At 48.9% G+C, this 112,807-nt stretch overlaps 1 protein-coding gene, 2 non-coding genes and 1 pseudogene across 3 annotated transcripts; 2 read left to right on the plus strand and 2 right to left on the minus strand.

The window, feature by feature from the left end:
• Positions 1 to 31,688: 31,688 nt before the first annotated feature.
• Positions 31,689 to 87,172, minus strand: LOC144935783 (XK-related protein 6-like). Its single transcript, XM_078862526.1, has 3 exons — positions 86,320 to 87,172; positions 36,284 to 36,480; positions 31,689 to 33,527 (listed from the first exon to the last, which is right to left on the minus strand). The coding sequence occupies exons 1-3, from the start codon at positions 87,153 to 87,155 to the stop codon at positions 32,563 to 32,565; spliced, it is 1,998 nt and encodes a 665-aa protein (XP_078718652.1). The 5' UTR covers positions 87,156 to 87,172; the 3' UTR covers positions 31,689 to 32,562.
• LOC144935942 (U6 spliceosomal RNA) lies at positions 37,278 to 37,346 on the plus strand (annotated as a pseudogene).
• Positions 79,545 to 79,616, plus strand: TRNAA-CGC (transfer RNA alanine (anticodon CGC)). Its single transcript has one exon. It is a non-coding gene; the product is annotated as a tRNA-Ala (tRNA).
• Positions 87,173 to 109,180: 22,008 nt separating the features above from the next.
• TRNAA-CGC (transfer RNA alanine (anticodon CGC)) lies at positions 109,181 to 109,252 on the minus strand. The gene has a single exon. It is a non-coding gene; the product is annotated as a tRNA-Ala (tRNA).
• Between the last annotated feature and the right edge of the window lie 3,555 nt (positions 109,253 to 112,807).

A 112,807-nucleotide genomic window follows, 5' to 3' on the forward strand; every position in this document is an offset into this window, starting at 1 on the left:
TATGAACGCGGATGCCCTGTTGCGAATGCCACCAAGCGACAGGTACGCTGCTTTGTTGCCGGATTTGCGTCCATCACTAAACCCCTCCACGCATTGACAGCTAAGGGTCATAAGTTCAATTGGGGGGAGGTGAATGCCCCTCCCCTGCGCTACCCTGATTTTTCTTTGCCATTCATCCTGGATACGGACACTAGCATCACCGGAATTGGAGCTGTTTTGTCTCAGGTTGTCAACGGCGTTGAGAGTGTTGTTGCGTATGGCAGCAGGGTGCTGTCTCCGGCCGAACAGTGGTACTGTGTTACGCACCGGGAACTGTTGGCTATTGTGGTCTTTGTGCAACAGTATTGCCCCTACTTGTGTAGGGGTGTTACGGAGGGGCTGTATACAATGGAATCAGATGGGAAAGAAACACAGTGGGCGTGGCTATGTCGGTGCACGGGCAGGTGCTCCCAGCAACGTCCGCATCGGGCAGCCTGGGGGGCTGACTCGGAGCTGGGATCCCCCGGGGCCCCACCCCTCAGCGGGGGGTTTGGTATAAAAGGGGATGAGCTGGAGGGCTCGGGGAGATATGTTAAGCTAAACCAGTGAAGACTGAAGATCGTCCAGATAGAGCCCTGGACTCCCCTGGATCGCCGCCCTTATCAGGGCCGCACAGGACCGAGCCAGCGGCGTGGTCCCGAGAGCCAGAGCCGGTGCTCTTATCAGAGCTGGTCTGGGACTCCGGGTACCGTAAGCCCGACTTACCAGTGTCGGGCCAGATAGCCTCCCCTAGCCCGTTAGTGGAGGACTAGGAGGTAGGTTAGGCATAGCTAGCAAGTGTATCCCCAGCTAGCCGGGTGAGGGGGCCGATACCCCCTCCAGTGTTGTATGTCCGTGATTGTGCCAACTGACGCGGAATAAATACGTGTGCCTCCAACTCCGGCGTCCAAGAGTCCTCAACAATATTACATCTGGTGACAGAAGTGAACGACCACGAACATGGACACGCGCCGGACAGCTCGAGCCAGGGTACCGGAGGCGGAGGACACCGATGCAGTTGTGGAGCACGAGACGGCTGAAGAAGGCATCGAGCAGCCGGGGCCGGATGCATCCACACCGCAGCATTGGGATGGAGGGGATCCGTCGACAGATGGACTGAGGCAGGCTCACGCAAAACTGGCGGAGCTGCTGTACGCTGCTGCCGCCACGCTGGAACAGATCACACGGCTGGGGGCTGGTGGACCGCCACGGGGCGACGACAGCCGACGACCAGTGCGCCTTCCCGCCATTTCGACGGAGCCCGACTTCGAATCTCCCGCCATCGCCGCAGCAGCTGCTGAGGGCGTGGCCGGCCTGAGCCTCGCGTCCGACGTCGGACGTACAGTGGCTGCCGCGTCATCACCAGCGGACAGAACGTCACCACTGGTGCGACCGGCGATGCCATCCGTCGTTCGCGCCGAAGCCGAGCAGAGTGACGGTGACAACGGAGAGCGACGTTCCACGGCGGCCGCTACATTGCACCAACGGCTACCTCCACTCAAGGAGTTTGTTGGCGAGGATGGCGACTGGGGCGGCTTCCAGCGGCGCTTCCTCGCACACCAGGAAATGGCGCAGTGGACAGATGCCGAGGCTCTCCGCGCACTGCCGGCGCTCCTCGACAGCGACGCCCTCGCCACTCTTACATCGGCGTCGAAGGACAAACGCTCCACGCTGCAGATGGCACTGCAGCTGCTGGCTGCAGTCTACGGACCACCGTCGGACTGCAGGCAGCTCTTTTATGATCGCCAGCGAGGTGCAAAGGAGTCGCCCCTGGCGTATCGTGCGAGTCTCCTGGCACTAGCAAAGACGGCCTTCCCTCGAATGGACAACGAAGGCGTGGACGCTATGGTGACCGAGAAGACCCTCCTGCTGGCGGACGACTTAGACATCGTCGTCGTGGCACAGGACGACGCAGAAATGTGTTCCCTCCAGGCTGCACGACTCCTCCACGCCAACCTACTCTCGCAGCGACGGAAGGCCAGCAAGGCAGCGACCGGGCGTGCTGTGGCTGCAGCCACACTCCCGGCGGAGGAAATTTGCGCCGTCGATCGTCAACTGCAGCAGAGAGCGGGAGTACGGGCGGGCCGGGACGGGTCGAGCTGCCTCGACCATCCATCGTCGTCGCCAGCGCTCCCGCGCTGTTACAATTGCGGCATCCGGGGCCATGTCGCCTCGGGGTGCCGCTCTCCTCGGCAGCGCGGGACGACGCCTCGACAGGACGCCGGCCCTCCTCCCAAGCACCATCAACATAATCCGGCGAGTCGCGGCACCCCTCATGTTTGGCCCACGCACAAACCCGTCACACACTCGCACACCGCAGCGAACGGGGGGCCGACATTGCACACCGTCGCGCCAACACGCACCACTGTGGGGACTCATATCGAACCCAGCCAGTGGTCCGTGTTGGCCCATCGCGTTGTGGCCGCATCGTCGGGGTCGTCAGCTGTTGTGGGGCACATTGACGGGGTTGAGGTGCGCATCCTGGTCGATCCGGGAGCATCGGCGACCATCATTTCAGAACTAATTTACAATATTCTTCCTGTCCAGAGCCGTCCTTTGCTGCCCGTTAACGTTCCATTCTATGCTGCTAACGGGGGCTCACTTGGCATCATTGGACAAATTCGAGCGCAAATTTTTATCGGTGATATCAAATTATCTGGCCCGATTTTTGTTTCCTCCTCGCTGGCGGTTCCGTGCCTGCTGGGGACGGACTTCCTGGGCAAAATGCCGATTCGTATTTTGATCGACCAGGGCTGCATTGAGCTCCCGTCGGGCCGATGCATGGCGTTTCTGCCGTCCCCCGCTGCGGGTCGGACGGCGTTCGCGACGGTACTGGCGTTCGTCGATAGAACGGTACGCGTACCGCCGGGGGCACAAATGTTGGTGCCTCTTAAACTTCGTCGGCCCTTCGCTAAAGGCATTGGGGACCAGGGGGTTCTGCTGGGGCCGTCTAGGGCCGGGGTTAGCGGACCTCATTTAATTCCGGCCCAGACCATCGTTAAAAAGGATGGGGATCCTTTCATCGCGGTCCTCAATGTGGGGTCGCAGACGGTGGTGGTTCCACAGGGGACCGTGCTTGCTCACGCAACGCCGGTGCCCTGTGAGGAACCCGTCGCGAATCACGTAAGCACTGTCCCTCTGCCGCGACCACATTCGGACAGCGATGAAGGGTGGCTCGAGTCGCTTTGTGCGGGATCGACGGAGCTGTCGGATTTAGAGCGTCAAAAGCTTAAAACACTGCTGCGTGAATTTTCCGACGTTTTCAGTCGGAACAAATTCGATTTGGGCTGTACTAATCTGCTGCGTCACCATATTGATACAGGTGACAGCGCGCCAATACGCCAGAATCCTTTTCGGTTAAGTCCCGCCGAAAAGGACCATGTCAAATCGGCCGTTGATGACATGTTAGCCGCCGACATCATTTCTCCCTCTACCAGCCCTTGGGGAGCGCCGATCGTCCTGGTTAAGAAACAGGACGGCTCATTGCGTTTTTGCGTCGATTTTCGTCGCCTCAACAAAATTTCTGTTGCCGACGCATACCCGCTCCCACAGATGGACGAATCGCTTGACGCCTTGGCGGGAGCGCGATTCTTCTCCACATTTGATTTGCTTTCGGGATTCTGGCAGCTTCCTCTGGACGATGATTCAAAGCCTAAAACTGCATTCCGTACACCGCACGGCCTGTTCCAATTCAACCGGTTGCCGATGGGACTCCACTCAGCGCCGGCAACTTTCCAGCGATTGATGGAATTGGTTTTGGCTGGATTGCAATGGGACTCGTGCTTGATTTATTTGGATGACGTTATCGTCTTTAGCAAAACATTTGACGAACATCTCCAGAGGTTGCGGGCGGTTTTCCTCAAAATGCGGGCTGCTAATTTGAAATTTAAACCCCAAAAATGTCATCTGTTACGCGAATCTGTGCGTTATTTTGGACATATCGTCGGGCGCTCAGGTATTGCTACCGATCCCGCCAAAACGCAGTGCGTCAGCTCCTGGCCGACTCCCACCTCTGTGGGAGAGGTCAGGAGTTTCGTTGGATTCGCGTCGTATTACCGACGGTTTGTCGCGGATTTTGCGACGATTGCGAAGCCCCTACACGCTTTAACGTCAAAGGGGGTCCGGTTTCATTGGGGACAGGAGGAGGAGGCTGCTTTCCGCTCCCTTCGGGACGCTCTGGTAAAAGCTCCTCCCTTGGTTTACCCCGATTTTTCTAAACCCTTTTTGCTCGACACCGATGCGAGCAACACGGGTATTGGGGGCGTGCTTTCCCAGGTGGTTGACGGCGTAGAACGGGTAGTCGCGTACGGTAGTCGGGTGTTGTCTCCAGCGGAGCAAAGATATTGTGTCACCCGTCGGGAACTGTTGGCAATTGTCAATTTCATCCAACAGTACCGCCCGTATCTGTACGGTCGGCGTTTCACCGTCCGTACAGATCATGCGGCACTACAGTACGCCCTGCGAGTTCAACAACCATCGGGACAATTGTCTCGATGGTTGGAGATTCTCCAGGACTTTGATTTTGAAACTACGTACCGTAAGGGCGTTCGCCACACCAATGCGGACGCTCTGTCGCGCATGCCAACCACCTCCGAATGCGCATGCCTCCTGGGGTCGGGACGTTGCAGGCCTCCGGGTCAGATATCCGTTCCGGTCTTGGCGGCCGCCGACGACGCAGCATCAATGACGAATTCGATCGCACAACAGGGAAAAGATTCCCTGTTGGGGTTGCCTGTCACTGAATGGGGGCGCCTCCAGATGGAGGATACCTCCCTCCTCGCGTTGCGTCGTCGCGTCGTGGGTGCTGGGCGGGGGAGGGGTGATGCCGACTCATGGGAAATGGTCCAGGGTATGCTAATGCATTGGGACGGGAGATCCCATCGACACCGGCTGGTGGTCCCTTCTGGGTTGCGGGGTAAGGTGGTGTGAGCCGCTCATGAGCACCTCCTCCACCTGGGGACCCAAAAGACCCTCGCCTTGCTCCAGCTTGATTTTTTTTGGCCGGGCATGACAAGGGATGTCGCGGATCTGTTGGGGTCATGCCCTCGGTGTGCGCAACGGAAACCACCAGCACGGGCGTCTAACCCGCCTTTGCAATCTATCAAAGTCTCCAGAGTCAACGAGCTTGTTGCGCTGGATATTCTGGGCCCATTCCCCGCCACCCCCAGGGGCAATAGATATTTGTTGACCGGTGTGGAATACTTTACGCGCTGGCCTATGGCCTGGCCCCTTGCCAACCAGTCGGCAGCAGCCATCGTGGAGGCCTTTGTCCAGGGATACGTCCTGGACAAAGGTGCTCCGGAGCGGCTGCTGACCGACCAGGGCAAAAAATTTTCCGGCAAACTACTCCAACAAGTCTGTGAGCTCCTGGGCACGAAAAAAATTTGTACCTCCCCGTATCACCCGCAAACTGAGGGGATGGTCGAGCGTCTGCATCGAACCATCACGTTCAATGTTGTCACAGCAGGTTTCGGACTCACAGACCGATTGGGACCTGCAAATTCAAGGGGTCTTGGCAGCATATAGAATGGCCCCCCATGCGGCAACGGGATTTTCCCCCTTCTTCCTGATGTATGGCCGCGAACCTGACCCGCCTGTTCGGGCCCAGCTGCAGATCCCCGCGCCGCAGGGTAAAACTAAATTGGCCGACCATGTTAAATTTAATCTTGCTAAATTAACAGAGGCACGGGATGCTGCCATGCAAAATTCCGACCTCCGTCAGAAAGCTAATGAGAGGCTCAGACTGGGTCGGGCGCACGTGCTGCAGTGGAAGCCGGGGGACAAGGCATGGCTGCACTGTCCACAGGTACCACTTGCAACCTCCTCTAAACTGGTGCGGCCGTGGCGGGGCCCTGTGGAGGTGGTTGAGGTTTTGCGGCCTCAGTGCGTACGCATCAAATGGGGGAAGCGGCGGTGGTTTGTGCACCCGTCCAGATTAAAACCCTTCGTTGCGGTACGAATTCCCACTTCACACACGCGTGGCCAAACATGTGGGGGGTCGACCGACTCACAGGGTCCGTCTCCGCTGCTCTCACCTAACGTGTTGCCGGCTGTCCCGCCCCCAGGTGCACCAGGAGTGACGGACTCACGCCCGACAACCCCTCCTGGGGATGCCGAGGGTCTCGCGGCATCAAAAAGACACTCACTCGGAGACGGACAGTTGCCACCCGACAGTCCGCCATCCGGGGTTGCCCCATGTGATGGGCCCGCTGCAAGAACGCGCGCAAAAATGCGCAGACTTTTGTGAGGGCCGGAGAAATGTACATATGTTGTGTTCATTGTGTGTTGTGTGGGTGGTGTGGTTCCTGCACACTGGATTGTACATATGTTGTGTTCATTGTGTGTTGTGTGTGTGGTGTGTTCTCCTACATATTGGATATAGGGTGCTCTTACGGTATTCGTATTTATTCAGGGGGGGTTGCGGTTCTTGTTGGTGTTCTTGTTATTGTTGACAAAAAAAATTGTGAGGCACACGCGGGTTCAAGGGGTAAATACACTTTTATTGTTGTTTTTTTTGCAGCCGGGACGGCTGCGAGCTGTACAGGGGGGGGTGATGTAGGGGTGTTACGGAGGGGCTGTATACAATGGAATCAGATGGGAAAGAAACACAGTGGGCGTGGCTATGTCGGTGCACGGGCAGGTGCTCCCAGCGACGTCTGCATCGGGCAGCCTGGGGGGCTGACTCGGAGCTGGGATCCCCCGGGGCCCCACCCCTCAGTGGGGGGTTTGGTATAAAAGGGGATGAGCCGGAGGGCTCGGGGAGATATGTTAAGCTAAACCAGTGAAGACCGAAGATCGTCCAGATAGAGCCCTGGACTCCCCTGGATCGCCGCCCTTATCAGGGCCGCACAGGACCGAGCCAGCGGCGTGGTCCCGAGAGCCAGAGCCGGTGCTCTTATCAGAGCTGGTCTGGGAGTTCTGCCATTACGAGTAGGATACATTTCATTAAAGTGTGTTTTTAAAAAAGTATTTTTAAATATTACTTATTTCCAGTGTCTCATTTGTCAGCCCATGGTAAAATATCAACGAATTGTTGAGCATCGTTTAATGCAAAATAAATAGCTGTACTAGCTAACATGCATATTTTCGGTGTGCATGGGTATGTTTTTTAGATAAAGTCTTGCTGGTGTGAACAATGCAAAACATGCAGCATTGTATCATAACATGTAAAAAAGTGGAATTGTTTGTGTGTTGCGTTGATTGTATTGCCATTATTTGACTAAATGCTAATGAAGAATGTAGGTCATCTTGTGCCTCACTATTAAGTTGTAATCGTTATCGGTGGCTTCCACCTTCTCACGCCAGCTCTTAGCTATGCTTTATTAACATCTAACACTGCATTAAATTAAATAATCTATGATTTAACAAATTAACATGTGTAAAAAGCTATTTGAATCACGTACATTGTTCCTTCATAATTAGTATTAAATGTGCACGTCTGACTTTAATTTGAAACAAACGTCAATTAGAGTGTGTACGCATACCGCCATCCAATATTTTCCATCAACAAATTTAAGCATTTTAGCAAATTTTCATCGTCTGGAAAGTCTCCATTTAAGACAAATACCAAACTCCCCGGTTACAAGATGCACTTGTTTCCAACAGCATTTCAAATTAAACGTTGAGGGTGCATCTTATAATCTGGTAGACGTGTGTGTTACCAGATTTGCATCATATTATTGATGCCAACCAAAAGTTTGGGGTGCATCTTACTTTACAATCCGGGGAATGCGATAAACCTTGTTCACGTTTAAAGTCAACTTTGATGGCTGCTTCTATTTAAAGCAAGATATACACTCATATGTGCTTTCCAGTTTAAGACACATTCCAAAAATGTGACCAATACATGCATTCACCTGCTTTCTCATTTAACTTTTTTCGTTTATGAAAATGACGATTTTAGGATGGATTAGCACAAATAAAACTTATTTTCCAACTGACAGGCACTCAGAAATCGGAACTGGTTCATAGAATGCAATAATAAGGAATGTAATGTGTTTTTTATTGTGCTGCTATGATGTAATACGTACTTGTGATCCAATAAATAGTTATCACCCAAATGACCAGCGAATGCGTTCATCTAAAAAAAAGTAGCGCCGATTTTCATAGCACTGAAATGAGTCGATTGTGATTGGGCTGTGCTTTCAGCATTAAAAGTGGCAAATGCATTATATTGAACTACAGGTGAGTGCGGTGTTTCTACGTAAAGCGTGCCACGCTGAAGATCGTGTATTCTGCATCAGAGTTATGTATCAGCCCTACATCATTCGGCCGTAATGTAAAAGTTTCCAATAAATATTGGGCAGCGCAAGTGTCTGAGTCATATGTAAAGCGGGGATGCTTTATTTGTAGTGTAATGTAGTAACTCGGCGGGAGACGACTTCACGGGTAACACACTCTTTATTTTATCAAACTCGTTTACAGGTGACTAACACCTACTTTGTATCTCGGGTGACAAACACCCACTTAGCTATCTCGGGTGACAAACACCCACTTAGTATCTCGGGTGACAAACACCCACTTAGCTACTTGGCGACTAACGCCCACTGAGCTACTCGGATGACCAACATCCACTTAGTATCTCGGGTGACAAACACCCACTTAGCTACTCGGCGACTAACGCCCACTGAGCTACTCGGATGACCAACATCCACTTAGCTACTCGGCGACTAACGCCACTGAGCTACTCGGGACACTCCCTGCCCGGGGTATCCGTCTCGACTGTGGGTCCCCAGCCCGACCCACGGGGGCGTCGGACCCCGGGTCCCACAGCCTCGCCTCCGAGCCACACAGGGCCCCGGTCCCCACAAGGACGGCGGGACTAGGGGTCTCGGGGCACTAGGTCTTCAGCTCCGTCTTCGGGTCTTCAACTGGGTAACTCTCCTCGAGTGCTCTCGCGCGTCCCCCTTTATACCCCACCTGCGGACGTCGCTGCGAGCACCCACTTATTCGACCAATCGCCGGGCGCTGGCTACGATCCTCTTTTCCCACATCTCATCGTGCCTCACCACCCACGCCGCGCCGCCCCGTCATCTGTCACTCCCGGCGCGCGCGTCCACACCACGCCCACAACGCGTGCCCAACCCCGCACCCCGCGCCGCCCCGTGATCCATCACTGTCACAGTCGGCGCACGTCAATACCACCACTACATCACCCCCTACCACATAGCTCGCAGCCGACCCGGCTGCTATAAAAATATACAAACCGCCCTGTGTGCCCCGCAACACAACACAACAACAAGAACAACAACTAACTTAACAACACAACACGACGCGAACACTACCATCCGCAACCCTCAACCAATGCCACCGCGACAATAGAACAATATATACAAACCGGCGAGTGACAATAGCAATGTGTATGCAAAAAGGAAAATAAATGGAACATTTTTTTTTTTCTCTTTCGACTCGTGCAGTGTCCCCTTCTTCTTCCGAGCGTCCCTACAACGGTACATTACCCCGGCAGAGGGGAACACCGGGCGAGCTCGGTGTAGAGAAAAAAACGTCTTCATGAAAATTGTTGAGACCTAGCCCGAGTACGCCTTGCCGGTCCGTCGTACGGCACCAGACGCGGTTGAACGTCCGGTGGTGCCGGCGGTTCAGGAAGACATCGGCCAGGCATCGAGGACCCGTGCGTGCCCCGGGGTTCAGGCTCTCGACGGTCAGCAGCCGTCAAGCCCGAGGCACCTGGGGGTGGGTCAGGTGGAGACACGTGAGGATCAGCCTGCGACACCTCCCTCCCCGAGTCGACGGTCACATCACACGCCCGGTCGTCACGGCACAGAACGGGGTCACACGGTGCCGCATAGGGCTTCAGTCGGGAGGGGTGCACGTACCAACGGCGTTTCCCCCATTTAATCTGTATACTCTGGGGTCGTGCAACCCGCACAATTTCCACCGGTCCCCTCCAAGGTCTCAACAACTTGGGGGACGTAGCCAACGGTGCATGTGGACAATGCAGCCAGGCCTTATCGCCTGGTTTCCAATCATGCGTATGCACCCTCCGCTCATGCAATTTCTCGTTCGCAATTTGCCGCGACCGCGAATTCAACCTTGCCGCCTCCCGCGCTTCAGTCAATTTGGCGATATTAAATTTGATGTGGTCTGCCAATTTAGATTTTGCACGTGGCTGGGAAATCCCCAGTTGGACGTCCATGGCCGGATCGGCCTCCCGCCCATACATAAGAAAAAATGGGGAAAACCCCGTCGCCGCATGAGGGGCCATTCGATAGGCCGCGAGTACCCCCGGCACCTGTAAGTCCCAATCAACCTGATCGTCGCAGACCTGTTGGCACAACATAGACGTAATCGTCCTGTTCAGACGCTCAACCATCCCGTCAGTCTGCGGGTGGTAGGGGGAAGTACGCACTTTCTTTGTACCCAACAGGTCGCACACCTCGCGCAACAAAACGCTCGAAAAATTCTTTCCTTGATCCGTCAGCAAGCGTTCGGGGGCGCCCTTGTCCAAAACATAACCCTGGACAAAGGCGTCCGCCACCGCCGCAGCCGACTGGTTGGCGAGCGGCCATGCCATAGGCCATCGGGTGAAGTATTCCACGCCAACCAGCAGGAACCTATTTCCCCTTGGTGTAGCCGGAAAGGGCCCCAAGATGTCCAACGCTACCAATTCGTTTATACGCGAAACCTGAATGGATTGCAGCGGTGGATTAGCTGCCAATGGTGGCGGTTTCCTTTTGGCGCACCCTACGCATCCCTTAAGAATATTCGCCACGTCGTTACCCATCCCCGGCCAATAATAGTCTCGCTGGATTAGGGCGAGCGTTTTGTGAAAACCCAGATGCATGAGCCGTTCATGAGCTGCCAGAACAACCCTACCCCGCATAGCAACAGGCACAACGAGCACGTGACGCCGGGACATGTTGTCCCACTTCATCAAAAGGCCCTGTCTGCACACCCAGGAACCGACCCGCGCCTCCCCTTCCTCGGGAGCGCCAACTTTCCGACGTAGCGTAAGTAGGGAGCTGTCGGACATCTGGAGGCGGCCCCACTCAATGAGGGGCAACGACAACAGCGAATCCCTCCCCGTGGGGGCGTCCTCTCCCGGGGTGTCAGTGGCGGCGAGCGCAACTCCCGGGGTGCCAGCGACCGGGGGTTTGCACCGCGCCGATCCCAACAAACATGTGCAGTCCGTGCACGGAGGCAACCGCGACAAGGCGTCCGCATTTGAGTGTCGCAACCCCTTGCGGTAAATCGTCGTGAATTGGTAGTCTTGAAGGACCTCCAACCATCGGGACAATTGGCCCGATGGCTGTGCCACGCGCATAGCGTATTGTAGAGCCGCATGGTCCGTACGGACCGTAAAATGACGGCCGTAAAGATACGGCCTGAATTGCTGTGTAAAAAACACAATGGCTAACAATTCACGACGAGTTACGCAATAGCGTTGTTCGGCGGGGGAAAAAACTCTACTACCGTAGGCGACCACCCGTTCAACCCCCCCGACCACCTGTGAGAGCACCCCCCCGATACCCGTATTGCTGGCGTCCGTGTCAAGCAAAAACGGTTGTGTGAAATCGGGGTAACACAAGGGGGGAGCCTGCACCAAGGCGTCACGGAGGGAGCAGAACGCAGCCTCCTCTTCCGCCCCCCAGTGAAACCTCACACCCTTAGCCGTCAAAGCGTGCAGGGGCTTGGCTATGGTGGCAAATTGCTTGACAAAACGACGGTAATAGGAGGCGAAACCAATGAAACTACGAACCTCCGTGACCGAGGTTGGCGTTGGCCATGAGCTGACGCAATGCGTCTTAGCAGGGTCCGTCAAGATCCCTGAACGACTCACGATATGGCCCAAATACCTGACCGATTCCCGAAGCAGAAAACATTTAGCCGGTTTAAATTTAAGCTTAGCGGAACGCATCCTGAGGAACACCGCTCTCAGTCGCTGGAGGTGCTCCTCGAAAGTCCGACTAAAGACGATGATATCGTCGAGATAAATCAAACAGGTATCCCATTGGAGGCCCGACAAAACCAATTCCATGAGTCTCTGGAACGTGGCGGGAGCGGAATGTAAGCCCATGGGCAAACGGTTGAATTCAAATAGGCCCCCAGGTGTCCGGAAAGCAGTTTTAGGTTTAGACTCGTTATCGAGTGGCAATTGCCAAAATCCAGAAAGCAGATCGAGTGTGGAAAAAAACTGCGCTCCCGCAAAGGCATCCAGCGACTCATCCATCCTGGGGAGCGGATACGCATCCGCCATCGAGATTTTGTTTAAGCGGCGGAAATCGACACAAAACCGCAAGGACCCGTCCTGTTTCTTTACTAGGACAATAGGAGCACCCCACGGACTAGAAGAGGGCGAAATGATATCGGCCGCCAACATATCATTAACCGCCGATTGCACATGTTCCTTCTCGGCTGGGCTGAGCCGGAAGGGATTCTGACGAATAGGGGCCGCGTCCCCTGTAGCTATGTGGTGGCGCAACAGGTCAGTGCAGCCGATATCGTACTTATGTTTGCTGAACACGTCAGCAAACTCGATTAGCAAACCCCTCAATGCTCCCAATTGCACCCCGGACAAGTTAGCAGAACCGGCACACAACGAGTCCAACCACTCAGTCCCCTCATCACTTGGAGGATGCGACTTAACAGTGAAATCTGCTTGAGCCACGAGCCGTTCCTCAACGGGTAGCGGCGCGGCGTGAGCCAGCACCGTTCCCTGCGCAATTACGGCCGGCCGCGACCCCGTATTCAGGACCATTACGAACGGCTCACTGTCCCCTCTCACCATGGTTTGAGCAACCGCTAAGTCGAGGCCCCTACTGGCTCTGTTAGACGGCCCCAACAGCACCCCCTGTGCCTCCGCACCCACCTCAAGTGGCTTCCTGAACCGAAGGGGTACTAACATTTGCGATCCCGGGGGCACCCGTACAGTGTGAGTCGCCAGCGCCTGCACCGTCGCACAAACCGTGCGCACTTTGGTAGGGCTCGACAAGAACGCAACCCGCCGACCTGACGGAAGCTCTATGCAGGCCTGATCTATAAGAATTTTGATGGGCATTTTGGACAAAAAGTCCATACCTAGCAAACAGGGAACGGCCAGCGATGATGATACAAAAATAGGGCCCGCCAATTTGATGTCACCAATGCAAATAGTCGCCCGAATCTGGCCGATGATCCCCAGGGATCCCCCATTCGCCGCATAAAATGGCACGTCTACTGGCAGAAGGGGTCTACTTTGGACGGGAAGAATGTTATAAATAAGGTCCGAGATGATGGTGGCCGACGCACCCGTGTCAACAAGCACCCGGACCTCAACCCCGTCAATGAACCCCGTTACCACGGACGACCCGGCCGACGCAGCCACGATCCTGTGGGCCAATTCGGACCACTCGACTGCTTGCGGGCCGCGTACGGACCCCCCTCGCCGAAATGAACCCCCGGCACCCAGCCGCGAACCCCACACCGCGAAGCGGCGACCCGAATGTGCCGTGTTTGTGGACCGAACGTGTGAGGTGCCGCGACTTGCCGGGTTTTGTTGGGATGACTTGTGGCCCTGGTCGTCGTCCCGACGTGGTCCTGTGGCGCGCTGACGCGGGGCCCGGCACCCGGCTGCGACGTGACCCCGAAGGCCGCAGTTGTAGCAGACGACGGACGTCGTAGGTTTCGGTTGCTCCAGCTTGCGGGGCGAACGTGTGGGCGAACGACCTCCCGTTCTCCACTCCCCCGGACGTGATGCAGCGAAGGCCTGCTCCTGCACCGCAGCTGGCTGAGGTTCGGCGATCGTGGCGGCCAGTGCCGCGTTCCCCGCCCATTTGCAGACGACCCCCGGCTTGCGTTTGAGGACCTCGTACGCGTGAATGCTCGTGGCGATCGCCAGGGAGCATATATCCATCTCATCCGCCACGTTGATGGGGACCCCCAACTCGTGGGCCAACACCAGCAGCTGCTCCGTCACCATGGCGTCCTTCCCCTCCTTATCCATGCGGGGAAAAGCTGCGTCCGCCAAGGCGAGTAGTGCCGTGCGATAGGCGAGCGTCGTTTCTCCAGCCACCTTCCGCCGATCGTAGAACTGGTGGCGACACGTGGAGGGCGGCCCGAACACCTTCGCCATCAGGTGTAGTGCGGCCTGGAGCGTAGAGCGGGACGACCTTTCAGCAGATGTGAAGGCTGCAAGCGCGTCGTCGTCAAGCATCGCTGGCAACGCACGCAGGGCAGTGGTGTCGGACCACCCCGACATCTCCTGATGAGCGAGGAACCTTCGTTGGAAGGCTCCCCAGTCGCCCCCATCCGCCTTGAACGCCGACAGCGCGGGCAATCTTTGCTGGAGGACCCGATCGTCGTCGACGTCGGAGAGATTTTCCCGCGCTCCGCTGTAGTTGTGTAAAATGTCGGCTCGGTTGTCAGGCGCAAAATGGAGGGCTCCGGCGCGCGCTGATGACGTGGGCTGCGCTGCGCGGAGGTGTCCGGCCACGTGGCGTCCGTCTTTCCCGCCAATCGGTGGCGGCCCCCCAAAAACGGCGGCAACTTCCAGACTTTTGGCGCGAAGCGCCTGTTGGCGGGAATCCTCCACCGTCGCTTCCTCCACGACCCCCGCAGCCGTTTTTCCGCTCGCCGGAACGGAGATGTCAGCCAAGACAGCGGCGGCGGCGAGTAGCAACTCCGCCAACCGGGCGTGCGCGTCCTGGAGGCTGGTGTCGGAGGCAAGCGGAGCGTCGGCCATCACCGCGAAGTGCTGCATCGGCGGCAACTCCTCGTCCTCTACTCCCGAGGTCGGTGTCCCCGGTACGCCGTCGTCGTCCCGACCTCGCTCGTGGGTACGGGTAGTCTTCCTCGTGTCCATACTCCTTGAAGACAGGTTTACTTCTGACGCCAGTTGTAATGTAGTAACTCGGCGGGAGACGACTTCACGGGTAACACACTCTTTATTTTATCAAACTCGTTTACAGGTGACTAACACCTACTTTGTATCTCGGGTGACAAACACCCACTTAGCTATCTCGGGTGACAAACACCCACTTAGTATCTCGGGTGACAAACACCCACTTAGCTACTTGGCGACTAACGCCCACTGAGCTACTCGGATGACCAACATCCACTTAGTATCTCGGGTGACAAACACCCACTTAGCTACTCGGCGACTAACGCCCACTGAGCTACTCGGATGACCAACATCCACTTAGCTACTCGGCGACTAACGCCACTGAGCTACTCGGGACACTCCCTGCCCGGGGTATCCGTCTCGACTGTGGGTCCCCAGCCCGACCCACGGGGGCGTCGGACCCCGGGTCCCACAGCCTCGCCTCCGAGCCACACAGGGCCCCGGTCCCCACAAGGACGGCGGGACTAGGGGTCTCGGGGCACTAGGTCTTCAGCTCCGTCTTCGGGTCTTCAACTGGGTAACTCTCCTCGAGTGCTCTCGCGCGTCCCCCTTTATACCCCACCTGCGGACGTCGCTGCGAGCACCCACTTATTCGACCAATCGCCGGGCGCTGGCTACGATCCTCTTTTCCCACATCTCATCGTGCCTCACCACCCACGCCGCGCCGCCCCGTCATCTGTCACTCCCGGCGCGCGCGTCCACACCACGCCCACAACGCGTGCCCAACCCCGCACCCCGCGCCGCCCCGTGATCCATCACTGTCACAGTTGGCGCACGTCAATACCACCACTACAGTAGCACTGATGCTCTTGGCTGCCATTCAGTCAATGAACTTGCTAATGTGGTATTTTTTTGTTTGACAAAATTTATCATTGGCCACTGAATTTAAAGGACTTGATCTGCGGAGTATATTTTCGCAAATAAGGTGCTATTGTATGGGATATTTTAAATGTCTTGAAATGCCTCATTTGACATTCGGGACTTTTGGCATGTAAGAACAAGACAGCATTTCTTTAAAATATGCATTTTTTAAGTAAAATAAATGTTCATCTTTCTATGAATGTAATTAACAAGGACCTCAATGCGTTGGAATTCCAAGCCTCTATGTTGTCCTTTAGATTTGAATCAATGACAATTGCCATTGCATAACTTTTTTACATCGTTTTAGAATATATATTAAGACATGTATTGCTTAGTGGCACTTCCGATTTTATTTTACTGGAACTAAAGCAGCAATTCACCTTCCAGAAAATTACAAAATGATCCGTTGAGCATTCAACGAACCAGCTGTCAAGGGTCATTTCTGATGCAAGGCTCTCCGCTCTATAAATACCAATTTTGAGGATCGTTAAAGCACATCATGTCAACACTGAGACTAATTGCTCCACGAGAAGGTGTGATTAATCACAGCCTACATGCCCAGTAGATTTGTTGTCTAACAAATCTCGAGGGACCTTGAGAAACACTGATGGGAATACCAGCATTAGCTAACAGGCAGTACCGTTAAAACTACTCGAAAAACTACGGCTTATTTTTGTAATCCTTCATGCTGGGCATTGAAAGTAACGCACATATTTGGTAATTAATTTCATGCCCCATAGTGTTTATGTAAATGTGCACATGGATTGGTTGTAAGCGCTATAATTGCACACAGCTGACTAAAGCTTATACGTTGAATTACGGCTTTCCCCATTATATAAATACGAAGCTTAAAACCAATATGTTTAACAACAGCATGTCTATTACTCAGCTGGATTGGTCAGGATTTTTTTTAAAGCGGAAAAACATTTTTCAAACCGAATTTTATGACACTAAAAGCCCATTATAAAAAATGTATTTTGGTTGTTAAATCTAAACGATTGATCTTAACAGTTATCGCTTTGTCACTCGCATGTGAACTTGGACAGCACTGACTTGTACTAATATCATAATTTTAAATCTGTGAAACTGAATATTTCTGTTAAAATGTCCAATCATGCGTCACGAATGGGTATTGGCAATCCATGTGGTATATACAAGTCACGGCATCCATTAGATGTACACATTGCATCACGTTTTTTTAAATATAATTATTGCACGTGGCATTCTTCATATTAATGCTCTAAATGCATAATTCCTGGCATACAATGCACACAATTGCTTTGCAATGTAGACCTGCTCATGAACACAAGTCAAATACTTATCTGGGCATTATAGCCTCTGCATAGTCAATGTTATTGTAACGAGAGTAGGGTGGTGATCAAAATGAGTATAGGTTGATCGTAACAATTCTAGATTTGAAGCTTTCGTGACTGCAAGGATTCATACACTTAGGTTAAAAATAAGTAATAAAAATAATAGGAATAAAATAATATAATAATAAATCATCATTTTATTTCTATTATTACACTGGTAAACAACAACAAAAATTCTGGCCTGGACTTTTGCAGCTGTTTTAGACTAATTTCAGGGTTCTGATTCCAAATCTGATCTCAGATTTGCCCTATCACATCTCATTTTTATGCTATTGGCATACCCCATTTTCATTGATTTTCCCTGAAATTAACTCTGTCACTTATGATTGCAAGTTGTTGTGAGTCAGTGACTGCTTTAATGTTAAAATATGGCGCTGTATTTTTAGGATAGTGTGTTTATAATATAATTTTTGTAGATATCCACATTTATTTAATATTTTACTTCTGCAGGGTGTGATCTAACAATGGCTATAACATCCGAAAGAAGGAAATGCAGTAATGACCCAGATATCTTCTGCTACATCTGTGACAGCTTCACTTTTCAGGATCAAAGGCGCAACATCAATACCTTTGTCAAGAAGGTTTATCTTGCCTACTTTAAAGTACGACTTGGAGACCAAGACAAAAATTGGGCTCCTCACAAAGTGTGTAAAACCTGTGTTGAAACTTTGCGATCATGGTCTAAAGGAAAGAATGCTAAGCTGAAGTTTGGTGTGCCAATGGTTTGGAGAGAACCTACAAACTATTTGGATAACTGCTACTTCTGCCTTGTCAATGTAAGATGTTTCAATAAGAAAAACAAACAAACAACACTTACAATACCCAGATATCCCATCTGCCAGACGACCAGTTGAGCACTGTGAGGAAATACCTGTGCCTGTATTTACTGAGCTACCAGACATTGATGTTGAATCCCTCAGTTTACCTGCTTCTACAGATGATGATGATGATGCTCAGATCGAATATATGCCATCTGATGCAGATTGTGATAAAATTTCTCTGTTTAGTCAGCCTAAATTGAATGATCTTGTAAGAGATTTGTATTTGCCAAAGCAGTCTGCTGAATTGTTGGCTTCCAAGCTGCAAGAGAAAGGACTACTCAGACCTGGCACTAGTGTCTCCTTTTATCGTAACAGAGAAGCAGCACTGCGAAAGTACTTCCATTCAGATGGTCAACTTGATTATTGTAATGATGTTGAAGGGCTTCTTCTCAATATGGGACTGCCGCATATGATTCAAGCGAATGGAGACTTTTTATTGACAGTAGTAAAAGGAGTTTGAAATGTGTGTTACTTCACAACAGAAATATATATATGGTTCAATCCCAATAGGACACTGTAAAATGAAAGAAGAGTATGCCAACATCAAGATTGATCTGGATAGATTGGAATACCATGTTCATGGATGGCTAATTTGTGTTGATTTGAAAATGATTAATCTTCTGCTGGTTCAGCAAGGAGGTCACACCAAATACCCTTGTTTCCTGTGCTACTGGGACAGTAGGGCAACATTAGAAAACTGGGTTAAAAAGAACTGGCGACCAAGAATCAGTTTGACGCCTGGTGACAAGAACATCAAGAATGAGCCTTTGGTTGATAGGAATAAAATTGTATTTCCCCCACTGCACATAAAACTTGGGTTAATGAAGCAATTCGTCAAAGCTCTTGATCACACTGGAGACTGCTTCAGCTATATATGTTACTTTTCCATATATACCTTTTCAAGTCTCAGTGCCGAGAATAAAAAGGCAGGAATATTTGATGGCCCTCAAATAAGAACACTCATCAGGGATCCACACTTTGTTACAACAATGACTGCGGCAGAGGCTAGAGCTTGGAATGCATTCTCTGATGTGGTGCGGAATTTCCTTGGGAACAGGAAAGCGGACAACTATCGAGAGATTGTGCAGGAGCTGCTCTTGAGTTTCCAAGCACTTGGATGTAGAATGAGCATCAAGGTTCACTACTTAGTCACTTGGCCCAGTTTCCAGAGAACATGGGTCACGTGAGCGAAGAGCAAGGTGAATGCTTTCATCAAGACATTAAAGTTATGGAAGAACGTTACCAAGGCCGATGGGACTCAAACATGATGGCAGATTACTGCTGGTCCTTCCACAAGCTGTACATCGGAGATCGTCAAAGAAGAGGTCGTTTATGCAGATGTAACATCACTATTGTGAATGACCTTTTTGTACATATTTTTCTTATCTTCACAATTAAATTATTACATGGTAATATGCATTCACTCACATTGATATGCAGTCACTCTCACAACTTTGTGCTACGGCTCATTAAATGTTTGTTTCATTATTATTGTATATTGTATCTTATCTTATTCTTGTATGGATGTCTGTTTAGCTATTCATATAGGAGCATAAATTTGCTGTTTTTACTGAAAATGCAATATTTGATATCTCAAAAACCTGATGTGATAGACAAAAACTGATGCCAGATTTAGAATCAGCACCCCAAAATTACATTAAAACCGTTGGAATACATTATGCCAGAAAAAGTGTGTTGACCAGTGTTATTTTTTACCTACGTGACTTTACCGAAAACAGGTCCCTGCGGGGTGGGCTGGTAGGAACGAATAACCAAAGAATATAAACATAATGTATTATTACACTTGTTTAGCCAGGAAAGCCTCACTGAGTGATTTGGTTTTTGTAGGGTCCTGCCAAGTGTTTGCAGTAGGGGGCGATGTTGCTACACCTAATCGGACGATACGAAGGGAGAGTTTGAGGCCTAGTTCTAGGCTTTAAGCCTAGCTGTAGGCTTTAGGCCGCTGTGAGTTAATTTTTAATGTAAATGTTGTAATTATTAATGTATAATTATTAATGTAAAACCTTTAAATGTGAATGTTTCTATTTAAAAACATCAGGGAATGTAACATTGTTAAACATTAACTCCCTTTCACACACGCGGGGGTACGATACGAAGGGAGAGTTTGAGGCCTAGTTCTAGGCTTTAGGCCTAGCTGTAGGCTTTAGGCCGCTGTGAGCTAATTTTTAATTTAAATGTTTTAATTAAAAGCTATCTCAGGGAATTATAAGGGAGTGTTACACTTGTTTAGCCAGGAAAGCGTCACAGAGTCTAAAGGTTTTTTAATTAAAACCTATCTCAGGGAATTATAAGCGAATGTTACACTTGTTTAGCCAGGAAAGCGTCACTGAGTCTAAAGGTTTTTGTAGGGTCCTGCCAAGTGTTTGCAGTAGGGGGCGATGTTGCTACACCTAATCGGACATCGGACGGACGGTCGGACGATATAATCTATTGTAGGCTGGTTCACTTCGTTCCTACCAGTAAAACCCTAAGAGTATGATCGTAACAAGTATATAACGGCGGTAGCAAGGAGTGTACAGTGGTAATCATAGTACGCATGGAGTGGTGATCATTAGCTTAGGTGATTAGTGCAATGAGTATAGGTGATACATTTATAGAAAAAGCATTCATTCAGCAATGGTTTGCAAAGGGCTGATTATTTTCTATTATTACTGTTGGTCCAGATACATAAAGCTTTAACTATCTGTCGCATAGCAAAAGGTTATTGTTTTCCTTTTAAACATAACTGGTAGTCAAATATAGCAAAGAGCGTCACGTTATCATAGCTTTGTTTCTGGCGCTGAGTCTGGACAAACTGCTTTTACTTTGGAGCTTTTCTTCACTCCGATGTCAACGTCAATGTCCAAACATTGCATAATGCACCTCTTTAAGCCAGCGGTCCATGCAAGAGGCACCGGCGAAGCATGCAGAGAGAATGTCAAGCTGCGTATAACTCAAACCCACGGCAGCCTGTCCAAGTAAACATACAGTGCAGCTCCTTTTTTTGAAAACAAAAATAATCTCGAGGCGAAAAAAATCTGAAGATCCACAAATAAAACAGGTCCCTGCGGGGTGGGCTGGTAGGAACGAATAACCAAAGAATATAAACATAATGTATTATTACACTTGTTTAGCCAGGAAAGCCTCACTGAGTGATTTGGTTTTTGTAGGGTCCTGCCAAGTGTTTGCAGTAGGGGGCGATGTTGCTACACCTAATCGGACGATACGAAGGGAGAGTTTAAGGCCTAGTTCTAGGCTTTAGGCCTAGCTGTAGGCTTTAGGCCGCTGTGAGTTAATTTTTCATGTAAATGTTTTAATTATTAATGTATAATTATTAATGTAAAACCTTTAAATGTGAATGTTTCTATTTAAAAACATCAGGGAATGTAACATTGTTAAACATTAACTCCCTTTCACATACGCGGGGGTACGATACGAAGGGAGAGTTTGAGGCCTAGTTCTAGGCTTTAGGCCTAGCTGTAGGCTTTAGGCCGCTGTGAGTTAATTTTAAATTTAAATGTTTTAATTAAAAGCTATCTCAGGGAATTATAAGGGAATGTTACACTTGTTTAGCCAGGAAAGCATCACTGAGTCTAAAGGTTTTTGTAGGGTCCTGCCAAGTGTTTGCAGTAGGGGGCGATGTTGCTACACCTAATCGGACATCGGACGGACGGACGATATAATCTATTGTAGGCTGGTTCACTTCGTTCCTACCAGTAAGAGAAAAAGTATACGAGAGACCCCCGACATTGAATTACCACACTAATTGAAAAGGCAGATTTATTTGCTGGCAATAAGCCAGCCTCCGGCACTAATTTATCTGTGTTGACAGCACCCAGCAGACTGATTAACAATCATGGACACGCTAGAAATGCTTATGCCCCAAGCTAACAGCCGTGAATGCCACTATTTTCTAAAATACGATATCTCACCGTGCTATGTCTGAGTCGATGTCTCTGACTCTCAACGTAATTTGGAAAAAAAAACCGGACCAATTGTGAAATAGTTGAAGGGGCAGCCCTGCAAATGCTTGTTCATGCCACTGCTGAGAGAAGGGCCTGCACTGGAGGGAGCTCTAGAAAAGCCTTCTATGGGCTACTTTGGCCTACTCTTCCACGCCGGCCAGATGTACTTTGAAAAGATCAGAGTAGCCACACGTTACCGTCCAACACGGGGAGCTGTTTGATCGACTAAATGTCGTGTACACATTTATATCGCTGGGCGGACAGAGGCGGGGGGGGGATTTAAGAAACCCATATATATTCTTCAATTGCTTTACCAGTAGATCGAATCAGCAGTGACCTCTGCGTTGCAAGCCCAGTGTGCTAACCATTACACTGATTATGTAACAGTAATAGGTTCGTGTCATTGGGAAGTCGACAATGTTGGATACGTGTGAAGGTCTAGATGTATGTATGTTGAACTTGTTGTGCAGTGCCGTATGCAGCCAACAGTGATAATCGGAGGTTGTGGGGAAAGGCCAACAACTAAACACAAATAGCAGTTCTGTAGAAATTAGTTTTCAATCGAGATGATTTAAAAGTACATTGGTCATAGTGGCTTCCCAATAATTGGAAGGAAGGGCATTCCAGACGGCCACAGAAGCGCATCTGAAAGTGCGCGATGCAGTGACCGTCTTTGTTCGATGGCTGGCCAAAAGCCGCTGCTGCCAGGATGACCGTGGTTCGCGTGATGGTTTATGCTCCTTGACGAGAACACCAAGGTATTGTGGGTCATTATTGGTAGTACTGTGTGTAATGAGTGCGACCTTATAAAGATATAACAAAAATAAGATGCTGTGGTGCAGAGTGCATTATCCATTCACCAGCAGAGAGGAAATGACAACGATAACGCAGTCCTTTATCAGTCAGATGTATTATTCATGTCATATATTGGGAAAATACAAAATAATAAGTTAAATAACAATTCTTGTACAAAAACGATGTAAACCAGTGAACGGTCACCTGCAATGAAACATTCTTAAATAACATTTTTTTGTAAATTATACACTTTATTTTTACTCCACTTGAATGGAAATAACCCTTTGCATTATACAAGCCGAGACTGTTACATTTGTATTTTTAAAATAAAGTGGGAAGATTTAAGGTGAAAATAATTTTAAAAATTGTCAAAGTTTCCCAGCAGTGGTGCTCAGGATATGTCCTATATTCCACACAGCAGATGCATTAACATTTCTCCATTTTCAACAAATTAAAGTAAGCATTCCCTTCTTAAAGGCTGGATTGCTTTGGTTAAACTGCAGATGTTGAAAATAATTGTTTGTAGACCAAATAATAACTCACAAGCTATATTTGCATATACGAAGGGAATGCTTTGATGCAACATCATAAATCGTGGGTTGCAATGACTCAAAGCAACGCAACAATATAACAAAAATAACACAAGCAAACAATTGGAAGTACTTTTTTTTCTGGCACGATAATATATCAATGAACAACCACTCTGCTAAAAAAACTACGTTTTCTTTCTTCCAAATACAAGTGTCTACAATGGCATTTTTTCCATGAGCATAAAGTTTGCTTGATATTTTATTTTTGGCGTCGCAACTCTTGCCATGCTCGTAAAAATGGCCACTTGAACACTTTATTCTTACAAACTCGTGCATACGAACACTATTTTCCTCACTGTTCCTTCACATAAAGTACCACAACACATTTTGTTCGCACGGTCATGCCACGCGGTCGTAGTTTTTTTGTTTTAAAGTGGCCTTTTTTGGCCCGCACATTGGGCATTAATTCAGGCCAATCCACAAGAGACAAAGGGACAGGCCGTGGAAAAGGAAAAAAGTCTACTTTGGCAAGTGGCTTACAAAACTCGACACAACTCGAATGCTCCACTGTCGCAACAACAACAGCATCACAATCGATGCTGTTGTTATTGTGTCGAGAGCCAGGGGAAGGTGAGTGGAAGTGGTGTGATATCACACTGGAATATCTCACTGCATCGTGCCCATGGAAAAAGGACCACATGCTCAAAGTAATAACAAATAACCAAAATTTAAGAAGAAAAAAAAGGAAATATAAGGATGTAGTTATTACATTTAAATTTGCACCATTGTAAAGATATGCAGAAATTACAATTCAGTATCAGTATGCAGGGTTATTTGCTACATTAATGAATACATTGGCTTCAGCTGCCAGTATAAATTATATTATGCTTATTCACTAATGATTATCAACATTGAAATGACAATCACAGCACAGACATTATCCATGAGGACATGTTTTAAACAGTTAATACTTTCTTTAAAAACGACTCAATTTAATAACTTCAAAAAACGAAATGGAAATTAGGGGGTTCGTGTACCTACTTTTAAATGTACTTTTATTAAATAATTCCCTTTAACAAAGTCATCAACGACTCCCGTCAACTAAAACTACCGTAGTTACAATAACAGTCTTGTAAGCAAACATTTGCGAAAGTGTACCACTGAAGAAAAAACATTCAACATAAACAAACCTGTGCACTATCACGCCGTAGAATTATAACCACCTAAGCAGCGCTAGCCCCATCAAGACGACAATTCAGGTTGCACCAAAGAGTAACCTTAAAATGTGTTGAAGCACCCTTAAAAGATTGCGGTCCATATGGTACACAGCCAAAATACAACCGCAAAACAGCAATAATGGTCTGGTTCATTATGTATAAAAATACATACAGCAGCAATGACATTCTTATAAAAATGTGTACAACCCTCTGTGTTTTGTCACGTGGGAGCCACTCCAGGATTCACGAGTCGACCACTGTGCAATGTATCCATGCGGCAAGATTTCTCTATTTCTCACACAGATCATGGAATACACATCGAATAAATGTGCTCATTGGTTAGGCATTGAAAATCCGACTATGTTTGGCCCAGGAGGACTTAAGTTGCTCACTAGCTTTTTTATTTTGTGTCTAAGCCTCGTGGAAAGGTGATTATACAATTACAAACAATTCGGGGTTGTGAACTATAGCAGTGACGTGGTGTGCCTTTGAATCTGCGTGTAACAAGAGATAATATTTACCAATGGGGTTCCTTTGCACCGACATTATAGACTTTCAGTCAAATCGTGTTTATCATTACTTTCATGAGAACAACGCATACTCTTTCTTCCACTATCCAAAAAAGCGCACTATGTACTGTAATAAGAAACATTAAGCATTGCCATCACGTGAGTTGCTTTTTTTTCTCTTGAAGAAGCGTAACTCATTAACAATCGCCCCCACCCCGCCCCCACTAATGTGCTGCAGTATGCTTGTTGACTCATGAAGAGTGTGACAGAGGACATCCAAAAAAAGGATGTCTGATTCTAGAAACACCCGGAACTCTCAAGGATTTAAAAGCACGGCGGCATACGAGGGTCATGTGACCACATCCCGCTGTAGTTCACCGCAATACTCTTGTGCGCTTCCAAACAATGGGGCATTCTCAAGAGAATAAGCATTGTGGGGGGAGGGGGGAGCCGTTAAACTATAATCCTGTAGAATTAAAGCTTGCAATGATAAATATTTATATTTTGGAGTACACTTTAGGGGCCATATTTCAGTAGCCCAAGGATTGCAGATGCCAAAAAATTGTGTGTGTGGGGGGGAATAGAATGCTGTGCGTCTCATTGCCAGATGCTGCATTGCAAGAAAATGTGCAAACAAATTAATTATTTAAAAGCAAGACTGAAATATTTGAAATTGAATTCCTAAGCGAGGTTACTGTCGTCGATATTTTTTTACAACTTTTTTTTTTTACAAATTTGTACCATTACCGCATTGATGGGCACAGAGTAATGCACCACGCAGGCGTATAATTTTATTTTATTTAATGCGCACCTACAGACTTTTACTCGTGAGATTATAAGCGTAAATCACACAGCTTTGTGTTTTTTTTCTTACGTCGAGTCCCAAAGTGTGTTTTGTGCTTAATATTTCTCTTTAAAAAAAGTGACAGGGAAATAAAGGCAGGAGCGAGGGCCGAAACACGACACGGTGAAGCAGCAGTGGTGGCGGCGGGGGGGGGGACGACTCAATCTACATCTCCAAAGTTTGTTTTGCAAAGAGGATGAGGTAGGCCCACTATGTAAAACAAAGAAAAAGTAAAAACACCGTCACAAATTAACAGCTATCAGAAACCATCCATTTGATTGACTATCCATATCAACAATTTCCAGCTAGGACAATTCCAGCCAACTTGACCACCGACCACGACCAGATACTTTACGTTACACAAGACTGCGAAAAAAAACCCGGTGACAATGTTCATCTGTGCAGCATCTCACATTGAAGGACCTCATTCTGTGTTTCAACCCGGTGAGTGTATTTCTGTTTAATGTGATATCTGGATAAGGGCTTGAGGTTAGGGATAATCAAAAAATTGCATAGTTTTGTTGTGTCTATGTCAAGGTGAAAAGTGCACTCGCCCCCCCCCAAAAAAAACTAAGAAAAAAGTTGTATCTTATAAGACGCCCTTATATATTGTTTTTACTTTTTCATCGCATTGCAATGGATCCCGCGAGCAAAATTTGTGACAAACGAGTGGCTTAAATTCACATCGGAATCGTTTTAAAGTTAGGAATATAACACGGATTTGTCACCGTTTCCTCATGCACCCTCCACACCACTTCCAACTCACAAACCCCAAGTTGTGACCAGACAGACCCAGCACCAGAAGAGACCACAGTGGCGGGGATAACAGCACTACATTTTTGTTTGTTCTACTTGACAATGTTTTTTTTATGCTAACTTTGCAAACGTATCTATTCAATTGCACTATTTTATAGGTGACGTCATTGTATACAAAGGTAAACAAACAAAAATAAACTGGTGCCCAAACGTGTCAAGTTAGTGTCAGTCACTATCACATACCATAACACACACCGTCGTTTGGACAAAACTCAATATATTTATACTGTTTAGTTTATATGCTCACTTTCTTCTTTTTGATATATCTACAAGTAAGGCTTAACAGGAGAATCTTACTAAAATTCGACACATTAGAAAATGAGGTTCATTGATAGCACCTTAAAAGTGATCTTGATCCCTTTTTTAAATGTCTGTAAATCGCAGCAGTGTTCGTAGAATACGTTTTTTTATTCCCATCCAATGCTGTAGATGCTGAAGAACCTCAAACGCAACGTGTATACCTATTTACACCGGACCGCCCTCCCACTCGAGTGGATGTCTAAAAGGGGTGCAGCAAACTGTGCACGGAGGAACTACGTTCGGTGGCATTCCACCAAAGGGCCCGACAGAGGCAGACTGGGTCTGTGCGACGGAGGGGCAAAGTGGGTGTTCGGGGGGAGAGAAGGGAGCATGCTCCCTGGAAGGTGGTACTCCGTTTCGCATCAGCAGTGCATCTATTCAGGGGGTCAATTGCGCATAGGATTTTTAGGGTAATTTTGCAGTTTTGTAAGAAGAAAAAAATCTGAGGAATGAAGCATACATTGCCAATTGTTTGCACACGTATATAAAAAAAAAAGAATTAACAGCTATATTTCTACTGCGACTGTCACTACGGATACAACTGCAACAATTAATTCTTGAAACAACTTACGAGAACTACATTAGTACATGTTACACATGCTACTTACTGCCACTTTCCCAAATTGTGACAATACGCATATATTTTGACAATTATATTAAGGTTAAAAGTTCACAATATCCCATTAATATCCAAGATACCTAAATTCATGGCAAGCCACAGTGAACTTTAATACTGATCTGAAATTCTGTTGCCTTTTTCTCATCTGTGGCACACATCATATCATACTACAACCACACCTAAATGAATACCATTGCTTCCAACCTCCTCTCGTATATATTTTGTGGACACATCTTCACGAACAGGAGCTGAAGTATCTTTGTTTTTTTTAGCACATTTCCACTTGGAGTTTGGGGATTTATTTTTAAATCCAAATGTATTTAATTTTAAGTTACCTCCAAAATGTACACAATGCCCCTCTCTGCCCACAACCCTAAACCCCATCTTACCCTTTCCCATTCTCCACCATTGTCCTTTGTGCCAATATCTGTTAAGCTGGGTCAACTCTCCCATTTCAGAAACTAAGTTGCAGTAAAAAGTGCAAACTGCTCCTGGTACACACTTAAGCCGCACGTTGCATGCAATCGACGAGCCGCACTGACCTTCCATTTAAGGGTTTACAGATTCAACTCGTGTCTCAAAAAAGCCACCTCAAATTTTGCCGCAATTTTGTATTTGTTCAAAGACCAACATTATCTAAAATACAATGCCGTGACACGAATTAGTTCATCGCAAAACCCTGGCCTCAGTTATACTCATGACAAATCAAGCCTGGTGTTTCTTCATTCCCTACAGAAATTGGCACATTAAAGTGTCTTTTGTGACCCGGTTGAATCGGCTAACGCCAAATGGAGGTTCCTTTAATAAGTAAAAGCGGGTGATGCCTCTGTGAGTCATCGCAAGTCAATCCCAAGTTGGCTAAGCAAAAGCAAACCCTGTCCGGTTGAATGAGAGATTGCTTTAAATATTCAGCACTGCTTTCTCTCTCTCCAGTGGAGACACTTGCGAGAGATCTGCCGTACGACTGCAGGCAATATTGCTGGAGAGTACAAATACACACTCTGGGTGCGTCGACTACGCCCCCAGTTTCCCTCCACAATTTGCGAGCTCAAATTGCGCACGCGCGGAAAGATTTATAGTTTCACTTTTCTAAATGTACACATACCATTTATTGGCTTTGAGGGGGTTGGGGTAGGATTTTACACAATTTACAGCAATTACCGTCTAAACCATCATTGTTGGTAACGCATCGGCATATCACCGCCTGTCTATTGGCCATGAACCTGTCAGCTACAGCTAGGATGTCTCTTTAAACAAATTGAATACTGACTGAAAAAGAAAATACACGAACCCAGGGACTGGGGCTTCACCATAACAGGGGCCAATTGAAAAGCACTCACTTATTTAACAATGAATACGTAAAAAACACAGGGAGGGATCAGCTGCTGCAAAATAGCTCTACGTCTCAACCGTGCGCAACGCACCACGAACAGTACAACACCATAGTTATGCTGTTTGGTACCGCGCTGAAAGAGATACTGTCGATCGCAGTTGGCCGTCTCACGTTTAAAAAAACACGCACGTGACCACCGTTGCAGCTGTCTTTTCAAAAAACTATCAAACAAGTGGCAGTACATCTAATTGGGAAGAGGAAGCTGCTAATTGGGAAGAGGAAGCTGACTTTTCCTCCAATGCCCCCTGCCACAGCACGAACTGAGGTTGACACTGAAAAGGGCTGTGTATGCCACAGCACACAGGTTAAAGACATTGCTACGCAGCTGAACTTCAAAAGTGACAAAAAAAACCACCTTTGCCTGGCTGTTAATTGGAAAGTATTTTCCTCAATTTACTTTCTCAAAACATAACGCCCTGTAAAAAAAACAGGCACGGAATCCACGTCGTAGGATACAACCCTGCGTGCCACCAAATAAAAACCTAGCATTTTGGGAATGTGCCGATATCGTAAAAAAATAAATAGCATGCCACTAAAAATGTATGCAGGTGCGTAAAGTTGAACGTGCATTTGTTACTTGGTGAAAGGATGCAGGTTATTAAGTCATTACATGCGAAAGGCAACAGCCGCATGTTGGAGACACTCGCAGTGTGGCCTGCTTTTGCCAATTCTTTACTTCGTTTGGTGAATGCCTTAAAAAATACAGCGCGTGATTCGGTGATAATATATGCTCGGGGTATAAAGTTTCACCGCACCGCTCTCTAGAAATTGTCGCGATTCAGGATGATTCTATTCAAGAACCAATTGCATTAAAATGTTAACTGTGGTGAACGTAGCAGCCTCCAGTGGCGGGATAAATCAAGTGAACCAATTGAGTATCACACATATGGAACAAAAACGTCGATTCTTCCACACATGATATGACACGTCCATTATGAGATTAAGAATCCATAATAATCGACAAATTTACGTATCATTAGACCCACGACGGATAGCAGTGAGCAGTATTTGCATTGGCCAAATACAGGCAGATAATTTACCCATTTTATCATCGTGTAAAGTTTGATATACAAAAATTATCAAGGCTGCATACATTTGAATGACAATAATATGACATTATTGCATTAACCCTATTAAGGTCTGTGCAGCCAGGGGATTTTCAACAGCAAAGGTAATGTGCTTTTAAGTGTCTGATATTGTGATTAGCATTGGTAAAATTGTCGTGAAAACGTTCAAAACCCACAACAATTTTAATTTTAAAATAATTCAATGTAACGCATTGTATCGACGTGGTGCTTGCTTAACGGTACAGCACTACGTTAAATGCCACCTTTCTCTTACCATCCCTGAATTGAAACAAATTCACACCTACACGTATTCTCAGGTTAGTACGACTCTATTAATCATTTTGTTTTGCAAACAATTTCCGATATATCAGGCGCGTGACACAAGGTAAGTTCCATTGTCGGTGTACAATCATCGTGACTATGCAATCGCATCTTGTTTGCCAAATCTGAGGCATCACCCAAGACACAAATGGCATTTAAAACGTGACTCTTTGCAAACATAAGGTGTCCACAATTGTAACCAGGTATAGCTCTGATAATACACTTGGGCGAAAGCACCTTTTTCGTGACTGGTGCTACCTGGACAAACAGACCGTTCACCGAGCCTACGGTAACAAGCTTGGATTAACTGCATCAGCTCGCACAAAAACTCCTCCGCAAAATCTCCGCGTGCCCAGCAAAACAATGGGACGTTGGGCCGGGCGCCAACGTCGGGCTCACGTTGGCCCGACGGTTCCCGACCGCATGCCAACGTGTATGCCCCAACGCTGCACGTTCACTGGATGCGACGCCGCGTAAAAGGCTGCCGTCGGACAAGCGGGAGCGGGGTTCATGCCCACGGTGGGCGCCAGGCCCTCTGCTAGACAATAAACGGGGGGCAGGGGGGCACCCAGGAGATGGCACCTTAATCAAGAAACGGCCGCGCCAATATCCGCAACGGAGCCGCCGATACGCTCTTGGGTTTGAGAGCCGCGTCTCTCTCCCCCCGGGCGCTGCGAGCCGCAACCCGACTGCGTCAGAACAGCGGCGCTCGGACACAAGTGATTCAAGTTCCATCCGTCAGAATTTCCACACCAGAATACACCTGAGTATGAATGAGTTTAAAACAACAAAAAACGAGTTATAAGAATCGCATCGTTATTTTTAATCAAGTTTTTTTTTGCGGTGCGCTGTTAAAAGGTCTCACCTTCATCCTCATGGCGACGGTTTATAGGAAAGAGAAAGCACAGTGTTTAATCAGCTGTCGTGAAAGTGTAACTACGAGCATGCGGATAATTGAAACTGCTGTGACGTTTACGTATCAGGTATATTCAGGTGAGGAAAGCCTCTGAATTATCAAAATTGGTAGAAGTGTGTTTGTTTGCAAAGTTCCTGTGAAGTACATTTGACTAACAATTCGATCATAAAATAAAGTGCACAATGCAAAGTTACCCTCAGTAAAAGATATGTCTTCATTTTAAATTGAATTGAAAAAGAGAATTGTTTGCATATACTAAGGAAACTTAGAAGTAATCTGGAATTGTGTCATTTTATAAGTGTATAGAAATGAATAAAGACTTGCACTTTAGTTTTTGTTACCTGTAGGTTTTAAAACGAGAACAGTGTTACTGTTACAACCACGGATAGTTACACACATTTTCAATATATACAAGGCCACAGATATTCAAAAACAACAAGACCAAATAAATATGTGGCATTGACGTCTCCGAGAGCCTGTTTAAGATCAGACTTGCTTTATTATAAACAGCACCTAAAAATTTAAACCAGGGGTTTTGTGAACAGGGCATATTGGGATAAGCATTGAATGCAACGCAAGGTGGAACAAAATTGATCAAAATGAAGCCACAAATAAACAAAAGGTAAAGAAGAGAGAGGTATGGAAGAACAGATACGGTTGGATACTCAATGGCAAGATGGCCTAAGGGATGGGTGCCAATCACACACCCTTCGTTCCCTATAACTTTCAAGCGGAATTAACGTTCATGCTCCAAGGTATCGCGCACACAGGCACGCATCTCACATTTCAATGATAGATGACGCGTGCCAATTCCATGGCCGAAGGTTGAAGAGGATGCACCAATGTTCTTGTTTGTCATAACCCCGGGTTTAAACTGAGCATAATGAAACATTCAGGCTACGAGTTATTTTGCTGCTGAACCGACACACATAAACACCATTGCACGCCTTAGACCTTTTTGATTTGTTTGTGTGACATTACACCAGGGAATGAATCTCACGACGAGCGTAATTCGGAGTGTTCGGGAGCACTAGGATCACTTGTGGTATTGCAATGGAAATCGTAGTAATTTGCATTAGTTCGTCACGCGCACGTACGTGAGAAACGACACCAGCACTGCGGCGCGAGCCGTTCCACTCCGTGCATCCCCCCACCCCCCTTCCCCCACGGTGCAGCGACGGCTGTTACGGACCCTCTATCAAGCCGCACAAAAACTGAAGCCGAAACTACCGGACAAAGTTTTGTTTTCCCCCGCCGAGATCTCTCTCCCTCCCAAACAAGCACCTTGAAAATATGAGCGGTGCGCGCGAGAGAAGCAGCCGCCACTAGCCGTGGGTCGTGAGGGGCGAGCCGGCCGCTCAGACGCTCGTCTCGTACTCCACGAGCTCGTAGGCAAACGTAAGGTCCCGGTAGCGGATGGCCACCACCGTTGGGGTGGCGTACTCCAGCATGTTGATAGTCCTGCGAAGGCGGCGGTCCACGAAGTGCGCGTCCCATGCCGGGTACCGTTTCCTCTGCATGTCCACGCGGATGATGGGCCCCTCATGGCGCATCGGCCGCGGCGACGGGGGCGGCAGCGCGGGCCGCACCTGAAAGATGTCGGGCTCGCAGGCCCCGAGCGCCGACGTCCCCGGGGGGCCGTCGCGCTCGCCCCCGGCACGCGGCACCGTCGCCGCCCCTGCCGCGGCCGCTGCAGCGGCCTCGGCGGCCGCCGGCGGGATGGGGACGCCGTCGAGGACCTGGGCACAGCAGGAGAAGGGCAGCCCTCGGAACTTGCGGCCGTCCGGGTGCAGGAAGCCGTAGTAGAGCAGCATGAAGAGGGTGCCCAGGAAAAAGCTGGCAAAGACGGCGCAAAGGGCCGGGACCGCGAAGGCTTCCGTGGCCGCCCTGTCACGGTTAAAGTACCAGAGCAGGGTGAGGGCGAAGTTTTCGGTGGACACGAGCAGGTAGTACACAGCCATTCGCCGCTGTGACCGGCTCTCCTTGACGTTGAACCAGCAGAAGATGTAGACAATGCCCACCACCATGTTGAAGAGCACCTCCTCCCACTTCGACGTGCAAAAGTCCGTTTCGCCGTAGATGACCCAAAAGGTCATGACGCACCAGTGCACTGCCACGAAAATGCCAAAGTACACCTGAAAGATGGAGGCGAACAGGGCGAAGGAGAGCACGCGCGAGAGGATGGTCAAGGCCCTCCAGAAGATTTGCAGCATAGCACCTTTGTAGCTCATTCGGTTGCAGTCGTCCCGGGAATCCCGTAGCGCTTTGTGGTAGGCGGCGAGGACCCAGCTCAGGGACAGCAGAGAGACCGCTGTTGAGATGCCTACGCAAGGATTGGAGGACACGGCAAACGCTGGTGAGCGGTCGCGTGCACAAGCACGCCCACGAGCGCTACCGGGACGAACGGGCAACACCACCGACGTAGTTCTGCGGAAACATTGCGACCGGTTTGCGATAAAGGAGATTTTCTAAGCAATTGTAACGCCGATGCAATGAATAAAGAGGCGTTAAATTAATAACACTGGCATGAAAACATGAATATGTATTTATGGCGTGTACATTTGTACGTGGCGAATGAACAATGATAATTTCAGGACTGCAAAACAACAATTTCCCTTTGCACAAACTGGACATTGCTCTGATACGGAATCTGACATTCTATTCTAAAGAAAATAGTCTTATTAATGTCGAGGTCTCCACTCATAATTTCAAAAGCTTCGGCTTCCTTTAAATGGCAAAGTTGCACCTTTATCCATCGGGGCCAGGGCTGAGGAACTGAATACCATTCTCCTCTCCGCTCTGGAAAGGTCAAACGCAGAGATAAATGAATCTCCAAATGACAGGTTTATAAAAGTGCTTTGTTGGACTAAACACAAGATATTTTCGTGACCACCCAGGCACAGCAATCTAACATAGAACAATGATTATATTTAATATCCTGCGTCCGAAGCTCAGCAAACCGTGTGACCCGAGTTTGATTCCCGGCCAACGTTAACATTGGCAGCAAGTGATATCATAACCGGTCCTGCTCTCCCCTTCACCAACACGCACTGACCAGTGGGGTGAAGTATGGTTAAATATCCCCCCATGACCAACATGGTGTGGGGAGGTCTTCATCATTTGGTCGATGGGAATGGCTGGAATTTCTTTGTAAAAAATAAAATTCATAACTAAAACTAGCGATGAATGTAACTTTTTTTAAATAAAATATATTTCACGTGTTTAAAGAATACATACCAGTATTGTCTGCTTATTTATTTAGTTTGCTACTTATGTCCTTGAAAGCGACGATAACGATAATTTTATGTTATATCTTCTATAGTCCCGAGTCGAACGAGGAGCCATATCTAACCGAGGGAAAATCCTTCCCACTAAAACATTCTAGCAGTTCACCAGCATTGACTCCAGCGAGCCCGACTCTGCTGACGAGACAATTAATGCTCAAATCGGTCCAGGATTTGCTTGCGTTGAACCAATGCTGCCGTTAAACGTCACCCCAGGAGGCTGTCCGACTAATAGATTGTGCGAAAAACGTTTTGGTGATTTACGTAATGAGACATCCACGGGAACGAGGCGTTACCGTCTTAATTGTTGTGTTTCTAAGCGGTCGTGGTTGAGATTAACGCATACTGTATACACTTACTGTCATGAAAAGCGTAACATCATCATGGTCATCCCAACCAGACCCATCCCTCCCACTCTGCACTCATCCCACTCAGCGCAACCCCCACGCCACACCCTGCTCAGGATGTCACTTTTTTGCCTCTAATCTTAGGTTTCCGCTTTGTCTCACCGTCAGTCAGACTAATGGAAAGCCAAAGCCCCGTTGGGATGCCACTTCCGGGATTCTCAGCAGCACACTCAGAAAGAGCTATTTATAAACCGGGTCTGCGTAACCTTCCGGCCGAGCGACAGATGCAGCCAGACACGGGACAACCAATTCCTGCACTCGGTAAAACGGATTAATCACGGTTCGCGTGCACTTAGTCACGTGCCATCCATTAGGGCGGAGTGGGGTGGTGGGGGTTCTTACTATCGAGTCGTGGGATGCACGGATGTATTGTGTTCCCTTCTATCTTTCCAGGGGCCAACATTTCCAGGAATCGTCGTGCTTACGTGTCATCTCTAGCAAAGAATAACAGCCGACGATATTTATTGTGTCAATACTATTTGGATGAATCGGCGTTTGTTATTCAGAGGCCCACTCTGCAGTAATGAGTCCGATGCTTACGAATATCCTAAATTTAATTGATTTCAGTACAACAGCCTGGCCAGATCTGAACTTTCAATGGCAGCATTGTTTTATGTATCTGATATAGTTTTTATGAAAATTGTGATCAGAATAGCATGCAAAAAAATACCCCAAGCAACAGACTAATATATAAGTATAATACAAAAATTAACATCACAGGCAAGCGTCATGAGACATGACTTAACATGTATGTGAAAATGAATGTCAGTTGAATGTACAGTACTAAGCACCAAAGTGTAATGACGCAATGTTAAATTTTCTGATCACATGCGCACCAGTGAGATATTTGACACTGTTAATACTCGAGCTTTATCACTGACGAATTCAGGATAACAAGCCACAAACCCAACTGACTGCAGCGTTGGCACTTGTTGTCAGCACCTGTCAACATTGTATTTTCAACGGACCCAATTCAATAGATTGAGCATGTAAAAACTATTCACTGCTCTCAACGCATTGCATTTGCGTAGGTACCACTGCAAAGAGACCAGTGGTTGCGATAAATAATGTTCTGCAGTTGACTTATTTCCCTCATTAAAATGCAAATCAATTTATAACATTTTTGACATGCGTTTCTCTGGATTTTTTTGTTGTTATTCTGTCTCTCACTCTTCAAATAAACCTACCATTAAATTATAGACTGATCATTTCTTTGTCAGTGGACAAACGTACAAAATCAGCAGGGGATCAAATACTTTTTCCCTCACTGTATACGGCAACGGGTGCCTTAATCTGCCCGATTAGCACAGTAACGGTTCTTTGGCGGGGAGTGGGGGGCTGGCCGGGGCAGGGGCCGGCCTGCTGCCCCCCCCCCCCACTATACTCACACTGCACGGTCTCTGCGCGGTTGTGCTGCAGCATGATGCAGAGCTGCAGCACGAGCTGGGGTGCGCTCTCCAGGAAGCTCTCCACCAGGCGCAGGATGCTGGCGTCTGCGTACTCGTAGTTCATGGCCCACTCGAAGCGATGCTGGTAGTCCTTGCGCCGACGGCTCTGTATGCCCAGGTATATCACGCGAATGTACCTGCAGCCGGTGCCCACAACAAGTTATATTTGTTAAAAGAAAACGCAAGGACATTTGCGCATCGTCTGCGCTGGAGGGTTTCAGTGGGTTCACCTTCCGCCAAACCTCCCTGGTGAGTCGATAGATTGCATTGTGAAAAGATTCAGGGTTGCGATTATTTTGCAAGCGTCGCTTCTTTGATGCGATGGTGAACGTGGCTTGTCTCTCACAGCCGCAAGGGTCGCGTGAACCTATTGCACACAACATTACAAATACTTTAAATGATCATTTACTGCCCGTTGTGAATGAAGGTCTCCCCATGCCGTGTTGCTCATAGACGTTGCTTATAACCCTACTTCACCGTGCTGGTTCAGTGGCGGGTTTGTGAAGGGTGCGGTGGGTGGTCGGTTCAGATATCACTCGCCACTTACGCTAGCGGGGGCCAGGAATCAAACTCGGATCGATGGATTCATAGTGCAGTGAACGAACTTCGTGCCACCGTTCTACTCCATGCCACATATATGTAGTGCTTTTATTTCACGCGGACAGCTTTTTCTCCTGTGTCACTTTTTATTGAACAGAACTCCTCGCGGTCAACACCACGTGACTCCGTCGGAACTCTTCCGCTTGCGCTGCTCGCCCGCTTCGCTCATTCTGCTTTCTCTCAGCCTCTCCACTGCTAGCCTGCTCTCTCTCACTCTCTCAGCCTCTCCACTGCTAGCCTGCTCTCTCTCTCACTCTCTCAGCCTCTCCACTGCTAGCCTGCTCTCTCTCTCTCAGCCTCTCCACTGCTAGCCTGCTCTCTCTCTCTCACTCTCTTGCTCCGGCAGTACATACACTAAAATTGGAACGATACAGAGAAGATTAGCATGGCCCCTGCGCAAGGACTCTCAGCCTCTCCACTGCTAGCCTGCTCTCTCTCACTCTCTCAGCCTCTCCACTGCTAGCCTGCTCTCTCACTCTCCTCGCCTCTCCACTGCTAGCCTGTTACCGTACACTCTGCTAGGCTCTCCACTGCTAGCCTGTTACCGTACACTCTGCGAGCCTCTCCATTGCTAGCCTGCTCTCACTCTCCTAGCCTCTCCATTGCTAGCCTGCTCTCTCTCACTCTCCTAGCCTCTCTACTGCTAGCCTGCTCTCTCACTATCCTAGCCTCTCCACTGCTAGCCTGCTCTCTCACTCTCCTAGCCTCTCCACTGCTAGCCTGCTCTCTCACTCTCCTAGCCTCTCCACTGCTAGCCTGCTCTCTCACTCTCCTAGCCTCTCTACTGCTAGCCTGCTCTCTCTCTCCTAGCCTCTCTACTGCTAGCCTGCTCTCTCTCACTCTCCTAGCCTCTCTACTGCTAGCCTGCTCTCTCTCACTCTCCTAGCCTCTCTACTGCTAGCCTGCTATCTCTCACTCTGCTAGCCTCTCTACTGCTAGCCTGCTCTCTCTCACTCTCCTAGCCTCTCTACTGCTAGCCTGCTCTCTCACTCTCCTAGCCTCTCTACTGCTAGCCTTCCGCTATATACTCTGCTAGCTTCTCCACTACTAGCCTTCCGCTATACACTCTGCTAGCGTCTCCACTGCTAGCCTTCCGCTATACACTCTGCTAGCTTCTCCACTGCTAGCCTTCCGCTATACACTCTGCGAGCTTCTTCACTGCTAGCCTTCCGCTATATACTATGCTAGCTTCTCTACTGCTAGCCTTCGGCTATATATTCTGCTATCTTCTCTACTGCTAGCCTTTCTCCCCATCTCCAACCTCGCCCTTGCCTCCAGAGGGGGTTTAGCCGTCACCGCTGGAGAGGGCGAGGTGTGGAGACCGGGGCCTTGGACTTCTCTCGTCTCTCCTCTTGTCTTCACTCCGACCAACTCAACTCCCTCTCTCTCACACTCCCGTATTCACCCCCCTCCTTATTAACTCCTCATTAATTAAGCTGGCGACCTCCCGTCGCCTCACGCCCGTGGCTTCCGCCGTTATCGCCTCAATCTCCCGTCAGCCTGGCGCCTGTTCCGAGCCTGCATTTGCAGCCAGCCAATCACTGCTATGCATCTTAATTAGCCGTCTCCTTTCCGTTGCTCTCTCTCACCACACCTGTTCGTCCTGATGCGACCTCACGGTCCGTAACTCGCATATGCGTGCACACCGCTTGTAACCCCCCCCCCCGCGCGCGTTACTCCATGACATCACATCCCCCTGATGAAAAATCTAGCCGTCCCGGCTAGCCTTATAAACAACTAAGTAACGCGCGAATCTGTGACAGGTTGTAACAGCAAAACACAACAGCAACAAGAACAATATAAAAACAGCAATAAATACAGTGAGGGAAAAAAGTATTTGATCCCCTGCTGATTTTGTACGTTTGCCCACTGACAAAGAAATGATCAGTCTATAATTTTAATGGTATGTTTATTTGAACAGTGAGAGACAGGATAACAACAACAAAAACTGAAAAACGCATGTCAAAAAATTTATAAATTGATTTGCATTTTAATGAGGGGAATAAGTATTTGACCCCTCTGCAAAACATGACTTAGTACTTGGTGGCAAAACCCTTGTTGGCAATCACAGAGGTCAGACGTTTCTTGTAGTTGGCCACCAGGTTTGCATACATCTCAGGAGGGATTTTGTCCCACTCCTTTTTGCAGATCTTCTCCAAGTCATTAAGGTTTTGAGGCTGACGTTTGGCAACTCCCTCCACAGATTTTCTATGGGATTAAGGTCTGGAGACTGGCTAGGCCACTCCAGGACCTTAATGTGCTTCTTCTTGAGCCACTCCTTTGTTGCCTTGGCTGTGTGTTTTGGGTCATTGTCATGCTGGAATAACCATCCATGACCCATTATCAATGCCCTGGCTGAGGGAAGGAGGTTCTCACCCAAGATTTGACGGTACATGGCCCCGTCCATCGTCCCTTTGATGCGGTGAAGTTGTCCTGTCCCCTTAGCAGAAAAACACCCCCAAAGCATAATGTTTCCACCTCCATGTTTGACGGTGGGGATGGTGTTCTTGGGGTCATAAGCAGAATTCCTCCTCCTCCAAACACGGCGAGTTGAGTTGATGCCAAAGAGCTCCATTTTGGTCTCATCTGACCACAACACGTTCACCCAGTTGTCCTCTGAATCATTCAGATGTTCATTGGCAAACTTCAGACGGGCATGTATATGTGCTTTCTTGAGCAGGGGGACCTTGCCGGCGATGCAGGATTTCAGTCCTTCACGGCGTGTGTTACCAACTGTTTTCTTGGTGACTATGGTCCCAGCTGCCTTGAGGTCATTGACAATATCCTCCCGTGTAGGTCTGAGCTGATTCCTCACCGTTCTCATGATCATTGCAACTCCACTAGGTGAGATCTTGCATGGAGCCCCAGGCCGAGGGAGATTGATAGTTATTTTGTGTTTCTTCCATTTGCGAATAATCGCACCAACTGTTGTCACCTTCTCACCAAGCTGCTTGGCGATGGTCTTGTAGCCCATTCCAGCCTTGTGTAGGTCTACAATCTTGTCCCTGACATCCTTGGAGAGCTTTTTGGTCTTGGCCATGGTGGAGAGTTTGGAATCTGATTGATTGATTTCTTCTGTGAACAGGTGTCTTTTATACAGGTAACAAGCTGAGATTAGGAGCACTCCCTTTAAGAGTGTGCTAATCTCAGCTCGTTACCTGTGTAATAAAAGACTCCGTCAGGCACTGCTGGTCTCCTTTTGTCTTTTATTCAGGTTCTTCTCCGCACCCCACTGGCCTTCTCCCGGATCAGTGTCGTCTCGCGCACGCCCCGCGCACGCTCCCTCTTGCGTGCCACGCATGCTCTCGCGTGCCACGCACGCTCTCTCTCGCGTGCCACGCACGCTCTCTCGCGTGCCACGCACGCTCCTCCGTTAGCTCCTCTATTCCCGCACTCCGCACACCGCTGGCCGACAGCGTGCTGAGGTCCTTCGGCCACGTGGCCAATGGCGCGGATCTTTTCCTCACCACCCAACGTGGCTCAGCCTTTTAACTTCCCCGACTGCCCCGATCTCTTCCGGGCTTCCCCTTATATCCATTCCCCCCACGTGACCCTGACTCCCGCCTCCCGGATCGTCAGATCCGGCCTTCCCATACTACCTCGCTGGCTCCCCCCCATTGACCTCGCCTCCCATTGGAGCCGAGGTGAAAGGTGGCCCCTCCCACATGCCCCGCAGACCAGGCTCCGCCCCCCAATGCCCCGGGCCGCGTGATTGGACCAGAGGCCAGCAACAAGCCCATTTACGCTCGCATTACACCTGTATAAAAGACACCTTGGAGCCAGACATCTTTCTGATTGAGAGGGGGTCAAATACTTTTTCCCTCATTAAAATGCAAATCAATTTATAACATTTTTGAAATGCGTTTTTCTGGATTTTGTTGTTATTCTGTCTCTCACTGTTCAAATAGACCAACCATTAAAATTATGGACTGATCATTTCTTTGTGAGTGGGCAAACGTACAAAATCAGCAAGGGATCAAATACTTTTTTCCCTCACTGTACGCGTGTATATACAGGTGTGTGCAATGCAGTCTGTCTCTTTGAACGCTCCCGCATTCCTCAATGAAAAACAGTCCTCCATCAGCGGGTTCCTGTTGCCGGTCCGTCACCACAAACCAGGTCCCACACAGCCGGGGGAAAAGATGGCTCAGCGCTCGTCAGAGAGCCGTGTCTCCTTCTCAATGAACCGTGAGCCTCTTGTGGGTCCCGGTCGCGCCAAAACGAGCAACCCTGCTGCGGCTGGTCCTTCACCTCGGATTCCAATGGCCGGCCGGTTGACTCACCTTGCCTTAGTCGGCACGATTCTGTGGGCGAAAGGGAACCAGGCTCCTGAGGCGCGTCCGCTCGGGGCGGCGTGACAGGCTCGTCGGACGCATCTGACACAGGCCGTTTCGGGATGGGAGATGACGCATCATAATTCATGACGGGTGTACATACCACCAGCATTGCCCGAATTGAATACGAACGCACTTGGGTCAACGAACATCAATGACCTCTACCGGCCCTTTCCACGGGCGATGTAGTTTGGGTGACGTGCCCACCGGCACAATGGAGCCACACCTTGTCACCCTGGCGCCACAGATCGCATGAAGGTTGCGTACCCCGCAAGCACTCGTTGGCCGCCTGACGCCATGCCGAATTACTTATGGAGGCCTCACGAGCCTCCCTCAATTGCTCAAGGGTCACCTGCATGGGAACCGGCATGGCCGATGCCTTACCCGGTGGACGCACGCCCAATTTCATTAACGCCGCAGCCTCAGGCTCCCGCCCATACATCATATAGAAGGGTGAATACCCCATCGAGGCATGTGGGGCCAATCTGTAGGCGGCCAGAACGCTCGGGATGTGCAAATCCCAGTCGGTTTGTGCCGCATTAACTTGCTGACACAACATGGATGTCAAGGTTCGATGTAAGCACTCAACCATCCCGTCTGTCTGTGGGTGGTATGGGGAAGTCCGAATCTTTTTTGTGCTAAGGGAATCACACACTTCCTTTAAAAAAAATTACCCTGGTCAGTGAGTAATTGCTCTGGTGCACCCTTGTCCAGCACATACCCCTGCAGAAAGGTTATGGATGCCGCCGATTGGTCGACCAACGGCCACGCCATCTGCCACCGGGTGAGATTCTCAACCCCAAACAGCAAATATTTGTGCCCCCTCTGGGTAACGGGAAATGGACCCAAAATGTCCAATCCCACCAATTTGTTGACTCGAGAAACTGTTATGGACTGCAGCGGCACCGTGTACGGTTGCGCGGGCGCCTTCCGATGTGCACATTCAGGGCAAGCTTTAATGAACAAGTGCACATCATTGTCCATACCCGGCCAATAGAAATCTTTCTATAAAGTCAATGACGTTTTCTTAACTCCCAAATGCATCAATTTATCGTGCACAGTGTGTACAAGTTTGCCTCGCAGGCTTGTGGGCACAACAATGCAAACCCTTTGAAGCTCGACGTCCTAACGCAAGAGGAGTCCATCCACGAGCCATAAAAAGTGGCACTAAACTGACCCTGGCGTCCGGGAAGTCCGGCACCGCAACCTGAACAGGGAGAATTCCGCTACCTGCAGGGGTCCCCACTCATTGAGGTCGAGCCCCATAATGCGATCGTCTGGCGTGCGCACCTTGCCTATCTGGCCAATAACGGCCGCGGCGACCGTACCCAGGGCCATCTGTAATGGCGGCCCACATCGCGACGAGCCCGTAACGCACTTGCATGAGTCGGGTGGCGGCGGCAGGCGTGACAGCGCATCCGCGTTAATGTGGCGGGTCCCTTTCCTATACTCCAACGGGCCATTTGGCCGGAGGGTTGGTCCACACGCAGAGAGTAGCATGGTTAGATCGGACAAAGAAGTCCCTCCTGTAACAATATGGACGATACAACTGCATAAAGTGGACCATGGCTAGTAATACAATACCTCTGCTCAGCAGGGGACAAAACATGGCTGCCATATGCCAATACTCTCTCCACTTTGTCGATTACCTGGGACAAGACGGCGCCGATGCTCGTATCACTCGCGTCCGTGTCGAGGATGAACGTCCAATGCCACCAATTCATGTATTTTAGAAATCCGGGTAAACAAGCGGTGGTGCATTGGCTAGAACGTCACAAAGTGCTTCAAAGCAATCCTGCTGTGCTTTGCTCCAATTAAACTTGTGTCTCTTAGCTGTTAACTCATGGATCGGTTTCGCGTTCGTTGCGAAGTTCTTAACAAATCTGCGGTAGTACGAGGCAAAGCCCACAAAGCTGCAGACCTCCGACACTGATTTGGGGGTTGTCCACGTGCGCACACAGCTCGTCTTCTCCAGGTCAGTAGCGACTCCCGACGCGCTAACCACGTGACCCAATTACTTAACAGATGTCTGTAGCAAATTACATTTTTGTGGTTTGAATATCAATTTAGCGTCCCGCACCTGGGAGAAAACATAGCGCAGCCGCTGAAATAGTTCATCGAAATTTCGCCTGAAAACAATCACGTCTCTAAATAAATAAGACACGATTCCCATTGCAATCCCAACAAAACCAGTTCCATAAGGCGCTGAAAGGTGGCCGGCGTAGAGTGGAGTCCCATCGGAAATACATTGAAGTGATAAAACCCCTGCGGTGTACGAAAAGCCGACTTTGGTTTTGACTCCTCATCCAAAGGCAATTACCAAAATCCCAACAAAAGATCGAGGGTCGAGAAGAAACACGCACCGGACAAGGCGTCCAAAGAATCATCCATGCACGGAAGCGAATACACATCCGCCACAGAAACCTTATTAAGTTTTCAAAAATCCACACAAAATCGCAACGAGCCGTCACACTTTTTGACTAACACAATTGGCCAAGGGTGGCACAGTCGGGTTTTTTACAATCGGGTTTAATTGTCTTTTTATATTAAACCCGATCATCTGAGATTGGGAGAAATCCGGTTTAATTGGTTTAAATTGCAGAACCCGCACTTCTCAACGATGGGCTTCATCCATTCCAAGCAAAGGAACTCACTGGCGCCCACGATTGTGGAGAAGCTCGTGTTCATCAAGACCAACCTGCCCGCCGCATTCTACGACTACCCCGTGCCCGACGGCCCCGAGTAAGATAGCAGCACCGACGAGGAAGCAGCCTAAGCCTATCAGAGTTTAGTATTCATTAAACCAGGTTTTAATTCCCCGAAATCGGGTTTAATTGTATTAAAGAAAAAACCCGATGCCCGCCGCTGTAAAAATCGGGTTTTTTCCACCCATGCAATGGGCACCCCCCAAGGGCTGGTGGAGGGAGAAACAATGTCTTGCGCCAACATCTCGTCCACCGTCTGACGAATGCCATATTTTTCATGCGGGCTCATCCTGTGGGAGTTCAATCGAATCGGAGGTGCGTCCCCTGTATCAATATGATGCTGTAATAGGGTTGTCCGGCCTATATCGTATTTGCCGTCACTGAAAACATCCTTGAACTCATGCAAAAGCCGGCGAAGTCACACACGCTGCTCGGCTGTCAAATCCCGATTTTCCTCAAACAACCGCCGCAGCCACTCAGGTTCAGCAATCGCATACCGGTCGAGCCTGTACCAATCCCCCTGACATGCATGCCCTGTGTTCCGTACCCACGGCCGCCTTCCTGAATAACAATCGGAGTATGCCCTGCATTAACAACTTGAATAAAAGGGTCGCTATTCGCTTACACCACGGTCAATGCCCCCACCAAAGAAGGTGTCCGCGACACCACATTCGAGGGGGTCAACAAGACTCCCTCCGCTGGGTTCACCAAGGGCCAGTGTTTACGCAGCCGTAATGGCACAAGCATCTGCGTGGCTGGCAGAGCGCGTACCGTGTGGCTAACCATAGCCTACACAACAGCATTGATGGCGGTATATTTCGTAGAAGTTTTCCAGAATTCTAGACGCTGCCCCGATGGCATCTCAAGACAGCCCTTATCTAGGCGAATGTTAAGGGGCATCTTGCGCAAGAAATCCGTGCCCAATAAGCACGACATGGCCAAAGTCGTGGTAACCAACACAGGGCCATCCATGCGTACATCCCCTATTTGTATAGTAGCAATCATGTGACCCACAATCCCAAGACTACCACCATTTTCCGCAATACATGGCCCGTCCACCTGCTCTAGCGGCCGGGGTGAGGCCGGCAAAGAATAAAAAGTCGGCAATGAAATGAGGATAGCCGAAGCACCCGTGTCGATCACCACACGGACCTCTACTCCCTGAATAAACGCCATAGCGTCCGACGAACCCGGCGCAGCACCGAACGCCCGATACGCCAACGCACACCATTTACTATCATCATACAACCTGCCGGGATGAGCGGTTACAGGCAACATGGCGCGGATGAGTGATGGGAATGAAACGACCATGTGCATGATGCGTCGTGACTCGCCTGTGGTCCTCGGGACAAGGAGAAGTTGACGCTGTAGTTCGCAGGAGCTCCTGGCGGACTGCCAACGCGCAGCCGGCAGTTCCTGGCGATGTGCGAGGTGCATCTCCTCGGCGGTCCGCGACGTGGTGGCCACCCAACCGGCAACCGACCTCCCCGCATCTCTGCATGTCGTGGACTTGAAGATCCGGTTGCGTATCCTGTGCTGCCGTTGCTGGCCATCGAGTCCCCTTCACCGTTGTGCACGCTATCGCAGCTGGCTCTTCCCTGAGGCCCAGATGCGCCTGAATGTTATTCGCAACTTGGAGGGATGAGAGGACGTCGTCGTCGGCGATGGAGAGGATGACCCCCAACTCCTTCACCACCGTCAGTAGCCGTTCTAAAGCGAGCGAGTCGAGAGCTGTCCGATCTGTGGAAGGATAGGCCACCCGTCCGAGGGCTAACAGAGCGCTGCGGAATTCCAGGGGCGACTCCGTGTCACCCCACTTTCTGAGCTGGAACTTCCTTCGGATGGTCGACGGTGGTTCGTAAATAGCCACCATCGCAGCACAAGCACCGGCGAGTGACGATCGATCGGCCTCAGGGATGGAGTAGAAGGCGGCCAACGAGTCATCCTCGAGGGCCATCGGCAGGGCCCGCAACACCTCGTGTTCCGACCAGTCGACGGAGCGATATGCTGCTTTGAAGCGGATAGGAAATGCCGTCCAGTCGCCCTCGGTCACGGAGAATGTGCGGACCTGTGGCAGCCGGCGCAACACAGCTGTGTGCCCCGTCGGCAAAGTCGATGTCGAGTCCGACGCATCTGCTGCAACGGCGGGTCCCGTGCCCGCTCGGTCGGACACGATCGGTGTTGTCGAAGCGACATAGACGTCGTCTGGCCCGCTGCCATCAGCATGTTGAACATGTACGTAACTGCTGCCAACGTGGTCTCCAAGTGTGCAGCAACGTCCCACCAACTCCGTCTCGATGTGCTGGCCGAAGTTTCCTCACGCTCACTCACTTGCGCCGAGGGCAGCCGGTCCTCTGGTTCCGCCCGCTGAGCAACAGTCTCTGGAGCCATGGCGGGAACACCCTCCTCGTCGTTCTCATCGTCGGAAGAGTAGACGGGTAAGTTATTTTGTTTACCCGCTTTCTTTGACATGGCTGCATAGTTCTTTTACCACTTCGACACCAAATTTAGTGTTTTTATTTCACGTGGACAACTTCTTCTTTTTCTCCTGTGTCACTTTTTATTGAACAGAACTCCTTGCGTTCGACACCCCGTAACTCCATCGTGATTTTCCCGCTTGCGCTGCTCGCCTGCTTCGCTCGCTCCGCTCTCCCTCTCTCTCTCAGCCTCTCCACTGCTAACCTGTTCTCTCTCTCACTCTCCTAGCCTCTCTACTGCTAGCCTGCTTCGGTTCCACTCTCCTAGCCTCTCCACTGATAGCCTGCCTGCCACGCTCTGCTCGCTTCGCTCGCTCCGCTGCTGGCTTACCACTACACACTCTGATAGCCTCTCCACTGCTAGCCTATTACTTTCCACTCTGGTAGATTCCCACCGTACACTCTGCTAGCCTCTCCACTGCTAGCCTATTACTATACACTCTGCTAGCCTCTCCACTGCTAGCCTATTACTATACACTTGGGTAGCTTCTCCACTGCTATTCTCTCCCTATCCCTTTTGCTAGCTTCTCTACTGCTAACCTACCACCACATACTCTGCTAGCTTCTCCACTGATAACCTTCCGCTATATACTCTGCTAGCTTCTCTACTGCTAGCCTTGCGCTATACACTCTGCTAGCTTCTCCACTGCTAGCCTTCGGCTATACACTCTGCTAGCTTCTCTACCACTAACTTCGCAAGCTCACACTTAGGATTCTGCTATCTTCTCTACTGCTAGCCTTTATCCCCTTGCATCTCCAACCTCGCCCTTGCCTCCAGTGGGGGTTTAGCCATCACTGCTGGAGAGGGCGAGGTGTGGAGAGCGGGGCCTTGGACTTCTCTCGTCTCTCCTCTTCACTCCGACCAACTCAACTCCCTCTCTCTCACACTCCCGTATTCATCCTCCTCCTTATTAACTCCTCATTAATTAAGCTGGCGACCTCCCATCGCCTCATGCCCGTGGCTTCTGCTGCTATCGCCTCAATCTCCCGTCAACCTGGCGCCTGTTCCGCGCCTGCATTTGCAGTCAGCCAATCACCGCTATGCATCTTAATTGGCCGCCTCCTTTCCGTTGCTATCTCTTGCCGCACCTGTTCGTCCTGATGCGACCTCACGGTCCGTAACTCGCACATGCGTGCACACCACTTGCAAACCCCCACGTGTGTTACTCCACTACATATAAATGGGTAGTAAACAAAACATCCAATATTTCACACGGTATTTGATGCATGTTTTGTGAACTTACATCATCGATAATATTGTTAAACATCGTTCCACTCTGAGAATGTGCCATATCTGTGAACACTTTTGAGATGGACATTCTGCTCCTAAAAAAATCGACTTCATAAAATTCTGTGAAGTCCAGCCCTACAATCTGGATTTGAAGCTTTCGTGACTGCAGGAATCCATGTCGTGGTCTATTATTTTCTACCTACGTGACTTTACCGAAAGAACCAAAGAGTATCCAGCCCTACAGTTATTACAGATCAAAATAAACATGTGAAATTTACATTTAACCATGGCTTTGCAACTCCAGAGACTTTGTGATCCTCGCCCACCTATGGCACTCTCAGTCTGAGATCATGAGTATGCATATAAACAATCAATATGTCACGCTCACCTTATATAATGGAGGGAGAAATTTTACAAAACAGTGCTCTCATTTTGACCATCTATGAACCCAGTGACTTGAGTTTTATTCTCAGCCAAAAGCGTACGATATCAGAACTTGTCCTGGCGATCATCACCCCTGTAACTCTTCCTTAACCTGCACTGGCCAGTATGGTGAAGTATGGTCAAGCAATCGCCATGATCAACGTGGCACGGCAAGGCTATTGTTCAGCAGTGAATTGACAAATGGGTGGGGTGTAAGCTGTAAATCTTGATTAAATAATGCCAAAAAAAAATCTCAATTGTATAGTTAAAAAATGATGATTTAACAAACGTAATCTTGAAACAATGCAATACACCAAACTGTATTACAAGGTAACGCCACTGTGTCTATGTACCTCCGATTAGCCCCACACCTCCGACGAGCTTGGTTGACTATGTACAGTGCTAAACAAATTCAACATACATACATACGTATTTCCTCATTCAATGTTTATTGCATAATGGTTTTATAGCTGTCAGGTTCACGAGTTTTGTCTTGTAAACCAGTACCTATTAAGTAAGTGCAACAAATAACATACATAATACAACCCTCTGCCATACATAGCAAAGCTTTATAATGTGTGGAAGGCTTAGCTGTCAAATGTGATGGCCTTAAAAGCAAAATCATGGAAATATAACTGGATAAATGATAGGTTTCTGAAAATATTAATAATGATATATCCCAAAATAATGAGCAATTATAACCATGGTGTAAGGTCCAACGATGATTCACACAATTTTACTGAGTTGCTGATTATCTAACATTTAGAATATGTTCTCACATCAATGTCATTTTACGTGTATATATTTATATATATTCATTACGTAGCTTACTAAACCGATGTATGCCACATATCGATGCCTTGCCTACTGGAGGTGTAACAATTCATGACAGCGCGGTGTGATGTCGTTACTTGTCACGTGGCAGGGCCACCATTTGATTCGATATTTTTTTTTTACATCGCGATGAACGTAGTGGCTACCTGTGGCTGCAAATGGTCACTCGAACCTATTGCGTACAACATCTATACGCATTTAGTTGCACTTTGACGCATGCATCGTGAGCTTTAGAATCCGCGTCAAATTGATGATACTCGGGCATTGTGACTGCCGAGTCTCTGCCCGATACGGCAATGTGGATGCACGTGCATGGGGGCCACGGCAATGTGGATGCACGTGCATGTGGGCCACGGCAATGTGGATGCACGTGCATGTGGGCACTTTCCACGGCTCGCCAAAGTACTTTACAAGGACACATTTGCAATTAACAGTCATGCAGTTTACATTTCCATCCTTGCCAACCCTACCGGTTTCTGAACCCTTTTTTGCCGCATCCCAATTTTCAGAGCCAATCATGACGCTTCATTAAAAAAATTACAGGGACTTAAGTGACGCATTTTTCTTTGATAGTGTACGTACTGAATGAACGTGCGAAAATTGACCGCCAAATCTCTTGCACAATACAGAAATGCACTTCACGTTAGATTTCAAACACACTTGTTTTCATTCTAGATTGCGCGCAAGTATTAAAATGTCAATTTTTATTGAACATGCTTGAAAATAATAATAATGAATAATTAAGAGCCCTTTGTACAATACAATGCTGGATGAAGGCCTCGCCCACTTCCACACTGGTCATGGCGGTTGTTTCGACCATACTTCACCACGATGGTCAGTGCATATTGGTAAAGGGGCTGTCTGGGACCCGTGCAGATGTCACTTGCCACTGGTATTAGCCATGTCCAGGAATTACTATACTATCCTATTTTTATTTCACCAGGTAAGGCCCACGTAGCAATATATAGCTCTTTTTCAGAAGCGACCTAACTATCACAAATGATAGCTCAACAAAATGGCTTATCACGTGGAAATGTACACATGTTTCTAAATGTGGAGAGAAAAACCAGATGACCCAGATAAAAACATACACAAAACCACGGGAAGAGAACGTAAAAACTCTAAATATACAGGCATCAGCGTTGGGATCGAACCCAAGACTTCCTGCGTACCAAGCGAAGGCGTTAACACCTAACCACCGCGGCGCCCCACTCAACCCAGGTTGCCAGGTACATAGCACAGTGTGGGAACCACCGCGTCACTCCCGCCATCCAACCTCGCATTTTGAGTGAGCTTCATTCATGACCTGGTAGGGATACATAGCATCGAGCATAACAAAACCCCTCTTATTCACGACCCTATTACCTGTGACAGCAATTATCCGCTGGAGGTGCAGGATACATAAAACAAATATTATCTGCAGTTCTGTTCTTCTTATTAACCGTGACTATCTGCACAGCGCATAAATTGGAGTCAACTCGCAGACAACGACATCATGACAGGATACGTGACATTGGTCCCCCACATCATCAAGGGTATAAGAAGTTTTTCTGGATTAACAAAAAGAAAAGCCAACATGACCCAGAAATCCAATGTGGAATATATTCCTTAAGCAACAGTGGCCACCCAGCACCACAGCGTGATGTTAAACGGAGCTGGCGTTGTATTTGAAAGCACGCAAATGCACAATGCATAACACTGGATTTTTCCCATGAATAAATAATTATTAGAAACGTGGTGTCACTGTAACCCAGGAACACAAATAGCTCTTGATTGTTCAAATTGATGGGAAATCTCACGTCAACACCACAGCACGAGGCCATGCGAGTCCTTATTCTCACCGCCACTGGACAATACGACTCGAATGCACAATGCAAAGACACACGCAAATTCTTAGAACAATGTTTTGTTTAAATGCCTTTGACCTTGTAGATCCTCTAGAGAGGAAGAAAAAAAGAGCACAGCAACTGTGAGCACTCCAGTAATGACTTGGTCGTGACGAAATTGATAACAATGTCACAGGACGAGCACAACACGACGGCGGCAGCATCGTGATTACGGCAAAACGGTCACCTTGCAATGGCTATTAAACATACCCTGGTGTAAGTACCGCCTAGGTGTGGCTTCTTCACATTGATTCACAACTCGAGGAGCTGCCGCCGCCGCTGCTGCTGTGTTATCAATGGCGTAGCAGCGGCCACCTACGCTGGATGAGCACAGCCCAACAGCCCACATTAGAAGTACACTCACACATTGCAGTTTTTTTTTAGAGCTTGATTATTTGGGAGGAAAACTCCCAGAGCTACACTACGATTAGTCCCCCCCTGCCGCCCTCAAAGAGTGGAGAGCTTGAGAGATAAACTCAATGGTGGCTTCCAAATGCAATGCATTTGGTTCAAATTACAAAGCTATGATTATAAATCTATTCCAAATTACTACTATTTATTCCATGTAATCCAGGCCAATTGTATTTAAACATTGTGCGCCTCGTTTATTGTCCAAGTGGCCGCACTTGCTACAAATAGTTTGGGAGTGAATGAAACTTGACGAAAATCGCTCAACAATCAAGGGAGGGCAAAAGCGGTGGCTGTAGTGCCTCGCGCGCTACGGACCCAGCCACCCGAGTTTGATTCTCCAGCCACGGCGAATACGAGTTACGAGTGATACCTGACCTGTTCTTGGCCCTCAACACCCCTTAATCACCCCACACTGACCGGTGTGGTGAAGTATGGTCCATCAACCACAATGAGTGGCACGGGGTGGAAGGAGGTGATCGTCTGGCAGTGGACTTACAAAGGGCTCATAATAAATGAATAACAATTGAATGATTACCAATCTATATAATTACAATACCCTCCCCCTCTTTGCCTCGAATCACTGCACCAGATTGATTTGAATTATATTATGACGTCACCCTGATGCTGCTCTATTTAAGTTCAAGTTCATTTATTAGGTATAGCCCTGTGATCCATTCGGCTCTTGAATCGGGTGCAACCGCAACAAACAAAAAACAAAAACATGAACAAGAAAACATCTTAAAGTGAATATGTGACTAAGTGCAAACAGAAAATCCAAGAAAAGACAGTAAAATATTGCAGAAAAAAACACCGTACACCAACGCAACAGGAGAGCTTCACCATTCTTGCCCAATGAAGCTGATTGTAATTATCAGCGAAACGTCGTACTCAAATTTTAAAATGCTGTTGATTCTCTCTTCAACACACCGGTGGGCTAAAGAAGTTAATTATTTTGTCCTTTGAAAAACGTGACACATTTTTTACTGTTTGGCCGTGTCGGGTGGTGGAGGGTTACGACACATTTATAAATAACGCGATCTGACCCAAAAACCTATATTATGAATAATATTGGTCGCGAAAGCCTACGTGTTAAATTGGCAAAGGGCTGTAAATTATTATATTAAACAAGTAACACATGCTTCGAAATGGTTTGTTTATGCACTATTAAGAAGTCAAAATGAGGATGTTGTATTTGTCAAATGCCTATAAACACTGGCGTGCACACAGAAACATATATGCATATCCTTACATGTTGTAAACTAACTTTTTTGCCCATCCAAGGATGGGTGTATATTGCAGTAAATCTGAAATATTCAATAGAAAAATTGTTCAGCTCATGATTATTAATGAGGGGGGGGGGGGGGTAATATTCTTTGTTCTTTCGGTAAAGTCTTGTGGGTAGAAAATAAAAAGAAAATGTAAATTTTTAAATAAATTTAAAATAAAAGCAAAAAACCCACGACGTTTCGATCGCAACACAAGCGATCTTCATCAGGTGGTGAGAAAAGAGGGGCAAGGCTCCAAATGCAACTGCTTATAAGGGCTTCCAAATTGAGTGGGCGGGGGACGAGAGTTGCGAGGCAGTAGCAAGGAAGTTGTGCTGCGTAAACAGCAGGGCAGCCAATGCTAATGTCGGAGTAAATCGCGAGAAGTAGGAGTAAAGCGTGATGTAGAGGGGCACATTCCGAGTGTGTTAGACAATGGGGGAGAGGAAGGGGGTAGAGATAGGAGGAGAGAGAGGGGGGGTAGAGATCGGGGTAGAGAGGGGGGTAGAGATGGGGGGGCATTGCAGCTCGCTACACACATCCACACTGCTGACGGGAGAGGTTGACAAGAAAACGCAAATCAAGTCATGACCCAAAGTGGTTGATGACATCTTTCCAATAATTGCTCAGTTTATAACCGTTGTCTCGGTTGAAATTGTGTTTGGATATATGGATGGTTTCGTGAACGAATCTTTGTTGATAGCCAGTTGGCTTTCATTAATGATATCGGGCACAGGAACTTTGGTGAAGAAACTACATCGAAACTAATGAGCAAATCACCTGGGGACAGTGAGATGTCTTCAATTGACGATACCAGGTGAGCTGAGTTAAGAACAGAAGAGGTGGTCTTACCCGTGAATGGCTGCAAGGTCTCAGACGGATATCGGGCCAGTTTGTAGGTGGGTGATCCAATGGTGGAGATTATGGAACGAAGGGGTGTACCTTCTTTATGGATTTTTGGTAAGCCATATAGTCTGAGTGGTCTAGCAGCAGAAGGTTTTAAGGAAAACCGTTTGGTCTGTTCAATTAATGAAGCTGAATCAGTGATGATACTGTTCGTTTTTGTAACGAGGCAGTTGGTGTGTAGCTACCATCATTACGTAGGTCCTGAATTTTGTTATTGTACACGTTTTTGTCCATGATGACCGTGGCATTGCCCTTTTCAGCTGAGAGGATGATGATATATTCCCTCTTTTTTAATTGCGATTACTCAAAACGCTCCTCCTTACTGATGTTGCTGACTGGTAGCTTAGCGCTTTTGAGGGTTGCAGCGATTTCAGATCTTGTCACGTCTGCAGCGATGTGTCCCAAACCCTTAAGAGCTACATCGACCTGAGCAATAATGTCATCCACTGGTATGTGTTTGGGGGTGACTGCGAAGTTCAATCCTTTAGCCAAAACCGGCTTTAGACCATCGGAAATTGGGCTATTACTCAGATTAATAACAACCTTGTCAACGTATAACATTTTAATGTGTGGATCTGGTTTCTTCTTGGAAAGGAGGTTGAACTTGGAAATCAGATTATCTTTACATTGAGCTGACATTGTAGCAGCTGATGAAGCGGTCATGTTATCTCCATCTTCCCAATCAGATGTAGACATTTTTTCCGTCAATGTTAAGTGTGATTTCAAGAGTGTCTTGTCTACATGATCCAGTTCAGTGCGGAGCAGGGGTTGCCCCATGTGGAGTGACATCAACCGCTAATGGTTATTGGGCAGGGGTGTGGCATGAGGAGTGACTTCACCCGCTCATGATTATTAATGCGAGGAGGGGTGCGGCATGTGGAGTGCACGACCTTCTTGTACGTTAGTGTAAATTTCCACGCGGGCATGAATATTAATGAAGGGGGGGGGGCCTATTTTGCAGTGACGTCACGCACGGATGTAGCAGTGAGCTGTGTAGATTTATTTTTACCGTCACTTTCTGTAAAGAAACATCAAATTTGAAGCAACTTTGCATAATAAATTATTAAATTCAGCTCGACCTTCCTCTGCGTCAGGGGCGGTTTCTTCATTAGGGCGATTGGGCGACGCACCACCAATGTCATTCAACCACAGAGTCACGCTAGCCGTCACTGTGCCTCTGGATATAGTCCAATCAGCGTCATGCTACGTTCTGTGGAGTACCGCCTCTTTTTGGGCAATTTCCCTCCAGCTGAGAATCGCCCCGAGTGGTCCCATAGACTTACATTCAAAGATGTTTTTTTTCGAACGGGGGCGCTGCAATGCATTCTCTATGGCTTCCGGGAGGGCTCGCCCTAACGTGCTTACGTCATCATACGTGCTTACGTCATCATATGTAAGCGCGTTTCATCCAACAATATAATTTGTCGCCACCTAGTGGAATCTTTAATAAAAGAAACTTGAGTGGTTTATTTTAATAGTGAGTATAGAAACAAACAAGATGTATTGTAAGAGTCACTTTATTTTTCATTAATATTAAAGAAGTGAAGTTGCCTTTACATGCTTAAGCTGTTAATTTATCCATTGCATGGGTGGACCTTATCCTTATCAATCATCCAGACATTTGCCCCCCCTGAGAGATTTTGCAGGAGCCGCCACTGCTCTGCGTTAGTGTAAAAATCTACCCACTCATGAATATAAATGAGGGGGGTGGACCTCATGTGGAGTGACGTCACGCGGGGAGGTGGGCCTCATGTAGAGTGACGTCACGCGTGGGACGGACAGACATTTCTGGGTGATTATAGTAGGTAATAAGGGTCGTTTATGATTACTAGGACATGACAGAAACTAAAAATAAGGATTCATTACAATCGACATTTAATATATTATTTTGTGTATTAGTACCTCAGCTCCTTAATACATTATGTTTCAGCTCTGCATTCATTTAGTTATATACTAACAGCCAGCCAAAGCCAACTACATCCAGTCACAGCCAACTACAGCAAAACAACCACATCCAGCCAACAACAGGCAAACTTTTTTTTACATGTAGTACGATAGCATATCCCACGTGTTTGCGTGGGATACACGGCCAGGGTGGAGAGTGGGTGGGAGGGGAGGTGTGACAGCATGCAAGAACCCAGCTCAACGCTGCGGGATGCATGCCAGGAACCAGCCAGGCAGGAATCCAGCAAGGCGGACAGGAATCCAGGCAGGAATCTAGCCAGCAAAATGTTGTTTTCTTTCGAATATAGGATTTAATGAAAGTATCACTGCAAGACGCCTGTGACATTTCTTACCTGATATTTCTTCATCCAAGCGCCATTATTTGCCATGCATTCAAAGGGCCATGAGCTGCTGACAAAAGGCAGATATAAGCCTGTGTTTGGCCCCTGTCCTAAACGTGTAGAACAAACCATTACCATTCTTGATTTGAAGCTTTCGTGACTGCAGGAATCCATACTCTTTGGTTCTTTCGGTAAAGTCACGTAGGTATAAAAATAACATAACTTTACTGAAAGAACCAAAGAGTATGGAAACCATGAACATCGTTTCTCATCTCTGGCCGCCATTTCCCACGTCCTGCAAGTGCTACTTTCATCACATTATTCCTCTGCCGTGTCTCAAAGTGTTGGCATTAATGATGACAGTAACATTTTGTTACAATATCCATGTTGATTTTCATTTCGAATATATTATATTTGCACATTGCAATGTGGACAGAAATGTTATAACTACATTGTTGGTACAACCATAACAATATTTAAGTATGCAGTTTTTTTTTTGGGGGGGGGGGAAGGGGGTATTATCAAGTTCTCTTCAATGTGCCAAATTAACAAATTACACCGCAGATTGTGTGCACAAACCTCTGGCAGAGGTGTCAGTGTCGTGGCCACGAAGTGTATCCTAATAGAAATGAGTGTGCACGGTGGCGAGATAACGACCTCACCTGGTCTACAGGAGGTCGTGGGTTCAATCCCGACCCTGACGCCGGTATATTTGGAGTTTGCATGTCTCTCTCTCCGTTGCCACGTCGATTTTTCACCAGGTCCTCCGGTTTTCCCTCACATTTAGAAATATGCCTTTAGAATATTTGGCTGATAATCATTTCCACATTATAAGCCAAGTAGTTGGGCTATCATTTGTGGCCAGGTCGCTTCTGAAAAAGAGCTTTACAGCTCAGTTGGCCTTATCTGGTAAAATAATAAAAAATAGTTTAGAATGTGTTGGCATGCATGCCTCTACACAAGCGCACAGGAATAAGGAATCCCCCCAACCCCACCGCGTTAGTATTCCAAAGACATCGCCTGGCGGAGAAGAGGCAGGGGTACCAGCCCGAGCGCTCCATCGATTTTGTAACTGACCTTGTGGAAATGAAGGCAATTGATCCAACTTTCCGTTCCCCACCGAAAAAGCCTTTTGTTTTTCATTCACTGTTGACCCCCCCCCCCCACATCACCACCGCCTGGCCCGGCTCGGCCGTGGGACAATAGGTACGGTTTACATGGCGGTGAGGATGTACTGCGTCTATTGTCTTCCTGTGGAGCACGCCAGCCGCTCTTCCAGCAATAACTTTTTCCTTCCCACATTTAACCCTTTCAATGTTCCATTTCGCAAATACCCAGGCAAGCCAAACAAATGGAAGTGTATCTGCCCGTGTGTGGATTCTCCTGCACCGTTACATTTTATTTTAAAAAGGGGGGCATGACACTGCATTCAAAAAGGTCCCAATAAATGTTGTGATATTATCAGTCTGTAAATGTGCTAAATAACATTAATTCAGTGATATAAACATACTGTGTGACGTGTGGGTAGTGACCAAAACGTAACATCCATCAAGTGCAGGCATGTGCAATGGGTGTAATTTGATGAAAATAACACACATACTGATAATATGGCTTCAAATAAAATATGTAGAGATTCAAGTGTAATGTCTTATTGTTATTTACGCTCTTATACCGTGTACTTTGTGATGGGATACTGCAATTGTGTCATGGTTATAGCAGTTAAAACAATGGACAGGTTTCTTAATTGCTTAAAGTGTCCCTGCCTTTGTCCACCCAGGAGTATAAAGGGGTATACCAGAAGCAGAATATCTATACTGGAGAAATCCGATGAGATTTAAAGCTCTTTTTTCACAGATCTCTAATAAGGGGCAGGACAGCACGCTTCAACAATACAAAACATGATAGGAATACGAAGTACAGGAAAGGTAAGCAAATCACTTAAATATGAATCCGACAGTTGATGGGCAGGTGGGGTAAAGTGTGAGTACTCCCACCTCTTGGACGACATCTGACCAGTGTGCAATGGTAGGCCAATACCCAGTGTGTAATAGTAGGTCGAATACCCAGTGTGAAATAGTAGGCCATATAACCAGTGTGTAATAGTAGGCCGAATACCAAGTGTGAAATAGTATGCAGACTGCCCAGTATGAAATAGTAGACCGAATACCCATTGTGTAATAGTAGGCCAAATACTCTTTCGAGGGGCTTTCTAGCGACCCCTCTAACAGAGGCCCTTCTGCCTGCAGTGGTGTGAAGAGGCAATTGCAGGGCTGCACCTGCACATTTTTCAACTTCATAATAAAGGGGGGGGGGGGCTTTGCGTTATCTCGCCACTGTGGGTGCCACGGTGGCGAGATGTTAAATACCTCGCCTGGTATATAGGAGGTCATGGGTACGATCCCGACCATGATACCTGTATATTTGGAGTTTGCATATTCTCCCCATGGTCGTGTGGATTTTTCTCCGGGTCCCCCGGTGATTTCCTCCACATTTAGAAACGTGTGTTTAGAGTATTTGGCTGCTATAAATGTCCACGTGATGATAAGCCACTTGGTTGAGTTATCATTTGTGGCCAGGTCGCTACCTTAAAAAGAACAATATAGCTTACCTCATAAAATAAAAATAGTTTAATCTAGTTTAGAATTTAGTCAAATGTCAGAAGCAGCCAAAAATGCCCAAGATATCTGCAAGACAATGCAAACTACGGATCTGCCTAAGTTTACGTCAAGTAATGTCGTTCACAAATTTTTGACAGAACTCTAAAGGGTGTGTGTATATATGTGTACTTTTAAATTGATTCCTTAACTTAATGTGGGTATATGTGTACTTTGAAATGGATTCCTTAACTTAATGTGGGTATATATGTACTTTTAAATGGATTCCTTAACTTAATGTGGGGGCATTGTGGTCGCTGTTTTATTCTAAAATGGCATTAGAACGATTAACTGGTGAGCCAAGGCTATCTCATCATGGGATGTGTGTTGGGACCTCAATGACCGTGTTGTACACTCAGCTGACTGTCTCCTGGCCCTGACAATTTTACTCATGTCCCTTTATCCCACTCTCAAACTGAGTTCCGAAAAAAAATAAACCTGTAGAATCCCCCTGAATTAATTATACAACCTAGAGAATGTAAACAGAACGGGTATGTGTATACTGTATATATGAGCCCAACACATTTCCAAAGGGGCCATCCATTTAGTACGGACGCAAAAAGCTGTCAAAAGTTGACCCCTTCCCCCTCCCTGTACGCACGCGGACTTTTTACCCCCCCCACCTGCGTACGTACGCTTGACGCCCCCCCCAAATCCTATAGAATGGCCAATATTTAATCCACGCAGAAACGATCAAGGATGAATATTACGTGTTTAAGCAAACAGATAGTCCACCGCTCATTTGAAGGCCAATGTAGACAAATTATTATCGAGGCTTCACGACCCCTCCCCGTTACCTATGCGTACATTGTCAGTAAACCCCCCATACACAAGCATACACATTTGGGTTTACCCCCCCTCCATGCGTACGTACTAAATGGATGGCCCCTAACACGAATGAGATACAGCTGCATAAAGCGCTTCTGAACTTTCAAACGTTAATTTTCTTCACTGCTGCACTTTTGTACTGTGCATCTGCTCCACGGTGTGTTCTTCGTGTTGTACCATTGAAACGTTGGGACACCACGCCAAAGAACACACGGTGCAGCCGGCAAATACATCAGAGAGCTTCTCATTTGCTTTAACCCAATTTTAGATTTTTCTCTCCGATTGACAACGAAAACTGAACTTTATACAGTTTCACCACGTGACTCCTCGCCAGTCGTAAAAGTTAAATTCCAGGCCCACAGAGGTGGTGGCAAGGTTAAAATGCGATGTTAAGTAAAAGCTTTCCCGTGCAGCCAATGCTGATAACTGGTATTACGGCACCGAACGTCTAGCACTTTGCCCTTATTCCAAAGCACTTAATAATCATATCTGGTGTATTAACGGAATGTACCGCTAGAGTTATTCCACGAAAAATAAAAAAAAAACTCGCATACGATTGGCGATCGTCTACATAATCTATCGGCAGGTTGCATAGAAATGGGGTAAATTGTGGGTAATTCCACCCCTTCCAAAAAATCTGGCTGACATGGTAGAGTAGGCCAGTATACCCTATAAAGGGGCTCTCCAGGGCGCTCTCTTTATTGGAAGACATTCTGTAAATAGTAGTATGAGCAAGTATTTGCAGGGCTAGACCTTTGGCCTTTTTGCTTTTACCTCTAGAGTTTAACTACAAAAGTCCTAATGTGGGTGGTGTAATGTCTGTGTAGTAGAGTTACCCACTCGATATTCACAAACTCGGAGAGCAAATCGTTAACAAGGTTTTCCCGCTCAAACTAACGGTCAGGGTCTCACAAGCTGTGAGAGCTGACCGTAAACAACGTTTTCCCGCGTGACCAAACGGTCAGGGTCAGATAGGGTGAATTGGGATCGAAAAGCATATTGGGAACGACCAATCACAGGGTTCCACAAGGTGGCCGGGGATTGGACAACCCGGCCACGAACAAGTATAAAGCCAGAGCGCTGAGAGCTCTCGGGGAGTTGGACTACACGAAGACCCAAGACGGCGGAAGAAGCCTAGGACCCTGGACCAAGCCCTCCAGCCCTTATCAGGGCTAGGGTTCAGAGTAACCAGTGGTCGGGAGACATCTCCCTAGGTCCAGTCAGAGGACACTGAAAGAGCGGGATATTAAGTAGCCTGTAGGGTACGGGGGCTTGTACGTTCTGAGTGTAACGGGTGAGGGGACCGTATACCCCTCAGTGCATAGGGACTGTGTTAATAAGACGAATAAAAGTGTGTGCTACAAAAGACGTTGAAGAGTCCGTCTGTACAACACTACATTGGCGTCAGAAGATGGAAACAAGACGAACGAACCGCACGCGAAGTCCCGATGATGCAAGCTCCGACTCACCTGTGGGTGCTGCGGGCGGCGCTGAAGATGTTGGCGTGTTGCCAGCCGCCCCACCACCAGCTGTGCAGCCGATCGCCGCGAGCGACGGCACCCAGGCTGCTCACGCCCGCCTCGCCCAGCTGCTGCATGCTGCAGCAGCCATCCTGGAGCAACTTACCCTGGGGGCTGCGGGCGGGGAGGAACGGCCGACAGCGAACGTCCCCGCCATCGCAAACCCGGAAGAGGTCGTCTTTCCCGCCGACGGGTCACGTGGAGGCGGAAGCCAAGTGCATGCTGGGACCCCCGGGGGCCAATCACGACACACCGCGTCATCGCAGAGCGACGCTGCCTTTGCAGGACCCTCCAGCAACACCGCGTCATCACGGCTGCGACACCGTACTGTACATGTTGTCGACCAAGCCATCGCTGCGTTTGGGACCGAGTCTGAGCTTGACGAAAAGGACGACACAGCTGCTCTACAGCAGCGGCTGCCTGTCTTTCGCGAATTCTCGTCCACAGGGGGCGACTGGGCGGCATTTCAACGTCGCTTCCTCAGCCACCAGGAGATGGTGAGCTGGTCGGATGCACAAGCACTTCGTGCACTGCCAGCCACCTTGGACGATGACTCTCTCGCTGCACTCATCTCCATTCCCAAGCGACAAAGGGCGACACTACAAGCAGCACTTCAGCGGCTGTCTGATGTCTACGGATCTCCTTCCGCCACACGCCACCAGTTCTACGAGAGACGGTGCAAGCCAAGGGAGTCGCCATTGGCGTTCCGCACCGCGCTACTCGCCATGGCAAGAGCAGCTTACCCCCGCATGGACGATGAGGCTATCAACGCACTCGTCCTTCAGAAGCTGCTGGAGATGGCGAGGGGGCTGCGCCTTGTCATCCAGGCCGTGGATGACGAGGACATGTGCTCACTGCGAGCTGCCCGGAGCATTCATGCTCACTTAATGCTGGACCAGGACGAGACCATCACCGCATCGGCTACGACATCGGTGCCTGCCAGCAGGGACAACGCTCGCTCTCCTGATCGAGTCTTCTCGACGTTCAGCGCGATGCCCCAGCGATCACCGGATCGCACCAGTCGCCGCAACGACTGGGAGCGGGGACGGCCCTTCCCTTGCGGCGACGCGACGTGTTTCAACTGTGGCCGCCGAGGCCACTTCTCTCCCGACTGCCGTGCACCTCGCCGCCGCTCCGCCGGATCCCGAGACCGGGACTACAGAGCTTCCAGAGCAGCGCAGCATAACCAGGCAAGTCGCGGCACCCCACACGCTCGGCCCTCATACACACCACAACACACCATTGACTCCGCTCGGAACACGGCGTATGACACGCGGCGTTTGGCCGACTCTTCGCGACCACTGCGACCTGGGCAGTGGTCAGAGCTGGCCCATAGAGTGGTTGCAGCGACGGCGGGTTCCTCGGTGGTTGTTGGTTCGATCGAGGGGGTGGAAGTGCGCGTGCTTGTTGATACCGGTGCATCGGCCACTATCATCTCCGAGTTAATTTACAATATACTGCCCGTGCGATGTCGATCTTTGGAAAATGTTTCCGTTCCATTTTTCGCTGCAAATGGAAGTTCCCTGGGGATTCTCGGCCAAATTCGGGCGCAAATTGCCATTGGAGATATTAAATTGGCCGGACCTGTTTTTGTGTCTTCTTCCCATCGGGTGCCGTGCCTTCTGGGAACTGATTTTCTTGCCAAAATGCCCATTAAAATCCTTATCGATCAGGGATGTATTGAACTTCCCTCGGGCCGCCGGATGGCATTTTTACCCGCGGCCACGCGTTCATGGACGGAAAATGCTTCCGTACAGGCTTTTGCGGCTTGCGCTGTACGCATTCCGCCAGGGGCACAAATGCTCGTCCCCTTACGGTTAAAGAAACCGCTCACTCCCACCGCCTCGGTAAATGGCATTTTATTGGGACCTTCCAACACAGCAGTTAACAGCCTTTCGTTGGTGGCCGCACAGACTCTTGTAGCGGGCGACAGGGAGCCATTTATACAAGTTTTGAATGTCGGTCTGTCAGACACCGTCATTCCACAGGGGACAGTGCTCGCTCATGCGACAGTCGCGCCCCTGGGGACCGGGATTGTCGGACACGTAACGAACGCTCTCTGCGCTGACGACGCTCTCTGCGCTGATGCCGGCGATTTATCCGGCTCACAGCAGAGTGATTTGCGGGCTCTTTTGCGGGAATTCTCGGATGTGTTCAGCAAATCACAATTTGATATTGGCTGCACCAAGCTGCTGCGTCACCATATTGATACCGGTGACTCTGCCCCTATCCGCCAAAACCCGTTTCGGCTCAGCCCTGCGGAGAAACAGCATGTTAAATGGGCAGTTGACGACATGCTGGCGGCTGATATAATTTATCCTTCAAACAGCCCCTGGAGTGCTCCGATAGTGCTGGTCAAAAAGCACGATGGCAGTCTTCGATTCTGTGTAGACTTTCGGCGCCTGAATAAAATTTCCGTAGCTGACGCATATCCTCTGCCATGTATGGATGAGTCATTGGATGCCCTGGCAGGGGCGCGCTATTTTTCCACTTTGGACCTTCTGTCAGGGTTTTGCCAACTCCCCCTCGACGAAGCGTCAAAGCCAAAGACTGCTTTTCGGACACCACAGGGCCTCTTCGAGTTTAATAGATTGCCCATGGGGCTCCACTCGGCCCCAGCGACGTTTCAGAGGCTCATGGAGCTGGTCCTCGCTGGGCTCCAGTGCGACTCATGCCTGATTTATCTTGATGACGTTATTGTCTTTGGCCGCACGTTCAACGAACACATTGAACGGTTGCGCGCTGTCTTCGTAAAAATGCGAGCTGCGAACCTCAAATTTAAGCCGCAAAAGTGCCACCTTCTGCGGGAATCTGTGCGCTATCTGGGCCACATAGTCAGCCGCTCGGGTATTTCCACAGACCCTGAAAAGACTAAATGTGTCAGCCAATGGCCTACCCCCACCTCTGCTGGGGATGTTCGCAGTTTTATCGGGTTCGCGTCGTACTACCGACGTTTTGTGGCTGGTTTCGCTACAATCGCCAAGCCACTACACGCTCTTACAGCGAAAGGGCTGAAATTTCATTGGGGAGACGCGGAACAGGCCGCATTTGACTCCTTACGGAATGCTCTTGTAGCAGCACCGCCCCTGGCTTACCCCGATTTCGCAAAGCCGTTTATTCTGGACACCGATGCCAGTAACACCGGGATCGGCGGGGTGCTGTCCCAAATCGTTGATGGCGTTGAGAGGGTGGTTGCCTATGGAAGCAGGGTTTTGTCCCCTGCAGAGCAACGTTATTGCGTAACCCGACGCGAGCTGCTGGCCATTGTTTACTTTATACAACAATACAGGCCATACCTGTACGGTCAACGGTTTACCGTGCGCTCCGATCACTCTGCGTTACAATACGCTTTGCGCATTGACCAACCGTCTGGCCAGCTCTCCCGATGGCTTGAAGTCCTCCAGGACTACAATTTTATGGTGATTTACCGTAAGGGCACACAGCACAGTAATGCGGATGCGCTATCTCGCCTCCCGTCAGAACAATGCGCCTGTTTCACGGGTTCTGGCCGGTGCAAACCACAAATAGTACGCCCGGTTGCACCTCCTGAAACGGTTTCTGCTGCCCTTCCTTCTGATCCTGCGCCGGGTGCGGACCACGAAAATCCGCCAGCAAGTGACGACTTGCTGGGGATAACGTTGGACGAATGGGGTCGGCACCAAATGAACGATGCGTCATTGGTGCCTCTGCGTCGTCGCGCATGTGATTCGTCCTCACGTTCAAGTAAATCGAACTCTTTTGCCATGCGCCGCGGTCTGCTCATGCATTGGGATGCTGATTCTTGCCAGTACAAAATTGTAGTGCCATCGGCTTTGCGGTGTTCGGCTGTGTGCGCGGCACACGAGCGATTGTTGCACCTGGGTGTGCATAAAACCATTGGGTTGCTAAGATTACAATTTTACTGGCCGGGCATGCTTCGCGACGTAACTGATATTTTAATGGGCTGCACCCAATGTGCGCAACGTAAACCTCCAGCGAAGCCGGCATGCCCACCGCTGCAGCCCATTACGGTATCCCGTGTGAACGAGCTGGTTGCTCTCGACATTTTGGGGCCTTTTCCTACAACGCCTCGTGGTAACAAGTACCTTCTGGTTGGGGTGGAGTATTTTACACGGTGGCCTATGGCCTGGGCCCTCCCCAACCAGTCGGCAGCAGCCGTGGTGGACGCATTTGTTCAAGGCTATGTGCTGGACAAGGGCGCTCCAGAACGGTTGCTGACCGATCAGGGAAGACATTTTTCAAGTACCCTGCTGAGTGAGGTATGCCGCCTGTTGGGCACTAAGAAGGTGCGCACTTCGCCCTATCACCCCCAAACAGATGGCATGGTGGAGTGGTTGCATAGAACCCTCACCTCTATGCTATGCCATCAGGTTGACGAATCCCACGTAGACTGGGACCTGCAGATCCCAGGGGTCCTCGCTGCTTACCGCATGGCACCACATGCAGCGACAGGGTTCTCCCCATTTTTCCTAATGTATGGCAGGGAGGCCATTCCCTCCGCTGATGTGCGGCTTGGGATAGAGCAGCTTCCACAGTCATCGAAGCTCACTGACCATTTGCGGTTCAACCTGCAAAAGCTGTCTGAGGCTCGTGATGCGGCGATCGAAAATTCCGCTTCCCGCCAGCGGGCAAATTCGAGGTTGCAGGCCCCTCGCACGTCCGTGCATCAGTGGGCTCCAGGTGATATGGCGTGGCTTCATTGCCCCCAGGTGCCGGTGTCCACATCGGCTAAACTCCTAAAACCATGGCGAGGTCCGGTTGAGGTGGTCCAGGTAATGCGCCCACAGTGTGTTAAGATACGTTGGGGACGACGGCGCTGGTTCGTGCACCCCTCTCGTCTGAAGCCATTTGTTGCTCCGCGCGGCTCTGCGTCACACTCAAAACACGAGGGCCGAGCGTGTGATATGCCCGACGAGCTGGATGTCGCCCCGTTGGTACCTAATCCACAGCGCAGACGTCTCATTCCTCCCGCAGATGATGCGGGATTGAGGGATCCGTGCGAGCCACGAGTCTCTGCACGAAGGCCCCGTGAGCCGCCCAACATGTTTGCCAGGATGCCTGACCCGTCTACAACAAGAGTCTCTGCAAAGAGACCTTCTGACCCACCCAACATGTTTGCCAGGATGCCTGACCCGCCCAACATGTTTGCCAAAATGCCTGACCCGCCCAACATGTTTACCAGGATGCCTGACCCGCCCAACATGTTTGCCAGGCTGCCTGGTCAGCCTGCAGCCCGGAAAGGGGCACCCATCCCCTACGACGGGCCCGCGAAATACACACGGGCTAGTTCGCGTCGCTTTTCTTGATTGCCCATCATTTTTTTTGCGGCAGCTGAATGCTGCATGCGTTGTGCGTCGCGAATGTCGTTATTTGTGATTGGTTCTGACCATGTACATATGTTGCGTTGTTGATGGGGGGGGGGGGTATTTATAGTGGGTGTTCCTGTTCTTGTTGGATGTTCCTGTTCTTGTTGGTTGTGGCACACACACACTTTGAGTCATTGATGGGGATTTTCTGCTCGTAACAGCCGGGACGGCTGAGGCTTCCGAAGGGGAGGGTGATGTAGTAGAGTTACCCACTCGATATTCACAAACTCGGAGAGCAAATCGTTAACAAGGTTTTCGCGCTCAGACTAACGGTCAGGGTCTCACAAGCTGTGAGAGCTGACCGTAAACAAGGTTTTCCCGCGTGACCAAACGGTCAGGATCAGATAGGGTGAATTGGGATCGAAAAGCATATTGGGAACGACCAATCACAGGGTTCTACAAGGTGGCCAGGGATTAGACAACCCGGCCACGAACAAGTATAAAGCCAGAGCGCTGAGAGCTCTCGGGGAGTTGGACTACACGAAGACCCAAGACGGCGGAAGAAGCCTAGGACCCTGGACCAAGCCCTCCAGCCCTTATCAGGGCTAGGGTTCAGAGTAACCAGTGGTCGGGAGACATCTCCCTAGGTCCAGTCAGAGGACACTGAAAGAGCGGGATATTAAGTAGCCTGTAGGGTACGGGGGCTTGTACGTTCTGAGTGTAACGGGTGAGGGGACCGTATACCCCTCAGTGCATAGGGACTGTGTTAATAAGACGAATAAAAGTGTGTGCTACAAAAGACGTTGAAGAGTCCGTCTGTACAACACTACATCTGCATAATACAGAGATCCCAATTGTGGTTGCTCGTGCAGTAAAAAAACGACTGCTCGCAAGAGGTGCCTGGATGACTCAGGGGTCACAGCATAGAACTGGCACTGCCTGGTTTAAAATGCAGACAGCCACCCGTGATTAAGCTGGGTTCTCGAGTGCAGTGTGTTTGTTGGTCTTGGTCAGTCACCAAATACTACACTAAACACTTTATATTAAAATTGTTTTTTTCACGTGATTAATCAAAACGTCAGTTCTGAGAATTCAACGTTTTTTTGTTAATTCCATACGACGATAAAACAAATTCTGTACGTATGTATAGAAGCTGAACTTCTTTCACACCGTATGTAGCCCCACGGCGCTAAATCAGAGGTGCAGGAAAGTGCTGCAGACCGAGTCTGGATAAGAGGTCACTTTATGGGGAGCTCAGTTTTCCGATGTCACTTCCTGTGCCTCTTCTCTAACTTGCGGTGATGCTCTGCTCCGAGAGCTTTCCGATTGGATACTTCATCTCGTGATATATTATGAGATGAAGTAATTTATTCCTCGACCAGATTAAAATTGGGAAAAGACTAAGGCTGGGCTACCCGATTGTTTTAGTAATCGATTACTCCACTTGTTAGTGTGCGATTACTCGACTAATCGGATAATATGAAAATAGTTCGGAGAAAGAAAAAAAAACTCACCTCCGTTCTACGTGTGCCTCTGGCCGGGAGGTCATGGACGGGGCTTGGTGACGTCACTGGCCTCATCAGGCGCATCGGGATGGGCGTGGCTTGTTTGGGGGGGGTTTCCAGCCTTTGAGGGGCAGAATGTTGGGAGTGGCAGCCAGTTAAGGATAATAGACTGACAACAAAAATAATTTATTCCAAAATGTTTACAAACACCATTTCCCCTCAACAACTGGGTCTACAGCGAATTACGCTTGCCATGTTTACGGTGGAGATCAAAAAAGGAGGCTACAATTACACACGCCGGAAGGTGTCAATGACTACAGCTTCTGAATAATGTCGTTTCACTACAAATTGAGTAGTGCGCACCCCAAAAATAACGAATTTGCACCTTAAATTGCTAGTGACGCGGAGAAGCCAGTGATTGCTAAATGACATACTTTCTCACCTATTTTTTTATTGATGAAATGAGAACGTGTCCCAAAGATCAAGGGACGTGCATGTTCTTTCTAAGAAATAAATTCCCTTAAACGTATTGGACGTGCCGGCTTATTTTTGGTTCATTACGAGTCAGCACGGCTCCCTAAATTTACCAATTAATACAATGTAGTTACATGCATTGTGAATAGAATCAAACCCATCTCTTTAAAACTGGACTGCGACGTCGGCATGATGTCTCAAGTCTTTTTTTCCCCTTGCTGGAGACAGGGAATGTTGAGGAATTGAATATACAGCCAGAAGGTGGCACAACACACAGACGCATTGTGGAGCGATACAGCACAATCATGAAAATCCCCCAAAAATACCTACGCAATAGTAACCTCTGTATACGGACAACATGTGAAAGGTTTCAATTAAAACTCTTTGCAGACAGAAATGCGTGAATACTATCACTGTACGAACCGGTATCAACTGATAAAATTACATGATATATATATTCATACATTTGGAATGGTGTAGATGTTACAAGGAAAGGTATAACATATCGTTTGCATTCATTCGGAATTACACCAGTTAGTGATATATACTGCACTTTAAATGACTTAAGTTTTGTTTTAATTTTGTTTCCTCTTTTCGCTAATGAGCCAGAATTTTGACAGAAGCTCTAAACTGCCATGGACTCGGGAGACCCATTTACATAGACATATATTTGTCTATCATCTCTCAACCACCCACAAAAAAAATCCAATTAGCATTAACTCCCAGCAGCTGGTAGGCATTGACAAAACTTAAGTCACACTGTTGCATAACTCTCTTAGCCAACAATCTCACGTTTCCCAAATAATCTCCATCGCCATCGTTTTGAATGTCAAAGTGAGCCACCAGTTGCCGCACTATAATGTGCTACCTCCATAAGTCAAATGATTTGCAAATCCCTGCCCTGAATGAGGGCCCATTCACTGAAACGTGGTCACATTGCATATTTTACTCTCATACGGCCGGGTTAACAGCAAACGCAGCGACTTTTTTGCGTACAGTGATCCACGTGTACCTTTTGACAGTTTGGGTTTGTGTACCGTGTTGATTTTGGCAAACATTGGGGCCCCGATTCGTGCAGAATTTGGCATTTTTGGCAAGAATTTCCTTTGCGGCACGCCACGAGGATGCCACGGAACGGTGGCAAACGATCACAGAATGGGTGACCACGACCTCTCAATGCCTCCCCTCAAACCCAGCACAATCCAAAGCCTCGAGCGTGATTGACGCTATTTCCCCATGAACAGCGTTGACCCGCGTTTATGACAACAGGTTTCCGCAACTGGGGGGGGGGGCGAAGGGGGTGGGATATTTTTGCTATTGTTGGCTCCACGCTTAACCCAACCTAATCCGGGAGCCCAGTGGCGGAATGGATTCGTACGGTGATTGTAAAGAAATTGCCCCAACCTTGGATTGGAGAGAAAAAAAATTGTAATGGTGCTGATTTCATGCAGTCACTCCGCCTACATGAATCGGGACTGATTGGCATTTGCCTCCACATATGTGCCTACACATGTGTATATGTGCAGGCAGTTTCGAGCGGAAAGTATCTTATAATATATATACATATAACTTGCAAGTGTACGTCCGTCATGCTCTGTATCTCGCAAAACGATACGTCGTACGGGAAAAACATGAAAACTTTAATTTGTCTTTGTTGTATTTTACCAGGTAAGGTCGACTGAGCTATTTAGCTTTTTTCATAAGCGAACTGACCACAAGTGAAAGCTCAACGAAGTGGCTTATCGTATGGAACTTGATAGCAGCCAAATACTCTAAACGCGTGATGTTGATTCTGAATGTGGAGAGAAAAACTGGAGAATAACGGAGGGAAATCCACATCATCACAGGGAGAACAAGCAAACTCCACATATACAGACATCAGGGTCGGGATCGAACCCACGACCCCCTGTATACCAGGCGAGGTAGTTAACATTTCACCACCATGGCGGTTTCTGTTGGCGAGGACATACACGCAACATTGTCGCCTTTCCGAATTACCAACATTTTCCCACCCAAAATTTGTTGGAAAGTCATGCCCAATACAAACCAATGGGAGTTCAACATCTTCCGTGAGATTGACTCGCGTTCCTTTGGAAGAACCCTCCGAAAGTTGGGTTTCCCCATCGATTTACATTTAAACCAGTCACCTACGACGCCATCGTCCCCTTGAAAGTGACATCTGCCTACGGGGCTATGCGATCCCGTGATGAACATCATCGCACATAATAGCAAATCTGTTTGCGACAACACACGCGCTGGTAAGGGCACGGTGAAGTTCAATCCCACGGAAAATGCGTGGGCAGTGCTAGAACTCTATATATGTGTGAGAGAGAAAATAACTATTGGTGCAAGCGTTGCACATATGGTTAGCACCTTAAAGCACTACATTTTATATATATGTTGAATTCATGGTTTTCTTCTTTCAAGAGAGGGTGGACTGCTGCCACCTTTAACCAATGTTTACACAATACAGTATTACATCGCTTCTCCAACTCGATTGGGAATGAGGTGTAGGCGGAGACGTCACAAGGTTCAGATATGCGAATATTGAAAGAACATGACATACCCCTTGCACAAACACTCCACTGGGCGCGAATGGTTAACTGCTCAGGGCGGATGGATATGTGGCGATTGGATATGTAACGTTACACTGCACAACAGTGGTAGTACCAGCAGCCCATAGGGGGCCCTAACCAGAAATAATGGTTGGGTGTGCCACCAACAAACATTATATGTTAGGCAAACTGAAAAGCTTAATTGTATCGTATGTGTGTTGAACTTCTTTCGCACCAACCACGCTCATCAGAGGTATCACAGTTATGTTAAATAATGTAACCATTCGAATAATTACAATTACCATGTGTTTACTAGTGTTATTCAAACGACGAGCGTATGATTATGAAGATATGAGTTTGAGCTCATGCGATATTTGGTGCACATCTTGAGTTTATCCAAGCATTGGCTGCCCCTTGGGCTACTTATGGCCCTCATCATTTGCTTCATTTGCTTCTGCCTTGCGCCCCCACTGCTGTCGAGCAACATCAGACGGTGCCTCTACTTGAGTTAAAATATTTAAGTCAGAAGGCCAAGCCAAGGCAAATTGTATATTTTTTTTGTTAAAAACCCACACAAATCAGGGCACGAGTTATATGTTCTACAAGTCTCCATAATATATAAATGTGCAATGAGTAAAGGTCACTGCCAGAGACTTCCGTGTGTGGCTTGCTTGTCCTCAGAAAAATAAACTACCGTGTGATTAATAGGCATATTTCTCGTATTGAAGGAGTTAAACAATTAATGTTGAATCTGAATGAATTAGAACTGTAATAATAATAATAAAAATTATATCGTGCCCTATACGCCGAGGTGTGTCAGAGAACTTTATAACATCTCTTCTCAAACACGTGAAAGGGCACCCCCAGTGGTGGCTGTCTCTGTAGTCACAAGGTGACTCAGCATCTGGCCTGCATTAGTCTTGCCTACATTAGTCTTGTCAATTGGGCATTAGTCTTGTCAGTGGCTGCCAGTGACTACTATGTATAAACCCAATTGAGTAACTTGGACACAATGGCTCACTCTTGTGAACGATATCGGAAGATCTTTAACGTCCACTGAGGCAGATGGCACGTAGAATTACTATGGTTTTTAGACGCGCAGTAAACTATTTCGATCTTTATTTGACCAGGTAAGGCCCACCGAACAATATAGCCCTTGTTTTTGGAAGCGACCTGGCCACATCACAAATGAGAGCTCAACGAAGTGGCTTATCATGTGGAAATATAAAGTAGCCAAATACTCGAAATGTTTCTAAATGGAGGGAAAAGTGGAGGACCCGGAGACAAATCCACACGAGCACGGGGAGAACGTGCAAACTCCAAATATACAGGCGTCAGGGTCGGGATCGAACCCACGACGTCCTGTATACCCGGGCGAGGTAGTTAACATCTCGCCAGCGTGGTACCCCAACAATAATCAGGGCGGCCAGCTGGATTCGAACCAGAAGCTCGATACCGCGTGGCTGCGCCACCGCTGCATTCAAAGGGAGCCACGTAACACGGCCAACAGACGGCAGTTTGGGTAATTTTTTTGGGCGGTGGTGGGTGGTAGGATGTCACATAATAAAAATCCCTCACTGCACCACAGACACAGTGATGGATTATGTAAATGAAGGGGTACGAGGTTGGCCACTTCATTCGTTGGGAGTGAAATGTTTGGGAATGAGAGCCGAGAGAAAATGACCAAAGGGCATTTGTTTTTTTGAGCAGTGTGCAAATTTGGGAGTTAACCCTACTCAGCTTTGTAATTAATACACACTTTGAGTATCTTATAAATGGAAATATCAACCCAGAATCTAATTACAGGTTATAAACACACTTAAAACTTATGCCATATTCTCTGGATGATAAGATGCATTTTCCTCCCTATATTTTAAAGCTAAATCCTTGTCAAGCACACATAAATCCCCACACAGTATTGTGTGACCATAGAAGTTTGCCAAATAATTATGGAGAGTCCACATGCAATGTCGAAATGAGTACGCTGGCATGCACGCAGACAAACTCGTGAACCTCATCATCCATTGTCGATCCATTGCTGGATGAACAATCTCCCAAACCGCAGTCAACTTTCACAATCCTGTAGTGTAATAATCCACCTGCACACGTGCACCGATTCCATCCCTCTATCTCCTCCACTGACGTTTTATCTGATGCAATGTGTATTGGTTGCCACTCCATCATCGTTCTTGTTAAACTCGCCAGCCTTTAATCGCGTCACAACGATGGCCTCTGCAATCTCACAGGTGATGGGGTAAAAGTGTTATTCTTAAACATAGCCATGTTCTATCATAGATAGGAATCGTTCCAAACATAGTTGCCCAGAAGTGTTGGGAGAGGGCTGGCAAACCTGTACAAATTTTACAGATTTTCACCAGAACTGCAGCAATAACAGGATTCAAAGGAAAATAAGTTTCATCTATAAAGGTGTAGTGACGCAGTGCTGACTGCTTTACACCAGCTGCAACTGCAGATAGACAGCGCACACGCCGTTGAGCACATACACGGTGTGTGTGCCGGGAGGGGGGGGGTGGAACTGAGGCAAGGGTCACGGTAGACCTCGTGGGGGAGGCCCCTGGAATCCTATGGTGGGATCGGGTCGTACGGCAGCGTGGTCGTGAGAGAGAGGGGGCCAGAGTTGGTGGCGGTGGAAAGGTGGAAAAGTAATAAAGGAATGACGGTGCCCCCTGCGACTACCTTGTCTCCGACTGAGTGTGTGCGCCGCACGCCACCCGCACACACACACAAGCCTCGCTGAGGAAGAAGAGACCTACGACACTACAAAGGCATGTTCGATAGGCTAAAAACACTAAGCCACGAATCACAAGTAAAGCCAAGAAAGGTTTGGAATTGTCACAATGGAGCATTCCTCACACCGATTCTGTTAACTCTGGTGGGATTGTTTTCTTTACAAGCATACTGGGATAAATTTTATGTCATAGGAAATCTACACAGTTATGCACTGTGTAATGCTGTCGCGAAATTTTTTTGAAGTACAAAAAACATTCTGAAACAACTATGTAAGCCCCCTTTTTACAGCTTGGTACATTTTAAGAGCCTTGAGGTGCTGAGAAATTGCCAGGCAGCCGGCAGGAAACCGGAGTCACATTCACGCGGACGATAACGAAAGGCTTCATATGGGATGTTTATCAGAACATTTAATTGTTGTTGCGGTCTCACCGGCGAGATGTCAATGCCATTCAAGTGGAAATTGGACTAAGAACATACGTAGCATATACGGCGCATGTTCAAATTCTGCCATTTGGAGAAATGCCAAACACGTAGTGGTGATGATCAAAAGATCAAACCAATTTGACAATCTTATTCGGTCATGCATTTGGTAAAGACTGAATAGAAACTTTATCAAAGCATTGAATGCTTATTAGGGATGAGTTTTCAGATTGAAATAATTTGGGTGACATGTGAATACTAAAAAAAAAGCATGGAAGTGACAAACCAATTATGTAATTGTGTGTGGTGTCATACCTTCTGATCAACCAGAAAAAAATGTAAAATTGCTGTATCTTGTCTTGGTCCGATTTTCAAATGTTACTTAGGATTTATCCGAAAATCAGAGACACATCCCCGATGCTTATTTCGATAATATTCAAGAGAGCGTCAAAGGTGGTGGGCCAGGTTTATACTCAGAACACAAAAAAACGTTAACTTCTTTTCAACCATTTTTGTTATGAAGCTGTGATTAGTCACCCGAGTACATTAATCTAGTAAACATTGTATAAAACGACTACTTTTTTGTGGTCAATTACTTGGAACACATTTTTTTTTTAATAAAAGGCAGTGTAACGCCCCCCATTTTAGAAGAGAGCATACGGGGGGGATTGAAATTGCAGAAATTTGTCTGGGAATTGAACTCGAAACTCAAGATTCATAGCACAGCACAAACCGCTGCACCACCATTCCAACCACAAAATCCATAAGTAATTGAATGTACAAGTTAAATTATTATTTGTAACGTACAATAAATGCATATTGCACATTTTTCTCCAATAAATAGTTGTACGGGATAACTTACAAAGAAACACCTGTACACGGCGCAGTTGACAAGTCGTGTACAAATATATTTAATGCCCAACAGTGAACTCCAAACAGAGTTCACCATATAACAACCAATAATACGATGTACAACAAAATATAACAACGAAATATAACAACGAAATATAACAACGAAATAATGATATGCAACAGAATGTGAATCTACTGCTGGATGAAGGCCTCTCAAATTCCGTCACCAACCCTCTTCATCCGCCTAGCGCCTGCACGCGGGATGATTTCATCATTCACAGTAACTTGAAAGCCAATGGGGGGGGGGAAACAGGGGAAACAATTATGACTTGCACGAAAACAAAAACCACGCAAGGAATACCATTTAATACGTAGGCTTTCGCGACCAATATTATCCAGAATAGGTTTGTTTGGGTGTGCTGTACTGGGAACGAATTGACGTGTTTTTGTTTACATGATAAACCTAACTCGTGGGCTGTCGGGCGGTTGCGGTTTTAACGACACATTTATATTCACCTGATCTTACCCAACAAAACCTCTAGATGGTTAATATCATTTAACTTATGCTGCTGGAATGTACAAAAAAAAACGCCCATCTCAGAACACAAGCACGGCACGACAAAACCAAAATGGCCAGCCCTCAGCCACGAAATGGCAATTGGAGACAAAAAAATAAAATACATTATTCTTTAGTACAAAAAAAATTACTCGCCTGCTTGCGCCCTTCTCTGGGTTCACTTTTCGGCACACACGCACACAGTAATTCAATGCAATAACGCACGTGACCCTGTGCCAGCACACACACACGCCGACATTGTCACTAATTCAAAAGAAAAGTAACGTTATTTTAACGTTTGTACCATTGTGGTTGTCACGCCAAGACAATATCAGTCGTCGCCATTAGGTGGATTCTGTATCGGGCTCCTAAAGCCTAATCGCCCCCACAAACCACCCTTGCAGCGGATATTTGCCGAATAGACAAATTTATGGCTCGCTGATAATTGCTCTTTTCCATCGAATTTTTCCTGCCTCAGTTCAGTTCTGCAGTTTATTTCGAAGTACCCTGTGAGCTATGAAGCCCTTAAGTCGGATTCCATCAATATAAAACACACCGTTTCCGTGACAGACGTAATGCAGATAAAAAATAATAATACAAATGAGCAACTTAAAAAAAGGGAAGAAATCATATAATTTAAAATATGAAATGTATCTTTTTAAAAGTTTCGAGATAATTAAGGAATCAAAAAAGTGCAAGATTAGGCATAAAAAGTTCCAGTGGTAAAACCACACCCGTTTCCCAAGTCACACTAAATTAAAATCTCTAATCGTATCTTGCACAATCCCATCTCTGTCATATACAATAGTTTGTTCAATAAATGTAGCATTAATGTCGCATTCCAATAAAATTTGCATACACAATACACATAAAATTTCCACATTCACGATTTGATGCAAGTGCCGAACGTAACGAATCTATACTTATTGATAAATCATTGCATTGTCACATACCTACGTCATATATTATGATAAATATAATATAAAATCAACCGTGCGAATGTTTGTATACTGTGACAAATGTGTAGTGACATCTGATATGTCACTGAATGGTGCCGGCCCAGAAGGGTCGTGCCGTTCGATGTTCCTACATTGTGGACAGCACCGTTTGGGATAGTACGAGCACCACGCACAGCGTGTGTTGGGGGCTCCCCCGAGGGGGAGGGGGTGAGTGTCAGCCCAGGGGCAGGATTGCCCCGGGCCGTGGCACTCTGGTTGACCCCGTAGACACGTGATCCGGAATATCCACAGGGGACCTCAGGTTGGGGGACTAGTGGGTGATCACGTGTCCGGGGAGAGCTCTTGAGAGGGATCGGAGGGAATGAGAACGCTCGAGAAGGCGGGCGGGGCTGAGGGCGGAGCGGCCCCGACCGCAGAGGGATAGAAGGCGGGTCCCTGAGAGGGACCGCGGGCTTTTCGTTCTACAAGCTGGAAGCTCTGCGTCACAAGCTGGAAGCTCTGCGTCTCAAGCTGGAAGCACTTCGTCCTACGAGGGATCACGTGGTCGGAGACCAGAGTGAGGGTCTGACCCTTCGTAGCAGTAACTCCCCTGTATAGTGTAGTTAGCTCGGTGGTCACCACCCTAGGTTGTATCTGGTAAAGGGGCAGTTACCCCTTTGTGTTACGGTGTTACAATAAAAGTGTTGCCTCTAAAAGGAACAACGTCTGCGACTCAGTTGGACTCACTACAAATGTATAAAGCTCTATAATTTGGTTAGATGTTGTGGTGACATGGTTAGCACACCGGACTGACAATCTGGAGGTCGCCAGTTCATACTCCAGGCGTGACAGTTGAAACAATTGGCACGTTCCTTAAAATTCACATTTTAGCGATGCATTTCAGCAGAATGGCCAGAGCAATATTGTACAAAGACTCCTCTACTTACGAATATTCGACTTACGAACTTTGAGAGATACGAACAAACCTGTTTTCATGTGGAACAAAAAATTTTGCATTTAGAAGAAAATAAAATGGCACAAAGTGGGCTCACAGCATTAATTTCAAACCATTCACGACAGTACATGTATACTGTAGATAAGCCTACGCATAACCATAATTGCACGTTAGATGCACAGAGCTCAAAATGAACAAATGTGTAATAGATTAAACACCCACCAAACTATTATGAATTATTTAGAATACCATCTTCTTGGTCAAGAAATGCAATACATTTTTTAATACTTTTCTTTGCCACTTTATCATAGTTTTTATGCTATGAACCTCTATAATACTTACATTTCCTCAGAAGACAAAATAAAATTCCACTTTGTAAATGTATTTACATTACCCACATTCTCTCGTCATTTCTTTGACTATCAAGACGAGTGATGAGTACAATTTACATATCGCAGCAATTAAAATAACTTCGAATTATTGTAAATGCATGCCCACATTCTCACCTAACAGACAATTAAAGATTGACATGAACATCATGGGTGAATGATGAATTCCAAGCAATTCAATTTCATATAAAAATTGTCAAAATCCTAAACGTACTAATTAACAAACAAAAATTTCTCAGCAACCATGATCTATCCACTCCAGCATAAAAGCCACCCCCAACCAATCCATAATCATCTTTCACGGTCCTGTGATGTCACAATGCTTCGTCTCTCTGGTGCACGTGCTCTTGGGTTTGTCTTCTTCTTTGGCTGCCACGAAGCCCCCCCGACTTCCAGCCGTGTATATCCGGTCCGAGCCCCACTTGTGTTAAACAGTCGATATGACGTCTCTACATTTCATGTGTTCCCTAACCTGTCTTCCTTTTTCTGTCACTCAGTGTACCTCTCCGACATGTTTTTTTTTTGCTGCGCGCTTTACAGCTTCCGTTCCATTTCATTTAAAAGCATCCACCGCTGTGTTGGAGAGCAAATCCACAACATTTCCAATTACTCAAGATTGTAAATGTTGTGGATTTGCTCTTCAACACACGGGTGTGCTGTACTAGTAACGAATTGGCATGTTCTGTTTACGTGACAAAGCTTACTCATTAGCTGTTGGGTGGTAGCGGGTTTAACGACACATTTATATATTTACGCGATCTAATCCAAAAAGCCTGTATTATGGATGATACGTGTTAAACTAAGCAAACTTTTGTTAAATCAAAGTAACAATTTCAACAGCTTTTGCTCCAGGGTATGTTCAGCATAATACAGGTAGGAACAATATGTTCCACACTGCCCACCAGGGATTTTTTGTCTGTATGTCAGAGGAGGGGCCTAAGGGAGGGGGGTCAGGGGAGGGGCCTTAGGATATTGGGGGCGGGTCAGGGGAGGGGCCTGATGGGGCGTCAGCAGAGGGGCCTGAGGGAGGGGGGGGAGGGGCCTAAGGGAAAGGGGGTGGGGGGAGGGGCCTAAGGGAGGGGGGGTAAGGGGAGGGGCCGATAGTTAAGGGGGTTGGCTACCTGCCTGGCTGCCAGCGTGGTGAGGATGTAGCTCAGTGGGAGAACGCACGCTTTGCATGTGTGAGGGACCGGGTTCAATCCCCGGCATCTCCATGTTGGAAGCTTTTATTTAATTTATGTTTCCAACAAAGGTTGATTTCCAAAAACACGTTCCTTCGGAGTGGGCAGGTAGGAACTTGGTTGGACAGCGCCTTCGTGCACGACAGACAAATATGCACGACAGACAAATAATCCCTGGTGGGCAGTGTGGAACCTGTTGTTCCTACCTGTATAAAAGATAACTTGACTTGAGGTAGCCAGGCAGCCAGCCAGGTAGCCAGCCCCCTTAACTATTGCCCCCTCCCCCTTGCTTAGGCCCCTCCCCTTACTCCCCCCCCCCCTCAGGCCCCTCCCCTGACCCCCCTCCCTCAGGCCCCTCCCCTGACCCTCCTCCCTTAGGCACCTCCCCTTTCCGTACCTGGTAGTCGGTCTCCACCAATCAAAGAGCTGTTTATATGATATATATATATTTATGCACGACAGACAAATAAGCCCTGGTGGGCAGTGGAACATATTGTTCCTACCTGTATTAATTGGATGTATCCATGTCCCTGTAATCGGGGTGCACGTGAACTCTCGTAAATATTACCCGATATGAACGATACCTTCGGATGAATTTGTCTTGATTTCCGGAACTTGCTGTTTGTATAACTAGCGATGCACACAGTGGTCAAATGGTTTACTTAAACATTTGGAGATGAAAACAAGTGCTTAGAAGTATCCAAAACACTTTTTTATTTCCGAATTAAAAATTTCCAAGAATAAATAAATTGGGAAAGCATTATAGTATCCATCCACATGTATTCTTGTTATTTCTTTTTGTTTCAAAGAAATACATTTTGCTTGGACTCTGTGTAAACACGATGTGTACAGGGCCCAGGGCCAACAGCAGAGTGAGTGGGGTGACAAGGGAGAGGAAGAAGCTGATGACGAAGTTTCACCCCGTACCGAGGTGGAACTGCGCCCAGGTAGAACCGGAATGGGGATGTAGCTCAGTGGTAGAGCACACGCTTCGCATGTGTGAGGCCCCGGGTTCAATCCCCGGCATCTCCACGAAGTGATGTTTTGTCAGTGGCCAATTTTACTCAAAGGAATATGCGTGGCCTGGACAAAATGCCTGCTTGTTTTCATTCATTATGGTTGCTGAGCACAGTTCCCAGAAGACCAACAATGTCATACGGTCAGCAATGATCAGCACTACAACCAAAGTTGTAGTCGATAAGAGTTAACATATTTATGGAAATTGGAATGATTAATAGATCCCTGGCATCTCCATGTTGGAACCTTTTAGTTAATTTATGTTTCTAACAAAGGTTGATTTCCAAAATCAATTGGCTGTGTCAATGTCCCTGTAATCGGGGTGCACATTAACTTTCGTAAATATTACCCTAAATGAACGATACCTTCGGATGAATTTCTGTTGATTTCAGGAACTTGCTATTTGTATAACTAGCGATGCACAGTTATCAAATGGTTTATTAAAAAATTTGGAGATGAAAACAAGTGCTTAAAAGTATGCAAAACACTTTTTTTTATTTCCGAATTTAAACACATTCCTGCAGAGGGAGCTGGTAGAAACGTTGGTTTGCTCAGTCAATGGCCAGGGTCAATGGCGGCGTGGTGTATTCCGCAAATATGCCCGACTGTGAGGGCTGGCACAAGCCAGCGTGAGTAGGTTAAACGTTGAGTTTTATCAGGGCACCACGGGCTGACCAGCTCCCTCCCCACCCAGCCCCACCCCTCCCACCCCCTCTCAAATTTAGCTTTCTCAGGAAGAACGTAATCAACCAGGTAGGGTGTTGACTGTTATATTATCCGACTCTCTGTTGTATTACATTACATTTCTAAGTATACTAGATTTGTGTTTCTATTTTCTTTATACCTGATGATGATTGCTTGTGTTGCAATCGAAACGTCGTATGCTAGTATTTAATTTATTATTTTATCTTTATACGTGGCTTTACCGAAATAACCAAAGAGTAGGAACAAGAGTTCCACATTGCCCACCAGGGATTATTTGTCTGTCTGTCGTGCATAGCCACGCCCTTGATTTGTATTTCATAGAGCGCTTCGGGCGGGCTCAGCACCACGTGACGCGTTGCCCCACGCAGCTTGCGCCTCATGACACGGATCGCACGAATGCGCTGTCCAACCAAGTCCCTACCTGCCCACTCCGAAGGAACGTGTTTAATATCCATTCCCATGCATGCAGCACACTGCAGCAAACATTTTTTAGGTCTGCTTGGGAAATACACCATTTCAGACACTTAGTACAATATCATTTACTATGTTGCATCTCAGCTTTACTTGTTCTCTCCATGTGTGTGTGCGTGTGGTCAATCGTTGGACCAGTGGTGCACACAGCACATTAAGAACTGTTCTTTTTTTAAGGAAAGCAGATGGAGCCAAGCCGACAGCTAAATTAGCAAGCTGCTGGCTACATACAGCACGTACGTTACATTTTCCGATTACGTAACATGCTGGATACACCACGTGTGAACAGATCCCCCGTTTAGCTACACTTATACCGTTGGGGCAAAGTGCTGTTAACGAGGACCTATGAAGGCCGGCAAAAGTGCACAAAAGCGCGGTGTGGCGAGTGGCACGGTCGGCCGCCTTTGTCGCCCCAATGTTTACACATTGAAGGCTGTGTTGACCTAGGGTCCTAGGTGAAGCCCAGGACTGCTTCATATATTCGTCATCGGTGTTGGCCGCGAACGGGAATTGAACGCAGATTGCCGGGTTCGGAACACAGTGTGCTAACCAGTACACTACCGCTCACCGCTACACTAAGCTTCGCGCTCATACAAACAGATGTGCACCAAAACAATGTACCATTTTTTTCTCATTGTTTCCCCCAAAAATATTCGTTACGTTGGTCAATTATGTTTGGAGATATTCGAGCAATAAACGTGACCAACAATTGTACCCATTCAAAAGCAGGATGAAATGCGATGCAGCACAGCACTGCGGTGATCAAAATCTGAAAATATACATCAGGGTACAGGCAAAAGCCATGGATGCACAATTAGACATATTGCAAGTGCAGTTATGATTTAAGTAAATCAAACAGTAGAGTTCTCAATCACTTTTAGCTTTTTTTTCTTATTGCAATAAAAACAAATAGTGTGTAACGACAAAAAACCTACAGGGTTCGATACTATTGTGCAAGGTTATTGCTTTAATTCTTTTGCGCACTTTGCGAATGTCAATGTTACGCACAATACACATGGCAATTGTCGTTTTGTTAAAGAAATATAAAGGTCCATGTGCATTTCATTACAATAGATTATTGCAATATATTTCATTATTGAAACAACAAAAATATCAGAAGTTAGGCATAAATGTGCCAGTATGTCCTTCACTATTCATTGGAGGGATAATACATGCGATCGAAATTAGGGATTTGTTGGACACAGTGTCTGCACTCAACAGACAGCCGGCGATGAGACAAAGACAGCAGGTGCTGCTCCAATGTTACTGTTCGTAGCAGTCACCCGGGCTGAAGGCGGCCCATTCAACCTCGAGTTCAGGCGACTTGCTCCGCCTGTACAACGCGCGCCAGCTCGCAAAGCCATGCCCGGAATTTCAACGACACCAAGTATGCAACTTTGTCATGGCTCCAGTGCCGGGCCCGGCTGGCAGGCAGGCTGGCTGGGGAACCGTGAGACAGGGCAAGCAGTTAATCTGAGTTTAGACGTGTCTTCAGACTGCTCTCTTCATGAGTTTTAGCAGCAGCGGCCGAACAACTGTTTCATAACTGGAGCCCTCCAATAGCAGGGATACAAAAATATTTGAATTGTTATGTAACTGATGGGCTAATGATTTTAGGATTTTTGGTTGTTTTAAATCAGATAACACTTGCATGGTACCAGTCTTAGACATTGCATTCGGTTGAATTTCTATCTTGAAATAAAAGCACAGGTTTGTGAACCTAAATACCTGTGTATATATTGTAACGGCGTATCCATGTGGTAAAACCATCACAATTTTAATTAAATGAAAATAAAGTACTTCCGTCAAAAACAACAAAATAGTCTTGTCCAATATAACTGCACAATTATTGATGCAAAAAAATTATTCTTTACAGCCAGAAATCAAGTTCTTTTCTATGAAAAACCAACCATGTGTTGCCTCCGAAACGTCGTGATTTTTGTTTTTATTTTATTTTACTTTCTGCGTGGCTTTACCGAAAGAACCTAAGAAGATGATTCCTTGCAGTCACGAAAGCTTCAAATCTAGAATCATGACAATGCAGTTACATAGGTGACCAAAGGGAATAGCATTGTCCATTAAATGTGTTTGCCTGATAAATAATACTTGGCATATGGCAATTACACAACTCCACTTGTCACTGCTGGTTAATATCCAAGTGGCTCCATTATAATCATTTAGCAACGGTAATTGCCAGACCACCTGGAGAATGTCAAATGTTGATGCATGAAAAAAAAATTAAGGCCATCTAAATGCGCATTTTCCAAGGATTAGTTGCCTTAAAATGTATAAAATACTGTAGGTTTAAATCCTGTAAAAGAGCTGTCCAAAAATATCATAACAGCTGTCAGTTTTAAACCATCACATATATGGTTGAGCGCACAATGGAATCAATCGGACAAACTGAATTCTTTGCAAACCACTGCCACAATATAGAGGATGCAACTCTTGCTCGTGATGCGCCTTTTGTCTTTGGATGGATGACAACTGCATTGAAATGGTAGAAATTCAAAATTCATTTTACATGTTTTTTATTATTTGTTACTCATACTTAAAAAAAAATCAAACCGGGTTTTCGCAGGTATCGGACACTCAGGAGGGCTTGATAACATATTTTGAATGTAAAGTGCATTTTCTGATAGTGAAACAATCCCTGATAGCGAAACAATCCCTGATATCGTCAATGTACGTGCAAAAAAACAACAACATACAGATTGGCAATTATATTATTATGATTAAAATAAATGACAGTGCAGTGTTATTCCACTTCACAATGAAGACCTTCCCATGCCATGTCGGTCACAGGTGTTGCTTGACCATACTTATCATTCCAGATCGGTGAGGGGGGTGAGCCTGGACTAGTTCAGATCTTACCCACCATGGATATTAACCATGGCTGGGAATCAAACTTAGGTAGTTGGCTCCATAGCGAAGTGCACAGAGTCGCTGTGCTATCACACCACTCTCTTAATTAAGATTAACTTCCACCATTATTGTGCTTCTCGTTTTTTTTACAATGTTGATACGAATCATGATTGAACGGTAGAGGGCATGCAATAATGACAAGTGACGTTCATTACTCCAGAAAGGGTGGCTCTCAAAAGCATTATGAAAGGTGAGGGAACAGAGGAGTTACACGGTGCAGGTTGAACTAAAAAGTCACATGATGTATTTTTCCAGTTCAAACCTATCTACCATTAGCATCAAAACCACCATGGCTTTTTATTACGTGTCCCTAGATATATTGTTACAGTAAGACGAGTCCAATAAGGTAAGGTTGCAAATAAGCCCAAGGTGGTTTGATAATCAAGATGGCTTTAAATGGCTTTAAATGTTGAATGAGTAGCTGAAAACAAACCACAACTTTAGTCCGAACCAAGCTCAGCCTTTAATCGCCATAAGAGGTCCAACAATGCTCTGTAACAAAACAGGCATCCTCATTTAGGGTTACGTGACAGTATAACCTGGTATCCAACTACATCTCAAACATTCTTTGTCACTATCATCGGTCAACGTTGTCTTAATCGTGAAAGCAGCAGTCACCATCCATAGCGATGGGAAGTTAAAAATTACCTGCGTATCAATTATGAAATGTACCCTGTTCAGATGTGGAGGTTTGTGTAGCGACATCGCCGGCTTCTTTTAGTGGTTGATCCGGTACTTCCAAGTCGATTGATGTGTTACTAGTCGAAAAATGGTGTTGCATGTGATAAAGTAATAAGGCCCAAAAATAAAAACAGGATATGGTTAAGGTTTAAATGTTTATGGTATATATGTAGAAGTGCTAATGCTGTATTTGGTCATGGGACTCACTCCAACTACAGTTTATGTCCATAATGAGATTTTTTGGGTGAGGATCGTGTAAATATATAAATGTGCCGTTAAACCCGCCACCACCCGACAAAGCCAATTAGTAAGATTTGTCATGTAAACAGAACATGCCAATTCGTTACTAGTACAGCTCACCGGTGTGTTGGAGAGCAAACCGACAACATTTACAATCCCAGTACAGTTTACGTGTGTGAGTAGTGAAAAGTGATGCATAAGAGTACACAATCATTGGTGCACTGTGCGTGTGTTTTGACAGTACAAAATGTGTGTGCAAGGTGTGATCAAAACATTGTTACAGCCTATAAATGGTTCCTACGGACACCATCCACTTTTAACTTGTACTGCATATCGATTTTTCACAGTAAAAATGGTAAATTGCTTATATTTCCTTCCCAAAATGCAAAATACAAACTTGTTACTTAGCCATTTTGCACATTTCACAGTTATATTCACATTCTAACATTGTATCGTATGTAGGAAATCCATTAATTCAACAATATTATATTTCGCAACGGTTTACAAAAAAAGCTATTTGTCTTAAAGTGCTGAGTTACCAGACTGGAGTTGTTTTGTACAAGTTGACACATTCTTTGACATCCTTCTCGGTGTTGTGTATTGGTGTCACAACCACACTAACATTTAAAAGTTGCTTTAAAATCATATACAAACACTTCCAGAGTGGATATAAGATTTTATCCCATATGGCATAATTATATATTTTGACCACGAGTTGTTTTTTCCCCCCCCTGTATTATTGTCCTCCCTATGCCATCCCAATAGAAATCCTGTTGATTCAACTGGACAACGTGGGGGGGGGTCCCTATCAGCCACAATAAACTCCAGGAGGCCATCTCCCATAATCACCAGGTTTCCCTGAGGGACACAGTGGGGACCCTTATTCCATTCCATCACAAAACACCAGAATTCCAGGAAAGTGAAATTAAACACGTGTATAGGTGCACGGGTGAGTGTGTGAGTGTGTGAGTGCGTGTGTGGGTGAGTGGGTTAGTGAGTTGGTGGGTGGGTGGTTGGTTGGTGGGTGGACGTGTGGGTGGCGTGGACATGTGGGTGTGTGAGTGGGCGGGTGGGTTGGTGAGTGCGCGGGTGGTTGGTGAGTGGGCGGGTTGGTTGGTGAGTGGGTCGGTTGGTTGGTGAGTGGGTTGGTTGGTGAGTGGGTGGTGAGTGGGTTGGTTGGTGAGTGGGTGGTTGGTGAGTGGGTTGGTTGGCGAGTGGGTTGGTTGGCGAGTGGGTTGGTTGGCGAGTGGGTTGGTTGGCGAGTGGGTTGGTTGGCGAGTGGGTTGGTGGCGAGTGGTTGGTTGGCGAGTGGGTTGGTTGGCGAGTGGGTTGGTTGGCGAGTGGGGTTGGGTGGCGAGTGGGTTGGGTGGCGAGTGGGTTGGGTGGCGAGTGGGTTGGCTGGCGAGTGGGTGGGTGTGTGAGTGGGTTGGTTGGTGAGTGGGTTGGTTGGTGAGTGGGTTGGTTGGTGAGTGGGTTGGTTGGTGAGTGGGTTGGTTGGTGAGTGGGTTGGTTGGTGAGTGGAGTGGGGTTGGTTGGTGAGTGGGGTTGGTTAGTGGGTGGGTAGGTTGGTGAGTGAGTGGGTGGAGTGAGTGGGTGAATAGGTGAGCGGGTGGGGTGAGCGGGTGGGTGAATTAATAGGTGGGTGTCTGGTTGGATTGACGAGTTGATGGATGAGTGGTGGGTGCGTCACCATTACCTCCACACTTGTCCGAGCTGCAGTATGTGCAGCACACTCTGCCAGGCCCAGAGACACACTCGGCACACCAGATGGCTTGGCCTCCTCGACCTGGCAGTGCCGAGCCCCACGGAGAGTCCCGCCGCCGCGTAGTCCAGCACGAACCACCTGAAGCTGACCGCCTGCACGGCGAGCGACGGGGCTAGCACCAAGAAGAGAGTGAGTCCGAACCACCACACGTCCCGGCGGGCATAATAGTCGGCGGCCAGCCACAGGTCGGTGCCAACATCCGACAAGAGCACCAGCACGGCCGTTACCACCCAGGCGAAATCCTCGGCGGTCGAGCAGGTGTCGTCCTCGACGTCGCCGGCGGCGTCGGGGTCAAAGTCGGCAGCTCCATCGCCGCCGCCGCCGGCAGCAGCAGCACGGCGGCGGCCACGGCGAAGGCCGAGCCGGCGCCTGAGCAACGAGCGCAGGCATTCGCTCTCGCAGCCGCAGTAACAGGAGAGCGAGTCGCAGCAGTGGCACATGTGGAACGCGCTGCTGCCCTGGTGGTGCTGGGAGTCCGTGGCGCCGCCGCCGCCGCCACCTCCAGCAGCAGCATCTATTCCAGCACCACGGACAGCGCCAGAGTTGGGGTTGTGAAGCTGCGAGAAGCCAGCCCGACCACCGCCGCCGCCTTTGTTGCTGCTGCCGCCGCCTCCCCCAATGCCTCCTAATCCCCCTCGTCCTTCCACGGCAATGACGCCGCCGCCGCCGCCGCTGCCCGATCCTCCGATAATACCGCCGCAGCCGCCGCCGCCGCCACAACCACCACCGCTGCCGCCGTACCCAACTCCATCCGACTTCGCGGCCATTTTAACTCCACACCGACACCGGCGCCTCCTCTTCCGTTAAGGGCTCCGGAAGAGGCAGCCCGCTCGGTCCCCCCCACACTGCCCCCCCCTTCACCCACCATCCACACTGCCCCCCCATCCACCCACCATCCACACCTCCTCCCCCCATCCACCATCCCCCCACCCACCATCCACACCCCCCCATCCACCCACCATACACACCTCCTCCCCCCATCTACCATACACACCCCCTCATCCACCCACGATCCACACCTCCCCCCACCCACCATCCACACTGCCCCTCCATCCATCCACCATCCACACCTCCTCTCCCCATCCATCCACCCACCAACCACACACCCCCCCATCCACCCACCATCCACACCCACCCATCCACCCACCATCTACTCCCACATCCACCCACCATTCACACTGCCCCCCCCATCCACACCTCCTCCCCCCATCCACCATCCACACCCCCCCCATCCACCCACCATCCACACACACCCCCCATCCACACCCCCATCCACCCACCATCCACACTGCCCCCCATCCACCCACCATCCACACCCCCATCCACCCACCATCCACACTGCCCCCCATCCACCCACCATCCACACCCCCATCCACCCACCATCCACACTGCCCCCCATCCACCCACCATCCACACCCACATCCACCCACCATCCACACTGACACCCCATCCACCCACCATCCACACTGCCCCCCCATCCACTCACCATCTACACCTCCTCCCCCCATCCACCATTCACACCCCCTCATCCACCCACGATCCACACCTCCTCCCCCCATCCACCATCCACACTCCCCCATCCACCCAAAATCCACACCTCCTCCCCCCATCTACCCACCAACCACACACACCCCCCATCCACCCACCATCCACACCCACATCCACACACCATCCACACTGCCCCCTCATCCACCCACCATCCACACTACCCCCCATCCACCCACCATCCACACCCACATCCACCCACCATCCACACTGCCCCCCCCATCCACCCACCATCCACACTGCCTCCCATCCACCCACCATCCACACCTCCTCCCCCCATCCACCCACCATCCACACTGCCCCCCATCCACCCACCATCCACACCTCCTCCCCCCATCCACCCACCATCCACACTGCCCCCCATCCACCCACCATCCACACCTCCTCCCCCCATCCACCCACCATCCACACTGCCCCCCATCCACCCACCATCCACACCTCCTCCCCCCACCCACCCACCAACCACGCCCACATCCACCTACCATCCACACTGCCCCCCCATCCACCCACCATCCACACTGCCCCCCCATCCACCCACCATCCACACCTCCTCCCCCCATCCACCATCCACACCCCCCCATCCACCCACCATCCACACCCCCCCCCATCCACCCACCATCCACACCTCCTCCCCCCATCCACCTTCCACACCCCCCCATCCACCCACCATACACACCTCCTCCCCCCATCTACCATACACACCCCCTCATCCACCCACGATCCACACCTCCCCCCACCCACCATCCACACTGCCCCTCCATCCATCCACACCTCCTCTCCCCATCCACCCACCAATCACACACCCCCCCATCCACCCACCATCCACACCCCCCCCATCCACCCACCATCTACTCCCACATCCACCCACCATTCACACTGCCCCCCCCCATCCACTCCTCCTCCCCCCATCCACCATCCACACACCCTTATCCACCCACCATCCACACCTCCTCCCCCCATCCACCATCCACACCCCCCCATCCACCCACCATCCACACACACCCCCCATCCACACCCCCATCCACCCACCATCCACACTGCCCCCCATCCACCCACCATCCACACCCCCATCCACCCACCATCCACACTGCCCCCCATCCACCCACCATCCACACCCCCATCCACCCACCATCCACACTGCCCCCCATCCACCCACCATCCACACCCACATCCACCCACCATCCACACTGACCCCCCATCCACCCACCCACCATCCACACTGCCCCCCATCCACTCACCATCTACACCTCCTCCCCCCATCCACCATTCACACCCCCTCATCCACCCACGATCCACACCTCCTCCCCCCATCCACCATCCACACCCCCCCATCCACCCACCATCCACACCTCCTCCCCCCATCCACCCACCAACCACACACACCCCCCCTCCACCCACCATCCACACCCACATCCACCCACCATCCACACTGCCCCCCCATCCACCCAACATCCACACTGCCTCCCATCCACCCACCATCCACACCTCCTCCCCCCATCCACCCACCATCCACACTGCCCCCCATCCACCCACCATCCACACCTCCTCCCCCCACCCACCCACCAACCACACCCACATCCACCCACCATCCACACTGCCCCCCCATCCACCCAACATCCACACTGCCTCCCATCCACCCACCATCCACACCTCCTCCCCCCATCCACCCACCATCCACCCACCATCCACACTGCCCCCCATCCACCCACCATCCACACCTCCTCCCCCCACCCACCCACCAACCACACCCACATCCACCTACCATCCACACTGCCCCCCCATCCACCCACCATCCACACTGCCCCCCCATCCACCCACCATCCACATCCCCCCCCATCCACCCACCATCCACACCCCCCCATCCACCCACCATCCACACTCACATCCACCCACCATCCACACTGCCCCCCCCCCCCATCCACACCTCCTCCCCCCATTCACCATCCACAAACCCTCATCTACCCACCATCCACACCTCCTCAACCCATCCACCATCCACACCCCCCCCCCATCCACCCACCATCCACACCCCCATCCACCCACCATCCACACACACCCACCATCCACTCACCATCCACACCCCCATCCACCCACCATCCACACACACCCACCATCCACACCCCCATCCACACCCACATCCACCTACCATCCACACTGCCCCACCCATCCACACTGCCCCCCATCCACTCACCATCCACACCTCCTGCCCCCATCCACCCACCCACCAACCACACACACCCCCCATCCACCCACCATCCACACTGCCCCCCATCCACCCACCATCCACACCCCCATCCACCCACCATCCACACCCCCATCCACCCACCATCCACACTGCCCCCCATCCACCCACCATCCACACCCACATCCACCCACCATCCACACCCACATCCACCCACCATCCACACTGACCCCCCATCCACCCACCATCCACACTGCCCCCCCATCCACTCACCATCTACACCTCCTCCCCCCATCCACCATCCACACTCCCCCATCCACCCAAAATCCACACCTCCTCCCCCCATCTACCCACCAACCACACACACCCCCCATCCACCCACCATCCACACCCACATCCACACACCATCCACACTGCCCCCCCATCCACCCACCATCCACACTACCCCCCATCCACCCACCATCCACACCCACATCCACCCACCATCCACACTGCCCCCCCATCCACCCACCATCCACACTGCCTCCCATCCACCCACCATCCACACCTCCTCCCCCCATCCACCCACCATCCACACTGCCCCCCATCCACCCACCATCCACACCTCCTCCCCCCATCCACCCACCATCCACACTGCCCCCCATCCACCCACCATCCACACCTCCTCCCCCCACCCACCCACCAACCACGCCCACATCCACCTACCATCCACACTGCCCCCCCATCCACCCACCATCCACACTGCCCCCTCATCCACCCACCATCCACACCTCCTCCCCCCATCCACCATCCACATCCCCCCATCCACCCACCATCCACACCTCCTCCCCCCATCCACCTTCCACACCCCCCATCCACCCACCATACACACCTTCTCCCCCCATCTACCATACACACCCCCTCATCCACCCACGATCCACACCTCCCCCCACCCACCATCCACACTGCCCCTCCATCCATCCACACCTCCTCTCCCCATCCACCCACCAACCACACACCCCCCCATCCACCCACCATCCACACCCCCCCCATCCACCCACCATCTACTCCCACATCCACCCACCATTCACACTGCCCCCCCCCCATCCACACCTCCTCCCCCCATCCACCATCCACACACCCTCATCCACCCACCATCCACACCTCCTCCCCCCATCCACCATCCACACCCCCCCCCCATCCACCCACCATCCACACACACCCCCCATCCACACCCCCATCCACCCACCATCCACACTGCCCCCCATCCACCCACCATCCACACCCCCATCCACCCACCATCCACACTGCCCCCCATCCACCCACCATCCACACCCCCATCCACCCACCATCCACACTGCCCCCCATCCACCCACCATCCACACCCACATCCACCCACCATCCACACTGACCCCCCATCCACCCACCATCCACACTGCTCCCCCATCCACTCACCATCTACACCTCCTCCCCCCATCCACCATTCACACCCCCTCATCCACCCACGATCCACACCTCCTCCCCCCATCCACCATCCACACCCCCCCATCCACCCACTATCCACACTTCCTCCCCCCATCCACCCACCAACCACACACACCCCCCCTCCACCCACCATCCACACCCACATCCACCCACCATCCACACTGCCCCCCCATCCACCCACCATCCACACCTCCTCCCCCCATCCACCCACCATCCACACTGCCCCCCATCCACCCACCATCCACACCTCCTCCCCCCACCCACCCACCATCCACACCCACATCCACCCACCATCCACACTGCCCCCCCATCCACCCACCATCCACACTGCCTCCCATCCACACACCATACACACCTCCTCCCCCCATCCACCCACCATCCACACTGCCCCCCATCCACCCACCATCCACACCTCCTCCCCCCATCCACCCACCATCCACACTGCCCCCCATCCACCCACCATCCACACCTCCTCCCCCCACCAACCCACCAACCACGCCCACATCCACCTACCATCCACACTGCCCCCCCATCCACCCACCATCCACACTGCCCCCCCATCCACCCACCATCCACACCTCCTCCCCCCATCCACCATCCACACCCCCCCATCCACCCACCATCCACACCCCCCCCCATCCACCCACCATCCACACCTCCTCCCCCCATCCACCTTCCACACCCCCCCATCCACCCACCATACACACCTTCTCCCCCCATCTACCATACACACCCCCTCATCCACCCACGATCCACACCTCCCCCCACCCACCATCCACACTGCCCCTCCATCCATCCACACCTCCTCTCCCCATCCACCCACCAACCACACACCCCCCCATCCACCCACCATCCACACCCCCCCCCATCCACCCACCATCTACTCCCACATCCACCCACCATCCACACTGCCCCCCCATCCACCCACCATCCACACTGCCTCCCATCCACCCACCATCCACACCTCCTCCCCCCATCCACCCACCATCCACACTGCCCCCCATCCACCCACCATCCACACCTCCTCCCCCCACCCACCCACCAACCACGCCCACATCCACCTACCATCCACACTGCCCCCCCATCCACCCACCATCCACACTGCCCCCTCATCCACCCACCATCCACACCTCCTCCCCCCATCCACCATCCACATCCCCCCATCCACCCACCATCCACACCTCCTCCCCCCATCCACCTTCCACACCCCCCATCCACCCACCATACACACCTTCTCCCCCCATCTACCATACACACCCCCTCATCCACCCACGATCCACACCTCCCCCCACCCACCATCCACACTGCCCCTCCATCCATCCACACCTCCTCTCCCCATCCACCCACCAACCACACACCCCCCCATCCACCCACCATCCACACCCCCCCCATCCACCCACCATCTACTCCCACATCCACCCACCATTCACACTGCCCCCCCCCCCATCCACACCTCCTCCCCCCATCCACCATCCACACACCCTCATCCACCCACCATCCACACCTCCTCCCCCCATCCACCATCCACACCCCCCCCCCATCCACCCACCATCCACACACACCTCCCATCCACACCCCCATCCACCCACCATCCACACTGCCCCCCATCCACCCACCATCCACACCCCCATCCACCCACCATCCACACTGCCCCCCATCCACCCACCATCCACACCCCCATCCACCCACCATCCACACTGCCCCCCATCCACCCACCATCCACACCCACATCCACCCACCATCCACACTGACCCCCCATCCACCCACCATCCACACTGCTCCCCCATCCACTCACCATCTACACCTCCTCCCCCCATCCACCATTCACACCCCCTCATCCACCCACGATCCACACCTCCTCCCCCCATCCACCATCCACACCCCCCCATCCACCCACCATCCACACTTCCTCCCCCCATCCACCCACCAACCACACACACCCCCCCTCCACCCACCATCCACACCCACATCCACCCACCATCCACACTGCCCCCCCATCCACCCACCATCCACACCTCCTCCCCCCATCCACCCACCATCCACACTGCCCCCCATCCACCCACCATCCACACCTCCTCCCCCCACCCACCCACCATCCACACCCACATCCACCCACCATCCACACTGCCCCCCCATCCACCCACCATCCACACTGCCTCCCATCCACACACCATACACACCTCCTCCCCCCATCCACCCACCATCCACACTGCCCCCCATCCACCCACCATCCACACCTCCTCCCCCCATCCACCCACCATCCACACTGCCCCCCATCCACCCACCATCCACACCTCCTCCCCCCACCAACCCACCAACCACGCCCACATCCACCTACCATCCACACTGCCCCCCCATCCACCCACCATCCACACTGCCCCCCCATCCACCCACCATCCACACCTCCTCCCCCCATCCACCATCCACACCCCCCCATCCACCCACCATCCACACCCCCCCCCATCCACCCACCATCCACACCTCCTCCCCCCATCCACCTTCCACACCCCCCCATCCACCCACCATACACACCTTCTCCCCCCATCTACCATACACACCCCCTCATCCACCCACGATCCACACCTCCCCCCACCCACCATCCACACTGCCCCTCCATCCATCCACACCTCCTCTCCCCATCCACCCACCAACCACACACCCCCCCATCCACCCACCATCCACACCCCCCCCCATCCACCCACCATCTACTCCCACATCCACCCACCATTCACACTGCCCCCCCCCCCCCATCCACACCTCCTCCCCCCATCCACCATCCACACACCCTCATCCACCCACCATCCACACCTCCTACCCCCATCCACCATCCACACCCCCCCCCCATCCACCCACCATCCACACACACCCCCCATCCACACCCCCATCCACCCACCATCCACACTGCCCCCCATCCACCCACCATCCACACCCCCATCCACCCACCATCCACACTGCCCCCCATCCACCCACCATCCACACCCCCATCCACCCACCATCCACACTGCCCCCCATCCACCCACCATCCACACCCACATCCACCCACCATCCACACTGACCCCCCATCCACCCACCATCCACACTGCCCCCCCATCCACTCACCATCTACACCTCCTCCCCCCATCCACCATTCACACCCCCTCATCCACCCACGATCCACCCCTCCTCCCCCCATCCACCATCCACACCCCCCCATCCACCCACCATCCACACCTCCTCCCCCCATCCACCCACCAACCACACACACCCCCCCTCCACCCACCATCCACACCCACATCCACCCACCATCCACACTGCCCCCCCATCCACCCACCATCCACACCTCCTCCCCCCATCCACCCACCATCCACACTGCCCCCCATCCACCCACCATCCACACCTCCTCCCCCCACCCACCCACCAACCACACCCACATCCACCTACCATCCACACTGCCCCCTCATCCACCCACCATCCACACTGCCCCCCCATCCACCCACCATCCACACCCCCCCCCATCCACCCACCATCCACACCCCCCCATCCACCCACCATCCACACTCACATCCACCCACCATCCACACTGCCCCCCCATCCACCCACCATCCACACTGCCCCCCATCCACCCACCATCCACACTCACATCCACCCACCATTCCACACTGCCCCCCCATCCACCCACCATCCACACTCACATCCACCCACCATCCACACTGCCCCCCCATCCACCCACCATCCACCCACCATCCACACTGCCCCCCCATCCACCCACCATCCACACTGCCCCCCCCCATCCACACCTCCTCCCCCCATTCACCATCCACAAACCCTCATCCACCCACCATCCACACCTCCTCAACCCATCCACCATCCACACCCCCCCCATCCACCCACCATCCACACCCCCATCCACCCACCATCCACACACACCCACCATCCACTCACCATTCACACCCCCATCCACCCACCATCCACACACACCCACCATCCACACCCCCATCCACACTGCCCTCCATCCACTCACCATCCACACCTCCTGCCCCTATCCACCCACCCACCAACCACACACCCCCATCCACCCACCATCCACACTGCCCCCCATCCACCCACCATCCACACCTCCTCCCCCCATCCACCATCCACATCCCCCCCCCCCATCCACCCACCATCCACACCTCTTCCCCCCATCTACCCACCAACCACACACACCCCCCATCCACCCACCATCCACACCCACATCCACACACCATCCACACTGCCCCCCCATCCACCCACCATCCACACTACCCCCCATCCACCCACCATCCACACCCACATCCACTCACCATCCACACCTCCTCCCCCCATCCACCCACCAACCACACACAACCCCCATCCACCCACCATCCACACCTCCTCCCCCCATCCACCCACCAACCACACCCACATCCACCTACCATCCACACTGCCCCCCCCATCCACTCACCAACCACACCTCCTCCCCCCATCCACCCACCATTCACACTGCCCCCCCCCATCCACCCACCAACCACACCTCCTCCCCCCATCCACCCACCATTCACACTGCCCCCCATCCACCCACCATCCACACCTCCTCCCCACATCCACCATCTACACCCTTCCATCCACCCACCAACCACACCTCCTCCCCCCATCCACCCACCATTCACACCTCCTCCCCACATCCACCATCTACACCCCCCCCCCACCTACCAACCACACCTCCCCCCATCCACCCACCATTCACACTGCCCCCCCATCCACCCACCATCCACACCTCCCCACATCCATCCACCATCCACACCTCCTCCCCACATCCACCCACCATCCATCTCCTCCCATCAACCACACCACTGCACATCGCTCCAGCGCGTCCCCCGCATCAGGGTGTCCCCACACGCGTTGGCGGATATCGCCCCCTTACAGCAAACACAATCACCAAGTAGCAACATCATTAGCCATCGTCGTTGCTGGACGTGTGTGCAAAAAGAGCTTCATTCCTCATCGTATTTCTCTAGGATGAATAAAGATCATGATTCTGACTACACCAGATTCCAGTAACATCACTACATCACCATACACTAGGAATGTCACTGCACATTACGAGATACAATGGACATCAATGCTTATAACTGCATTACTAGACTAGGAACATCACTACATTACCAGCCATCACATCACTACAACCCATAACATCACTAGACATCAGCGACATCACTATATTACGAGACATCAGAAACTACACGAAACATCAGCTCCATGCCCATCCACTACATCATATCAATCAACATCATGCTCAACAGCGTGACCAACATTAGCAACATCACCGGATACCGACAACATTTCCCGACATCACAATCTAATTATTCATAAAATCTTATCCATCATCACCTATCACACGCATCAATATTGCCCATCATGCCCATTATTATCAACCATCATAACACCCATCAACATCACCCATCATAGCACCATCAGCACCATTTGACTTTACTGTACCACTAATTACACCATCAAAATATCACCATTGACCCCCACATCATCACCCATCAACCGCATCAACACCTGTGGACATGTCATCATACATAACTACACTCGCCTCCAACAATAAACAATATAGAAACGTATTACTGTACATGAACAGACATTATATCACATAAGCACACAACCACATAACTATCTAACAACCTATCATTATCTCGCACACACTATTAGAATTCATTATTGCATCACACCCATTTAACCCAAGACATCGCCACCATAGCATCCACATCAACCATAATCTTATCACTCATCCCACTTATTTAAAATAAACTCACTGCTCACACTTATCAACGTCGCAAATAACCATGAACACCACCTATTACTACATCAGCATATATCACTAAATCACCATAGATACATCACATGCATCATTGCTATCAATCACCACCTATTGCTGCATCACTACCATCAGCATCCATTGCTCCTCTAACACGCATAAGCATCACACTCATACCTAACAATACCGTCACCACCCGTCGCCGCATCTCCGCGAATTAGCAGCGCCATCCTTATACCACATCACCACTCAACCCGCGTTATCCCATCACCATCCATCAAACACAACAACAAAATTACCACTCAACGTAATCACCACAACCCACACTCCCTTCAGTGACGTCGCAACTGATAACACTCGTTAACACTGTAACCACAAATCGCCACGCATCCCACCCATTATGAACATCTTCACCACTCATCACACCATTTCGCACCATCACACTAAACTAATACCAACATCATCTCACATATAATAGACCCCATCACCAGTCTTTAATTCCATTACACACATCATCTCATCATCACCATCGTCTCTCATCATCATCAGCACAATAACACCAAACACTCATCACTCACATTCACTACCAGGCACATTATGAACCCGTCACCATAAGTGACAGTCATCGTAATTCATAAGCACCATCGCACACATCGCCCCACATAACCATCAAGCTGTATCTCCCTTCCCTTCCAATACTCCCACTCTCTACCCATCCACCTGTATGGTAATGTGTAGGTGGTTGACGTCATTATATAAAATGCTTCAATATCAGGGTATATAGGCTTCTCAGTGCCTACAAAAGTTGCCTCCTGTAGACCTCTTACGGTATTTACGTGTCGGCGGCTTGGTTTATGAAAACAGCGGTTCTTCATCTTTACTGCAGCCTTGCCCCCCTTTGGTTCTCAATCGTAAAAATATAAAAATGTTAATAAATACATAGGGGTTTGATAAAACAAAGTAGTTGTACTTACGTGCCCGTGCTTAATTTGTGTTTCGATAATTTGCCTTCAAAAAAATCTGACCGTGTCTCGCACCCCCAGAAAGGGCATCTCGCACCCCCAGGGGGTGCAGCGTGCACCCCAGGTGAAGAACCACTGGTTTAGAAGGACGTGCCATGCACGTGGTTATTTAAGCAGTCCAGGATTGGGTCATCTGTGGGATGGACATTCGTTTACTCACTGATTGATGGCATTCATTGGCTGGGCATGCAAGTTCGTGCATTCATTCATTCATTCACTCCTGGCAGCATTGGTAACATCAGTAGGCATGATCATTTACTCATAAAAGGTATAATTTACTGATATGCACACTTAGCAGGCACGAATAGTATTTAATGTCTTGCCAAATGAGACGAAGAGTCTTATTCATTTGCTCATTCGTAGTCGGGAACATTCCCTAACTTATTCAACCAATATCGCAATTGAGTCGAGGTCACTCTGCCCCAGACATCTGCCACCATAGCTCCCCCTCTTGGTAGGCCATGGTACACCATGTACACATTGCCAGTCTATTGGACCGCGTGTGCCAAGCTGTCAGATTTTACTGCATCGATTAAACTTTGCATAACATCTCATGAAAAAATTATTACATCGTAAAAAAATTAGTTTTCCGAACAAATCCTCATTGAGTCCGTAGTCTTGTTTTGTCAGGGCCGTCTTGCTTGGGCCGGGTTAAGGCTTTTGCTAATTCAGATCTCTTTTTATGTGAGTTGAAGATAACCCGGACTGTCTGTAGAAACCCACATACGATGGGAGAGCACTAACGTTGGGCAGACAGGTCACAAACTTGATGATTTTACGATGGATAATTACAGCACGGCGAAAATGCAGTATATGATACACGTTGCAGCATAAAGCATTTGTGAACGTAGGTAATGGTGCCGCCTAGCTATCGCTTGCTCATGCCACTGCTGGTGGCAAAGGCAGTACTAGAGGATATTTGGCCTATTCTTCAACGCTCGCCAGACGACTTGGAAAAGTAGGAGTACCCACACCTTACCCGACTACACATGATCGACTGTGTTATACTCATTTATGGTGCTGGCTAGAGAGAGATGGGGAGGATTTTAAGAAACCTGCCATTTTCAACTAAACCGGTGACCTCTGGATTGCATATAGTGTTGTACTGAACTCAAACACAATGCAGGCAGCTATGCATTTTCTCCTGTGTTATATTTTTTTCTTCCATGAGCTCCAATAACTAACAGATACTGAAACTGCTGTTATATCATGCTGTATTTAACGATTTGATAAAAGTTCAGCTGTTAACACCAATTATGTTTTATCGCCTGTTAAGAATTTCGTACGTAATTTTGTAGATATATATTTAACACCGGCTTTTATGACAATAATGAGTCACTTTGGCACCTTTTTTTAAACAGGGAAACTCATTAGTACATTTGTGCTCGTGTGTCTTCGACACTTTCACAGATTATAAAATAACTTTCACGCATTCTAAAATGTAATTACTTACAATGTAGACTGAAATTTTCAGCACACATTTGAAGGCTAAAATACGCAATCGAGCAGCAGGTTGTGACCTATGACTCGTCGTAAGAATTGAGCCATGTTGTTTTTTCAAATAAAGCTTTGAGTGTAAACAGGTGTAGTAAGACCGAATTAGGTGCACACACACGCAGCTTGGAGGCAACACTATTTATTAAACGGTAAGTAATATAACACTGTACATAAGGTGGTGACCACCTTCCTCAACTCACTAACACTCTGGAACACGACACAGACTGGACCAGGCAGGCAACGGCCTGCCTGGCCCAGGACGACGACTCGGGACTTGACGACCGATGATGTCTTCACTTTGGAATACAGTACAACAGCCTCGCTCTGCGTTCACACCACACTTATATCTGCTTTGGCGTGGCTGGCTCCGCCCCGGCGTGGCTGGCTCTCTTCAGGCCACGCCTCCCTTCCCAGGACACGCCTCACTTCCCCCACCTCTGGGAAGGTCCGGATCCCTCCAGCACGTGACCCCCCAGGCACCCCCTTGGGGCCCCCAGCCCTCGTACAGGCCGACACAGTAGTGACCATTCTATGTCACTACATCACCCCCCCCTGTATAAACACACAGCCGTCCCCGGCTGTAACACAACTGTGAAAAATCGAAAAGGTGTGCCTCCGAACCAGCAACATCAATAAATGACCGGCGACCGATAAGAAATACAATCACGTAATATATACAGAATCGACGAGGGTAAAAGGGAACCGCATAGAAAACGGGGAATTAACAACAAATATACATGAAAACTGGCTAACCCACTTACGCTCCAGCACAGCCCCCCCCCCCCCCCGTTAGAATCACGCATGCAATGACAGTCACCCGTTAGCACCCCCCCGCCTTTCCGACGTGGCGTCACAACCAGTAGCACGCGTCGGCCATATCGGGGGGGGAATTTCCATGTTACCACCCCACCGCCTTTCCGACGCAGCATCACAACCAGTAGCACACGTCGGCCATATCGGGGGGGGATTTTCCATGTTACCACCCCACCGCCTTTCCGACGCGGCGTCACAACCAGCAGCACGCGTCGGCCATATCGGTGGGATTTTAACCCAGTCTCTCTCCAAGACTCGCATCGCAGCATATAGCTGTACCGACCGAGCTGAGACGACCCAGTCTCTCTCCAAGACTCGCATCGCAGCATATAGCTGTACCGACCGAGCTGAGACGACCCAGTCTCTCTCCAAGACTCGCATCGCAGCATATAGCTGTACCGACCAAGCTGAGACGACCCATCGTTCACTCACTGCACAACATGCACCCTAACAACTGAGGGATACAGTCTCAACGTAACAGGACAACTCCACCTGAACCTTACGAATCTTCAGCCCACTGTTTCAACGCGCCTCGGAGGGTCTCAACCTCCGAGCCATCAGGTCAAGCTGTCAGCCATAGCATGACGGGACCACACTCCCTGAGCCATGTGAGCGCACAGCCCACAAGGCTAGACAAGCCACAGAGTGTCTCGATCTCCGGGCTGTCAGGTCAAGCCGTCAGACACAGCATGACGGGACCACACTCCCCGAGCCATGTGAGTGCACAGCCCACTAGGCTAGACAAGCCACGGAGTGTCTCGATCTCCGGGCTGTCAGGTCAAGCCGTCAGCCATTGCATGACGGGACCACACTCTCCGAGCCATGTGAGCGCACAGCCCACTAGGCTAGACATGCCACGGAGTGTTTCAATCTCCGGGCTGTCAGGTCAAGCCGTCAGCCATTGCATGACGGGACCACACTCTCCGAGCCATGTGAGCGCACAGCCCACTAGGCTAGACATGCCACGGAGTGTTTCAATCTCCGGGCTGTCAGGTCAAGCCGTCAGCCATAGCATGACGGGACCACAACGTTCATGTTAGACACGCAACTCTCACTGGGCCATCCTGGTCAGGACCTGCGCCCCAAGATAGGTGACAGCCAGCAGCACAATTCCAAATCCCTGGCAGCATGTCACCATCGCAATTTAACACGATCACAACACATACAATTTGAATTATGATCCCCCACAGAACTGATCCAATGCCGAACAGGTACGCACAATTTGTGACGATCCCGAATATTCAATGGTCACAACAATACACCTCACATCCCGTATCCGTACACATCATCTCCGAGACTCGCATTGCAGCATGCAGCTGTACCAACCGAGTGGAGAGAGCAACGCAATTTGACGGCAATTAACGGAAACGCACCCCCGATCCACGTAGAACACAAGGAGCATTCCCGCACAAAAGACATCATCTGTGCAACAACGGACAGGAACCAACCAGTGAGTTTGAAACAAACCGAACCTGTCATTTAAAAATCCCCTTCAACATTAACCATGGGACTCAGGGCATTCGAATTTTGAGAGCAAAAAAAAAACTAGACACAAACGTCCAAAATCGCTGAATTGATTAATACAGTATATGCAGTATACGAAGTTCGTACAGTCAATCATTTGGCGCAATGCTCCATCCAGTCCCCACATATAAACAACAACAATCCTAGACAACCGCAACAACAAACCAATCCTAATCCCCTACGCCAAGCATCAAAAACGCCACACAGCAACACACCACAACACCAAGCACCCAACTAACATCCCTATGAATAGCAAACCAAAAGCCCTAAGCCAACCTCTTCCTGGCCACAACATCACAACCACAATATAACACCAAATAACACTCGCACAAGCCAAAATGCAAAAAGAACAGAGGGAAAAACCGTCCGCGAGGAACACAAAACCGGAGAGTCAAACTGAAAAAGTCCCTCCCAGCAGTGTCTCCAACGTCGAAACCCTCTCTTCAATCACGGGCCCCTCTCGCTCTCACCACCGATGCCCTCCCCCGCTCTTCTTACTTCAATGTGGGGAGGGAGGCCCGTAATCACAGGGCTGCAGCGGCGCGCCGCCAGGCCGGCGCAGCACACAAGGCGCAAAAGGCGGGAACGCCGCCACCGGGAAACCACTGCCGCGGTGAAAATGGCGGGAACGCGGCTGTGGGAAGTGCGGGAATGCCAACACGTTGAAATGGCGGGAACGCCGCCGCCGCGGGAACGCTGGCACGTAGAAAAATGGCGGGAACGGTGGCACGTTGAAGTGGCGGGAACCGCCGGCATGGTGCAAATGGCGGGAACGCCGGCGCTGTGAAACTGGCGGGAACGCCGCCGCAGTGAAATGGCAGGAACGCCGGCACCGCCGAAACGGCGCGAACGCCACAGCTGCGTCATCTTGCAATTTCGCCATCACTCACCAACACCCGGCCACTCCCTTGCCACCAGCAGCTGGTCGAGTTGACGAGCGACGTCGCTCCAACTCGCCGTCGATGGCGACCAGCCCGGGCCCGCAGCCTCCTCCCATGCAGGCTGCAGTCGCCCATCCCCCGGGGCACACCACCGGGGCCCCGGACTCCGGGGTCGTCGCAGGGAGAGGCCAGGTGCAACCCACACCGTCCATCCGCACCTCCGGTTGGGTCTTGCACTTCGCTGCCAGCTTTTACACCATGGCAGCGAAGGGTACAGCTTCTTCAAATTAATCAGCGAAAGTTCGATAACCACTTCTACACCAAATGTAGTAAGACCGAATTAGGTGCACACACACGCAGCTTGGAGGCAACACTATTTATTAAACGGTAAGTAATATAACACTGTACATAAGGTGGTGACCACCTTCCTCAACTCACTAACACTCTGGAACACGACACAGACTGGACCAGGCAGGCAACGGCCTGCCTGGCCCAGGACGACGACTCGGGACTTGACGACCGATGATGTCTTCACTTTGGAGTACAGTACAACAGCCTCGCTCTGCGTTCACACCACGCTTATATCTGCTTTGGCGTGGCTGGCTCCGCCCCGGCGTGGCTGGCTCTCTTCAGGCCACGCCTCCCTTCCCAGGACACGCCTCACTTCCCCCACCTCTGGGAAGGTCCGGATCCCTCCAGCACGTGACCCCCCAGGCACCCCCTTGGGGCCCCCAGCCCTCGTACAGGCCGACACAGTAGTGACCATTCTATGTCAATACACAGGTAAAGGTGCAGCCCTGCAAGTGCTTCTTCATACCACTGCTGGCAGAGGGGCCTCTACTCGAGGGAGCCCCTCTCAAATGGTATGTGGCCTACTCTTCCACGTTGGCGAGACATCTTTGACGAGGTGGGAGTAGCAATACTTCACCCGACCACACATAACCTACCAATCAACTAACTGCTGTATCTATACTCTTTGGTTCTTTCGGTAAAGTCACGTAGGTAGAAAAATAATAGATCACGACGTTTCGATCGCAACACAAGCAATCGTCATCAGGTGGGACAACCACAGCAAGAAAAACTATTTATACTACTGGGTGAACAGAGATGGAGGGGTTTAAACACAAATGTCCACAGTTTCAACTGTTGTGCCGGGAGATCGAACGGGCGACCTCTGAATTACAAGTCCAGTGAGCTTAACCATTACACCGTGGCAGCATCCACAGCTGTAAGCATGCCAAGATAAATAGGTGAAAGATTAATTATCTACCGTCGAGGATTGTTGCATCTAAGGGCCCTCTTCGACGTGTCTTGTGAAAAGGAGAACGCAGCCCTGGGGAGAGCCACACTTAATGACCTTGTGTTGCCACCTCTGGTACAACAATAACTGGGACACATCACCAGAAGAAAAATATCTCACAAAACCAGGAAAAGGGAAGAAGTGCACGCAACTGTGCTTTCTAGAGTGGTATATTCTTACGCAACAAAAACCGGGACCTTCAATGTCCTAGGAAGATTACTCAGGACGAGCTCCCTTAATAAGGGGACTATCCTGGAAAACCAGGACAGGTGGCAACCGTAGAGTACACTATTATGGCTCTGGATGGCGAGATGGCCTTGGCTACTGTGAAGGTCAGTGAATACCAACTCGTCTTTTCATTAGCGGAACATCGTGGCAAGTACAGTGCATTGCGTTTAATGTGGCACAAAGTCCACGTGGGGGGGGCAGGGGGTGAGGAGGGGGCGCCTTAAGGACAACTCCATTTCGTGACCAAGACTTTCTGGTGTGTGTTCAGCATAAAAGCCTATATATGTTTGTCTTTTTGTTACGTGCAAATATCCCACCAATGCATGAGTTTGTATTGACAGTCCACTATTTAAGTTTACGCGCGTGAGGACAAAACAGCCTCATGTATGAATATGATATTGTGAGTTATGAAAAAATAAGTATAAGACAATCATAAGCGTATAATAATAATTTACCGCACTTTTTCAGTCCACTGCTGGATGATCATCTCCCCCCCCATGATATGTTGGTCATGGGGGTTGTTTGACTATTCTTCACTGTGCTGGTCAGTCCTGAATGGCTAGGAGAATGGCCCAGAACATGTTCAGATACTATTCACGATTGATGTTCGCCATGGCCAAATTATGAACTCAGGTCACTAGGTTCGTAAAGCAATGCACTCATCACTCAGCTACTGCTGCCCCATAAATATACTTAGTTGTGGTCAATTACGATGGCTTTATTAATTTCAATTACCTTGCAGAAATATACTTGCAAATATCTTGGTTACATTTATACATGCATGAATGTCTGATATTGCAGTATCATGCAACTGAGATATTTGTTTCAACATGTTCAACTGGTATCAACACAGGCACAGACAGGTGGAAGGCTTTGTCCTGCTCACTGTGGAATACAACACCTGTGCAGCCAAGAGCATCTGCAGTGCTTTTGAATGTTAATTAATCTTCTATGGGAAATACATTTTGTTTTCTGCTAATTCTTACATGAAATGACAGAAGTGTTGCATTGCAATGCCGTCGGTTCTTCTTGTCAATATATCCCTGGCTTTTTTCAGAGTGTACGGATTTTGACATTATTTGCAAGCCATGCATTAACTCTTCACTTTGTGTACTTTGCAATGTATAGCAGTCTTGGTAGAACACTCGGTAACTACACACATTTGTGAAATTTTACGTTTTCGCAAAGATATACGCTATTCACATGATTATAAGATGCTCTTTTCAGAGGCGTAGCTAGGGGGGCAGGGGGATACATATGTCCCCGGGCGCCAAGGTAAAGGGGCGCCAAAATGAGGCTTACAATGTTACATTATAACTTATTGCGGCGGGCGCGGCAGCCTGAGACTACTGCACAAATCTACACCTCAACCTAAAAGTTTATATATCCCGCCACACACAGCCTACATGTCATGTAATTACATTTTGGTATGTGATTAAACGGGGGGGGGGCGGCCGCCAATATTATAGTTCGTCCCCGGGCGCAAAATATCCTAGCTACGCCACTGGCTCTTTTACCCTCTGTTTCACAGCAAACGTTGGGGATGCATCTTTTTATCTGTTCGGTTTATGTTTGTGACCGGATGTGTAAAACTTTATTCACAACGTTTACACGTTTTGGGTACATTTTACTTTCCGACATGCACACATTATTAGTTTGTGCAATGTATGGCAGTCGTTTGGCAGGATGCACGTGGTCGGGTAAAGTCTGGGTACTCCCTCCTCTTTCAAGACACCCTGAGGTTGGCGCACAACTCAGACCGTATTGTTTCGTAACACATATTACTCCTCCGGCATGTCTATCCGCAGTCTGAGTAGAAGCCTGGAGGCAGTTGTGTGCGCAAGTTGGCTTGAACAAACGGGAGCTTGGCCAACCCACTTAGAGGATCCTGGCTTTATTTCTCGTGTTTTGTACATTTTGGGGAGTTTCCACATTTACTGCGCTCCCTTCAGTCAACATAACGAGGGCTGATTAAATTTAACTGCAATATCAATAAGCTCACAATTTGCAAGCTGTGCAAGTGTGTGCTGCAAGTCGAGGCAATAGCCATCTATAAACCTGGAGGCATTTAATAAACGTGGTATAAAGTGTGCACAGTTACAGAAAACAACTTTTGGCAGAAATAAATGTGACTTCAATGAAGTGCCATTGCATCATTCATTTGAAAATAATAATTATACTTTATTTCGATTGACAATGATTTACTGGGGATGTAAACATATGGAAACACCACTGTAATTAAAAGATTTTGCATTCGATGTTTGTAAACAGGCAAGGGTTACTTTGTTGTGATGTACTATATATCTGTGGTTGATTATGACGTTGCTGGATCTGTGGTTGGTTACGAAGCCTTAATAAATATTTTTTCGTGTAGACGCATTAATTACGTTTGAAACGTTATGTTGTTTTGTTTTCTCCTTGTTTCGTAACGCTATATCTTCACTTAATATGACACGGACGTTGCGTACTGTATTTGTGCCATGTAGTCGCGTATCGATATAACTTTTGAAGAACTATTGACCGCGAGTTGCATTGAATTTGATTAAATTAACATTTTATATAAACCACCGTCATCATCAGCGATGGTTCTCTCCACTGTTGAATGAAGATTTCCCCAAGTCAACGTCCCTCACAATCCTGTAATCTTGCAATCCTGTAATCTTGCAATCCTGTAATCTTGCAATCCTGTAATCTTGCAATCCATCACTGCTCCGACCAGGAGTATGAACTGATCTCATCGTTTCATATTCACGATGGTCGTCCTCTGAATTATTTATGTGGAGGGACATTTATGGGAAGGAGATGTATTAACTGCTTGCTCATTTATTTATTGTATACACGATCAAATGCTTATCAATCGTCTACAAAAGCTGAACATAACAATATTCAATGTTCCTTTGTATGTTCTACGACCTGATCGACAGTACCTACTGTATGTGGTTGATATTAGAAACCCAAGTCTAAACCAGCTCGATACATTGACCATTTTAATTTCCCTATGATCTCTACGGGGACAATTTATATCTCTTTGATAAGAGGCTAATTAATCTGTGATTCTTCATATATGCTTTGCCTCCCTGTTTGAATAGAATAATTATTTAGAAGAGATGCTTTGATTGAGGTGTTTGATCCACTAGCTGGCTATGCAATTTATATCTGTTTCATTAGAGGCGAATTATTCTGTGATTCTTCATGTGTGTGTTGCCTCCCTGTTTGAATATAAGAGTGTGTAGACATTTAATTACCAGGCCCGCTAATTTTTATCCACTAGCTGATCATGCTTCGGTGTTTGGGAGCATTTAGGGTTTTCATGCTGCGAAGGGAAGTGGTTAGCACTTCAGATGCGAGGCCTTATTAGTGTTCTGGGGAAAATGATTTGTTTGCGGCATAGAATTCTTCCACGCGTGTTTATGACGACATCTACGTGTGTTATGGCTCCATCTTGCTCTTTTTTTAAATCCTTTATATTAAGTTCACTTGCTTGCTTGCTTGCGCGCTTATGACCGTGCAAATCTTTCGGTCGTTTTTTAACCCACTTCCCGTGATCCAATCGAGCTGACATTTTGCACACAGACTCGTTGTGCGTGACAATTTATTTTCGTGAAAATTTTTTCCCAAAATTTTCCACTTTTTAGGATTTTTTTTGTTTTAAATCCTTTATATTAAGTTCACTTGCTTGCTTGCGTGCTTACGACCGTGCAAATCTTTCGGTCGTTTTTTAACCCACTTCCCGTGATCCAATCGAGCTGACATTTTGCACACAGACTCGTTGTGCGTGACAATTTATTTTCGTGAAAAAAAATTTCCTAAATTTTCCACTTTTTGGGAAAAAAAATATTTCACTAACACAATCATATATTTTCCTAAACACAGAAAATTATTCAAGAAAACAACAAAAATGTACAATATAAACAATCATACAAAAACTGAAAACCTTATTATCCTTATATACGACTTTCCTTATATTTAATTTAAAATACCAATGTGATAAATTGAAACTCTTACTCAAGAAAAACAGAAATGAATAATAAAATAAAACCGATGCCACGCATATAAATGATTTATAGTGAAAAACTTTGATTTTACGGGTTAATTTTCTCTCTCTCTAATTCTAAGCCCAATGGCAGGTGTTGGCTTCATTTCCCGCTTCATGTTACCGTGTGCACCCCTCCCCCTTCCTTCAGGTCATCAGGTAGCATTTGTCTGCCTCTTGATCTCTCTCCCAACATCCTTGTAGAATGTCCTTCATCAAGCTTTCGCCTCGGTGGTTGTGCCCGATTCATATCCTGCGTCTTTTCTGGACTGTTAGAATGATACTTCTCTCCTGCAGGACCTACTGTGGAACCTCCTCATGTATTATTTCTCTCCGTCAAACTACTAATTTCCATAAATATGTTTACTCTTATCGACTACAACTTTGGTTGTAGTGCTGTTCATTGCTGGCCGTATGACCATAACGAATGAAAACAAGCAGGCGTTTTTGGCCAGGCCACGCATATGCCTTTGAGTAAAATTGGCCACTGACAAAACATCACCTCGTGGAGATGCCGGGGATTGAACCCGGGGCCTCACACATGCGAAGCGTGCGCTCTACCACTGAGCTACATCCCCATGGTGGTGCTGTCTGGGCGCAGTTCCACCTAGGTACGGGTGAAACTTCGTCATCAGCATCTTCCTCTCCCTTGTCACCCCACTCACTCTGCTGTTGGCCCTGGGCCCTGTACACATGGTGTTTGCACAAAGTCCAAGCAAAATGTATTTCTTTGAAATAAAAAATAAATAACAAGAATACATGTGGATGGATACTATAATGCTTTCCCAATTTATTTATTCTTGGAAATTTTTAATTCGGAAATAAAAAAGTGTTTTGGATACTTCTAAGCACTTGTTTTCATCTCCAAATGTTTAAGTAAACCATTTGATCACTCGATTTAAAGCTTTCGTGACTGCAGGAATTCATCTTCTTGGTTTTTTCGGTAAAGTCACGTAGAAGGGAAGTAATAAAATAATAAAAATAAAACATAATAAAACAATTCTCACGACGTTTCGGTCACAACGCAAGCAGCCATCTTCAGGTGAAGAATGAGAACCTGTCAAGCTGGGAGCTTATATATAAGCTGAGTTGGGGGGTGTAAGAAGAGCGCCTTAACAAAAGGATGTGCATATCAAGAGGAATTAAGCATATTCATGGGAAATGCGTAGGAGGTGGGCGGGGGGGGTTTCAAGGTGGGGGGGGGGGTAGCAATAACAAAGGGATGGGATGTTAAAGCAATGAAACATGTGAATGGGAGAGCGGTGACCGAACACCAACAGCGGAGCAAGTAATGCATTCTCTGTGGAGAACACAAGATACACAGTTAATGCCTGTGAGTGGATTGCGGACTGAAAGTCGCCGTAAACGTGAACAACAATCAGTTAAGATCCGAAATGGTTTATTACGTCCTTCCAATGATTGCTGAGCCAGAATCCATCTTCTCGGTTGAAATTGTCTCTGTGTTTGTATATGTGGATCGCCTCATGAACGAATCTCTCATGGTAGCCAGATGGCTTGCAGAGAACCTCTGTCTTGGAGAAGTCAATGTCATGTGAGCCCACTGAATTGTAACAGCGATCTGCCACGGCTGAGGTGTTTGTCTTACCGTGTTTCAGGTCTGCTTTATGTTCGCGGATGCGGTCCGAGACATGTCGTTTGGTTTCTCCAATGTAACTGCTACCACAGAGGCAACTTAGTTTGTAGACGCCAGGGTACTGTATGTCTGGAACCACATCTTTAACAGACGGGACCAGATCAACACAGTACAAAAAAAGCTTCCAACATGGAGATGCCAGGGATTGAACCCGGTCCCTCACACATGCAAAGCGTGCGTTTTCCCACTGAGCTACATCCTCACCACGCTGGCAGCCAGGCAGGGAGCCAACCCCCTTAACTATCGGCCCCTCCCCTTACCCCCCCTCCCTTAGGCCCCTCCCCCACCCCCCCTTCCCTTAGGCCCCTCCCCCCTTCCCTTAGGCCCCTCCCCCCCTCCCTCAAGCCCCTCCGCTGACGCCCCCTCCCTTAGGCCCCTCCCCTGACCACCCCCCCCCCCCATATCCTTAGGTCCCTCCCCTGACCACCCCCCATATCCTTTGGCCCCTCTCCTGACTCCCACCTTCCTTAGGCCCCTCCCCTGACCCTCCTCCCTTAGGTACCTCCCCTCTCCGAACCCGGCAGAAGGTCTCCACCAATCAAAGAGCTGTTTATATTATATATTTATTTATGCACGACAGACAGACAGACAAAAAATCCCTGGTGGGCAGTGTGGAACATATTGTTCCTACCTGTATTAACAGGACCCTGCGGGGTGGGCTGGTAGGAACGAACAATTGAATGGCTATAATAAAATGAAATGGCAAAAAATGGCCGCCAATAAGTGGATGCCCCGTGGCCCTGCCCTCCACCCGCGTAACCCCACCCCGGCCACCCGTGGCCCCGCCCCATCTCGGTGTCCCCGCCCCCAGCTCGTTGCCCCGCCCCTTACCACCGTAACCCCGCCGTAACCCCGCCCCAACCCCGCGTAGCCCCGCCCTCCACCTCATGCCCACGCCCCCTGCCGCCGTTGCCCCGCCCAGCCCCGCGTAGCCCCGCCCCCTGCCGCTGTAATACCCCTAGCGGGGGAGAGATTGCCAGGCCTGGCTCTAGGCTGGAGAGCCGCCGATGAGGGTGGGGGGGGTAGGGAGTTGTTTTTAATGTAAAAGCTTTACATTTAAATGTTTATATTAAAAAACATCAGGGAATGTAACATTGTTAAACATTAACTCCCTTTCACACACGCGGGGGTACGATACGAAGGGAGAGATTGAGGCCTAGGTCTAGGCTTTAGGCCTAGCTGTAGGCTTTAGGCCGCCGTGAGTTAATTTTTAATTTAACTGTTTTTATTATTTATGTAAAAGCTTTAAATTTAAATGTTTCTATTTAAAAGCATCAGGGAATGTAACATTGTTAAACATTAACTCCCTTGCACACACGCGGGGGAACGATACGAAGGGAGAGTTTGAGGCGTTGTTCGAGGCTTGAGGCCTAGCTGTAGGCTTTAGGCCGCCGTGAGATAATTTTTAATTTAAATGTTTTTATTATTTATGTAAAAGCTTTAAATTTAAATGTTTATATTTAAAAGCATCAGGGAATGTAACATTGTTAAACATTAACTCCCTTGCACACACGCGGGGGTACGATACAGAGGGAGACTTTGAGGCCTAGTTCTAGGCTTTAGGCCTAGCTGTAGGCTTTAGGGCGCTGTGAGTTTTTTTTTATTTAATTTCAAAGTTTTAATTAAAAGCTATCTCAGGGAATTATAAGGGAATGTTACACATGTTTAGCCAGGAAAGCCTCATTAATTTAAATGTTTTAATTTAAAGCTATCTGAGGGAATTATAAGGGAATGTTACACTTGTTTAGCCAGGAAAGCCTCACAGAGTCTAAAGGTTTTTGTAGGGTCATGCCAAGTGTTTGCAGTAGGGGGCGATGTTGCTACACGGACGGACGGACAGACGGACGGACAAACGGACGGACGATATAATCTATTGTAGGCTGGTCCACTTCGTTCCTACCAGTATTAGACTTTATATCGTTGCATGGACTTCCAAATTCGAGCAGTGCGTGGAAGAAGCCGATATAAAAGTGGTGTGACCTGCCGAGTGGTGGTCAAACGGAGTGGGTGAGACGAAAATCAGTCTGGAGAACTCAACGAGTGGAATTATATCAGGATACTTGGAAAATTTTCTTGAAAAGAGTAGAGGTAAATTATGCCTAGGTAATTGAATGGGAAATCAAATTGGGATTTGAAGAAGAAATATGATCGTTGAATTTTTAACAAAACACTAAAGACCCAGATGGGACTCAAACCCACAATCCCCCAGCTACCAGAAGCTGGTGCCTTATCCATTAGGCCACTGGGCCATATTCATCTAGCCGTGTGTTCTTTGTGATGACCCCTAATGTGGATGAGATGTCACTTTCATGGTCCTCAGAAATAGCCCAGGAATTGCTTGCTTCCAAGTGCCGCTATCTAACAACCGGGAAATGGAACAGATCTGCGAGGTTTCCGAGTAGATTCTTCAACTCAGGCCATGACCCCGATAGCCCCCTTACACAACGAGGTCACGTTACTGGGTTCAGACTGACCCAGT

The sequence above is a fragment of the Lampetra fluviatilis genome, chromosome 14, assembly GCF_964198595.1.
Source record: "Lampetra fluviatilis chromosome 14, kcLamFluv1.1, whole genome shotgun sequence".
NCBI classification, from domain to species: Eukaryota; Metazoa; Chordata; class Hyperoartia; order Petromyzontiformes; family Petromyzontidae; genus Lampetra; species Lampetra fluviatilis.

Bases quoted from the DNA above. Each gene is read 5' to 3' on its own strand.
- LOC144935783 (XM_078862526.1), bottom strand. From the start codon at position 87,155: ATGGCCGCGAAGTCGGATGGAGTTGGGTACGGCGGCAGCGGTGGTGGT. The intron at 36,481-86,319 runs GTAATGGTGACG...CACCGGCTGCAG, and splicing joins CAGCTCGGACAAGTGTGGAG to GTACATTCGCGTGATATACC. The intron at 33,528-36,283 runs GTGAGTATAGTG...ATCCTTGCGTAG, and splicing joins CCGCGCAGAGACCGTGCAGT to GCATCTCAACAGCGGTCTCT.